Source organism: Grammomys surdaster, unplaced genomic scaffold (assembly GCF_004785775.1).
Source record: "Grammomys surdaster isolate TR1022 unplaced genomic scaffold, NIH_TR_1.0 843, whole genome shotgun sequence".
Taxonomy (NCBI): Eukaryota; Metazoa; Chordata; class Mammalia; order Rodentia; family Muridae; genus Grammomys; species Grammomys surdaster.
Window position 1 is genome coordinate 4,909,764 of NW_021605262.1, and position 142,968 is coordinate 5,052,731.

Genomic DNA, 142,968 nt, shown 5'->3' on the forward strand with positions numbered 1-142,968 from the left:
AGAGAGAGAGAGAGAGAGAGAGAGAGAGAGAGAGAGAGAGAGAGAGAGAGAGAGAGAGAGAGAGAGAGATAAAATTATCATATTATCATTCTGGAACTTTTACCATCCCTAGATAGTGCTGAGGGGTCTCTCCCATCCCAGGACAGGGGAAGGGTACTGGGAGCCCAGTGACTACACTTTCTGATCTTTTTGCTGTTTGGCTTGGCTTATAGTGACCTTGATGAGTTGGTGGTCCTCAGAAGAAATCCTGAAACAAGGTTCCCGAAATAGTACAAAATGCATTCTCGCTTAGACCATGCTCCCCCTGCTGGCTCTGAAAAGCCCAAGCTCAAGTTTAAGACAAACCTTGAAGGCAGATTACTTGTTGGGAGCAAAATCTATTACTGAAGTATAAATGTCCAGATATGGTATCCTTCCCTAAGGCTAACCCGGAGTTGTCTCTCTCTAGCTTAGAGCACTTTATCTATGGCAGAACAAGAAGAAGCTCAAACACTGGCCTTGGTATCAAACGTGAGGAAAGAGGAGAAAGAAAGGCTTATCATCCATCTCAGAATAAATGAAAATCTCAATTCCATATTCCGTAAAGGAGAGAACTGATGCCAGCAAGCTGTCCTCTGACCTCCACACTTAAGCTGTGGCACATGTACATGCACACACACACACACACACACACACACACACACACACACAATAAATAAATAAATAAATAAATAAATAAATAAATAAATAAAAATTTAAACTTCACTTTTTATTACAGACATCCTCTCCTTCACCTTGTGAATCCTGGATATTTCTCTGTGGTGCAGGCTGAGATGTCTGACAGTCACTTGTAGTTAATGTGCTTGGTGTAATTACACATTACGTATGTGACTTGGCTTCAACCACTCCCACCTGTTCTCCCTCCCGCTCCTTTTCTAGTTATGTTAAGCGTGTCTTCCAAACATGGCCACAAGATGGCAGCATGACTGCACTCCTGTTTCCTAAGAGCCACTTGGGACAAATCAGTCAGGCTGATAGAACTAAGGAAAAGCCACCAATGAAGCAAACAGGTTAACTTCCCTCTCTCATTAGGTGACAGACCAGAGCTAAGTTAGAAACATTTGCAATTAGAACTGAAAGACCCCTTAGAGAAACACTTGTCAAATGGGCTTACAGACGGCACAAGTTACTAGTTTAAAAAATTTTTTTGTTTTTTAAATCGTGAGAGAGAGAGAGAGAGAGAGAGAGAGAGAGTGTGTGTGTGTGTTTGTGTGTGTATGTTTATATGTTTTTCTAAAAATACCTCTTGCCTTTGAGGAAACTAAACATTTTCCAAACCTTGAAACTAAGTTGATAATAGACCTTGAGGTAATTTAAAATTGTATACTCTATCTGCTGTTCTACTATGTATTCAACCAGCTTAAACATAACATGTCTTCAGAAAAACAATGTAACCAACCTTATTATTGTGCCCTAAATTCTTCATCTAATCAACTTTCTCAACTGTTTTAGTTAGAGTTTTACTGCTGTGAACAGACACCATAACCAAGGCAACTCTTATAAGGACAACATTTAACTGGGGCTGGCTTACAGGTTCAGAGGTCCATTATCATCAAGGCAGGAATATGGCAACATCCAGTCAGGCATGGTACAGGAGGAACTGAGAGTTCTATATCTTCATCTGAAGGCTGCTAGAAGAATACTGACTTCCAGGCAGCTAGGATGAGGGTCTTAAAGCCCACGATCACAGTGACACACCTACTCCAACAAGGCCACACCTCCAAATAGTGTCACTTTCTGGGCCAGGCACATGGCAGACAGGCAGCCCCATATGGGAGGGAAAAAAACATTAGAGAAAGACCAAGTAATCCCAAAATATCAGAAAAAGTATGTCTAGCCTCCTTCTAGTATCTGAACAAAAAGAAAGGAGTTAAAAACAAGGAAAAGGAGCCAGGCATGGTGGCATGTGCCTTTAATCCCAGCACTCAAGAAGCAGAGGCAGGTAGGTCTCTGTGAGCTCAAGACCAACCTGTTTTACATAGTGAGTTCCAATAATGTGGAAAGACCCTGTCTCAAACAAAACAACAGCAAAGAGGAATAACTGGAAGTCCCTAAAGGAGAAAGAATGCTTCAGGCTGTTGCAGGTGGCAGTGTGGGTTGTGTCTATGGCCTGTTCCCCTGATGCTGCTGGCATCTTCAGGACAGTGCTGCTTTGGACATAGCCTGGCAGAAATGAGAGGGCAGGCTCTCCTGTTGCAGTGCAGAAGGAAGAGTTGGGAGTTAGGGGGTGGGGTAGTGGGGTGCATATGCAGGCTTGGGAGGCCTATTTACCAAAACCTCTAACCTTGATAAATTACCCAGAAGCAGGGTCAGACAACTTAGGCCAACTACAGGGAAGTAGTGTAGGAAAGTAGCAACTTGGCAGGAAACCTCTCACCTCCAGCAGTGTCACTCAAGAGTGGACATGTTCCTCTTCCTCGGGGCTGCTTCTTGCTGGCAAGCCTGAATAGACACCTAGGGGCCATACGGACAGGGTTCACTTGCTGCTGGGCAGTCTGTACTCTTGATCCCTGAGAACTCTACTCCAGTCCTGTCCCTCATGCTGGATAGAGAGGTTTACTTGGGGATGGTTCAAAGTGTTGAGCAGGGAATGAGGAAGGAGTGGAACCCTGTGACTTTGTGCTGAATGAGCTCAGGAAACAGCTAGCACCACCACACGATTGGACCAGCAGAGGGCACCAACACAGAGCAAGTTTCACACAAAGTTTGTACTAAACTGGGATTTGTTCCGCTTAGGTGGGGACCCAGTGTGGGTTGTTGATCATCCTGGGAAAGGCAGGACTGAGAGCAAGTTTGGCCAAAATGTCTCTAGGTCCCTGGGGTGGGGGTGGGGGGGATGGTGCTGCCTTAACATGGGAATAGAGACAGGCCTGTCCCACACTCATCAGGCTGAGTAGCCCTTATAGATACATCAAGTCACTTGAGACAATGAATTACAACTAATGCTTTCAAGAGGGACAATCTAATTTACATGGAAGCAGGGGTAAACAGAGTCAGGATCCCCAGAATAGTCAGCTCCCTGGACCTGACATCTGTACACTAGTCCATAGAAACCCTGCTGAGCAATGTCCCCACCAACTCAAGTCACCCAAGATTAGTCCACTTAGGTCATAAGGACTCTGCTTGGAACTCCCAGGTCTCTCCTGCCGTCCTGGCTGCCCCATGCTCCCACCTCAATACTGCTACAGTAGGCTCCCATCACAGAGCCTTCTCGTCCACTCACCCAGAAATCTTAGGCCTGGGTTTGGATATCCAGGACACTGGTAGACTATCAGGAAAGATGCATCTTAAGGCTTCAGTTGTCAACTTGACACACCTGGAAGAGTGAACCTCAACTGAGGGATTACTTCAATGGGATTGGCCTGTGGGCATGTTGGGGGGGCGTTGTTTTCTTAATTGCTAATTGATGTAAGAGGGCCCAACCCACTGTGGGCTATAAGCTTGTATGTTTCAAGCCTTAGGGAAGACCTCAAGGAGGCAGAGTCAAGGACAACTCAGGGTCCTTGCAAGTTGAGACGTCTGAAAAATTAGACCTTGCCAAGGAAGGAAGGAAGGACCCAAGAAACACAGGAGACCCACTTGGTTGTTATGTGAAGAGAGTCAAGTGGCCCAAGTTTCTGTTTACATACTCAAAGTGGGCAGGTCTCCTTCAGGTAGGCCATAGCCAGGGGCTGAGCGGCTGACCTAAGAGTTGTGTAACCAGGGATGCAGGATGGATCTCTCTTGAGAGCTTCTGGGCATCATGACCTTGAGATTCTCTAAAACAGATACTGAGTTCTCAAACACCTGTGATGTGCCTACTGACCGCCAAGTACTGGTCACCGCTGCTCAGTAAACCCAGGCAAGGACCCAGCCACCTCCACTGACTGCACAGTGTCTACCATAGGTAGAACCATCCTGAGCAGACCTTGCCTGGTCCCATTGACCCCCACAGCCCACTCTGATCAAGTTCCTTTTCATCGTCACTGGGAAGATGCCACACACATAACGTAGGTGCTGAGCAGGACAGAGAGGAACAGCTGAGATGCTCCAGCACCTCTTAGAAAAACAGTTTATAGCCAGGACTGTGGTACATCAAGAAAACATTTGGGATGTTCTAAATGATCCTGAAGCAATCTCATGGAGTCTCATGAATGTGCATATATAGATATAGATGATATAGATGATATAGACATAGATATAGACATATATATAGATATATAGATATATATAGATGTGTGTGTGTGTATGTCTTTTATTCACCTGACATAATTGTCTCAGAAGCTTACTGTGTCTGTCTAACCTAGTCCTAATCCTAGAAGCTTCTAGCTTCCATACAACCTTATCTAGTCCTAGATTGTTTTCAGTCTCTGAGACTTGCTGCTGAATAACCTCACCCCTCCCTAGTTCTTTCTGATCTCTGGCTGGCTGATTTAACTCAGCTGTTCTGGCTCAAACTCCTCTCCAAGCTGACTGAGTCTATCTGACTTTTTTTCTTGGCTTCTCCTGAATTTGCTCTGCTTGGCCTCATACTGACTTTGGTAATATGTTCTAATCTTCTGGCTCCTTTTCATTCTCTGGCTCATCCTGTCTTCACCTGTGTCTAACTTGTTCTCTCTCTGCAATGAGTCTGTCTGTACAACTATCCTGGTAAAACTTCCTCCCTTCTCTCTCTGCCCTGCTCTCTCTTAAGTAGTCTCTCTTTTCCCTCTGTTTTCTTGAGAGTTGGGCATATCCTATTCTGTCTAGTCTTTCTCTAATTCATTACTTTTTCTGCTTCTCAATTAGGCATCACTTTCAAACATGGGTGCTTCCTTCTACAAAGTAACTTTACCTTCATTGTTTGGGATTAAAGGTGTGCCCTAAGGGTGTGTCTGTATCCCAGCCAGAGTAGCCATGTTGCTGGATTAAAATCCTTGTACAATACCAAAAGAAAAACTACCTGTAGGTCTCATTTGAACAGAGCTTGTCTCTCCTCCAGTGCCCAGAAAAGCTCAGGAGACCCTTTGTCTACCCACTGTGGCTCCTGTAGCTGGACAGCATCTTCCAAAGGCAGTAAGGAAGGAAACACCATTCCTGGGCCTCCTTCCATGGCCAAGTGTCAGATACAACCAAGATACTAGCTGACTCCTTCCAGTGTCTCAAGAATTAATGTGTTCTATTGTTTTGACTCTACGTTTAGAACTCATTTAAAAGAGAAGATTAGAATTACAGAATTTAGTGAACAGAACAAGGCAGATCCCACATGTCTGTCTCCCCCACCTTTTCCCCATTGCTCCAGTGAATTCACAGAAAAATGCCACACCTTTGATAAATATTCAAAACACTGTTTGGCTGACTAAAGTGTCTTGAGATTTCGGAGATTTGGAACATTGTAGCTCTGGAGTCAAATTGTTCTGGGCTATCTTTAATACCCTTAATCCTTAGCTACTCACTGACTACCTCTGAGTCAGACATAATGTTCTTATGACTGTTAGATAAATTCTTGCAATATGTTAATTTAGCAGACCACTAGCTTTCACCAACCCAAAGGCTAAGAATGTCATCAGATAACATTTAAGACTTCTGGTGGAGATCCCCCCACTTTTCTATACATAATCTATCTGAACCAATGTATTTGGAAAATGCCTTGATTTATGCCTGTATCTGTAACTAAAAAGCTTTGTGAAGCCATTTCCTCATTGGTGCCTGGTGTTTTGGGGCAACCTGAATCTGTGTTCTGGGGCTGTGGTCACTCATGTTTGGCTCAAGTGTAAACTCTGCTTCCCTTTGAGCTATGTACTACCTCCATGCAATGCTGAGCCACACGAACTACCAGTATCAGTTTGGGGCCATCTGACTTTTACTTACCCTGTAATCTGTCCCGTCCACATGGAGCTGGGAGTAGGGACAGTGAGCTGAATGGGGAGGGGTTGCCCTGCCTCTCTCAGCATTCCAGGTCTGACAAAGCACCCTCAACACTGCCACCAGCACAAAATGAGAGTCTTGGAACAAAGAGATGAGGTCCAAGACTTCCAGGAGAGGTGTCTCAATGTGGGGACCTCCCATGAGCCTTAGAGATATAGATCTCAGAGAGAATACCGTTTGCAGAAGAGGAGGCCAAAAATCAAAGGAAATCCTGTAGGAGCACACGGTAAGCAAGGATGCTATTTGAAATGGAATTTCCCTTTCTGCCCAGAAAGCCTCAGACTGGTCCACGACAAATCAGATCACCTTTTGCTTTCTCCTCTGCTCAGGAGAGGCCCAATTGTTTTTCTGGGAATTCAGGGTTGGCAGCAGGGTGTCCTAAAACCCATAACTGGCTGGATCTGGTTACTGTGGGAACAGAGCCTTGGGGAAAGGCTGACCTCCTGCTGGGTGAGAACATCCAGGAATTGTTATAATAAATGGCAAGTTCCAAAACTGACAAGGATCTGTGAATATTTACAATACGTACACACAACCCCTCTGCTGGTCCACCTTAATACCTAGGGTGTGGGGTGGCGACAGGACAATGAACAAGAGAGTTGGCAGGATCTCACTATCTGCAGTGTATCAGTGTGAAGCGACAGCTTCTGCTCTCCCTACCCCACAAAGGCAGCTAACCAGACAGGCTCCCCTGGGACCCCGGTTCACACTAGATCTGAAGCCGCTGGCTCATAGCTCTGGCTGATCTTCCCCTGTGGAGAAGAAATGCTGCAAGGCCTGAGAACAGTTCACAGCATCTCCCAGGCTACTCCCTGGACAGGTGGATGTTGATGAAGGTCCCTGACCAGTCATGGGCAAGCTTCAAACCTCCTGTGATTCAAACCTCCAGTCTCTTTGTTCAGGGTCAGGCTTCTTTATCAACACTTGATTATGTGCAGACTTGACGCAAATCTCCATTCAGGACAAATGGGGACCCAAAGATGAACAAGGACCATCTAAGCATCCAAACTCCACCGCCCTCTTCTGAACAGGGCTTCCAATCTTTGTCAACTACTGTAGTTGCAGCCAAACACAAAGACCCCTCCCAAATGGGCACCAACGACACTGACTTCCAAGAACCACGCTGGGTCTCGGGGAGCCAGTATTTCAATCCCCAGGCCACGCCTCTAGCTTATGCAGTGGTAACTGTTCTTACTGCCTCCACATTCCGCTCAGGAAAGCCCACCCCACGAAAGCCCTGAGACTCCCAAGCCCAAAAGACCCTGTACTGTGTGGTATATGGGGCACCTGTCATCTTACAGAGGGGTGGCTGGTTATAGCACTTTCTCTCCACCCACACTTCTCTGTCTTTGTATCTTTGTTTCTCTGACATCTCTCTGTGACTTCCTTTCTCTGACTTTCTGACCTTCCTGACTTTTGATCACCGGGCTTCCTTGAAAACCCATTCCTGGCAGGAGGAGACACACCCTGGAACACTCCCCACCGCCAGGGATAAGATTAGATGTGCTCCCTGAGTGAGATCAGAGGAACCTGGTTCTGATTCTGGTGACCTTAGAAGTAGCTTCCCAGGCCAGCCCTGGAGTCCTGCACTGCCAGGGTCTCTCGGAAATAGTTGAAATAGGTTCATTCTGTAGATGCCCACTTGGGGTAGGGTCTGGAATAGCCTAGTTTACAATTCTTCATGGCTTTCTGTAAAATGAGGACTTGTTTTTTTCACCTCCCTTTGGGTACTATCTCTCTCCCTCCCTCTGCTGCCACCAAAGGTGCCATCTTCCCTCCTGGCCCCAGAGATGTCTGATGCCTTTTCAAAAGTTCCTGAAGCCTCTGTTAGCTCTCTTAGTAGCCTGGGCAGTGATCAGACATGTCTTAGTCTGATCACATGTCTTTCTGGAGGCCGTGGTTCAGGCCTCAAAAGTGGTATGAGCAGTAGAGAGGCCATTGCCCAGTATGGTAGGTAGGATGTTCTAGGGGATCCTTAGGACAAACAGATATTGACGGGCTTGGTTTCTGTGGCCAGGGCCTCTGGCTGATTGGGGAATGGAGAGGCCTCCTGCTTGTGAAGTCCCATGATGAAGTGTTCCAGCTTTGCTACTTGCTTTCATCTGAGTCACCACCACGCCCTCTGCTTCCTGTGCCTGTCATGGTGACATTCAAGGTGCATCCAAGGATCCATGCATTGACACCTCTAGTTTGGAGAGGTCTCTAGGGTTCTGTCCTGGTCTTTCAAAAGGGGTACTATCACATGGCCAAGGAAGTGTCTTCCTGATCAAAATATTCTGTGAAGTAGGAGGTACCCTTCTGAAAAGACAAACTGAACGGACAGAGTGGGTATGAGGGATTATGGGTATGATCTATGGGACTTAGAAAAGTATGTCACTTGCAGGGTTAGGTCAGACCTCACATAACAGTCAAAAAACTGCAGAGGCTATAAATAGTCTGCTGGCCATCAAGATTGGGATTACAATTATAGACCAGGAGAGTGTGGCACCGAGGCCAGGTCTGTGTTGGGAGGACACTGTATTATCATCAATATTTTCTTTATTTACTGAGACATAACAGAGACAACTTAGTGAGAACTGGGTGTGGTGGCCCATGCTTGTCCCCTCAGTATTTGAGGACTGCCAAGGGTTCAAGGCTACCCTGAGCTATAGATTGTGTTCTAGACCAGCCTGGGCTGTAGCATGAGCCCCACACGTATAATTCAGATGGAAAGAATGAACAAGCTAAAAGAAACAATCACTGTGGAAACCCACTGATGAACTGGAGAAGACGCTGGAGAAGCTCTCTTGTTTCCTCAGGACTGTGCTCCATCCTGTGCCCTACCTTCCACGTGACACCGTGTCCTCTACCTGTCTCTGCCTGTGCCTCCCCTTCACTCACTGTTACCCCATTTACTGCTCAAAATTGGGGTCGTATGTAAAGCAGGTTCCATTTCCCTGTTTGTCGTTGTAAAAACTCACTAGACATCAATGTCTTTTCTCTTGTGCAGGACCAACTGAGCTTTCTGTGGGTCAGTCCTGTGTGGGCCCAGCCTAGATGTGCCCAAGGCCTACAGACGCCTTTCTAGGACCCTGGACTCTGGCTGCAGGATACTCCCTATGGAAAACTCCTGGCTGTGAACAGTTTGAGAATGCTCTCCCTGGAACACTACTTAGCACGGGCTGTGAACAGTTTGCCTAACACTTCAGGGTGGCTACAGAGCCTTGCGGATTCTTCGGACACTTGCAAGCAGAGGGAGGAGATGAGTAGGGGTTGTGTCTAGAAACGATAGATCTGGGCTTTTTTAAAATTTAAAGGTGAAAGTATTAGCTGTCTTTGAGGGGCTTCCTGGGGAGCCTTCACCCCTCCAGACTCCAAAAGAAAAGAGGTTGTGAGACCTCTTCATGTTCATCTAAAGTCGTATCTGAGAGAGAAGGGTGTATCTAAAGTACGAGCCACTCTAATCTGGCCAGTGACTGTCTTAAGCAGATCATAGCATGAGTCACAGAAGAGATGCTCAGTCCATGAGCTGTGTCTGTGAGGATTGCCCTGAAATGTCTTAAAATTTCCAAAATGGGCTGGGGAGATGGCTCAGTGGCTAAGAGCACTGACTGCTCTTCCAGAGGTCCTGAGTTCAATTCCCAGCAACCAGCCACCACATGGTGACTTGTGACCATCTGTAATGGGATCTGATGCCCTCTTCTGGTGTGTCTGAAGAGAGTGACAGTATACTCACATAAATTAAATGAATAAATCTTTAAAACAAACAAACAAAAAAAAAAAACAAGAAACACACATGCAAAAAACAAAACCTCCAAAAATAATTTCCAAAATAAGATGAAAAGAAAACAGGAGAGGTCTAAAGGGGGGGAGGGGGTGGAAGGAAAAAGTTATTATTTATAACCTAAGAATAACCTAATCTAATAACCTGATCCAACGCCATGCAGAAAAGCACTTGAATAATACAACTTAGAATTCCATGAAGTAGCAGGCTACAAAAGAAATACACAAAACCACCAACATCCTCTTTTGCTTTTCTCTTTCATCAGCACTAGCAATTCCTTCTAAGAGTAACATGGAGGGATGTCAGTCAACATGATGGAAATGCAGGACCTCGGTGAGACGTTCATTTGACAATATAAAGACATTGGTTTTCAGCAAGTTAATGAATGCATTTCAGCATGAATGGATTTGCATTTAGAATCGCCATGGAAACATACCTCTGGGTGTGTGAGTCAAGGTGTTTCCAGAGAGGTTTAACTGTAGAAGGAAAGATCTACTTTTTGTTTTTGTTTTTTGTTTTTGTTTTTTGTTTTGTTTTGTTTTGTTTGAGGCAGGGTCTTGCTATGTAAGCCAGGTTGGCCTTGAAACTCCTTCTGGCTCAGTTTTCCAAGTTCTGGGATTAAAAGTATAAGCTACCACACACCTGGTAGCAAGACTCATCTTGAATATGGGTGGCACCACCAGCCTACGGGCTGCAATTTCTCACTTTATAAAATAGTGGAAGTCTGCCAAGTACTGGCACTTACTTCTCTGGAGGGCTCAACATGACCAACTGCCTCATGACACCACCATCATGACTTCCCACTACAGAGAGCTGTGTCCCTTCCTAAGCCATGAACCAAAATAAGCCTTGCCTTTCTTAAGGTGCTTTTGTCAGATATTAAGCAATAAGCTTAATAAGTAATAGTTACTTAATAAGTAACCAATACATGACAACTTTAAAATATGACCCAGAAAGTTCATCTTGGTAGGAAGGGCCAAGAATGGCCTTGGAAAACTGAAGAAGACTGATTGGAGGAGAGCCTCTTCCTACAGGGATAGGATCCCAAGAAGATGTCTGTGCAAGTGAGAGAATTCCCACCCTGGTTGGTTTTCCCCTCTCTGGCTGCCAGGCAAATGGAGGTGGGTGGTGAAACTAACTTCCTAAGAAAGACACCTGGTTTTCGAAAGAGAAACTATCTTTCCCCTTAGCTGGATACATCTTGGAGAGAGGCTTAACTCATCATTTACAGTACTATATACAACATCCAGGCTACAGTATAGGTGGGAGCATCTAACTGACCTCCTCCTGTCAGCCTCTCTACTGCCGAAGGACAGATATGATAGCTGAGGAACGATTAGCCATAGTGGGCTATGATGACTATAAGAATAGAAGCCCAGTTCCCTTAAATTTCTTTCCTTAATTCTTTGCCTCTTTATCAGATACCTTCTTTCCACTTTACTCTGTAAGGTGTGCTTCAGAGAGGCCCAGTATGCTTAATATCTACCTCCTGCCACTTTCAGAGCTTGACACAAGGAGTTTCCTAATAAATGTTTGAGTGAACAAATACACAGCCAATGTTATATAAGGTGAATGTCTTAATTAGGGTTTCTGTTGCTGCAAACAGACACTATGACCAAGGCAACTCTTATAAAGGACATTTAATAGGGGCTAGCTTACTGGTTCAGAGGTTCAGTCCATTATGTTCATGGCAGGAAGCATGGCAGTGTCCAGGCAGGCATGGTGCTGGAGGAGCTGAGAGTTCTACATCTTCATCTAAAGGGTGCAGACTGACCTCAGGTAGCTAGGAGGAAGGTCTCAAAGCCCACCTCCACAGTGACACACTTCCTCCAACAACCCCACACCTCCTAATAGTGCCACTCCCTGGGCCAAGCATATTCAAACCATCACAATGAAGAACTATGTAACAACCATGAGCACAGAGTGCTTGGCGTCCCTCTTTCTTTCTTTCTCTCTTTCTTTCTTTCTTTCTTTCTTTCTTTCTTTCTTTTTCTTTTCTTTTTTTTTTTTGTTGTTGTTTGTTTTTTGTTTTTCAAGACAGGGTTTCTCTGTGTAGCCCTGGCTGTCCTGGAACTCACTCTGTAGACCAGGGTGGCCTCGAACTCAGCAATCCCCCTGCCTCTGCCTCCCAAGTGCTGGGATTAAAGGCCTGTGCCACCACCGCCCGGCGGCGTCCCCCCTTTCAATGTCCACTTGTTCCAGGTCACCTGAGTAGCCCTTTCCCACCCTTGGCTCTCCCAGGAGTCTGGCAACCCTCATGCATAAATCTAGGAGGCCAACAGTATCAAACACCTTATGTTGTGATTGACTCCCAATCATAAAATTATTTTTGTTGCTACTTCATGACTATAATTTTGCTACTATTATGAATCCTAATGTAAATATTTTTGGAGGTTTGTTAAAGGGGTTGTGACCCACAAGTTGAGAACAGCTGTTCTAGGCCCAGTGCCCAGAAAGGCCTCCACATGCCCCTACTCCCAGAATCCCTTACCTTGCTCCTCTGCAGACACTGCACTCCCTGACCCTCCTAGACCCTGAATGAACTGTGCTTGGCTGGAATACCTAACTGTCCATTCCATACCCTGTCCCATCCCAATCTGGCCCAGTGCCAGATCCCTCTGACCTGGTAGGTTGTTGGCAGGGGATGGTCGTGGTGGTGGTGGTTTGGAGGTGTGTGGGAGATAGGAGTATCCTAGCCATTTATCAAGGCGGGACGGGGAGGGGCCGGACAGGACAGGAGCAGTGGGGGGTGGGGATGGCTGGATAGAAGTGGGTGAGTCTGGGAGAGTAAAGAGAAGGCTGAGAAGCATCGTCTGTTTAGTTCCAGAACAGGTCCTTCCCTTAGGGCCCAAATCGCCCTCGCCCCTGCCCCTGCCCCTGCCCCTGCCCCTGCCCCTGCCCCTGCCCCTGCCCCTGCCCCTGCCCCTGCCCCTGCCCCTGCCCCTGCCCCTGCCCCTGCCCCTGCCCGCAACCTCATCCAAGTCCAACTCCACCGCCGGCGGTTCTCAGCCTTCTCATGTCCCTTCCCTGCCTTCTTCTATTTCGCTCCCCTGTCCTACCCAGGTCCCTGTTTCCTTTCCCATTCTCGCTCTTTTCTGCTCTCACCTCCTGCCCCAGTCCCATCCACCTGCCCCAACCCCTACTTTCCAACAGCCCGGATGCTTCTCAGCCCTCTCTTACACTCTCCCAGACCTACCCTCTTCTATCCAGCCATCCCCACCCCCACTGCTCCTGTCCTGCCCCTCCCCGCCCCCGCCTCGGCTTCCTCCTGCCCCGCCCCCACCTCGTGCCCCGCCCCTGCCCCGCCCCGCTCCCCGAGACCCACGGTCAGCACCGGCAGACTTCGCATCCAGCAGTCATCGCGGCGTCTGGCGTTCCGACGCCAACATGTCCCAGCGCTTCGTGGTGACCCCAGCACAGAGCGGGACGGGGGACGCGGGACCCAGGGCAGAAGGTGACGGTGGCGGTGGCAGCCAGCGCCTGTGCTCGGATCCCGACCCCGACCCCGACCCCGACCCTGACCCCAACCCCGACCCCAGCTTGGCGGCCGCTCTGAAAGCACAAGAAGTAGATGCGCTGCCCATTCTGCGCTACTGCCGCGAGCCCAGCCGCTATGGTAGGTGCAGCTAAGCCGTCCTCCCAGTGGGTCACTGCTGCCTCTGTGGGAGCAGCGAGTGACAGATTCTCTGCCTGCTGCCCAGGTGTCAGGAGATAGCCATTGTCTGCTGGCCTTGGGAATGGCTGCAGGTCATCAAGTGTTACAGCGCTGGCTCTGGAATCAGCTGGTGTCCTTTGTCCCACAATTTAGTCCTGCTAATCCTTGGCCCTGACTGACTGATGTCCTGTGGACCTTGTAGGTCGCAACATTCTGTAGAGTGGTTGTAAGAACTGTCTGGTGGAGGATAGCTTCGGGGTTGCCTTCTGATCACTAACTCTGGATACCCCACAATTAGGACCACCGTTGAGAATAGGAGCTGTCTCCTCTGTCCTGGTGAGGGATTCCAAGGTGCAACAGACAGAGGCAGCCAGCCTTTGGTGAGAACTGTATGTGTAACTTCACTGTGGATGCCCACTTGGCTTGCTGTCCTTTAGAATGACTTGTGACCCATGCTTGCATGTGGGAATCCTGGAACAGTACAATTATTGTTGGCCATGTGTCTACTAAGCCAGGTTTTCTGGGGAACGTGAGACAGGAGCAGGCTCTCACAATGAGCTCTCCAGATTGTACTAGAGCCCTACTTTGGGTCTCAGAGTGAAGATGAAACTAGATCTGGCCCATGAGTTGGTGTTTGCCCCACTCACCTGGAGGACAGATGGCACTGGACAGGCATTCTGTGAGAGACCGCTACCTTCTGAACACCTGTCTGCTTTCCTGAGTAGGGTCTAGAGCTGGATTGGTACCAGTCTAAAACAACCTGTCCAGTACCCATATGCCCTACCCTAGTCAGCTAGGGAGAGGCCCTAACACAGGTACCCATGTTCATGTTGCACACATGCAGTCTTCTAGAGACCTGGGCTAAGGTATGCTGTGACACTGTGACTAAGAACTAAGAACTGTCACTTTTCTGGGGAGTTAATTTATACAACAAGATCTGATTAATTGCTTTCCCCTGTGAACTTGGGCATTGCATTGATGTGTGTGTGTGTGTGTGTGTGTGTGTGTGTGTGTGTGTATGTCTGTGTATACATACTTGCTACACTTCCCATTCCCAAGATTGCCTAGACTGTAGGCATGCTGAGCTATGTCTCCGCCTGTCTTGGTTCTGCGCTCTAGGTCAGGAGTTGTCTCATGCTTTTAGGGGACAGACAGGGTTGCCAAGATGCTTGTCCTGTTGGATAACAGTTGACTTTCCTTAATTTTGGCATGACAGCAAGGTCATATGTGGCTGTCTGTCTGCTTGCACAGGGTGTGGGTGGGAGAAAGCAGGACAGCCTCAGCTACTAGGATCCTCTTGTTGCTGAATTAAGGAGTCCCACTCTTCTCCTGAAAAATATCCCCCACCTTTTAGGCAGAGAATATGCTGATGGATGGTGTGATAGAGCTGGGGTCTATGCTGATTTTGACCTGGGCTTTCTGGCTCCCACCGTGCTTGTGAAGAACTCAGGCCTCTAGTACTTAATCTCACCGTTTGGGTAGGAGATTGGTGCCCAGGAATTCTGTACACCTACAACACCTTGAGCCAGGAGCCTGAGTCAGGCCAACACTGTAGTGTCTTCTGCCTCTCATCCTCCAAATCCTTTATGCTGGACTACAAACCCCATCAGAGGCCCTTGGAGACAGGATGCCAGGGGACAGGCATGGATGGAGACTTCTCCATGGCCTCGTCTCCCATTTCAGGCTGTTAAAGTAATGTAAATGAAGAACAAAACCCAAAGTCTTGGATGTAACAGATGAGACAGGAGTAGGCGGGCCCACCAGGAGACCTCTCAGCCCTGAAATCTCCACCCTCCTCTCCTCTCTTTTAGGTGATGTCTTTCACTTCTGTCTAGAAGGCCCAGAGGTTAGCTGTTCAGGAGTCAGACCCCAATGGAGGCTGAAGATAGGGCTGGGCTATCCCTGTCACCCTCGTGTGGGTTCTAGGGATGTGGGACTCAGTACTCTACTGGGACCCCGGGTCTGCAGTCTCCTAGCTGGTTGACTGCTTCTGTCCACGGACAGCTGGCTCCAGCTGTGTGGAACTTCGTGTGACAATTCCAGACAACGGTCAATCCAGTGGTTCTGTGTTGTGCTCCTACGTGGGAACAGAAGACCTATTATTTGGTGTTTCATTAACACAGTGTAAACTAAGTTTGAAAAAACAAACAAAGGTTTTATTGGTCCGACTTAAGCACAGTGCCAGGAGCCAAGCACTGGATAGGGTGTTGTCCTGAGTCAACCTTTGGTTACAGATGTGTGGCAGGTGATGACAATGAACTTTCTAAATCTCCAGAGACATCAAGTCTCATGGCTTGCAATTTCCTTTAGGACCAGCTCCCAAAGCTTTCTACTTCTATCAGATTCACCATGACACATGGATGCTGGCCCAGTTGATCGTTTGGCTCAGACCAGCACCCTTCTCTTGAGTATTTAGGTCTCATGTCATTGGGTGGGGTATGTAGGAGTAGATTGTACACGGTGGCATGGTCTCCCTTTGCTAGATGGAAGGACATGAGTGTGATATTGTGTCTTGTGTCTGCAGAGCTTGCTCAGCCTATGTCCCATAAGACATGTGTCTCAACACTGAGTCTTCGAACTGTGTTCTGTTTACTGTGATGAAGATGACACTCATAGAGGGACAGAAGTGAGTCTGCCACTTGCTAGGTGTGACTCCCTGCTCCCTGGTTGTTATTGCATCTCCTGTGAGCAGAGGGGCAGAGGAAAGGGTGCATGAGTGATAACTCAGCCTAAAAGACCCACAGGAAAGATCCTGGCCCCATGGCAAGGGTCCAGAGAGAAGGCCCTCTCTGCTCTCTAGTTGAAGGGATTCTGGTGAGAATTCTCATGGCAATGACAAAGGTGGAATAGTCCAAAGGTGGTCTCAGAACCATTTACTAATGTAGTCACCAAGTGGACAGTCACCGAGAGTGCACCTAAGACAGAAGGGCCAAGGAAAAGAGAAAGTCTCCAGATATCAAGAGCCCTGTGTGCAAGGCTTCCCAAGGAGAGCTCCTGGGAGATCACAACAGCCTAGAAGGTCATAAGTGGCCTGGAGCACTCTCTGCCTTCCCTTGTTCCCCTGCCCTGCCTGGCATTTGAGCTGCAGACTCCTGTGGTTTCACTCCTGTCCAGGACAAAGACCAATATTGGTCCCTGATTGGAGGTTGGCATTTTGCTTCCCGTCACTGTTATGGCTGGTAGGACTACATGTCTGTCAAACCTTGATAATTATATTTGGAGGGGTGGTGGTTCAGGGCTTGGCCACAGAGATTTAGTGAAGGCATTCCTGCCTCCTGGAGACCCAGATCAAGAGAACAGCTCACCTTCTATAATAATGGCCTCTCCAGTGAGTCCAAGCTATCCTGATGTGTATATACATCCACATGTGTGTGGTTATGAGTCTAAGTGACCTTGTGTGTCTCCTTACTACCTGGAGTGTCTCCATGCTGTGTATGTATCTTTGGGTTTTCTTGTATCTCTCTATACTACCATGTTGTCTTCATACGAGTCCTATGATCTATATGTCATGTTTCCTCTTTGTGTTTCTGTGTGCCTGTCTCTGTATTATCTGCGTGTTTTCATGTTGTGTCTGTGCTGTCTGCATGCATGTTTGTGTGTGGTCTCCATGTCATCTGTGACATCCGTATGTAGATTAGTGCTGTCTTGTCTCTGTGCTATCTCTTTGTTGTCTCTGGTGTCTGCATGTGAGTTGGCGTTGCCTTAGTGTGCCTGTCTCCATGTTACCTATGCATCTCTGTGTTCACCACACGTGGCTCTGTGGACTCAGCTCTGTGGTTTGTTGCTTAGCATATTTTCTGTGGCCTCCAAGGCAGTTTCTACAAGAATGCTTCTGATAACTCAGAAGTGAGGAGTGCCAACCAGCTTCTCGATGTGTTCAACATTAGGCAATGCCTCTCACTACAGTTCTAGGCCCTGCTTAGGAAGAGTCTTGGTAAAATTGTATCCCAAGCCATACCTGGGTTTCCTGGACAGAAATACTACTAGGCTGCCTCCCTTCAGGCTACTGAGGCTGGAGAGCTGATGCCAAGAGATGGCCAGGCTCTGGTGCCTGAAAACCTGCGGCCTGCTGGGCAGACTGTTTACTTTTTGCTTAAATATTTCATAGGGTGTGGCCCTCCTGGTAATGGGTGAGATGCCTCTAGCTCTCGGTGAGCAGCACCAGCTCAAGTTCTGTCACTTTGCTGTGAAAGAAGCCTTGCTTTCGTGATTGTTAACTTGGCCTAACAAGAAAATGCTCCATGCACGTCCTGTTCTCTTTTTTGCTACATAATATTTAACTTGGCTTCTTCCCCCCCACCCCCCAACTGGGATAGGCTAGGGTTTGAGACATCACATCCCTTTTGGGGAAGGAATTTTCTTTAAATGAAGCAACAACATCCAAAAGAGAATCACAACCAGGTCAGGAAGAACCTAAGTTGGAGGCCTGGGGATGGGATTGGCCCTGGGCTGACCTCCTAGTGCCGGTGCAGGTGCAGACCCTGCAGCAAAGCAGGGGACCTTGACTCCAGGGCATTCAAGATGACAACCATTCTGGTGTCTCCTGACCAACAGGAGAAACAAACACATGAAAACTTTCATGTCCAAGTGACATCCACCCTCTCCAACCTACTAGAGAACAAACACACAAGAATATTTGTGTTCAAGTAGATACATGGCCTTCCCTAACCTGATGGAGTAACAAACACATGAGCATATCTGTTGTCTAGTGTACCCCAGCCTGGATCAAAGCAGCCCCAGTTGCAGAGGAAGCAACTGGGTGAAGTTGGTAGTGCTGCTCACATGTAGAAATGGATCTGTAGGGATCCAGCTCTCTCTCTCTCTCTCTCTCTCTCTCTCTCTCTCTCTCTCTCTCTCTGTGTGTGTGTGTGTGTGTGTGTGTGTGTGTGATGCCAGTTACTGCGTGCATGTCAAAGTGGGGGACGGACAGTTTCTAAACCCACAAGGTGAAGTATACAGCTACAGAGCCAGAAGAATCTGTTAAATATTACGAATAGGTGGGACACTGGCAAATTATCTACCCGGTACCGGTAATGGGGTTAACTTCTGTAACTTGGCAACTAAAACACCCAAATAAACCAGTTCAAAAACTGGACAGAGGGGCTAGGAACATAGCTCAGCGACAAAGCATTGCCTAGAAAAGGCCCTGGGTTCTATTCTCAGCACCTCAGAATGAGCAAAAGGACTTGGTAGCTGGCAAATAAGCTCATGAAAAGATGCCTGACGGACTGGTCAGTAGAGAAATGCAGGTTGGGAACCATAGCTAAAGCTGAGGGTGTGGCTCACTGCTAGGACACTTGCCCCCTGACTCCTATCCCAGTACCAAAATACAACCCCAAACCAAACTAAAATAAAACAATCCAACCCTTAATAAAAAATTACCTTATACTCCTGATGGCTTGTTTTTAAAACATTGAAAATATCAAGTATTTTCAAGGCGATGGAGAAATGGGAACACCGTGCTTTGCTGATAGATGTCAAATAGTAAAACCCTAGGAGAAGACAGTATAGAGTTCCTCAAGGATTTAAAGATAGATTTGGGGCTTATCACGATGGCTCAGAGGGAAAGGTACCTGCCACTAGACCTGGCAACGTGAGTTCAATCCCTGGGACCCCGTATGGTGAGAGGAGAGAGCTGACTCCCATACACCATTGTCCTCTGACCATGCAAGTGTCATGGTGCCTGTTCTTCCCGTTTTCCTGACACACATACCACAGATGAATGGGATACAAATTTTAACTTAGTTATGTGATAACTAAATTAACAACAGTCGCATCCCCAGGGGTCCTGGAATGTGGTGATACAGACAGATCTCCATACACTCAGTCCACAGCAGTGTTGTTCATAGCAGCAAAGGTGAAACAGCCTAGTGTCTCTCAGAGGGAGAGTTGGGAGCCACAGTGAGGTAGCAATGGTGTGAAATGAAGTCACGGAGGATGTTGTCTAGGTAGACTTTCTGCTCTAGGCCCCAGCTGTTGAAACCAGACCAACATGGAAACCACTTTTGTCAAATTCCATATCATCACATGGACTCTTACAGGAAGAGGCAAGTAGCCAGCCTGGCACTCAGGCTAGTAAAGGAGTCTTTACTACTTTAACCCTTTAAAAAGAGGTAACCTTAGCTAACCGTTAGTCAGGTGTTTCCTGTGGTTCTATTTCCTGTTCCCACTTACAAAACTCACCAGCCAAGATTGGTAACTCAAAATAGCTTGGTTCATTAGAATTTTGCTTTTTGATAATGGAATGTCACCCAGCCTTTAGAAAAGGACAGAGGTGGACTGGAGAGCAGTCTGCCTAGTGACAGAAAAGGACATGTCTGTATAGACCTGCTTCAATGAAGCTGTGGGACTGTCACATTATCAGAGACAGAAGGTGGTCCAGAGGTGGTGGTCGCTGTTTCTTAGTGTCATATAGAGTCTCAATTTTGAGATCTGGATTTTACCAGGTGGATGGATGCAGGTACACAGGTGCACAGCAGGGTCCACATGCTTAATGTTTCTAACTTCACTTAGAATGGGGGGTATAGTAAAGTTTATAAAATTTATACTTATTTTAAACAAATTTATTCATTTTTATTTAAGAGAGAGAGAGAGAGAGAGAGAGAGAGAGAGAGACTGTGTGTGTGTGTGTGTGTGTGTGAGTGTGTGTGTGAATGTGAATACCACATGTATACTGGTGATTTTGGAAGCCAGAAGAGAGTGTCAGATTCCTTGGAGCTGGTGTTACAGACGTTTGTGATTTGCAAACTGCCTGATGCAGGTGCTGGGAATTGAACTCAGGGTTTTTAGAAGAGCAGTATGTGTGTTTAACCACTGAGACATCTCTCCAGAATGAGCAGAAAATAACTTCTGATACACTAGATAGGATTACCAATACACCAAAGATAGCTTGCCTGACTGCCTTCGAACACAGGTTCATACACACACATGATATATCCACATCCCACCCTTGAATATTTTATCACACACACACACACACACACACACACACACACACACTCACACACAGTGTACACACACCCCAAACGAAGATAGAAAGAGGAAATAGAGGTCTGAGAAAACCACATCTTCCCTGTCCTCCCCTCCTGGAGGTGAGAGCACCTGATGCTAGCTCCTTTCAAGGAAGTAGGAGGGGCGTCAATCTGATTAAATCAATTTACACCAAGGCAGCTGTTCTCAGAGGAGCCCTTTATCATCTAAATTACTCTCAGCAAGGTGTTCTTTGAGCAGATATTTTTGTCTAAGGATCTTCCTGTTCCAAATTACATCCTATTACCTGTTACTGTGGTCCTGTCGGGGCCAAGGGTGGGAGGTGGGATATGGATATGTCATGTGTATTCATGTACACACCACACACACACACACAGACTGTGATTGCAGGCAGGCAGGCAGGCAAGCTATCTTTGGTGTATCGGAAATCCTATCCAGTGTATCAGAAGTTATTTTCTGCTCAGAAATCCTTTTATTTGCTTTGTGCTTTTTTTTCTAATTTTAAAGGCAAATCATTATATTTTAGCTTACAGTCCCATGTTTGTAATCTGTGCACTCAGGAGACTGAGGCAGAAGGATTTTTAAGAGTTTGTCATCACCTTCAGCTGCATAGTGAGTTTCAGGATGACACACTGTCCATTATTGGCCATAGAATGAGACACTGTCTATTATAAACAATATAGACAAAACAACAAATTGTAAACCCAAACAAACAGAATTTAAGAAAGCACATAGCTGGGGCATAGTGGTATACACCTGTAATCTCATTACCCAGGAGGTAGAGGTTAGTAAGCTCAAGCCTGGTTTATAGAGTGAAACTGTCTCAAACAAACCACAAAAGGAAGTATGACTGCTGATACTGGAAGTGTAACCACTCTTCCTTGTGACCCCTAGAAAGGCCCAGCCTCAGTTTCCCTCTCTCTAAACTGCCATGACTCAGAATTCTCAGGTACTAAAGCAGATGAAGCCAGCTTTCCATGCAAGCCCTAAAGTGATGGGGCCAACTCCGTGTCCCCAGCAGTCTGTCAAGTGGCTTATGGCCTTGTGTCCAGGCAACAGTGTGGGCTGTATGGGATGGGGCCTGGTACTGTAAAGTGGTGAGCCTTCTGCCTTGGGCTCCAGCTTCAACCTGAGAGGAGACAGGAGTTTCAAGTAAGCTGATCTCCACAGGTATTCCTAACCAGTCATACCTATGTGCTCTGTATTGTGCAGTCAATGTTGTGATGTGATGAAATTGGCATTCAGCAGGCTATGAACAGGACATTTGGGTGCTGGCTGTTTTCTCCTTGGTTGCTTTGCATACATCACTCTCTCCTCTGAGATCATTGGAAGCAATGATCTGCAAGCAAGAACCAGATGATGAGTGTACACTCAGTAAGCCACACAGTGACATTATGTGTCTGCTCCTTCAGACAGACAAACAGACAGACCCCTTGCAAAGCAGATGCCCACGGGGACAGCTTTTGCATCTCATTTTCATTCTGGTGTGTCAGTTCCTGCAATGTGAGGATCACTCAAAGCTTGTGCTGATGAACAGTGGTGGATGAGGAAGGCTTGTATGCTCAGAATTTTGTCTATGGGATGTTTGCCGAGCAGCTCTCTTCACCGAAGTCACTCACTTCTGTGTCAGGGGCCTCAGTGGTGACTGGCTGTAGACTCAGGTACTCGACACTCCCTGGTGGATGCTGGTGTTTTGAGATGCCTTTCTAGAAATTCTACATTTGAGTTCTTTCCTGGCTCTGGGCTTCAGGTTGAGAACATGTTAGGTAAGCCTACACAAGCCAGGGTATAGGGCCTCCTTGCCTTGTGGAGAGGTGGGGCGAGCGAAAAAACAGCCAAGGAAGACCTTTTGAACTGAGATTTTGCTAGTGATAAGGCCCTACTGTACTCGGTTTGCTTGATAGACTGAGGGAAATCTGTGGTGTGCTGAGATCAAGCAGTGACAGGCACCCAAAGGTGAATGCAGGGTTATCTAGGGGTGCCATACCACCTGGAGCTCAGGAGCCAACAAAGAGCCCTGGGTGTGGAAACAAGACGGTTAAGTTAGGGGATCCCTCAGAAAAATGAATATAAATGATACATCCTGTTATGGACTGATGTGTAGGTTAAAGCCCTTGCCTCCAAGTGAATGTCCAGGAGAGAGCCTCTAAGGAGAAAATCAGAGCTAAAGGAAGTAAGGAGGCCCTGCTGTAGCCGGTGGCGCACGCCTTTAATCCCAGCACTTGGGAGGCAGAGGCAGGCGGATTTCTGAATTCAAGAGTTCGAGGCTAGCCTGGTCTACAGAGTGAGTTCCAGGACAGCCAGGGCTACACAGAGAAACCCTGTCTCGAAAAACCAAACCAAACCAAAAAAAAAAAAGGAGGCCCTGCTGTGATAGGACTGTGTTCTTACCAGAAGAGGGCGTCCAGGGACTCTCTTGGGGAATAAGTGAGGACACAGAGTATTAGGGCCATCAGGAAACTCAGGGGCACCAGCCCTTCTCAGCTTCTCTGGGAAATGCCTCATGGCTCTTGTACCCATGCCCCCACTTAGCATGTCTTCCCATTATAGTCCACTAGGAGGTCGCTGTAAGCCTGCATGGTCAGCACCCTAATTGTCTCTTCCAGGCCAGGTGTTTGTAAGTTGCTTACCAGAGAGTCCCCAGAAGCCACCTCTGTCAGGCTCTACTGCACCCCCTCTGCTGGCCACCTGTGCCCTCCCTGGGGCCCTACGCTCCTCTGATGCTTCCATCTCGTTGCTTGGCAACTACAGCTTTCTTGTCCCTCTGGGCTAGACAGCTCAGGACTGGGACAGCCCATGTTCCTGGGCAAACCAATGCCTCTGGTAGTGCTGGGCCTTCATCTCTCTGTTTACAGAACAATGTTCCCTAAAGGGGCTCAGGGGGAAAGCAGAGTAAATTGAGCAGGAAGTACCAGCTGCTTGAAGTTAAAACACTGCCCACTACCTCCTGCAGTTCACCTGTGTCCATCGGACCTGGGGGTAAGTGGGGATCAGGACACAGATGCTCCTGGTGTGCAGGAACTTAACCAATGAAGAACCTTGGAGACCTGATGTCCTCCTTTACCTGGATAAGTTAGCTAAGGGCTGGACCTGCACTGGTATGGGATGGGGCAGGGGTTGCGAGTCCTGTGGGCTTGGGTCTCCTCCAGCTTCAGGCACTAGAGATACCTGTGTCTTCCTAGGAACAGGTCCTTATCACACTGGCTTGAAGGCAGGCATGCCCAGGACATGTTCTTTATACCTGTCCAACCCAGCACAACTCTGCAGCTCCCAGTACTTGTGAATGCAGCCTGGGCTGTGGGATGCTGATCCCCAGCCACCTGCCACTAAACATAGCATTTTACAAGTGGCTCCAGAGAATAGGATGGCCCCTGTGGGAGACTCTAACAGATACAGAGGTAATGTGGCTCCCTGGTCAACATGTGCTGGGCATTCTGGGTAATAGCCGAGCTCAGCTGGTATAGCCTCAGCTCCTTGCCTCCTGTGTGCCGTGGTTTGAGGATGCTCTGGATGCGGGTGCAGGCAGGACATATGCCAAACATTCTGGCATATTCTGTGACCACAAAAGGTATTCTTGGACCAGTAGGGTCCCCAACAGGTCTCAGTCACAATGACTCATTTTCTGAAACACCTGGAAGGAGACAGGGTGTAGAAGTGGAGTATAGACAGCCCTCCACTGGGTCAAGCAAGGTTCCTTCCTCCCCACTCATAGGACATACAACTGAGTCTACTTCTGACAAGTATCACTAAAGGTCATTCTGACCCCTTTCCTTAGGCATACATGTTTTTGGGACCATTGGCCAGCCAGTTGTTGAGGGGACACTGTGAGGCACTGTTACTACAGTGTGGTTCCATTTTCAGAGGAAACAAGTCTTACTATATAGAATTACCAAGTCCCACGTAGTAAAGGCTATCTATCTCTTCACAGTCCTGGTCTCTGCCAGCTATGCCTTTGTGAGGACATACTGAGCCACATTGACTGGGAGTGTTCCATGTCCCTTGGGAACTGCCTTTCCATTCAGGCGTGGTGTGGCCATTGTGTCACTAGCCAGAATCCCTCTTCAGGAAGCCTTTCCAAGCACCAGCAAAGGCCAAGGGATGCTATCTCCAGAGGTGGGGGTAGCCTGGATGATAGGACCAGAGAGGCTCCCACAGGGGACCTGCAGCTGCTCTAGGTCTCCTCATATTTGGCGAGACCCTGAGCCAGTGGACTGGCTGCAACTCTAGTGGTCAGAACTACGAGAGGGTCACCTGTATATGAAGTCATGGAGTTGTGCTTGTAGAAGCCCCCGTGTTATCAGGGTAAAGGTCCAGGCTGCCGGCGGCTGCTCAAATACCACGTCCTGGGGGAGCTGAGCATTGGTAAGAAGGAGTCAGATTTTAGGAAGGGTGGCAGCCCTGAGAAGGCAGTAGCTTCCTTAAGTCTTGGGCAACTCAGAGCCACAAAAGGCTTTCTGGGAGGGAAGGAGTCCTAGGGAAACAATACGAAAGGAAGTTATTGCTGCTGAGCAGTCGTCAAGGTGTGTCTGATTCTTCTGCTCAGGAATGAATGCACACTGGACTTAGACCTCCTGGGGACAGATCCTGACTTTCTCTTTCTAGACCAATCCCTTCAAGAACTGAATATAAAACGGGGCTGGGGCGGGGGGGGGGGGGGCTTACTAAGGTCGTTAGAGGTCCTGGGATCTGAATCTAAAGAAAGCTAATGTGCTTCGAATGATCCGGGACATAAAAGGCTAAGAGAGGCACAACAGACTTGTAGCAAGTTGCCAGGGACAACCCTCAGAGTTGTTTGTCTTGCATCAGGGCGGCCCATGTTGTAGGGAGGTACCTGTCTGGGACATGTTTCTAGGGTGTTCCTGTTCTGGGGGGGGGATTTGCATATCTGTTGCCCCTGCCTCATAGGGCCATCTTAGCACCCCTTTCAGTTCTTCTGTCACTTCTTGCTCCCTCATATATGACTGCTTTGCATGCCCTGCTCAAGCTGAACAATACATCTTGTCTCCAGGGAGACTGAACATGTAAGCCCTGGCCCACTGAGGTGGTGCCCTTATTCTTTCGGATGTCATGGGGACTCTATAGGAGACATTCCCAGGAGGGATAAGCATGGTATCCTAGCACAAGTGGACAGCAGTGTGGAATGGAGAGGATTAACTCATGGAGCCCCCAAGTGTGGGCCTAAGTCAGAAATTCAGTGACCAGGGCAGGGCAGCCAAGCGGGTACTCAGTGGACAAGCCATCTGCTCAGAAGGGAATAGAGGTAGGCACCCAGGTGTGTCATTATTCCCATTGGTCCACCAAAGCCTCTCTGTTCTGCCTCATGGGGCACCTACTCTGTGACCTTACCTCATATATCATCAACATCTGCAAATCCAGATTTCTTGAGGTGACAGAAGCCCTCAATGGAACTGTGGAGGATGAAATGTCCCTGCCTGAACTCTATATTGAGCTAACGTTAGCATCCTGCACTCTGTTCATGTTTGGTAAGAGCTTAACTCGGAAGATCAACTGTGGTTTTAAACATCCTGATTTCACGATGGTAACATCAGGTTCTGTACTGCAACAGGAACACAGAGCTGCAAAGGACTTGAGGTCTGGCCAGTAAACCAGAGGGGACACAGCCCAGCAAAAATGCAGACGGGATATAGACAGCAAGTCTAGCCTTGTCTTTGGCGGGGGCAGGAGGATTTTTTTTTTAAGATTTATTTATTTTATATGTTTTCTGACACACCAGAAGAGGGCATCAGATCCCATTATAGACAGTTGTGAGCCATCATGTGGTTGCTGGGAATTGAACTCAGGACCTCTGGAAGAGCAGTCAGTGCTCATAACCATCTCTCTAGCCCCTCCTAGCCTTATCTTAGCAGAGAGGAGCCCATGTCAGCCTCTCCATTCATATATTGTTCCTAACCCTAAAGCTTCAGTCTTAAGAGGTGGGACCCACAGTGGGGTTGTGGGAAGGAAAGGTGTCTTAGTAAAGCACGGTAGCATCCAGGCAGACATGGTGCTGAGAGTTCTACATCTTAATCAGAAGGAAGCCAGGAGAAGACTGTCTCTTCTGCAGACAGCAAGGAGGAGGGTCCCTTCTGCACTGGGTGGAGCTTGAGCATAGGACCTCAAAGCCCATCTCCAGTGACACACATCCTCCAACAAGGCCACACCTACTCCAGCATTGCCACATCTCCTAATAGTGCCACTCTCTGGGCCAAGCATATTCAAATCACCACAGGGGATCAGCCAGGAGAATCTATCTGGCTGTTGGGCCTTCCCCAAGATGAGTGACAAATTTAAACAATGGCTTCTGTGAGCCAGGAGGCTGGCCATCAGCAGACACTTTGATCTTGACCTTCCAGGACTGTAAGGAATGTGTGCCTTTTATGAGTTATACACTCTAGGGTGTCTTGCAGCTTAATGAGGCTAAGACACAAGGCCATATGCTGTGTTCTTCTCTTGGAAGTTTACTTGAAGACTATGATGGCTATTTTTGGTTGTCAATTTGGCTACGTTTGGAACTAAAACTCAAGCAGTGAGTAAAACTGTAAGGGACTTTTCTTAATTAAATTATTCGAAGTGGGAAGGTCCACCTTAAATCTAGGCCCCACCTTTTGGTAGCAGCCTGTATAAAGGATGTGGAAGAAGGATGCGCTCCCTCTTTGCCTGTTTGCCCTCGCTCTTTAAAGTTCATTCTTTCTTTGGAATTAGAGCCTACTTCTTTGGGATTCCAGCATATATGGAAGACCATTTGAGATGATATCCAGCCTTGTGGACTGAACTACTGGATTCTAGGACTTTCTATGGGTAGACAGCCAATATTGGACTAGCTGGACCACAGCCTGTAAGCTACTCTGGTATGGATTTACCATATATATCATATATCATATGATATATGATAAATCTACTTATATACACACACACAACAACAACACACACAAAGCTTTGACTAATACAAAGACAGGATGTTTGCATTTAGTTCAGTGTGCAGCTTTACTCTATGCAGGCTGATGGGACAGACCCTTCTTATCTGGGCAGGATCTGTTTTGATGGAGTAGCTAATGCTGATGAGCCCTCTGGGGAGCAATTCCTGGTCGGGGGTGTAGGGGTCACTTGGCTGGAAAGGGACTCCTTGGCTAGCAGGTTTCCTATATGTTCATGTATCCTGTGTGTAATGGTCTCTAGGAAGGATCCCCATGTTCCTACAGCCTCTTGTCCTTGGGAGACAGAACCACCTTCTAGTGAGGACTCCTCCCTTAGCCACTGGGACCAGAGGGACTGCTAAGGAAGAAGGTCACCAGGTGGGGGCCACAGGTATCTGTGGGGCATAGACCTTGGGCAAGGACAGCTGTGGGCTATGCAAGTGTGCCTGAAGCTCAGAGTTGCCCAAGTCCCACGGGGGCCTCATCCTGCCGTTTGTTGCTTTGCAGATCCTAAAGAGAAGTTCCTTCCTGAGGATCTGGCTCTCCTGGGTTTTCCTGGAGTTCTTGCAGGATCTCCTTGCACCTGGGAAAGCCAGAGCCCCTCCTCCACCTTCCATCAGCCCTAACCAAGCAGAAGAGGAAGAAGCAAAGCAGCAGCTCCTTCCTCTCAGTCTGTGGCTCTGCCCAGCAGGTGTCCTTAGAGCTCAGAAGCTGCTACCCAGGTGCTGAGGCAGGAAGTTGGAGGGGGATCTTCCAGGTAGGGTTCCATGAGTCACAGGCACAAGCAAATGCCCTGGAGATACTGGAAGGTTCTGGTCTGCCACCTCAATTGAAGAACCCGAAAGTTACTCATAGGTGAACACTCAGGTCAACCAGAAAAAAACAGTTTTAGGATTTGTTTGTTTGTGGCAAGGTCTCACATAGCCTAGGCTGGTTTTTAATTCATTAGATTGGTGAGGCTGACCTTGAACCCCTGATCCTCCATCTCCAAAGTTAAGGTTGGTGGAGTGCACTACCACACCCAGTGCCAGTGTGAGTTCTGACCCACATCTAGAAATAAAGCCAAGTTGGTAACATCCAGACTCGAGTGGCAGTTTACACTCTCTGGCTTAAGGGGGAAATTCAGAATGAGCCTCTGTTTTCTGCGTGCTTTGTTCCTGACCCCAAACCCACAGCTTTATGGCCAGGCATAGGTTGATGGCTTCAGGTTTGGGGACAATGGCAGAGCTGAGCTGCCTCTGACAACAACAGGAATGGTTAATCACTAGTTTCTAGCAGCGGATAATGTAGAACCTGGAGAGCCAGGCTTCTGAATGTAATCTCAGCCTGAGTCTTTTATTTCCTTCCTGTTTAATCATGTCCAGAAATTATATCCAGCAGAGTGGAGCTGCAACCTCCTTCCTGAAACGGTGGGTGGTTCCTGAGAGTTCTTGGGTTTATTTGTGTGACTGAAGCCCTGCCTAGAGCTGCCAGTCATTCTGGGCAGAGGTTGGCTGCTGCCAGCCAGGCACCTGGCCCACGCTTTCCCATCTTCTAGGGATTGCACGAGGATGAAAAGGACGAGAATGTGTCCTTCTATTAGGGAAGCACTGAAAGTATCTCTGGTCAACCTGAGGCTGGAGTCGGGGCATATTTCTTGTAGTCTCGTGTACCATGAGCCCTTTGTTGGAGATCCATGACTCTTTGTCCCAGAAGGAGGGGGTGAAGTATCACTAATGCATCCTAGGCTTCTCTCAGAAGTGAGGCGGCACTTTCTGCCACCCAGGCTGGCCCATGAGGATGGATGAAGGAGCCAGCATCAATAGAAGTTGTTAGAATTTTGTCTAGGCTCCGCCCCACAGTTACCTGGCAACAGCCAGGTGTGCCTGACTCACAAAAAGGGGCTGCTTGCCCTCTCCTCTCTCTCTTGCCTTCTTGTTTCTGCTCTGTCCTCTCATCCTGTTCCCTCTCTCTCCACATGCTCATGGCTGGCCTCCCCCCCCCCCCCTTTCTCTCTCTCTTTGTCTCTCTGCCTTTCTCTGTCTCTACTACTCTCTCAACTCCCCTCCCCATGCCCTGAATAAACTCTATTCTATACTATACTGTTGTATGTGGCTGGTCCCTCAATGGAAAGGAATGCTTTAGCATGGACCCGCAGAGGTACCCCCTTCCCCCACACCTGACTGCACATTCACCAAACATATTCCTTCTTTCTTTATCTTTTTATAAAACACAACAGTTGTGGGCTGGAGAGATGGCTCAGCGGTTAAGAGCACTGACTGCTCTCCCAGAGGTCCTGAGTTCAATTCCCAGCAACCATATTGTGGTTTACAACCATCTGTAGTGGGATCCGATGCCCTCTTCTGGAGTGTCTGAAGATAGCAACAGTGTACTCATATACATTAAATGAATAAATAAATCTTAAACACACACAAGAGTTGTGACTATGGGAGGCACATTGGGGAAGGACATAACCGTGCTCCAGGAACAGCAAGCTCTGGGTGCCAGTCGTTCTCAGGACTTGCAAGGGTGCCGTCTTCACAGAAAAGTACCATGTGTGCTCATCAGGTTTGTAATCTCTACATCCTACCGAAGCTGTGCAGGAGTGGCAGGGGTGTGCTGGCTGTGTGGAGAGTAAAGCAGAACCAGAGCTGGATATGGGACTTAGCCATGCCATAGAGAAAGAGAAGGCATGGCAGATCAAGCCACAAAGCACTACAAGGATGGGACAGCAGCCAGAGTGACTCCGAGGCTCCCTTGAGTGTCTGTGCTAGCATGTTTGCAGTTGTGCCCAGTCTAGAACAAGCCCAAGGGGAGGAAGCAAGGCAGTGCTCTTAATGCATCTGAATCTGGTACTGTGGGGAAGAACCTAGGTTACCACAAGTAGATTTTAGTCTGTGCCCTCTTCCTAGGGTCATTTTATGAGGCATTCTTATGTAACATTTAAATAAAGATCAGGTCTAAGTGTACAGTTCTGTAAGAGTTGTAGAACTTAGTTTCAGCAGGACTCCTCTGGACCACAGCTCAGCCTGTTTTCCCCAAAAACTCTAGTTATGGAAGATGTCCACCTCAGGCTATCTCTGATAGGTACTTGAGGAGCACATACCGCTCACACATGTTGGCACATTTATACACAGTCTGCATACTTCACAGACACTAGCCAGTGGTCACACAGATGTGCCAGTGGTCACACAGATGTGCCACACCTCACTGGAGTTCTCAGCCTGTCAGATTCTTGATAGTCAATGCAGTTCTTAATTTTTAAAGATTAGTTTTAAGGACTAATGTTTTTAAAGAATTAACTGGATGTACTGAGTGAAGGGCCTCTAGCTAGCCTGAGCATGGCAAACAAAACTCTGGCAGGCCTTGCACTTCTCCCTGATTACCTCTGCCTTGCTAAAGAAAACCCATTAGATTACATTCCTAAAGCTAGCCAGCAAGGTCTATTCCTTGCCCACTTCCGCCTCCTGAGGCTGACTACCAAGGTTCAGGAATCAAAGTGAAGTCCAGCAACAAAAAGCCCCTTTTGGGTCATCTATTTAACATGCCCAGTTAAAATTAAACACTTCATCTTAACAGGGGGCTTTCTATTTTATATTTATAAACTGCCACTTGCCAATGGGTCACTTCTGTCACCTCTCTACCAAAGGCAGTCCTTTGTCCCCCCTCCAGGACAAATACCCCTTCCCCTCTCCCTTGTTCTTCTGTCTCCTGTGTTTGTCTCTTATTCCCTGCCCTCTTTCTCTCTGGGGCAATTAAATCTCCTTTGTGCTGAGAACGTGGTCTTGGGGGCTCCTGGGCCTATACCACCCCTTCAGAAAGTGTGGTAGTGTTGTTACTGGAGTAAGGAGAGTTGGAGCCTGGACCTTGGCTGTTCTAACATTCCAGGCTCAGTCTCCTGTCCTCAACAGGCCAATTACACGAACAGGGAATAGCGAGAAGCAGGAAAAGATTTATCTGGTATGGTCACACTTGGAAGAGGAACAAAGAGATGCAGTGGTTCTCCTGACCCATTCTCTCTCCTCTCTGAGGAACTGAGGAGAGGTTTAGGTTTAACTAGAAGCCAAGATATCTTTGTGACTAAGAGTCCTGTTCTGAGGGTTGTTCTACCTATCTCATTGTCTGAGCTCCAGTCTGCCCTGCAAGGTGACGGTCTGCTGAGTTGTCACAAGTGTTTGACATCTCTTTCCTGGAAATAAGCTTTCCTTCTGTGTAGCACTAGGCTTCATTCAGCCTTTTCCGTCCCCCCCAGCATGAGATTCCTGAGAAAAATTCCAACTTCTTCAGGGTCCAGAGTTTCAGTAGTTTGATAGCCACAGGGAGGGGCACAAATATCTTAAATATCTTTATTTCTGCCAGGATGCTAAATGTTGTTCCTGGATTCATCTCCACTCAAAAGTCAATATTCAAGAAATGTGAGCTGGAAGGAAAATCGGATTTATTCAAGGTCTGGGCCCTAGAATAAGAATGAGGGCCTCTCATTCTCAATGTACCCTCTGCCTGAGGGTACTTGGGGATTTTATAGAGTGGGAAGGAAGGACACAGGACAATAGTCTGGAAGGCTGTGTGCTGAATAGAGTCTTTGTCATCTCTTGTGGGTTCTTCTGTGTCTCCCTTCAGAATCTTCAGATTGTTTTTTTTCCATGAGGCATGGAATGAGTGCCCACCTTATACCACAACATCACCTCATCTCAACTAAACATTTGCAAAGATGCAGGTTCCCGTCACGGTCTGTCCCTCTGGGATTCACTGATGTTGCCCCTGATTTCTGTGCTAGAACCCACTGTGGTTGTGTAGCCCAGTGAAGTGAGAGCTGCTATGTGGAGTAGCAACACCCCTGGGATTGGGTTTCTACACGGCTCTCTGGAAACACAGTGTAAACCCCCTGGATTGTCTTTGTAATCACTGCTAGATCCACAAGGAGGAAACTCCCCCATCCCCACCCTGGGGGAAAAGATCGTGTTTGATTTCAGTCGGGAATCCTTCAAGACATCAGGTCCTTGGGATGCGTTGCTTAAACCATCAAGGCCTTAACCATTTTCTTGTGGTCTTTCTGTGGCCGACTTTCTGCTCGTTCTTTGTGAACAAAGGTCATATTCTCTTTTGTTCTCACGGGTGAGAAGCCTCAGTGGAAGGGGATATCATGGTGGAGTGAGAGGCGTACTTGTGCCAGCTTGTGCTGTCTTGTCTTAATTTTAATCTCTGATTTTTTTTTCCTGCCCAGTGGGGTTTTTTTTTTTTTTTTAAAATCAGTTACCAAGTCCAGTGAAATCTCTAGCTCCTCACAGCAAATTATCCATTATTTATTCTTTTGGGTCTACAGCCCCTACAGTGAATGCCAGGGGTGTTTTCTTTTGTTTCCTTTAGGACTGAACAAGCAGTATTTGTTTGTTGCAATACTAGGGATTGGATCTAAGCATGTGCTAGGAAATTGTTCTACAACCGAACCATATTCCTCTCACAGAAGAGGGATTTTTAAAAGGAAGAATCACATTCTTAGTATGTGGCCCTAGGTTTTGTTGAAACAGCTGCCCATGACTTGCTTAGGAAGCTTGTAATTAAGGCTATTTGCACCTGAGACCTCTGTGCTCTTACCTCGAAGGCATCTCTGTTCCACACAGCTGCCATGTCTAGGCAGTAGCTTAGATTGACCTTCATGGCTGGCCCCCATCTCATGGTCTGCATTTCTGAACTTTCTCAGGGCCGGGTCTGTGGTTTCATGGGTCTGGAGATGTCGATTCTGCAGTTATCTTCGAGACTTTTGCCGAATGGTCATGTAGGTAGCAGATATCTCAGCCTCCTGGACCGACCCTTCCTTTGACCACCAAAGTTAAGAATTCTGCTATGGTCAGAGATGAGGTTAAAATTATTTTTGCTTTTGTTCTTTTTAAAATTAAGTTTACTTACCTGATAACCTAGAACACAAAGTTAGAGAGGGGGAGAGAGAGAGAAAGAGAGATTGATTTTTTTTTTTTCGAGACAGGGTTTCTCTGTATAGTCCTGGCTGTCCTGGAACTCACTCTGTAGACCAGGCTGGCCTCAAACTCAGAAATCCGCCTGCCTCTGCCTCCCAAGTGCTGGGATTAAAGGCGTGCGACACCACGAGATTGATTTTTTTTTCTAGTCAGGGTGAGCATATCTATCTCCTCAAACATACACCACACCTACGGTAAAACATTCATAATCATAACACTGTAGGGTGCAATAGAACTACATGTACCCGTTAGCTGAACTAACCGCTACTTGGTGATCTCTCTCCCCCTCCCTCTCCCCTTCCCTCCCAACTAAGTATTGAATTCAGAGCCTTATTCGTGTATATAAGCAACTGCTCTGTGTACCTCAGCTCTGACCCTGCCTCTAAAGTGTTTTTTTTTTTTCATTTTTTTCTTTTTTCTTTTTTTTTTCTTTTTTGTCTCTGAACTTGGCCATATCCTGGTGTTGCACATCTACGGACTGTGTGCAGTTTGTCTTGTAGAAAGGATCGAGGTTGCCGTCGGGGGAGGCTGACCTGGTATAGTGAGTTTAGAGTTGTGAGGGCCATGTGATGTTGCTGTACTTCAATAGCAATCAAAGCTCATTCTCGGAATGTATTTTTAACTCGTGCCCCGAGGAAATAGAAATTAATGACTTGCATTATTTACACAAAGAAGTTCACTCTTGATGGCAGCAATTTTTAACATTATGTTTGTCTGGCTCTGTCATGGGACATAAGTCAAATATTTAAGGTTTGAACAAGGTGATTAAGCCAAGAGAGTTATCTAAGTCAGCAACTGTTAGACAAACATATTTCTCCTTCTCTCTTCTTTTAATGAAATAGAAGAAGAGAACTGGGAGAGTGGGGGGACGCAGATTTTAAAGGTCTTTAAAGCAAAATTCAAGCTTTAAAACGTGTGAGGATGAAAATGGAGTCAGTTTGGTAAGAATTTGCTGCCCTTAGCAATGCAGGTCCTCAGGCACACACAGAAATGCTCAGAGGATGAGTGTTCCTCAGCCTATTGGGAAGGGTCCACCCACAGTGCTTCAGTCTCCAACTGCCCTGTGGTCTGGCTGAGCAGTTGGCCCTTAGGGTATAAAAGGTGGGTAGAAGTTTTTTTTTTTTTTTTTTAAAGATTTATTTTTTGCATTTAATGTGTATGAGTATGCTGTTGCTGTCTTCAGACACACCAGAAGAGGGCATTGGATCCCACTACAGATGATTGTGAGCCACCATGTGGTTGCTGGGAATTGAACTCAGGACCTCTGGAAGAGCAGTCAGTGTTCTTAACCGCTGAGCCATCTCTCCAGCCAGCTAGAAGGTTGCACTCATTCATCTGGAAATCCTTCTGGGAACTCTCTGGGTTTTTGAGGAGCTGGTATTATTTCCCAGCAGGGCTGCACTGCAGATGTTGAGCCCCAGGGTTCAGGGGCCATGGGTTGGTATTCATGGCCCCTCCAGTGAGCTGAGGGACCTGCAGTAGTTTCTGCTCTGCTTGCTGAAGTGCCTTCCGGTGGGTGGGTGCAGCAACATCCCCAGGGTCTGTAAGACTTTCATCTCTACTTGCCTGCAACCAAAGAATGACCTTTGGCACAGTCCTGTGTCACCTTGCTGATGCTAGTTTAATAATAGGACAGAGATCATGGTGGGAGGTAGCCTGCTTATCTCTGGGCAGTGGCCTCTGGTTACTAAAGAACAGTTCAGTATTCAGTCTGGCCAGTGCTGCACGTGTTAGAATATGCTTGGTTTAGGCAGGGCAGGAAGTCAACCCTTAGCCACAGCAGACAGACCCCACTGTGCTCTGTCTTGCTTTTCCCAGATAGGTTGTATGTGAATGTGTGCTTCTCTACAAAAGCAGTGGTACCCCTTAACCACTTTCTTTCTGCTTCTACATATACCCCAGGAACTGTGCTGTTCATTCCATATAGGGGAAACGCCTAACAGGAAAAATTATTCACAATAGCTAAGAGGTGGAAAGAACTTGAGTGCCCGTCAGGTAAGCGAGACATGGTCCATCCCACGGTGGAATGTTACTGGCTCTGAAAAGGAAGGACACTCTGACACAAGCCGTACCATGGATAAGCCTCCAGGACATTGTGCTTAGTGAATCGAGCCAGTTACGAAAGGACAGATGTGTGACCCCAGTCTCGTGATGTCTCTAGAGTCACTGTGTTCATAGATGAGGAAGAATGGCGGGGTCAGGGGCTGGGGAGCTGCAGTTTCTTGGGGACGGAGCTGCAGTTTGAGAAGAGAAGGTGCTGGTATTGATGACGCTGTATAGCTGTGGGAAGCATTTTAGGCCAAAGCATGATGCTAACATTTATTCTGTTTGTATCTTTTTCTTTGCAATTAAACAGAATAAATTATTTTAAAAAACAAAAAGCTGTATGTGGTGGTGCATGCCTATAATCCCAGCACTTGGGAGTTAGAAGAAGAGGTTGAAGTAACTTCAGAGGTCTGTCTGGTCTACATATTGAGTGGCAGGCCAATGAGGGCTATTCATGGAGATTCTATCTGTTTCAAAATAAGCAAGCAAGCAAGCAAGCAAAGAAGCAAGCAAATACCACCCCACCCTTTGCCCCAGAAAGCCAACCCTCCCAAACCATGAAAAAGCAGCCAAATGACTAGGTTAATTTTTTTATTCATTAGCATATATGAGCAGTATTGGGGCAGGGATATTTCATGGCATGCACGTAGAAGTCAGAGGGCAACTTTGTGGACTTTATTCTCTCCTACCTTTGCTTGGATTGGAGGACCAAACTCGGGTTTGAGTGGCAAGTGCCTTTGCCAACCAACTGAGCAATCCTGCCAACTCTAAGTAGATGTTTTAACAATCACCCACAAGGTGCCAGCAACCTGTGGACAGTGACCTGTGGCTAGCTGTTATTAGTGTGACTTGTGACAGACAGCTCAGTGGCCACAGTTACTCTGCAAGGAGGGATTTTCAACTTGGATAGATATTAGCCATGATGCTGACACTGAGTGGGTCCATGAATCTCACCTCCAAAGTCTCCTTGACCTTGACCAGCCTACGAGGGGAGGGGCCTGGCTTGGTCAAAGGGGACAGCTTGTCCTGATTTTCAGTCAAACTGGAAGGAGATTGCATCAGTCGGTGGAGCTTGAATATGAGAAACACCGAGTCTAGAGCATCCGGGCGTCATGGGCCCTGTGTGGGAAGAGCTGGCTCTATCTCTGTAGCTTGGGACAGAACTGCTACTGTGTGCACAGCCACAGCTGTGATGCCATCTGGGAGCTGTGACTTAGGAGTGGACTGCAGGACTGAGGAGATTGGTATGGGACTCACCCTGACATTCAGAAGCCACACTTATCTTCTGGGCATCCCACCACCCACAAGTCACTGGATGCCAGACTGGACATCTACTCTGTGGCCAGGATGTGCATATAATGGCTTCTTCCCATCAGAACCTTCTCAGTTCCTAAGGGCTGCCCAGGCACGTCTCCCATGGGGCCTGGGCAGGGCACCGATGGGCAGAGGCTTCCTGGCCCTTCCATCCACTCGAGTCACCTAGAACTTCTTTCCTTGTCCTGACCCTGCCCTCCTTTTTGAAGTGACTTGGCCACCCTGGAACCCACAAAAAAGGCATTATGTCATTATTGTGCTTACAGATGTGTGTCTTCGTTTTCGAGGTTATTTTAGGCTATGTACAAAAAAAGGCTTAGACTGTGTATTAGTCAGGTTCTCTAGAGGATCAGAACAAATACATATAACACACACACACATGTACCACACACCGCAGGTTAATTAAAGAGCATCAAGTATACCTGGGATAAATTAAATATTAGACTTCTGACCTGCATAGAGAGAAAGCACTGGCCTTGAATTTGGGCCTCCTCCCTACCCAGTATGGTTGTTAAGGTTAAGGAGCTCTACAGCCACACTGGGGTTGATAGGGAAGATAAGACGAAGGCTCTTCCTGTCCTTGATGGAGGCTGGTCACCTTGGGGCCAGATCGTTGTCTGGTAATTCTGCTTCTAGAAATTCATGCCCTGGAGCCAGGCACCTTTGTCATGGACTGGGGACCAGACGAGTTCTTTTATACTTTGTCAGCTTTGTGATTTAACAAACATTTGCTGGCTTGCCCTGTTCTGTTGACAAAAGGATGTGTCAGAAACAACCCGGTTCTCTCCTTGCCAAGTAAGTGTAGAACTTGCAGACTAACAAGCAGTCACTTAGGCATGGTGGAGGGCACTGGGTTAGGTAGTTCTGAAATCTCTGTTACAACAAAAAGCACAGCTTTGGGTGCTGAGGTTGGAATAATAACCTGGGGTAATAGCTCTATACTTTTTAAAGGCTGAATCAATTTCCATTTTCTTACTGTGGGCAGCTCAAGCAGAGTGAGGCCAACTTGTACAGTCTGAATTCTGTGCATACAACCAGATCAGGTAAAATGACATGACCATCTCCTGCACTGGAGCTGTCTTCTATATAGTCCTCAGTTTCGGGGTTTCCACTTCAAGCCACAGGCGGACAAAATTGCAAGCACCTGCTTTAACCTTCAGCGAGGTCACGAAGGCACCTGTAAAATGTGTGGCAGTGGCTCTAATGTTCAATACTGTGTATGTGCTGGGGAACTCTGTTTAACGTTTCCATGGACTGAGCGCTTGGTCTCCTGGTCTCTGTTGAACTGGTGTTTCTGAATCACTGGCTTTTCTGGTCCCTGCTATACAGTATGCCAAGGTGTCTGCAGGTTACATGTGCCTCTGGGTAGAAACTGGATTTGCTACAACAGGGTGGGACTATGACTTGGAGCATTCTCTTACATGTGCCTACAGGTGCCTGCCCAAGCATGATGTCCCCAGTGGAGCAGCTGACTAGTCTTGCCCTCTTCTATTGTGCTGTGTAGTATGCACCCGTGTACAGTGGCTGTCATGTTCACTGGGCTCCCTTCTCCACCCATGCTATGGGGGAACAGAAATGTGCAGATTTTCATGGAGAATATTTTTCCAGTTTACCCTGGGAAATGATTCAGTTTGGAGGTGGCAAAGGGATGCTGATGGCCAATCTGAACTTGGCAGCTGCTGATGACAAACAATGTTGCAAGCTAGGTTTCTTTGTCAGCCTCTGGAGGCCACATAAGGGATCTCCTGCCCAGTTGGGCTCCCATTGCTTGAGAGCATCTGAGCAGTGAATTGGACTTTCCTGTCCCTGAGCTGAAGGCCCTGAGCTGATAACAGTGATAAACAGTGGAATCTGAGATAGTGACCAGACAGTGGCATTTAATGGTCTTTTGGGTGACACTCTGTGTGTACTGTTGGTCTAAATGGACCGGATTTTAGATGAAGAAAGAATAGCATTGTGGAGCTGGTTGACTAAAGGCAGATGGACCTCACCAGAGCCCATAGTTCCTATCCCTAGCTTAGCTCTCACAGAACAGTGCTAGGTGGTCCCTTCCTGACTATTGCTGGGATAGTGTGCATTGCGGAAGTCCTATATGAAGCAGGCTATGGCCTTGGTCTACCTTGAAGGCAGCCTCCCAAAGAAGGGTTCAGCCTGGGCTAACCCTCAGGTGCCAGAGCTTAAGGTTGAGGGTGACAAAGCCTAGAGGCTACAGGAAGTTCCTTTCTGCCTATGACTATGTGCACCAAAGCCATTGACCTTTATAAGACAAGTGGTCACAGATAGGAGTAGGTGTTGCTGATGTGCCTTGGTGTCTTGAAGCTAACAGCTTGGGGTGGATGATACCATATATCAGTAGCTGGGTATCAGTGATGCATTGTGGCCTTGCTGGTCTTTGTGAGCAAGGGCAGATTCATCTCTGAGGGTTAGGCTGGGGAAGAAGGTGACAGGAGAGCCAGGCCTTCGCATCTTATTACTTGAGTGCTTTAAAACCACTTGGAAGTACTGGGGAGAGGGGCCTGGTTGCAAGTGTTTTACTGAACCCCATAACTCATGTAGAAATCTGGGTACTCCTTTGCATTTGTAATCCCAGCACTACTGGGAGATGGTGCATGGAGACAGGTGACTTTCTGGAAGCTCAGTGGCCAGTTAGATTAGGCTCTGTGACAAGAGTGCTAAACCAATGACAGTCTCTATCCTGAATAAAAGGAAGAAGGGGCCTAAGGGCTCAACAGTGGTTGTTACATGCACTATCCATGTGCATACCTACAGCACAAGCATGCATAAGCACACACACATGCACACACACACACAAACACACACACATGTTCACGCCTCACACATGGAGAGGGGGGATAGAGAGGAGGCACAATGGATTGTATGATGCATATCTCATTGCAGCTTGAGAGATTTTACAATGTAGTGCTCATTGAATGACATGTTCTCAGAGTTTCCCAGTCTTTAACCTCTGCATGTATGGTCTCATGTTAAGAAAAATGTAGGTTTATAGGTTGAGTATTTACACATCAGACTTTGGTGTCCTGTCCGGAGCAGTTATAAAGCACAGTTACATTCTGTTTTTTTTTTTTTTTTGTAACCCTTGAAGTCATGAGAACATCCCTCATGTTAGACATCTAGGAAGGTTTGGTTCTGTGTGAGCCACTTATTTTCTTTCAAGTTAAAACACTTGGTGCTACATTGGTCCTGAGGCTCTCCATACTAGGTTGATGGAAACCTTACCTCTCTACTTTGTGGGGATTAAAACATTTCCATAGGCTACTGTGCCCTGTTCCATGGGTTCTTCCTTCTGTAGGTCGCCAAGCTCAGTGGGCACCTCCTCCCCACTCAAGCTCACAGTGTACCCGAGTGTATTGACAATACTCTTCCTTAGTTTCACTGGGTGCAATGTTCGTGTTGTCTGAGTTCCCAGTATGTGTGTATCATGCCATAGTAATAGACCTTGCTGATGCTCAATCAGCCAGAAGGAATGGGGCTGAGAGATAGACACGTTTGAAAAAAGAACTATAGCTGGGCATGTCTGTACATGTATGTAATCCCAGTACTTGGAAGGTGGAGGCAGGAGGATCAAGACTTCAGTCGTCTTTGGCTATATATCAAAATTTGAGGCCAACCTGGGCTATGAGATTCTGTCTTTAAAAACAGTAGAGGAGAAGGGCAGGGAAAGGGGAAGGGCTTTCCTGCTTAAGTGGTTGCCTGTCTGGACCATGTTCTGAGGAGGAGGTCATGGTTTCCACCTAAGATCCAGCTGACCAGGGGAAACAGGTGATATTGCTATGGTATGGATAACTCCTGAAGGGAGGTGTGGTGGCAGTATGGCTTGAACCAGCTGCACCCTACCCCCTCTAGGAGCTGGAGCAACTGTATAAGAGGTCATTCCCGAGTGGCCCATGTTTCCCTCAAGCTCCTTCCTGGCAGAGGACAGAAAGCAGGCTGTGTTGGACCCAGTTGGGTTTTCATAGAAATGGTTTTTCTGAGTTGGTTTCAAAATGTTTTATTCTCATTGTTCAGATATACAAATCCCTGTAACTTCCATATCTCAGCCCGGTCACTAGTCTGGCAGCTGCCTTCCAAACTTTGTCCCTGATTGAACTTGGCCAGGCCACCCAGCTGGCACTGTTCCACAGGTTGTGAGCAGTTCTAGCTATATCACCTGTGTTTCTCTTTGAGCATCTAAAACAGTTTTGGTTGACTCGTTGCACCTGGGGGCTATGGCTTTTTGTAGGATGTGTCGGGTATGATACCAGGGTCTCTGAAACCGTAGGGAACCCTCTCTTACTGAGCTATACCGCAAGTGTGCCCCTAACATTTTAGCTCCATTCTCTTTTGATGAGTATTTGTTTCCAGTTTTTCACCAGTCTTTCATTGAAAATGCACAAGGTACTGGAATTTCGGAAGATCTGTGACTTTCTCCATGTGGTATTCTGGAACTTTTTGCTCGGATCTTCCTGTCACGACTACCCTCGGAATTTACCTGTCCTTGGAGCCAAAGGGAGGAAGTGCCATCCTCCAAGTTTGGGCTGCAAGTGTTCCCCAGGTTGGATCATGGAACACTCCTGTCAGCAGGTACAAAGAAGCTGGGGCTTGGCTGTCCTGACCTGTCCCAAAGCCCTGTGACTTTCTTGGGTGGGATTACTTAACCCTAGGGTGCACAGCTTCCCCGAATAGCCGTAGATTACTCGCTGGGCTACGTTAGCAGCCTGACCTGGTCAGGGGCCGGGCCACGATCACACGCCTTGGTAGGGATGGGGACTTGCAGACAGGCTGAGAGAAAGGGGCCATGATCTGTGGGGTGGTGGGAGAAGAGCCTCACGGGAGTTTGGAGTGAGAACGGGAGAACTGAAACTGAGGAAGTGGTGAATGACCAGCTCTTGGAGGGCGGGAGGGCTCGGAGACTGTTTTGTGAGTAGGGGTGAAGGGAGAACGGGGTCCCGCGGGGCGGAACTGGTGTCTCCTGTGCTGAGGGAGGTCTGCAGCTGTGGGCAGTTCCTTCGGCGGTGGCCTCTAGAGGTTGGGTTTGTGGGCACGGAGTCCTTGAGGGTACGGGGCTCTGGCGGGGCAACCCTGGGACTATGGCTACAGAGGCGGAGTTTCAGGAGGCGGAGCCCGTAGTGGGCGTGGTCACCCGGGAAGCCGCCCGACAACGCTCGGGGCAAACTTTTCCCGAGCCGTGGGGGCGGGCAGGTGAGGTCACGTGGCGGGCAGGGCGGGCCGGGCGGACCCCGCCCCTGCGCCGGAGTCCGGCTGCTGCTCCGGAGCAGCGTGTGGCTGCGAAGGACAGCAGAGTCTAACGGAGCCATGCCCACGAACTTTACGGTGGTGCCGGTGGAGGCGCGCGCCGACGGCGCCGGGGACGAAGCTGCTGAGCGCACGGAGGAACCCGAGTCCCCCGAGAGCGCGGATCCTGCCTCCCCTACGCCGGGTGAGCTTGGCCGTACCTGCAACCGGACAAAGGCAGAGGCTGGGCCCTTCTGCTGCCGCTGGGCCGCTTTGGCTCCTTGGTTGGCCGCGGCCCGCGCGGCGCGTAGCGGGGCTATGGAAAGGGGTCAGAAGGACCAGCTGGTGCCTGCCTGGCTGGGAGGAGTGACTCGAGACCGGGAGAGGATTCTTGGGCTGGTAGTTTGTTGGCTCTGTTCATTCAGTCTCTTGAATTCAGTGCTCTGCTCCTCGCTCGGGTTGCATGGGACACCCACTGCATGTCTCCCTGTTGGTCTGACTCAGTCAGCCCTGGGGGCGCGGTTCCCACCTCTTTTCATGGCCTGACTGGAACACCGAGGCTGGAGCACCGGAAACTACTTGGTCTGGCAACTCTGACGGGACTAGGGAGGAGTTGCAGAGCTACTGGAGGTACCTATGGAGACAGGAAGGCCCAGGTGTCTAGGTAGTACCTGGGAGAGCTGGAGGTACAGACCCCTGGATGGGTGATCTCATTGACATACAGCTTTCTCTGGGCAAGCTTTCCTTTGCTCCAGGATGGCCCAGTGCGGTTATCCAATAAATCCGACTGGGATCCCAGATCTGCCTCCACTGACCTTGGACCAGCCAAACCTCCCTTGGGATCTTAGAGGAAGGACAGAGGCCCATGTAAGCCTGGGGAGGGGGCTGCGCACTCTGAGCGCGGGCTTCTCTTTGCTGCTCTTTGTTCCCTGGATCCGGAGCTCTCTGGCACTTTCACTTTCCACAGGGTGGGGATGGGCCTGGGAATCTCTCTCCATCCCACTTCTAAGCACCCCCTCTGCTGATGGCAAGTCACCTTGAACTGACTGCTTCCTCCCTGTTCCAACTCTCCTCTAGACCTAGATCCTAATAGGCCCTACTCCGCCCGTGAAAGTGAGAGGACCCAGCACACAGCTGTAGCTGGTCTTGCACATACCCCACGTCCTACATTGGAGGCTCGGGCTCCAGGCTCTGGGTCTGGAAGGAAAAGAGTGCAGTCCTCAAAAGACGGATCTTTCATATGGCCTCAGAGCTTTTGCTGTCCAGAATACAGGCAGTAGAAACTGTGCTTCCTCTAGTCACACTTTTAGGAGCCTGCATTCACAGGCTAGGAGTGCTGGTCAGGAAATGGCCTAGCCCAGGTCAGCAGCCTGCCTGTCTCCCTCTGTGACCTTCTCCATGGGATGCTGGACTGTTCAGCCTTCTCTGCACGGACAAAGCATGCTATGTCTCAGGGCTGCTGCCTGGCTAAACATAGAAAATCAGTTGTAAGGTGGAGTCAGAATCTAGAAGTCCAAACTCAGTGTCCAGCAGGGAAGGGTTGTCGGTGTCACATAGATCCCCAGAGTAGAGCCCCACTGGTGCCCAGTGGACTGAGGCAGACAATTCTACATATCTGCAGACGTCCCATATGATGAGTGTCTCAGGCAGAGGTAATTTTCCTTTTGATTCATTTCTTGTTCCCTGCACTATTAGGGCCCTCAAGTGGTGCCTGGTGTCAGGGCTGAGGATTCAGCTTCTAGGAAGGGAAGTAACTGTCAGGCTTCTTAAGACTTGCACAGTTTAGGCTAACAAAAGGAGCAGCATGCACTCATAATCATTAGTTGTTTTGAGACAAGGTCTTATGTAGCCTTGAACTCAATCTGTAGCTGAAGATGACCTTGAACTCCTGGTGCTGGTGCCTCTACCCACTGTATTACAGTAATGTGTTGCCACACCCGCTTTTTTTTTTTTTTTTAATGTATTGCTGGTCAGGATTGAACCAGGGCTTGGTATATTGCTAGGTAAGTGCTCTATCAACTGAGCCACATCCTGAGTGTATGTGTTGTAATGATCCTTTTATGGTCCAACCTCAACTTAAGTAACTTGGCTGGGCTCATATAGAACTTGCAGTTTGGTACTCTGTATACTTAATATTTCTATAACGTTGATTTTGGAAACTTCAGCCACTGTACCATGACAGGGTTGAATGTGTTGTAGCCACAAGTCTGCTGGGGTTTGTCCTGATTTCTTTCTCTTTCTTTCTTTTTTAAAAATTTTTTATTTATAGTTATTATTTATTTTTGTTTGTTTTCAATTTTTATTATTTTACTTATTTACATTCTAGTCATTGGTCCCCGCACCCCCACCCCCCACTGTTCCTCATCCCATTCCTCTTCCCCTTTACCTCTGAGAGGGTACTCTCCCCCCTCCCTCCCCATGCCTCCCTCTTCCCTGGGGCCTCAAGTCTCTCGATTAAACGCATCTTCTTCCACTAAGGCCTGACCAGTCAGACTTCTGCTATATTTGTGCCAGGGGCCTCTGACTGGCCCGTGTATGCTCCTGGCTGGTGGCTCAGTCTCTGGGAGCTCCCTGGGGTCTGGGTTAGTTGAGACTGCTGGTCTTCCTGTGGGGTTGCTCTCCTCTTCAGCTTCTTCAATCCTTCCCCTAATTCAACCATGGGGGTCCCCAACTTAAGTTCAATGGTTAGGTGTAAGTATCTGCTTGTCTCAGTCAGCTGCTGGTAGGGCCTCTCAGAGGACAGCCATGCCAGGTTTCTATCTGTAAGCACATCATAGCATCAGTGATAGTGTGAGGCCTTAGTGCCCTCACATGAGATGGATCCCAATGGGCCAGCCATTGGACTGCCTTTTCCTGATTTCTAACAGGGATGGCAGACTCCAGCCAGGGGTAGGGAAGGAACCTCACACTTAGTTTTAGTGGGAAAATCCTGTACAGGCAGGAAGAAGGCTTTCCAAAGGTCGACTATATGGATGTACACCATTTGTGTGGGGGATGTGTATGGTCATATCTATGGGCATGTTTGTGGACAACAGGCCAGGGCCAACTTACCTGATCACAGGAGTCATCTTTGTCCACTGCAGCCTTGTCCTGCCTCTTATTCAGATCCCTTGGCAGTTCTTGGAAGTATCATTTTCTAGACATGTCTCATTTGTGTTGCTTGTGATGGAGTGAGTTTGGAGACCTCATTAGGTCTACACAGATCCAGGCTGCAGTTGAACTGGGGCCTCCTTGGCCATTCCAACTTACACAGCCAGTGTTTTTGGAACCAGAATGTGGGTCTGGCATGTGACCTACATTCTATATAGTCTGCCTAGGGATCTCCTCAAGCTATGAACACATGGCTATAGGGAACCCACAGCCCTCTTGGGCCTGGTGCAGCTTCTATACCAGGAAAACAGGTAGTGTGAGGGTAGGAAGTGCCGTATATCACTGAGTCTTAGCCTTGACCTCCCCTGGTGCTGTGTGACCCAGGCAGGGGCTGGGGCTGGTACTTTAGTGGCAGAAATGCAGTTAGTCTTATATTCTAGATAGTGTATGTCTACTTATAAAGTCCTTGGCCCTGTGTGAGGAGCTAGCTTCCCAACCCATATAAGTGAAAATCGGTTGGGCAAGGAGAAGGCAGGCGTGGTGAGTGTGACATCCACATTTTGCTTCCTCAGTTTTTTAGCTTCTGTTTCCCCTTTGTTCAGGGCCCTTCCCTTAAGCGTGTGTTCTAGAAGCACTTGGGATTGTGCATCAGGGCAGGGAGCACAGCCTTTCAGCAGGATAGATGTTGGACCTGGATTTTATTTATTGTGAGATTCCTCTAGAAGTGGAAAGGATGTGTGAATTCTTGGTGTTCTGTTGGAATTTTTTTTAGTGTGTAGGAGTGGAGAGGACACTGCTTGGGGCTAGGACCCTTCCTGTCAGAGTGGGGCATCATTAGATCTCAAGACCATGAGGAACCTGTCAGGGAACGTGCACAGGGCCCCTAGTGAGGTGCCCCAGGCCTGTGAAAGGAGATTCCACAATGGAGTCTTTCTGGATTTACTGCAAGGTAATCACTACCTGGGGGCCCTCCCACTCCAGGTCAAATCTGACGTCTGTGCAGGCTTCCTTTCGGTCTGGTTGCAGGTCCCCTTTCAGATTCCAACCACGTGGTGGCATGCTCTGTAGCTGATTTCATGCTAGTCACCTGAGGACTTCTTCTCTCTGTAGAGGTGACCCTGTCCCAATACACTAGCAGGAGGGAGGCAGTCCTGAGTCACCTTTGTCCTGTCTGGAGGTTGAGTGGAGGCTGGGCAGAAGATAGTGTTCTGTGCCCTCAGGGCTGCTGCTGACAGGGGTCACAGTTAGGACGGAAAGATTCAGAGAAAAGTACAGTTAGGAAGAGGACTGAGCAGGAGATTTTAGGCCCTGTTCTGTTAGGCTAGGACAAGATCTAACAATCTCATCCTAGGATTTTCAGAAAAGGGTGTGTTGCACTGGTGCTGGAGATCCAAGCAGGGGCTGGTGGGCACAGGCCTTCTCTCCATCTTGTGTGGAGTCCTTGAAGATGGGGCTGAGTGTGTGAGCATGGACCCTAATACCTTTGGGAGTTCTTCAAGGTGGGGTTAAAGGTCATTTACAGAGATAGCTGCACCTGATGTGTATGGAATCTGAGTAAGAGGGAAACATGTGAGTAAGAGGGAAACACACGCCTTTCCCCTTTCAAACCAAAGAAAGTGCTGGGCAATTATTGCTCAGTGGTAGGGTGCTTGCCTTGAGGCTATAGCTTTGATCACCAGTATTCCTATTGTAAGACAAAGCTGCACAAAACAGCTGGGGGAAACAAAGGATCTCACTGAGCAGGTGACTGCTGGGAACCCAGGTGGCTCCTCTCAACTGTATCCATGCAACAGGCCCTTCCCTTAGGAATCAGTGAGACAGGTGTCAGCACAAGTCATCTTGCTAGGCCCATGTTCAAGTTGGTGAGCATGCATATATGCACTGTGTGCGTGCACGTGAGGGTTAGGGGAGCTGCTTCCTCCCCAGTAGAAGGTCACATGGTATTAGGCGTTGTCATTTTCCATAGTCAGACTTCCTAGTAAGTGGTTTGGTATAACTGGCATGGCCTTCAGGACTGATGAAGGACCTGAATGTTCTGACTCTTTCCCCAGTCATTGCCTTTTATCTATTTTTTAATTAAAATTAATCTGAGGGTCCTTGTGGACCTGGAATGTCACCCAGGCTTCCTGACCACTGTGCTGGGTAGATGTCTTAACTGCTCCAAAAAGTCGAAGAGACCACTCTTAAGATGATACTGCCACGGGCTTAAGGCCAAGCAGACTTGGGCTGTCTGGGCACCGGGTGTTGCAGTCACATTGATCTAGAAAGATCACCTACTAAGGCTGTGTCTCTCTTGAGCCTGGTGCATCTGTGACCAGATAGATTCCCTGTCTCATCCTGACGCTATAGGAACCCAGTATGGTATATAGGGCAACATGGGATGGAGAGCGAGTTCTGTGGGGCTGAGTGTCAAGGGGACATATGTAGGATGCTGATCTGTTGCCTGCTGGAGCAGTGGAGAGTGGGCATGTGTTCCTTGGGACATGGGAGCAATGAGGAATCATAGTAGAATGTGCAGAGATGATACGGACCACTCGCCAGTGGTGGCAGAGACAAACTGATGGCTTCCAGAAAGGCAGCCTTGTAGCCTTAGGTAGACTTGTGAAGGGCCTAGGGTGAGGATGAACTTAGCTTTTGAGGGCGATGACTCAGGGTAGCCACGGGGTGCTGAGGTGGCTGTGGGGGGTGGGGGGAGGAATTCCTTAGGAAAGATGGCCTTGAGCCTGGCAGGTGGAGTCTTGTGTGCAAGTGTGTGCATGCTACAGGAGCTGAGGCAACTCTTATCAGAGCAGGGCTACCATGGATTCTAGTATGAAGAGGCTTCCCTTAGGAGGAGGCCAGTAGTGAATAGCATTACGTGAGCTGCTGGGCTGTGTGTCCTTAGCATAGTAATTTACCTGTTTGTGCTGGGTGTGGTCCTGTGACGTTGACTGCTGTTCTTAGCACACCACAGGTGTTGTATGTGTAACCTAAGAGCTGCTTTGGGTGTTAGACGCTGGCCAAAGAGCAGCAGACGTAGCAACCACATGTCCAGACACAGTGTCACCTTCTGAAACTGGAGAGATACCCCATTTTGCTTTTTGTTCTGGACACAGCTGTGGGAAAACACCAGGAACCACGCTATGCCCCCCTCTGTGAGTGGTGCTCATGGATTTCAGGGTGGTTTTTCTTTAGGTAGGCAATCCCAATATCCCTTACTTAGAGTTGTATGGCTTCAGGTGTACCTATTCTGTGGTCAGGAAGGACATTTAGAAAGAGGTGGTGCCCAGGAGGAGAGAGGTTTTGTCCATGGGACAGAGCTGGTTACTCAGAAGCAGCACTGCAGCTCTCAGCAGTGTCTGACTTAATGGGATTTTTGCTGCACCCCAGAAACATCTCAGACCTCAGCAGGGGTTCTGGCCACAGTCACCTTTAAGACCATTTGGGAGCTGTCTCACTCTGCCTGCCTGGCAGTGAATGTGGGAGAGAGGTCAAAGAGCAGACACGAACTGACCAGGGAGTGTCATGGCAGGCCTGTGCTCCAGTGTTGAGGGGCAGAGATATTGGGCCAGGCCTGCTGCCTTCTGGTGCTTGAGACAATGGCTCCCTCTTGTTAGCTGTACAGTTGGGTGCAGCATGGCATCAGACACCCAGCAGTATAGCGTGGAGTGCAGCTGGCTAGACAGCCTGCAGTTACTGTTGCTCTTCAGACATTAAACCCTGCCTTTGCAAGCCTAGAGGGCAAAGTTTGGTGTACAGTGTTAAGTATTAACCATCGTTCCCATGCTCCTCTGGTCAGGTCCTGGCCAAGTGACTGGGTGGAGTTCTCTGTCATTTAGAGTAACAGCTACACAGGAGGCAGCCACTGGAGTATGAGATCTGTTGGGCTGGACTTCAGAGGGAAGACTCCTCTATGTAGAGGCAAGGAAGCCCTGTGTAGACAGGGGTGGATGACACTCAGGAGTAGGTAGATAGTCTTGGGGCTATGGTGGCTTATGGTGCCAGATCCTGATGGGTGCTGACTTTGAGTCCCCACTAGGGATCAGTCATAAAGTTTGCTACCTTCCTATTATGCAAAGGAGGGAAACTGCCCCTTAGGGTAGGGACTGAGATAAGCCTTCCAGTTCTTCTCTATGGCAGAGGCTTCCAGCTCTCTGTTCATGTGTATGTCTATGGTGGCCAGGACACAAGCAAGTCTAGGGTATCCAGGTTTGGGGGTTCTGAGTGTGTAGTTATGGTGTCCCTGGCTCTGAGTTGCTTAGTAAGCATGTCAGATGTCCCCTTTGGCTGGGGGCTTCTATAGAATCATGTCCCTCCTAAGTAAGGGCCTGTATTGCTGGTGCTGGTATCTTAGATCTAAGATACCTATAGGTGGGAGGCAAGACTGGTGCCACAAGCCAGTTGTTGGGATACTTAGGCTGTTTCCTCCTTGGCTAGGCTCGTTTTAAGGAAACCATTGGGTCAGGTGTAGAGGTGGATTAGTATATTGGGACATGAGCTGGCAGTGTCACTTCTTGATTTGATATTCTCAGAAAATCACACATGCATTTAATCACAGCCCCATGAGGGAAGGGTGTGAGGAGTTCTAGGGAGGAAAAAGGGTGGCAGTCCAGACCTGTGTTTTCATAGTTAGATACATTTCCACTTTCTTGCTAGTCTGAGATGCCTTATGTTTTCAATGTAGGGGCTTGAGAGTCACCATCTCTGGCCTTATGTTGGCCTGAGCTCCTGTCTTTGATGTCTGCCTACTTTAGAGTGACCCATTTCTGAAGATGGCAAATGACTATTTTGAGTATTTCTCTGTGCCTCAGTTTTCCTCACCAGGGCCTCATCTCTTACAAAGGCAGTCATGACCTTTCGACTTTAGGCCCATCCTTCTGTGGGTCTCTGGCGCCAGCAGGCTGGGGCCTGGCTTTCAGGGAGGCTCAGGAAACATCTGATGGTCACTGGGGAGGACTGAGTGCTCTGGAGGCCAGAGAAGGGAGTGCCAAGTGGCTCTTGGGTTTCCCTTTTCATTTAATGGAAGGACTTAACCACAGCCCAGACAAGTATGTAACTGAAGCTGCCCCTGGGAGGATCTGACTGATGTCCTGTGGGGGTGCTGATGCAGGCACAGGCCCCATCCTCCTCTGCTTTGTTGTGGACCTCTTTCATCTGGGCATTTGGGAAACAACATGCTCCTTCTCCACTCTGATGGTGCTCTGGTCTCTGAGGAAGAGAGACAGGATCATGGCTCGCACTAGCTGTGTGACATGGGATGTTGGAGAGTGAGGTCACCAGAGGCTATCTTCCTGAAGGGCATGCCTTTTACATTAAAAGTCCCAGACTGCTGGGCAGTGGTGGCGCACACCTTTAATCCCAGCACTTGGGAGGCAGAGGCAGGCGAATTTCTGAGTTCAAGGCCAGCCTGGTCTACATAGTGAGTGCCAGGACAGCCAGGGCTACACAGAGAAACCCTGTCTCGAAAAACCAAAAAAAAAAAAAAAAAAAAAGACGTCCCAGACCTACCTGCTTAGGTAGCTTCTAGGGCTGTCATCTCATAGATGACTAATGTCCTGAGGTTTGTCCCCCACAATGGAACAGTCTGGAGCTCTGATTTCTTTTGGCCTGTTCAGGGAGTATGTTGCCATGCAGGTGAACAATGGCCATGTTTCTATGCACACATGAGTGCAGTGTACATGTAATTACGGTGTATACTATGAATGGGTGAAAACATGTATGTGTGTGAGTATGCATGAATACACATGTGTAAGCATATGCATGTGTATGTGTGTACACTCATGCAGAGATATGTTGTGTGTACTGTGTCTGAAATCGTGTGATTGTAGGCTCTGACCTCTTGTCTACTTTGGCTGCTTCTTTGCCGAGAACCTCTTGGATGGCAGGCTGCAAGGCTCCTCTCTGCTTCTCTGGGTTTTAGCTGATTTGAACGTAGATTTAAAAGCCAGTTGGAGGAGCTGCCTACCCAGGCTGCCTTGTAAGTGGACCCAAGGAATACCAGTGACCTTTATGGTCATGTTTTGGGGACAGTCCTACCAATCCTAGGGTAGGAGGTTGACACATCATTTGGGAAGCTTTGCTTTACTACTCCCTGGGCCTTAAGATCATTTTACTATTCCTCTGAGAATCTTTGCCTTCCAAACTGTATGAGACGTGGTGCTACTGAGTTAGGTTAGGGTGAGCGGGAGAGTGGACCGCTAGCTGTGCATTTACATAATAATCAAGGTTACAGGGTTTCCAGCCTTCCTAGGCATTAGCCTTGCTCACACACTTGGTTTGCCAGTTTCAGCTTAAACCTGGATCTGTTCCCATGGAGCCTTGTGGAGAGAGGTGGGGCTGCCTGCCATTCTGGTGCAAATGTTCCTCTGCAGGAGCATTAGAGCCCCATCTGCAGCCCGGCATCTGTTGGAACCTTGAAGTAAAGTGTATTGCATTGCAGGAAGAAGGTTGAGTTGAGCCTTGAGTGCACAGGAAACACTCTTAAGCCACTAACTTCAAAAGTTCCCACACTGAATCAGAGTGATAGAGAGGTCAAGTCAGGCCTGGAAGTGTTGAGCAGGACAGGTGGGAAAGGACTGGGCCTGTTCTCTGAAGAATGGAGCGGCTTTCTATTGGACCTCACTGTCCTGGAAACCTGAGATGAGAGGCAGGGGTTAGAGGAATGTGCATGGAAAATGCCACAAGAAATAAGTGGCCCTCTTGGGCTGGAGCTGTGGGTGGTTCTTGTTTCTCAATTATTTCTTTTGTTTTCTCTTCAGAATCTGTTGTTCATTCAGCCAGGAATTTGCTGTTGAAAGTGGAAAGCTGTCAGCCTGAGACCTGTCAGTTAGCCCGTGGCTCTCTCTCGTTAACCATGCTCTGTGGTCTGTCCCACTGGCCTGGATTTTCCAGGTTGCTGGGTTTTTAGGAACCGTGAAGGTTCTGAGAATCTGGAGGGCAGTCAAGAGCCAGTGGGTATTCTTTTTGAGTTTTCAGGGCCCTGGAACTCTGAAACCCATTCTAGCACAAAACCATTTCACAATGCAACCACCAGGATGGTTTTATGGTGGTGGTCTTGGCTCAGGACAGGCTGTTCTTAGGAAGCCAAAGAGCACCTTAAGGTTATCAGGCGGGACTTCATTTTGTTGTGGGTGCTTAGTAGCTAGCCCTATGAGCTAATCTGTTTGCCTACCTCCTCCCCCAGGCCTCTGTACACAAACTTAGCTCCTCTGTGACCCATGCCCCATCTCCTGTGTTGGTAAGCTGAGTAGACCCGCCTACACTTGATGGCAGGAAAGGGAGGAGGCTGCTGGTCTTTGCAGCCAGCTCTACTGGCCAGGCTCCTCAGTCTATCATGGGATATGGCTATGAGTCTCAGGGGTTGCTTTCTATCCCTCCCTTGAGCCATTGAGGGATTAGTAGTAATGCCCTGGAGCCCTGCCTCCCTCAGGAAGAACAAGGGTGGGAGGAGGCCATGCTTGGGTCGTGCTGTTAAGGCCTGGCTGCCTGTGAATGGGTCTGTGGGCCTGCCAGGTTGTGCCTGGCTTCTCCCTACTAAGACACCACTCTGCAGGGAGCAGGCTGGGAGTGGGGAATCAACTTGCTGTCTTGGAGCAAATCCTGGGCCGAGGGCCAGTCATGGCTCTGGCACTGCTTGGCTATTGCCTATGAAACTTGGCTGGATTTCACCAATACCTGATGCTTATCTAGTGGAGAGGTTGTCTCCTCCCATACCCAGGACCCTGGCCACCTCTGACCTGTGCACACACCTCTCTTACATACATAGTCAGAATTTCTGAAGGGACAGGGTTCCTAAAGCTTGAAGTCTTTAGTTTCTGCTTCAGTGGGACCGGAGAGACTGCAGCTACAGGAGGAAACTGTGCATTTTGTTACTTGCTTGCTGAAAAGGGATGTTGCATTTGCATACCTTAGAAGAATCCATTAAGACATATTTGAGAAGCCAGACCTGAGGTTGCCTCCGAGGACAAGGGTCTTAATGAGAAGGTGTTTGAGGGGTTTTTAAGTAGAAGATGTGTAGGTGCTGGTCTTTGTTAAAAGTCAACAAATTTGTATTTCCACAGGTGAGTCACATCCAATCACAACCTTGCTTGTCACATCCATGTCACAAGCAAACAGAGCATGGTAGCTTTCCCGGGCATTGTGCTTACAAATATCTCTGGTCATATCTGTACACTTTAAGATGCACCAGACTTCAGTTGGACATTTATGAAACAGGGACAGCTTATGTCTAGTGGGCATCTATGAGCAACTGTCCTTAGGCTAACACTGGACTGTGCCCATGTAAGATGACAATGTGAAAAACCAAGGTGAGGCTTTTCCTCCAAGTTGAAACACATCCTGTAGCCTTCATGACAGAGGTCAGGGTTGGCCCAGGTTCCATGCAGCTTATAACATGTCTTCCTGAAGCATTTGATGCACTTTTTTTTCCCAAGACAGGGTTTCTCTGTGTAGCCCTGGCTGTCCTGGAACTCACTGTAGACCAGGCTGGCCTCGAACTCAGAAATCCGCCTGCCTCTGCCTCCCAAGTGCTGGGATTAAAGGTGTGCGCCACCACTGCCCAGCTCATTTGATGCACTTTTAAGAAAACTCCATGATCTCTGTGGCCCCATGGCTGTGGTGAGTTACCATAGGAGGCCCTGGAGTGGCTTTTCCCCTGTGAAGAACTACAGCCTATGAGGATGTATGGTCTTGTAGGCAGTGTCCACAGAACTGCCAGACCTTGTATGATGGTGACAGTGGCTAAATCCCTTTTATGTCAGAGACTGGGCCTCCCTGGGGCCCGGTAGGAATGATATAGTCTGCCTTACATCATGGCAGGACTGACCACATGGAACTGTGCTGCACTTGTCAGCTGTGAAGAGTCATGATGCTACTCTCTCTGCAACTGCTGCCATATTCCCTGGAGGTTCTCTATCCACTGCTGCCTCAGTTCTGTGGGGTTTCCTTGTTTTCCATGAGTGTTTTACTTACATGTATGTCTGTGTACCATACGAGTGTCAGAAGAGGCCACCTAGTACTCTGGAACTGGTGTTACAGTTGGTTGTGAATCACCTTGTAGGTTCTGGGAATTGAATCCTGGTCCTCTGAAAGGGCAGAGTCTTAGTGTCTCTATCCTGTCCCCGGAGTCCTCAGGATATATAGTTATCCTTAGCTGTGAGAGTTTCTTACACTTATTCATTTCTGGTAACCTCATGTCAGGGGAGTGAGGTCAGGTCTTGGAGAGTTTCTTCTGTGGGGATCATCTCATTCCCCCTGGGGGGGGGGCCCACCATGTCTGGGGAGGAAAGGTTTAGAGGGTGAGTGCTTTCCTTTAGCATAACATTGGGTCTTTCACCATCCCAGGAATCAGCCCTGTTGTCCTGATCACTGGGGACAGTTGTCTGAGGCCCCTCTATGCTCTCTTCTCTCTAGGTCTCTCCTTTAGTGAGTTGGCTGCCCCATCTCTTCACTGAATTATCCACAGTCAGACCCTTTAGCCTTTGGGTCTGACATTTAGCCCTTTAATTTTTCTTTCTCTTTTTACAAATGATACAAGGCATGGGTAGTCAGCTGCTATTCCACCCTCTCTGGTTTCTGTTCAGGCTAGCTGCCCTTGGAACGGTCCTTTGCAGCTGAGGCATCAGCTGGTAGGTTGTAGGTGTTACACAGGGAGAAGGTGCTGGCTGCCACATGGGGCAATGAAGGATTATGGAGTCACTGGGTGCTGGATATGCCTGAGTCCCTTATACATGCATCTTAAAGGTCAACAGGATACAGATGTCAGAGGATAGCTGCGTGTGACACAAGGGAGGCATGGTACCTCCAGTTGTTTCTTTCTAGGAGTCTGGCTTCCCTTGGTTTTGAGGTTCTTTGCTGTTTCTGCAGTTATTTGTTTTATAGTTTTATACATGATGTTGCCGATGGAGGCACCAGCTCGGCTGGAAGGTTTGATAGGGTTTGTGGCTCCCGCTACTCTAAAGGAAAATTCCCTCAGTAACTTAGGGTCCTCTCTTCTGTGGCTCTATGGGCTCAGAGGCTCTTGGGTTTGCAGCAGATACATGCCAGCTCAGCCAAGCAGTCTTTGTCTTTCTGTTTTTTCCTTGAGTGAGGATTGCAGGGAGGAGAGGGGGTATCTGTAGCTGATTTTTTCTATTCTAGATTTTATGGCTGAAGATCCTGACCTGTCATTTGTTGTTGTTGTTGTTTTATTTTTGTGTTTCTGAGACAGGGTTTCTCTATATAGTTGTAGCTGTCCTGGAACTCGATATGTAGACCAGGCTGGCTTCAAACTCACAAAGATGACCTGCTTCTGAGTGCTGTGATTGATTAAAGGCATGCATCCCAGCCATCAGAATCTGTCAGATTCCTTAATGACAAAAGCAGCCAGGAAAGATAAGCTGTGAGACAGAAAAGGGGAAGGGTTGAATGGCTTATCTGCATCTCTAGTCTGTCACCAACCCTTACAGACCCCAAGTATCTCCAAGTGGTGCCCTCTGTCTCCCTATTCTGCATTTATAGGGAGTGCTTGGGTTTGCAAGTTTCTAAATCTTGCTGCATCTCAACTATGGAAGGTTCTGGGCTCCACCTGCCCCATGACTTCTGAGTGAACCCTTTTTGGTTGTTCTGTCATGGAGTAAATGGCAAGCCATTGCTAACCGCATGTGAAATAGACAGGTTTTTAGAAGTATATCTGTAGTGAGGGAAATGGATCACTTCTGCTTCACAAGTGTGGAGGTTTATCAGAAGAATCTGTCTTCCTAGGGTGGTCTCTTGACCTGGCCACATCTTACCCGCAGGTGGAGAGCGTCTGTCTGCCTACCAGCAGAGTACTGGTGCCTGGATTTTCTCCCAGCTGGCAGAGAGGTCATGTTTAAGTGTTTGGCTGGCAGTGGGTACCTGACCTAGAGTCCATTTCTTCTCATGCTATCCATCCCTCTGCCTCCCTGGCAGCTGTAGACTCAGCTGTCCTCTGCCCAAGATGCTTCTAGTTTTAGTGACTGTGTAGTCTGAAACAGAGAGACGCCACCTCAGATGAGCAGCTTTGCCTTGGAGCTTAACAGCTTTCAGCTCTGGTGACTCCTGAGCTCTGGGTTTGAGTGTTTGGGTGTTGTGTGTTTAAATCAAGGTTTTCTCTGTGCAGACCTTAAGAGTCAAATATCCTCTCAAAAATATGATTCAGACTTTATTTATTTAGATATAGAAGTAATTAGTGGAGATCTGAAAATTAACAGTTGTCTAAATGACAAAGGGACCCTGGTGTTTTCTTTTCATGTAGATGCAGGTGCACTTCTCATGGAAATATTTCTGTCTGTCTGTCTGTCTGTCTGTCATCTATCTATTATCTATCTACTATCATCTATCTATCTATCTATCTATCATCTATCTATCACCCATCTATTTCCTATCATCTACCTACTTATCTGTCTGTCTGTCTGTCATCTGTCATCTATTACCTATCATCTATCTATCTATCTATCTATCTGTCTATCTGTCTATCTGTCTATCTGTCTATCTGTCTATCTGTCTATCTGTCTATCTATCTATCTATCTATCTATCATCTATCTAATGTGTATGAGAACATTGTCACTCCCTTCAGACACAACAAGAAGAGGGCATCAGACCCCATTACAGGTGGTTGTGAGCCACCATGTAGTTGTCGAGAACTGAACTCAGGACCTCTGGAAGATCAATCAGTGCTCTTAAGTGCTGAGCCATCTCTCCAGCTCCTATTTGATTCTTAGTTATCTTTTGACTCTGGTGGAATTAAGCAGGGAGGACCTTTGGATGCCCTCTCAGTGTTTTGAGGATGAGGTACCATAAATGCATCTGTTTGGTTTAGGTATGATCCCACCTCTGATGTAATCTCTTTGGATCTGCCCAGTCAGAGCTTGGGTTTTGATGATGGGTGTATCATGTTAAAGAATTGATGTAGTTGGTACTTGGGGGACTAGAGAGAATGGTCGATTGCAAGCTTACTGTCTTTACCACAGCCCTAAACTGGAGGGATGTACTGAAATTCTGATGATGTGTTGTACTGTCTTTAAGGTTTGTGATTGTGTGTGTGTGCGCGTGTGTGTCTACATATGTGTGTTTCTGTGTTGTGCATTCATACATTACTTTGATAAGTGATGAAATGAAAAGTCAGAGGTGTATGAGCTGCCATAGAGGATGGCTTACTGTGAGCCAGGTTGAGGCTGTGTGTCACGTCTACCCACCCCAGTCTCTCCAGCATCTGTTTGTATCCTTACATTTCTTTCCAGGACTAGCAGCCTTGGGCATCCTGAATATAGTCATCCCACTGAACAGTTGTTTAAATGTCATCTTGTTGACAGCTTCACAAGTGTCCTGCCACCATGCCCCAGGAGTGTTGGTCAGGCTATGGGAGTGCTGTTTCTTTAGGAGTGGTCACTGCTATACCTGTGCATTTGGGTAAAGGGTCAGAAGAGTTTCTTGTGAACAGCAGCTGTGACTGCTCAGAACGACATTATGGCTGCCTTTTGTGAAAGACTCAGGCAGGCGACTCCTAAACTCAGGCTATGGGTGGCGGCTGGAAGTACAGTTTCTGAAGAGCTTTTGCCCTTCTGTGTCTTTCCATGTAGCCCTCCTCCCTGGAGACTGGTAACTTGAGCTAAGCTGGAGGTGAGCAGCAAAGACTTTTTGTTCAAGGTCATGAGCTTGAGTTGGCTCTTTCTGAGCATCTGAGGGAGAATCTGAAACCCTGTCTCCTGACTCTCTGGAGGGTTTTTGGGCTCTGAGTCACACCCTGGTCTTCTGTGTCCCCAGAGCTGGTGATACCAGAGTGGGTTGCATTTATATTTGCTTTTTTGTTGTTTGTTTCCAAAACAGGTTCTCACTGTGTAGCCCTGGCTGGCTTGCAACTTGCTGTGTAGACCAGGTTGGATAGCAACTCACAGAACTCTTATCTGCCTCTACCTCGAAATTTCTGGGATTAAAGGTGTGTGCTACTACACCTGGCTTCTTTATACCGGATATTAACTTATTTCCAGACATCAGAAAATTGTAAGAATTCAAAGAAGTCTCTCCTATGCTTGGCTTCAGCTCTCTGCATGTGACTTTTTTCCCATGATGAAATATTCTTTCTCTCTCCCTTTTCCTGAATCTCATCTGCCTCTCACACACTTGCAGAGGCTGTGAGGCTCTTTTAGGGCATTACCACCTCAAAAAAAAAAAAAAAAAACAAAAAAAAAACCAAAAACACTTTCTTTCAGAATCTCTTCAGCATTTAGCAGGTGAAAGAATTAATGTTCACACAACAACGATCTTATTTGAGTTTCTCCAGATCATATAGCGTTGTGATGTCGCCACAGAAAGCCTGGTGCCTTGCTTCATTCTGGAATTTCCCTGTGTGCCTCTGCTTGCTGGGCAGCTGGGCAGCAGGAACTGCAAGCTTGTGTCTGTGGGCCCTACAGTCTGGATAGAGGCGCGGTGGGAACACCCCATTGATATATAGGGTCAAGAATGCTTGCTATCCAGCTACCCTTTACTATGATATGATAGCTGTGACCCCTCAATAACTCAGCTGGGCCTACCCCACTAGGCTGTTTATCCCCCATTGTCTCCCAGCTACAGGTTCCCAAGGCAGTTTCTTCTAGCCTGACCACTGGTCTGTACACCAAGGTATTGAAGCAAGTCTCCATGGTTTGTGTGGTTCTCAGATGCCAGTGTGTGTCTAGGCTCCAATCAGTTGATGCTTAGTTGGCCTCAGAAGTGGTCATGGGGGACTATGCAGATGGTGCCTCTTGGCTTTTGACACATCACTGACATTTCCTGATTACATTTAGTCTTAACATCCATCCCCCTGCCTTAGCTCTGTAGTCAGTGGTTCTCCTGAGATGTCTAAGTGGAAAATGAGCTTAACAAGCCGGTTGTAGGTGCTGAGTATACATTAGCTACTAGTGTGCCCTGTTCCTTGGCCTGTTAGCTAACAGAGGTAGGAAGCTACACATGTGTATGCATGTGGGTAACACACCCTGAAAAGCCCAGAGTTTCCATTCATTCTTCAGATATGTCATGCCTCAGGCCTCCTCTGGCCTTTCTTTTCTAGGAGGGGTAAAAACTGGCCTCCACTGTCCACAGTGTACTTGGGTGTTTGTTAAATTTATATCATTTATTAGGAGACCTGGGATGCTGTTCTAGAATGCTTTGCTCATACTCTGGAGAAGGAACTGACCAATGAGGATTCTGTGTTTGATTATAGTGTTTTGGGTGGTTAGCGTAATATTTATGTAGGTTAAAGGTTAAGAAAGGAAAACCTTAGGATCCCCAAGACCAAGTTCTCTGCACAAAGGAGATTTATTTGCCCCACAGGGACAAATGGTAGGGAATAAGAAACAAAGACAGGAGATTGAGGATGAGGTTGAAGTGGGAAAGGACCAAGAGAGAAGATGGAGGGTTATTTGCCCTTGAGGACAAAGGACTGTCTCTGGATAGTAAGGAGACAGTCATGGCCAATTGGCGGCTTATAAAGGTAAAATAGGAAGCCTTGTGTTAGGATGAGGTGTTTAATTTTAATTGGACATGGTAATTAGGTGAGCCAAGGGGACTTTTAATCACTGGATTTTAATACTTTGATAGCTAGACTTTTGGTAGTCAGGCTCAGTAGGAAGGATTGGCCAAATAAGGGAATAGACCTTGGGGGCTAGCTCTAGGAATGTAATCTAATGATTTTTAGCAAGGCAAAGGGAATCTGGGAGAAGGGTAAGGCCCTAGAAAGCCATGCGGATCTGGCCAGAGTCCCTTCAGGTTACACCTTGTTCCTTGGAAGATCTGAGCCACTCTCATCTGCTCTCTCTTGGCCAGGGTCTCTTGTGCCTATTAAGTCTCTGCCTTGGCATGATCCACCTCTCCCGTTTCTTTTGGTGCGACCTCATCTGCCCCTTGACTGTCTTAGATCTGCCACATGTAAGATTTGAAGTTGGTGAGATGAGGAGATCTCACGCTGGGGACAGTTGAGAGGACAGGCTCCTGCCTCCAGATGGAAGGGGGCTGTTCTGTGGGATGCTGGCCTGGTGTCACTGTGTGGGGGCAGGTATGGGTTTGATGGGAACCCAGGGAGGTTGTGCCTTGGCTTGTAAGCCTTCTCTTGTAGAAAGGCTCTACATGATTTTGAAAGGGTGAGCGTGTATGCGTAGGCAGATCAGCAGAGCTCACTCTGCCCCCAGCTTCCTGACCATCCAGTAAAGGACCAGACTGCCATATTTTCAGCTTCAGACCATGATGTGGCATACAATCTTGTCCCTTCCTACTTGCTCCAAGGTTCTGATGTGAATGGAATATGAAGAGTGTGAGGTCCCCACTAGGGAGGATAGTGTATACAGAACACACAGAGTCTGAGCTCTGGGCTGGTTGTACCTTGCTGTGTATATTCCGCTGTCTTCAGAGCTCCTGTCTTGTCAAAGACACGCTGCTGAGAAGCGTAGTGTGGCTGTGTTCTCAGCTGTCTGCTCTGCTCTGTGAATTCTTTGCAGAAGACTGTCATCAGTTCTGTTCCTACCTTACTGTTCCTTGGTGATCTAGGGGAAGCTAAGGGCCATGAATTAGGAGGAGGGGGACACCAGGGGGACTTACAGCATTTGGGTGAGTACTGGTGAGGGAATTTTGTTTTAGAACAAACCCACTTCTGGGCTGTGGGCCCTAACAAAGGTTTCTCCCTCTGCTTTGGTTTAGCACATGTAATCAGATGCTGTGTTTTAGGGGCCTACTTAAATTCAGGGCAGGGCACTTTGTGTTCCTTTGTTCCCTGACCCCTGATGACCTTGATTATTGGAGTTTGTTACTAGGACCTGGATCAGGTGTATCCTGAGACAGAAAGGGTCTAGTGAGCTTCAGGGACCTGCGTCAACTTCTTCTGTTTGGGTACCAATCCAGATTGGTGGTTAAACCATGATCTGAACTAGCTAGCAGAGTAGGTGTGTGTGGGCCTTCCCCGGAAGGCCAGCATAATCCCATTGGGATTTGAGGAATTTGAAATTCAAAGCTACTGTCAAAACAAAACAAAACAAACCTCAGTGCTGTGTTCCTTCTCAAAGAGGGCTTTAGTCTTTAATGGGGCCAGTCTGTTTGTGAGGTTCTTGGCTTTTAGGGTAGTCATCCCCAGAAGTATCACATGCTGGTTAGTAGGACTTGAAAGGGGACATAATGTAACTTGTTGTTCCCCAACTGGAGACTGTTTAGAATCTTTACCTGGTTCCTCCTTCCAAGTAGCTACCGTGAAAAGGTCCAAGTCAAGAATCATTGCCCTGATCCCAGTATTTTCTACCCTATGCTGCTGGCCCACAGTATGCTCAAGGATCAAGGCCTTGGTTCCAGACACCAGCACAGGGGACTCAACCTGTCACATCAGGCCTCAGTTCTTGTTCCCCCTGAAGATCTTTTGTTTCTGTCATCTGAGTTTGTGAGCTTAGTTTTAAAAGGGCTTGGGGAGAGGGGTCACAGCAAAGCTCTCCTTCAGGTTCCTTCCTTCTTCAAGGAGGCTCCCTTTCTGCCGACCTCTGACTGCGGTGCCTCAGGGTCCCTACTCAATGGATGCCAACCTGTAGCCCTATGTTTTTTATGACTGAACAAATGTCTGCATCCTTGGGCAGCTGGAACATGAGGTATCGAGACCATGTGCCCGATGCCACGGTATTCCATGCTCAGGAATCCAAACCCCCAAGGTGTGGTCTCCTCTCGTCCCAGACATCATAAGATTACACTGGTTATTAGACCTGTCTGTCAAGAGCCTTGAGTGTCCAAGACTGCCCGTTGACTGTGAATGTGGAGAAAGCAGAGCTGAGGATCCCACGTGTAGGGTACTAATGTAGAACACACTACAGGACCTAACCTGTCTCCCCCACGAAACCACTCCCCCCAGCGCTATTTGTCAAGACTGTTCTTGATTATTTATTTTTTTCTTTTTTTGGTTCCCTTCTTACTACCCCTTGTTCCTGAGATCAGCAGGAGTAGGCTCACTCCCTCTGCTTCGGGTCTGCTTTTCCTGACCCATGTGGCCCTGTGCCCCCACTCATACCTCACCAGAGATCACATAGCTGTAGCCAAGTTTAGCTTCCTTTCCCCTTATAAGGTCATGTCCAGCAGCCCCTGAAGTTCCTCCTCATGCAAGTGAGACATCCCTGGTACCCTGGTCCCAACCAATGATGTGCATTCACCCTTGATTGTCTGTGTTCACCCTCCAAAGGTTTAAATAGCCTTTGATCTCCCCCCAGTGAGCTGAACCTGCTCTCTGAAGCTGTCCCTGGGTGTGCGTGTTCTTTACTTGAGTACTCACCAGTCCAGTCAGTGTACAGCGTGCCTGGTCACCCCGAGGGGAGAAGCAGACACAGGATGTCACCGTCTCACGTATGGAAACTGAGGCAGAGAGCACTGGTCTAGGAACCTGGCAGCATGAGACCTGTCCTGTGTGTCTGTGTCCTCAGAGGCACATCTCTGCCAAGACCCTGATGGGGAAGGAATTAGAATACAGGGTCCCATACCTACTGACTTGGCCACTCCCTGGCTCAGGGCCTGCATGGCCTGGGATCCTTAGACTAACCTGACTGTCTTTCACAGGAGATGGAAACCCCAGAGAGAATAGCCCATTCATCAATAATGTGGAGGTGGAAAGAGAAAGCTACTTCGAGGGGAAGAACATGGCACTTTTTGAGGTAATTTTGTTTCAGTTTCTACACGAAGAAGGTATTTTAGTGAAGAACTTGTGGGAAAGTAAAGGAGCAGTCATCTCTCGTGTCCCAGGCAAGGGCAGCCTGGGCTAATGAGGAAGGAGCAGGGTGCTTCTGCCTGAGATCCACTGAGCTTATTTGTTTCTGATAAGTGAGCTCCAACATGGGCAGGTGCATTCCTTACAGTTCCTGAAGCCTTGAGGACTCTCTCAGTGCCCCTGACTTCTGATTCCAGACTGGCTGGACAGATGTTCTGGACCACACAGATCTGGGGGGGTTCCATTCATTTGACTGTGGGCTCTTGGGCTCTGGGATGTGCATGTGCTGGGCCAGGAAACTGCTGCCCTAAGATGTTGACGAACCTGGTTCCTACCTATGTGATGCTTTGCACCCATAGGAAGAGATGGACAGCAACCCCATGGTGTCATCACTCCTGAACAAGCTAGCCAACTATACCAACCTGAGCCAGGGTGTGGTGGAGCATGAGGAGGATGAGGACAGCCGGAGGCGGGAGATCAAGGTACATGTGCTGCCCTCTGTGGATAGTAGTCTTGGAACTTTCTAGACAGAGAACACCCTTGCCAGGCTTTCAGATCATATGTATCCTTTCTCTTCATGAGGCTTGGCCAACTTCATTTTTCTAGTACTAAGTCTCAGTGGACACCTCCAATATCCTGTGCTTCCAGGAAAGGACAAGGTCCTAGAGGTCCTGTGTAGGCTGCCCTGCACAACTTTGAGTGGGCATCCATGGGGCCATATAGCTCCAGAGAGACTTCTCAGGCACTAAGCCCTGCCTGAGGTCTGGTTTCTGTTTCATTTTATTATTTGGTTGTGGTGTTTGTTTTTTTGAGATAGTCTCACTCTGGCCAGGAACCCACTATGTCACCCAAAGTTGGCTTTGAACTCACAGTAATTCTGCCTCAGCTTCCAGGTACTGGGATTACAGGTATGTGCCTGCCATTATGTCTGGCTTAAAGCCTTCCCTAAAGACTTTGAGTTTCATTCACCTCATGCTCTAGCTCCCTGAGGCCCTTGCTTTGTCTGGAGGGAGAGGTTCAATGCTGGTGAGCAAAGATGAAGGTGATCTACCCTGTTTGTCACATCTAGCTGCTGCCTAGGTGCTTCTCATGAGCCAATTCCCAGCCTGACTGTGGCTCTATTAAAGTCAGGCTACAGAGCGGCACTGGCTGTCTTCTTTCCCCCCGCTGCAAACACAGTAGGATCAGTACTGGATTTCAAGTTTAACACGGTGTTCAGTGCTTTTGAGACTATTCAGATTTGGGGACGTGTGGTCTCTGGGGACAGGGCTAAGGTTAACAGAGCCATGGGTTGTCTTCCTGGCAGTAGGGCAGTGGCTTCCTCAGAAACGTCTGGGCCATGCCTTTTCCTGCTCTCTCCCAGACACTCTGGACATCCTTAGCTGACCCTGCTGAGGTGACAGAGTCACAGCTGTCCAGATGTGCTGAATGACGGACTATAGAGGAGAATTTAGGGGCTGCTGTGGTGGTAGGTTTGTCACTCAAATGCATTAGTGGAGTTTACTTGTGTCCCCCATACTGACTTACAGCCTAACAGGCTCTTGGGCTTCAGAAGCCCAGGCCTTCCCTGTCCACAGTACACATGTCCATTTGTCCATCTGTCTATCTCTTTTGTCTGCTAGAATTTGTGTCCAAGGAAAACTTGGCCTGTGCCAGGGAACAGACACTGAGCTGAAAACATCTTGGAACTGACCCTCAGCCTCAACTCTGCATAGTCAAGGTCCTGCTCAGGTTGATCCCACAGTTTAGTCTTTATTTCCTAAGAGTGGAGCCCAGCAGGCTTGGCTGCCCATGCGGTCACCATGGAAAGAACCCATCCTTGTAAGCTCAGCATCCAGGTTTGGGGATATTAAACTTAGTATGGCCTTAGTATATTTTACCCTAACCCAAAGTGTGGCAATTCTCTGACCAGTGTTTCCCAGGGGAACATGCTTTTGGACTGGATTTCAGATTAATGGTTAGACCCACAGCAGAGCTGCTTATCTTGGTTGAAATGTCCCATTTAGGGATCCATGGGGTCAGCAGGACAGAAGTAGAGCCTGCCCCCAGTATCTCCTTTGATGGCAGAGAAACTTGTCCCCAGAGACAGGAATCACTTTCTTTTGAGCTGCTTCTGGGTTGTAAACAGATCTGGATCATCTGGACAAAGCTAAGAGATTAGAGGTGGCCATCCACTCTTCTCGAAGGATCTGGGAATCCCAGGCACTAGGCTATGGAACAGACAGCTAGCTCCTGAACCTATGTCTCAGTGGGATCTGAAGCTAAGCCATGTGACCTGACAGCCGCTTGTATACCTCAGGCTGCCCATCAATGACCTGCCTTGACAAGTTGTTTTCTGCCATGTTTCTATTAGAGACATTGACTCTCTCTAGTGTCCATCTCACACTGTGGTCTTGTACACATACATTCTTTAGTTTAACTGAGAAATTAACAAGACAGGCTAGAGAGATGGCTCGACAAGTGTGGGTGACTGCTACTCTTCCAGAAGACCCGTGTTGGACAGGTCACAACCACTTAGGACTCCATTTCAAAGGGATCTAGTACTCTCTTTGTCCTCTATTGGTACTTGCACTCATGTGCATTATACCAACACACATATATGTATATATAACATAATAAAAATGAAGATAATTCTCATTCATGTGCATATACCAACACACATGGATTTATTCATAACAGAATAAAGATAAAAAATAACTCTCAAAAAGTCCCAGAGGCCTTTTTTTCATCTGCCGGCTTGCAGAATCCAAGTCCATAAAGACTTTATCTTCTGACCCCAGAAGGCAGTGTCCAGACCTTGAAGATAGGGAGGTCATGAGGTCAAGGCTTAGGCCTCCCTCTTACTATTATATATTTCTCCCTTCAGTGTGAACCATGATGCTTACTGGCCTTGGGCTCAGGGCTAAGGCCTCCAGGCTTTCAAGCCCAGAGCTCTCCAGAGCATTTTTCCTGTGAAACCTTTGATCTCCAGTTGGTGGAAGTTAAGCTGCCCTGTCCTGGGTGGCTCACAGTGGCAGGGCTCTGTGCAGGCCTGAGCTGCCATCCTGTCCTCTCAGGTTTAGATCTGTTCTCCTTGAACTCTGCCCTCTGGCCAACTACAACCGTCCAGCACCATTCCTCAGCTGCTGGGCTCTCCTGTCTGGTCTCAGGTTGGATGATATCCTCAGCCAGGCTTCGGTGCGAGCATTGCTCTGTACCAGCCTTGTGATCATCATCCACAGGGATTGTGCTCAAGCTGGTCCTCCATGCTCATTCTGTGTTCACCTAAACTGAGATGAGCCTCCTTTGTTGGGGTGTGGTTTCTCAGCTCTTCTATCCCCAGGTCTCTAGTCTGTTTCCTATTGTACTGAGACTCCTGAACTAAATACCAGTAAGGCAGCCTCGCTGGTATCCAGCCCCTCTCTAGCCTCCTTTCTTTCATGCCTCAAGCTTCCTGGCACCAAGGTTCAGGCCCCTTGCTGTCCCACAGATATAACAAGGATACCATCTTACTGTTCCAAACTTCGCACTCTGGCTTTTCTCCCCAGTAGGAAAGCAGAGCCAGGTGGCTTGTCCCTGTGCCTGCATAGGGTGGTTTTCTTCCCTTCTAGCACAGTGCCCTAGATGCACGTGGTCTGCTCCAGAACCACGGAACCTCATCTTATTTGGGACATAGATTTTTGTCAGGCATCCTTGCTATCCTTGTAGCTTCAATGGTACGGCCATCGTGTTCCTCCCCAGTTTCTCCTTTCTTGTGACTTCCAAACCAAAGCACAGGGTAGAGTTCCAGGCTGAGTTACTAGGTACAAGCTGTGAGCCTCTCCAGACATATGATACTCTGTTCCAGGCCCCACGCATGGGCACCTTCATCGGAGTCTACCTGCCGTGCCTGCAGAACATCTTGGGTGTTATCCTTTTCCTGCGCCTGACCTGGATTGTGGGGGCAGCTGGCGTTCTGGAGTCCTTCCTCATCGTGTCCATGTGCTGCACCTGTGTGAGTGTTCGAAGTTAGTCCTGGGGCACTTTCTCAGGAGCGAGGCTACTATTGGGAAATCCAGGTCTGCCTTTTAGGTCCCTCTCTAGGAACCAGCTCCTATAGAAGACTCGGAAAAGACGGGCCTGCCCATCCAGCCTGGCAAAGGCCAGGTTTCCCACTAGTCTGAGTATCTTATCTAGCTGTATCTATGTTGAGGATGGCATTTCTACATCTGGGGATGAGAGGGGCTGAGGGCTGAATCAGGAGCAGGTGCCTCTTACTGGATTACGATGAAACTCCCCCTAGTTTGGAAGGATCATGAATATTTTTAGGTTTTCTCTTATAGAAAAAAGGGACACAGGTCTGTAACTTGTTCAAGTCCAGGCCTCCAGCATGTCTCCTTATTTGTAGTGACATTTTTGTCATGCTGGTTTACCTTACACTCACAGCCCCTTTGTTTACCAGCTGACTTTCTCTCCCTCCCCTTTCTCTGGTGAGGAAGAATATATATTGGTTTTACTTACCTAAGTGTCACTGGGTCCTTTCTATAGGGAATTCAGATAATATAGTTGAATGGGAGTCTCCTTGACTCCTACCCCAAGCTACTTGACCACTTGTTCCCTGATAGCTCATACCTATGTGTCTATCCCAGGCTACTCACTGTCCTCTGATTGGTCATTCCTTGTGAATACCTGGTCACTTGCCCCATGACTGGTCAGTCTATGTTGTCATTCCAAGCCTCCAGCCCATGCTTTCCTACTGGTCACTTCATGTGTCTGCCCCACCATGACCACCCTAGGGCATTCGCCCATATTTCTAGACTGGTCATTCCATATGGTCACCCCCAGGCTGTCTTCTGGTTACACTGTGTGGCTACCTCCGGCTACTCACTTGATTTATCACCTGAGTGCTATTCTTTGTGGTATTGGCATTCCTGGTACCCACAAATAAACTTATTTGAGCAGAGGGTACTTGCTGGAGGCAAGGTGGATTCCCTGTTGGATGCCCATCTAGATGAAGTGTCCCTCTTGTGCTACATGGGTTGGTAGAAATGTAATTGGGTCACCTAGATGAGGTTCAGCTTTTAGATCTGTGGCCAGCAGGGTCTGAAGCCTGTGTTTTCTGTGACCTTCAGGAATGGATTTGTGGGTTGGGTAGAAAAGGGTTGACAGGCAGGAAGTCTGTCTTTCCTGGTCATTTAGTACTTCCTTTGAGGTCAAAAGCCTGCAGCCTCAGGCTGGGCGTGTTGGAGCATCTCAGGGTACACGTTTCCTGAAAGAGCTGCCTCTCTTTGCAGACAATGCTGACAGCCATCTCCATGAGTGCCATCGCTACCAACGGTGTGGTCCCAGGTGAGTGTGCCAGTGCCTGTGGCTTTTGAGTTGGTTTATTGATCTTTCCATAGTACGGGACAAGAGCTACATGCGTATGGATGCCATTCCCGCCCCAGGCTCATGTGGTGACAGTGACATTAATTTGTTTTCACCAGGGTGGCACTGGAGTATTGTGCTGCCCATGGAGAGAAGAGAGAGGCTCTTTCCCCAGACACTCTGGTGTAGACACACCCTTACTGCTTGCCTGTCTGTTATTATGAGGATAGAAACCACATCCTTGAGTTGGTTACAAACCTAAGTAGAATGTAGGTCCTTCTGAAGCAATGTACTCTTGTGCGCTAGCAGAGACACACCACCAGGCACTACTGCCTGTCCTCTGCATAAAAGAGTTGGCAAGCCTATGCCAGTCTCTCCCTTTTAACCATCTGAGGGCACAGCAGGTTTTCTGAAGACAGATGAGGTACTGTACCTACCTGTATCAGACAGTTCTCATCACACTTGAGCTAGCCTGTGTCTTTAGGCAGGGTAGACATGAATTCATATAGCCCAAGGCCTTCTAGTGATTCTGTTTTGAGGGCAGACTAAAGCTGCTTATCCCTTATTGGGGACACATCTTTTTTTATACGTGTTCAGTGTTCATAGTGAATGGCACTCCCTGACCCATATTTTTCTTTGGACTATCTTTACAGCGGGAGGCTCATACTACATGATCTCCCGTTCACTGGGGCCTGAGTTTGGAGGGGCTGTTGGCCTCTGCTTCTACTTGGGTACGACATTTGCTGGCGCCATGTACATCCTGGGTACCATTGAGATCTTCCTGGTGAGTCCATCTGTGGAAGTCTTCCTTACTCAGGCACTTTGCCTGTGAGCTCATTTGTAGGTTACCTCTGACCTTTATCCTGCTGCTCTAGATATCTGGGCTTTCAAAGTTGCTATCTGGGCTGAGGGTCTGGGTCCCTGATGGAGGAGAGCTTATAATCTGTGCTGTCTCAGGAGGCATGGCTAGAACTGGACTTGTGTAACTCCTTAAGCAGGACCCTAGCCCCAGAAGGCAAAGCAGTTCTGCTCATCACTGATTCTTACAGTCTGGTATGCAGCTCCCATTGCAGAAGGGCTTCCCTGAAACTTGATGTTGGTCTTGGGCTCAATGTTTGGTGGGCTTTGTAGCATAAGTTTCACCATGGGTACTGTTTATCATGGTCAGGAAATCATGGGGCAGGAGCTTGAAGCAACTGGTCAGCTGATTCCTGACTAGGAAGAAGACAGATGAATCCTGGTGTTCAGATAGCCTTTTACTTTTTATACAGTTCCAAATCTCAACCCTGGGAATGGTGCCCCCCACCCTAAAAGTGGTGGGTCTTTCCATCTTTAGTTAACTCAAAATAATCCCTCACTCTTGAGATAATCTAATCCCAGCTAATCTTGTAGCTAATCCCAGAGGCTAATCTAATATGACACAGGTCTTCCCAGAGGATTTCTCCTGGGTGAATCTAGATCTTGTCAATTGATAATAAATATTAACTATCACTATACCATCTCCATGAAGTTGGCTCTTTTTTCTCTGCAAGCATCCTAGAGCCAGCACGGAAACCTTCCCATGCTTTTTAAGAACGATTTCATGGGGGCAAATGCATATTCTAATTTGAGTAGTCTGGGCTAGGACCTAGGGTTCCTTGTTCCCCTATGGGTCCTGGACTGCAGACTCTAGATTGTCATGCTCATTCCTAGGGTCTGGTTGGTCTCTAAGGAAGTCACATTCCTACAGTAGAGCAGCTTGAAGGACAACCTTGCTGTTTGGTAGCTCTCTGGAGATTGCACTCAGCAGTCAGCTGGCATTAGTAAAGACGGAGGAGCTGCGCTGGACTCTGCTGAGGCTGTTGGCAGGAGTCCTTGGCCCCTCACCACAAGGGTTCTCCCTGGCTGTTAGTAACATGACCGATGTTACAATCAGGCTCTGGCAGTTTGAGGGAACTGGACAGGAATGACTGCAGGCCTGATGCCCTGGGTCCATCTTGGATGGCACACAAGATTCTGTCTCTGTGCACCCAGTGGCCTCAAGCCCAACAGGCCTTCTTTTTGAGTATCAGGGAGGAAGCCAGTATGAGGTCAAGGCTGGGTGCGTTCCTGGATAGGAGCTTCTTTGCTGACCTGCCTTATTCTCACAGACCTACATCTCTCCAAGTGCGGCCATCTTCCAGGCAGAGACGGCAGATGGTGAGGCGGCGGCACTGCTGAACAACATGCGTGTGTATGGCAGCTGTGCGCTGGCACTCATGGCGGTGGTGGTCTTTGTTGGTGTCAAATATGTCAACAAGCTGGCACTGGTCTTCTTAGCCTGTGTTGTTCTTTCTATCCTGGCCATCTATGCTGGTGTCATCAAGACAGCGTTTGCCCCACCTGACATCCCGTGAGTCTCAAGCCATCCTGGTGGTGGTGTGGGTGTGTGAGAGTGGCTTTGATCAAATGCTGGATCACCTTGCAGTGTTGTTCCAGGGGCTGGGCCTGGCCTCCTAGTTCTCCTCTCCTAGCTCTTCTAGGGAAGAAAATGGAGGTATCCTTGATAATCATTCATTCCTAGGTTCCAGTGTGGTTTTGAGGAGTATGCGGTGGGTACAGTGCCCATGCAGCTGGTTCTGGGTGTGTCTGTGAAGTCAGGAGGCTGGTGAAGGTTGTCCATCTTTCAGGGTGGACAGTGGGTTAGTTATTTTTTGGTGCTGTGATAAAGCACCATGATTGGGAACAGGCTATGGAAGAAAGCATTTATTTTGGCCTGTGGTTCTAGAGGGGTGAGAGTCTATCATGGCAAGGAGAAGTAGCAGCAAAAAGCAGGCACAGGAGTAGGAAGCTGAGAAGGGGATGGGGGAGGGGAGATCGCAAACCGAAAGTGAGACTGACAAAGTTTGTCCCCAGAACATAACTTCCTGAAACAAGGCCCAATGTCCTGAACCTCCCCCAAAAGCACCACCAACTGAGTATTAAGTTTTAAATGTCTGAGCCTATGGGAAACATTCTCATTCAAACCACCACAGTCAGACAGCTGAGCTTTTCAGGCCATTCTCATCCCATGGCTTCCTCATCTTCATAGAAACTCCTCAAATGGGCTGCCTCTTGTCCTCCTATGGGATTGAGGAAGTTAACCAAGGTGGCTGGTGTCACAGCAAGTGAGTGAGCATGGGACCCAGGTGCCGTCTGAGCATGTTAGGACTGAGCAAAGCCATGGCCCTTGGTACGGAATGTGGGAGCCAGGATGGGATGAAATCCACAGAGCTGTAGTTTCATCATCTTTGTGGAGGGTATGGCCACCTTCCAGAGTGACTTGCCCTGGGCAGAAAGAGGATAGTCCTGACCTATGGAGGGCTTGTATGTGAAATCAGTCTTCAAGCTGCTGGACTGTGACTTGATGCTTGCTCCTGACATGTGCACCCTGGAGTAACATGGGTCAGGTTTATTAGAGTTGCTCAGGAGGTGTTGACCCCCCCCCCCATGAGTCTGCTGAATAGCTTGGTGAAAACAAGCTCTGCCCTTTCTCTGTTCCAGGGTCTGCCTTCTAGGGAACCGCACTCTGGCAAATCGCAACTTTGATACCTGTGCCAAAATGCAGGTTGTCAGCAATGGCACAGTAACCACTGCACTTTGGCGCCTCTTCTGCAATGGCTCCAGCCTGGGTGCTACCTGTGATGAGTACTTTGCACAGAACAACGTCACTGAGATCCAGGGCATCCCTGGTGTGGCCAGTGGTGTCTTCCTAGGTGAGTGTTGGTGGGGACGGCTAGGGCCAGTTCTCTGGGTTGTTTGAGGTTATTCTTAGGGCCCTGGTTCCTCTTGCTTAGTCATATTCCTGGGGTCCCATCCAGCCAAACCCTAGGCTGGAATGGCCTTCTTCATCTGCTGCAAATCAGCTGGGTAAGGCCAGGCATTCAGTGTTTATTTGTTTGAGACAAACACTTTGAAGCCCAACATGGCCTGGAAATTGCTAGGTATCCCTGATTGGTCCAGGACTTATCCGTGTCATCACCATCCACATATTGGGATAACAAATAGGGGGCAGCTTCATCTTAGAGAGAAGGACCCAGTGCTGGGGAGCCTGAACACTTGGTCCTCATAGTCTACTCTGTATGAGGTTGGGTTCTGTATGCCCCACATGGATGGTGTGGTGTCAGTGGGCAGCTGAGGGCTGTGTCTGGGTGATGGGGGAGGAGCACATGGGTCCCATATTCAGGACCTCCTGGAGTCTCTGAGGCAAGATATCTGGAGAAAGCAACCCTCAAAGGATCTCAAGGGAGGCAGCAAGGGCATATGGATTGCTGGCTGGAGGCCACCTATGGTGCAGTCCCTATGGGGTGTTCACTGTCAGTGCAAGACTGTATTATGCCAGTCTGGAGTGTAGTAGAGAGTGAAGGTGGCCACACTCTCTGGATCATTGGAGGAACCAATACAGTTGCAGGCTCTATGTTTCTGCCTTGTCGGTGGATGCCTAACAGGGAGGGCACCGAGACTGTGGGCAGCTAGCTGTTTAGGAGCATGTGAGTACTGTGTGTGAGGATCCCTTAGTGCCAAAACCTCATGTTGAGGTCTGGGGAGAGTGGCTTCTTGCATGTGGTCCTCACAAGCTGAGTGCCCCCGATTGGAATCAGAGGCGTGGAAGAACCACCTGCAGTTGTGAGCGGTGATGCTGGGTGTAGACAGTCCAGTGGGCAGTCTTGACCAAGGGCTGAGAAATCCTGACTGTTCTTATTACAGATAACCTGTGGAGCACATACTCGGACAAGGGGGCATTTGTGGAAAAGAAGGGCGTGTCCTCAGTGCCGGTGTCTGAGGAGAGCCGTCCTGGTGGATTGCCATATGTCCTCACAGACATCATGACCTACTTCACCATGCTAGTTGGCATCTACTTCCCCTCCGTAACTGGTGAGGCCCCAGCCTCCCCTCCCCCTCTTTCTCTGTATCTGTTTCTCTGTGTGCTCCCACCATGACTGTCTCTCACTCTCTGACTCCGTTTTTCTGTTTCCCTGTCACTGTCTCTGTCTCTTGGTCTGTCTCTATTTTCTGGTCTCTGTGTGTCTGTCTCTGTTTCTTTCAGTCCCCAGAGACCACCTTTCCAGCAAGCAGTGGTGGTATTGGCTTTTCTTCTCTGACCTACAGATGAATCTTTCTGTGGGCAGCATCCTCTAGGTTTTCTGTCACTGTTACCCCTATCTGCTCTGCAGGGATCATGGCAGGATCCAACCGCTCTGGGGACCTCAAAGATGCCCAGAAGTCCATCCCAACAGGGACCATTCTGGCCATTGTGACCACATCTTTCATTTGTATCCTTAAAGGGGCCCTGTGCCAGGTGTCGTACTCGAACGCTGCTGCCTTTGCTCCACTCCCCTCAGTCACACCCCCATTGTGCCCATCTGTGGTGCATTGTGTCACCACAGCCTGCCCTACTTGTATAGCCTTAGGTGATGTGCCACATTAAAGCATGGCACCTGTATTCCTGTCTCCTATGATTGTATTTGACACAATATCCCTTAAAAAAAAAATCCAAAAGAGGACCAGGGGTTGTAGTTCAGTGGTAGAGTGCTTATCCAGCATACACAAGGCCCTGGCTTCAAGTCTCCAGTAATACCAAAGGAAAAAGAAATACAACCCACCATTGGATTGGTGCACACTAAGGGTACATAGCCTTGGTTAGGTGTAGCATGGGATATGGCATGTCTTAGTTAGGGTTTTACTGCTGTGACCAGACACCATGACCAAGGCAACTCTTAAAAAGATGACATTTAATTGGGCTGGCTTACAGGTTCAGAAGTTCAGTCCATCATCATCAAGGTGGGAGCATGGCAGCATCCAGGCAGGCATGATGCAGACAGAGCTGAGAGTTCTATATCTTCATCTGAAGGCTGCTAGTGGAAGACTTCCGGGCAGCTAGGAGTAGGGTCTTAAAGCCCACGCCCACAGTGACACACCTACTCCAACAAGGCCACACCTCCAAATACTGCCACTCCTTGGGCCAAGCATATTCAAGCCATCATACGGAAACTATCATATGGCATAAGCATAGATCACAGTTGCTTTTGTGAAACTGATGTTCCAGGAGTCCTGTCCTCCCAGCAGGGTGGTTGGGTCACCAACCAAGCACCTTTTGAGTACCCTGTGGTTAGCACTCTGTAACTAGACAGATGTGAGGACAGTACCCAGAGGACTGTGGAGGCACATCCGTGGGGACAGGATATGGAGATATCTTACCACTAGGTGGCCCTGGCTACAGGGTTGCTCCAGGCCCACGGGATGGGACCTGTTGGCCAACATGTATCTACCTGGAGCTTGCCTGCTACTCTCTTGCCCCAGGACTGTCTATTCCTTGACTTCAACTCAGATCTTTCCTGCATAGTGCTGTTTGGGGCCTGCATCGAAGGTGTGGTCCTGCGAGATAAGTATGTTGGGCTTTTACTACATAAAATGACTGTAGTTGGTATTGTCTTTCCTGAGGGAGACTTCAGCTTTGAAATTAAACTACCTCTGGGCCTCACAGTTGAATATAAGTTAAATGTTCTTATCAGAGGATGACACTGCCTTTTGCCTGATTAAAGCATTGATGTGTCACCTCTTGGGCCTGGAGCCTGAAGACTGCTCAGAGCAATGTTGAGGCCTGATGAAGCTGGGGATGAGGAATGAATACAGGTGTGAGAATGGGAGAGATAGGACCTAGGAACCCTAGTCCTGCTGCTCAGTCAGCCGAATCTCAGTGTGGACTATCGTGGACCCTTCATTCTTAGGATACGGGCTTGTCAGAATCTCAGGGCTTCAAGGGTCCTTATAAACGGCATGGTAAAAAAATATAGTACCACCAGACCTACAGAGATAGAACCTCTGCAGAAATGGCAGTGGCCAGGACCACCTTAGTATCAGCCAGGGTTTCCTGCTCTTAAGGGGATTCTAGGGGAATAGTTTTAAGCCACCTAAGCCCTTTCTGAGGAGGTGGGGGATGTCAGGCTGGCTGGGTCCTAGTTGGGTTGTGCCTCTGAGATGAGCTCTTTTCCTTCCTTCTCCCTAAGCCCAAGGGTTTACACTCAAATAGGGAACAGAGATTTTTTTTTTCTTGCCTTCAGATCACTTTTTGAAATCTCTACTTACCATCTTCCCCACTTACCTTATAGGTTTGGGGAGGCCCTGCAAGGGAACCTGGTCATTGGCATGCTGGCCTGGCCATCTCCCTGGGTCATCGTGATTGGCTCCTTCTTCTCCACCTGTGGTGCTGGTCTACAGAGCCTGACAGGGGCACCCCGCCTGCTGCAGGCCATTGCGCGTGATGGCATCATCCCCTTCCTACAGGTGAGTCCTTCACACAAGCTGCAGCAGATGATGCTGGCTGCCCTGAGAAGAGACCATGCAATGTCAGGTCTGGGTTGTGTAGGGGTCCCTAAGAGGCTGTCCTGCAGAGCTAGACAGATAGAATGAAGGCAGGGGACATATGTCCTGCTTTGGACTCTACACTAGTTATCTTTCACACTAGCTGCTGGACTGAGGGTGCAGGCCCAGGGCAGAGGTTACCCAATACTATAAAGTCCTTTTCCAGTGAGCCATGTTATCCGTTGACCTATTGAGACCATGCCAAGGGTGATCCCACTGGTGTTAACCATAGACTTGGTGTCCCTGAACCTGGCCTCTATAACTGGGACTGAGGTTCCTGGATTGAACTTAGAGGTACAGGATGTAATGGGAGTCCTGGGATTGTGTCATCAAAGTATCATAACTCCAGTGGCTTAATCCAAAGGAAGTCGTTTCCCCAAAATTCTGGAGACTGGATACTGACCACACAAAAGTAATTTGAAGATAGAAAAAAGGGGGAAAAAAACCCAAACATGGAAGTTTGGGTGTGGCAGGGCTCTCCCCTGAGCCTCTCTGTCTGTGTGGCTGTTGGGTTTTGGACTTGGCTGCCAACAGCGTGGTGACATGTGACTAAAGCTAAGTTTTGCTTGTAAGCCTTGTAAGTTGTTCTACAGGTATTTTCCTAATCCAGCCCACCCACCCCTCTCCACACTGCAGGTGTTTGGCCATGGAAAGGCCAACGGGGAGCCCACATGGGCCCTGCTGCTCACGGCCCTCATCTGTGAGACTGGTATCCTCATCGCCTCCCTGGACAGTGTGGCCCCCATCCTGTCCATGTGAGTAGCCCGCAAGGACACCAGGGTGGAGGGTGTGAGGAATTGGTTATTTTTCCTCCCTATCTGAACTAAAGATACATAGAAGGTAGGCACAGAAGGCCAGGTAGTTGTGCTGTGGGCAGACAGCTGTTGAGCAAGCTGAGGATAGACAGATGTTACAGTGGGTGCATATGAGGGACAGTAGGCATGTGACTTGTTCATAGGGTCCCTCAGCTGCTGTGTGGAGGCCTGTAGAGGAGGCTCCACTGTGTAAACAGGGAGGGTCTCCCTCAAAGGTGGTGAGCAGTGTGCGGTAGATCAGTGGCAGGATACCACTGGGTCATTATGAGTGATCAGTCAGCAGCCTCACTGGACCTTCTGTTCCAGGTTCTTCCTCATGTGCTACATGTTCGTCAATCTGGCCTGTGCTGTACAGACCCTGCTGCGCACACCCAACTGGCGTCCACGCTTCAAGTTCTATCATTGGTAAGGCCTTCTTCTGTGTGGATGCCCTGGGGGACCCACAAACCTGAGCACAATGCAATGTGTTCTGGAAGCTGCCTGCTGCTGGACTTAAAACTGTTTTGGTGAAAGGAGCCCCAGTGAAATCCATGAGGCCATGGCCCTGTCCTGGTCTTGCATTCCTGAGTACACATATGATTCGTATGTCAGCCTGGTCCTCTCCAACCAGAAAGGTGGAGGTCCCAGAGCTGCCAGTATTCTTCAGGCCCGTTTCCAGCACAGTGCTGGCTGAGTGGGTGGAGCCCATTCTGTGTTCTGCACGTAGCTGGGTGTCTTGTGCACATCAGGAGGGAAACAGACAGTTGCACTGTCTCCAAGCTGAATCCCTGGGAGCCATTTCGTATTTCAGGGATGCCTGAGTGGCAGCCCTGATTGCCATGGGTCATGGACCAATATCCTGCCCAAGGAAGAGTTTCATAATGGGGAAAGTGCAGTGGGAGAAGCAGGTTTTCAGGTGCCAGTTAGGGGCTGTATGGGCTGGGTCTGACCTTCCTGTCCATCAGGACGCTCTCCTTCCTTGGGATGAGTCTCTGCCTCGCACTGATGTTCATCTGCTCCTGGTACTATGCCCTCTTCGCCATGCTCATCGCCGGCTGCATCTACAAGTACATCGAGTACCGTGGGTGAGTGGCAGCCCCTTAGAAAGCTGTGAGTTCACCACACTCCTCATGCTCACACAGAACCAGAGCAGTTACTTGACCAGCCTGGGGCATGAGTCCATGTGCTGCTGCTGAGGTCTCATGGAGGTTAGACCCTGTGAGTCTTCAGTGTCTTGTGTTGTCCCCTAGTCCCAGCCAGGCTGACTTTATTCAGGTCTATGCTGATTTCCTGCCCAGGATTCTATTGTGCAGAAGCTGGGCAGGGTTTTCGTTTTTTTTTTTTTGTTATTTTTAATTTCACATATATTCCAATTTATTAACAGGCACATCTGTGGCTTCCACTGTTGACAGTGTGTTTAAGGAATTTGGCCCTCTGTCAACCATAGCACGGGCATGTCCCAGGAGCTATGGTACATTTCAGAGTTCCATCTCCACAGTGTTACCTTTGTCCTTCCTTGACAGTTCTGTCCTCACTCTGGGCCTTGAGACCAATACAGTTCAGGGCTTCTAAGTCATGGTCTCAACCTCTTCTCTCTGTCCCTGGTGTCCCCAGTGAACGGTACCACACAGCAAGTTCTGCTGCTCGAACCTTTTCTTTTTTTTTTTTTTTTTTTTTTTTTTGGATTTTCGAGACAGGGTTTCTCTGTATAGCCCTGGCTGTCCTGGAACTCACTCTGTAGACCAGGCTGGCCTCGAACTCAGAAATCCGCCTGCCTCTGCCTCCCAAGTGCTGGGATTAAAGGCGTGCGCCACCACCGCCCGGCTCGAACCTTTTCTTTTAACCCAGGAGCCCTGCTTGTCCTGGGAAGCCGCTTCCTGTCGGGTTAACACACATTGTGAATGTTCCCACTAGGTAACATTTTTAAGAATATTACTGTGACAAGGTGGCCTTCCTCTGTTCCCACACAGGGCTGAGAAGGAGTGGGGGGATGGCATCAGGGGCCTGTCACTGAACGCTGCCCGCTATGCCTTGCTGCGTGTGGAACATGGGCCCCCACATACCAAGAACTGGAGGTGAGTACACTCCACAACCACAGCCCCAAGATAGCAGAAGGGAGCAGAGACCCTTATCCTGCCAACTGGGTAGTGCTATCTCAGAAGTTTTTGCCTTTGGCCCTCTGGGGAGAAATCTGACAGGGCATCATTGCCTAAGAATGGGAGACTATCCAGATGGGTCCTGAATGTCCAACAAGCCACCAGCAGTATGGATTGGAGGCATGATCCACTAAGGGATCCTCTGTCCTAAGGCCAAGCAAAGCAACCTTAGCTGGGACACCTGAAGCCTCAGACACAAGGTCCTACCTGTCCCACTTGTCCTTTCCATCCCACCTGTTCCACCTGACCCACCTGTCCCACCTGTCCCACCAGTCCCATCTGTCCTTTACATCCCACCTGTCCCACCTGTCCCACCTGTCCCACCTGTCCCACCTGTCCCACCAGGTCTTCCTGTGCTGTCTGTCTACTCACTTTCCCATCTCTATCCTGTCTGGCTCAGTGAGCATGGGAGCCCTGGCTGTATGTCGCTGTCATAACTCCTGTCCCTGCCTATCCTGCTACAGGCCACAGGTGTTGGTGATGCTGAACCTGGACTCTGAGCAGTGTGTAAAGCACCCCCGCCTGCTGTCCTTTACCTCTCAGCTGAAAGCTGGCAAGGGCCTGACCATCGTGGGATCTGTGCTGGAGGGCACCTACTTAGACAAGCATGTGGAGGCCCAGCGGGCTGAAGAGGTAGGCAGGTGGGGTGCCGGATGAATGAGATATGTGTGCTGCCACTGGTTTCTGTCACGGTGGCTACTGAGTCTTGAAGAGACGAGGTGTGTGTTCTCCTGAGAAAGATTGGGAGTGACAGCTGCCATGGGACTGAAGCCCCGAAGGCCCCTGTGCCTAGCCTTGGCACTCCATTCCTGGTGTCTGTTATAGTTCCCTGTGCACCTCAGCTCCTTCTAGTAGGTAGAGATTGTGGGTCATGAGGCTATGAGCTGCCAGATGTCCTGATCCTTTGGCTAGGGGGTGAGTAACCAGAACCTGCTTCTGCAGCATACTGGAGCCATCTCTGATGGCTACTGCCCACAGTTTGTTGGTCCTGTAACTCCTGGGTTTCTACACAGGCTTTTTTATTTCTCTGCATTCAGTTGTGACAGGAAATCTCCAGCCTAAGCAGAAGTAGTGTCATCAGTTCCTCATGTCCACCTCCAGCCTCTGCTGTCCTCTCAAGGCCAGGCAGAGTCCTGTCACCTCTAGTGGTCCAGCTACCCAGATTATCAGAAACCGTTTTACTCCCCTTTCTCCGTTTGCGGATCTTACCTAAGGCTCCATCATGGCTGCCATGTTTTGGTGTCACCCTCTTCTCTGGAGGGGTTTGATCAGTTGCTCTTTTCTTATTTTCTTTTCTTTCTTTCTTTTTAAAGATCTATTCATTTATTTTATGTATATGAGTACACTGTCGCTGTCTTCAGACACACCAGAAGAGGGCATCTGATCCCATTACAGATGTTTGTGAGCCACCATGTGGATGCTGGGAATTGAACTCAGGACCTCTGCAAGAGCAGTCAGTGCTCTTAACCACTAAGCCATCTCTCTAGCCCACGTGCTTTTTTCTTACAGCTATCCTTATCTGGTCTTGCTTGCAAATCCGGACTTCTTGTTGTCTTTGCGTCTGTAAGCTGCATCCCAGTTTCTGAGTGTAGTCCATTTTGGGTGGAGTATGGAATGGATTCTGTCTAGTGGATTCTGAGGACTGACTGTGGGAATTGATGGTATTAACTGTTGATAACTCTGGTCTGGAGTGATAGTCCTGTGGCATTTTTAGTGATGACATCACTTGCCTGGTCAGCCTGTCAGGCCACTTTGAGATTCAGCAAGTTCAAAGAGGACGAGAGAAGTGATGGATCATTTTCTTGCCCCTCCAAAAGGACCAGCAGTTGTCCCTTAGCATGTGGAGCCTCCGATCTGAATACTGGCTGCTGCTGACTGCAAACCCACGAATTTAAGCGTGATAGCTATAGTCTTTAAGGATGGGTGGTTTTCTGTCTTGTCCTTCGGTGTCTGACCTGTAGCTGCTCTGAGGGGCATTTTGTTATGGGAGAGAGGGTGGCTCTGTCTTGGAGGTGCTCTTGTTTTTACCTGTGATATTTTTTGAGTACAAAGAGGCCAGTATCTGCTTTAAGCAATGGTATGCTCATGTCCTTTCTAGGTGTCTCCTCCACACTTTAGAGGAGATCCCTGAAGCTAAGGCCACCCTTTGGACAGAGTCTAAGGGTGTGCATGGACTCTTGTTAAATCTGATGTCACTGGCAGAACATGGGGAAAGGTATTTGTGTTGAAGTGAGTGCCTGCTGGGGACCCTCTGACCCTGGTTTCGATCTCCATCCTGATAAGGAAAGAGAAGAATACCTGTGACTTTCTCACTTAAGTCTGTTAGATTCGTTTATATTCTGTAGTGCTGGGGTGGGACCCAGGACCCCATATTTACTCAAACCGTGGTTGGATGATTTTAATTTCTATGTACTTTTAGGTGGAAGGTTCTAAAGAATCTGAATCAGGAACACATGTTGAAAAGCAGAAGCCAAGTATTTGCCTCTCCTGGTAACCATAGGAAAGGTTTAGCATTGGAATTAGTCATTTCTGTTGATCAGCAAAAGCAAGGAGCTGCCCAAGGGTCCACCTGTCCTTCGCGCTAGCATCTGGGACCTGTCACTTTTCTAATGGAGCTCTGCCCTTTAGTTAGACTATCCTTAATAGTATTAAATGAAGACAGTTTGGGAAAGCCATTTTAAATGATCAAAGCTTGTATAAGAAACTTGTTATTGGCATTTCCTTAACATATCAGGATTAATATTACTCTCCCTCCACTGCAGCATTTGCATGAGAGGGCTTGAGGGTTTGAGTCACCCTATCCTTCCCTAACTAAGGATCCTATCTTCCTCTTCTGTGAGGTTTCCCTGGCCACAGTGGCTTTGGCAGATGTGCCAACTTCTTCTCTGGGCCAGATGCCTGCCTGGTCAGGGCTCTGGCCGCTAAAGCTTTAGGCTGGGCAGGAGATTCTCTAGCAGTAAGGCAAGGACTAAGATCCAGTTCCAGTTCCTTGGGTCTAGCATGGGGAAAGTAATGTTGCAGCCAGTGTCAGGGACACGGGCATCACAAAGCCAGGGCAGGGGTGTGTAGGTACCCTGTACGGTCTCTGTAGTGTTCTCTGTGCTGTGACCTTTAGCCAGCTTCAGTCCTTAGGAGGACAGAGTAGCCCTGTCACATGCCATCGAGCTGAGTCAGCCTCTCTAGTACTTCTCCTATGAAACCCCCATCATGGTCACTGTCCTTCCTGCCTGGGAGCAGCTGTGTCCCTGTGACCACACCTCCCGCCTGGACTGCCTCTCACTCACTGGCATGTTCCCCTTTTAGGACAGTGTGTTTAGATTGTTTCTGAATTACGCAGAATTCTATAAGTGGAACGTTCCTGTGAGCCTGGTCTACCCTAGATGGCTGGTGGTTGGTGAAGGTGGACATACAGTAAGGGAGGAGGTGAGAGAGGATGGCTGGGAACCATGTGTATTGTCAGTACAGCTTTAGTTGTAGGGATGTCGTGCAGGGCAGTGTCATTGTGGGGCCAACATAGAAGGCAAAGGAGGGGGAAAAGTATGTCTTGTGACCCGTAGAGAAAACCCAGACTGGGTGAAGTCTAAATTTGAGGTATGGGCAGGGTGGGCTCAAATCACTTCCTGTCTCTTCTGGCTTTGGGGGCTCCAGGCATTCCTAGGCTTAGCCTGTCTCCATATGGATGCCTTCCTTCTCAAATCTGTCTGCCTGTCCGTCTTCTCAGAGCTACTTGTTACTGGGTTCAGGGTCCCATTGAACAGTTAGGATTCCTCTGCAATGATACTTATTTCCAAATAAGGTCATGTTTTCCCATTTTGGCTCTAACACGGTCAAAATGAACCTCTCTTGGGAACACCATTCAGTCTCTCAATAGTCTTCATTCCCCAAGCACATCTACCTCCCATCCAAACCACATTCATTGCATTACAGCCTCCAAAGTCTTGAGCATCAATAAGTCTGAATCTTATCACAGACTACACCAAGAGGGACTCCTCTCTGATATGGAAAAACATTTGCCTGACAGTGATGCGGTCCTCCTTTTCTAAAAGGGAGAGTGCAAAGGCATGAGGGTCACTGTCCACATAAGTGTGAAATCTACTAGGGGTGCTCCTCTAGGTACCATTGAACACCCTGCACCCAACAAGACCTAGTAGCCTGCTTACCATAGAAGGACATCATCTCTGGGGCTGTTGACTAGTGAATGGTGTGTCCTGAGTCATAGTGTCCAACCTCTCCATTGTCCCTAAGCTGCTCTAGAGAGGCAGGGGTTGCTAGATAGATCCTGGTAGATTTCTGACATAGTGATGGAATGATGGAAGTGGACAGGTGTGGAGGCTGACATTGTGACTTGTCTGATAGCTCTAGTTGGAGCCCTCCATTTGCTCAAAGGCTGTTAAAGTCCACCCATGAAGCATGACCCATGAACATTTGATGCTTATTGTCTGATATGACCCCACCCCAAATCCAAATAATAAGGGATGGTCGGTAAAGTCAGAGATCATGTTAAGGCACTATCTGGTGTACCCTGGTGGTGACCTTCCTAGACACCTGCACATGGCTATGCCTCAAGGCGTCAGATTCACTTTGTCTCTTCTTACACATGTGTACAGACACACATGGCCAGCAACTCCCGAGTTTCCATCCCTAAATATCAGGCTATGGAATATGTGTGGGGCTGCCTCACTGTAAGGATGAAGGACAAGATGCCCCTGACATGTGTCTTGGTATCATGTAATAACACCCACCTCCACAACTTCTGCAGAATATCCGGTCTCTGATGAGTGCAGAGAAGACGAAAGGCTTCTGCCAACTGGTGGTGTCCTCCAACCTGCGAGATGGTGCATCCCACCTGATCCAGTCAGCTGGCCTTGGTGGCATGAAACACAACACTGTCCTCATGGCCTGGCCAGAAGCTTGGAAGCAGTCAGATAACCCTTTCTCCTGGAAGAACTTTGTGGGTGGGTGTGGTAACCATTCTCCTCCCAGGTTCCATGATAGTCCCAAATGTTACTGACACACTAAGTGTATGGCCAGAAAATATAGACTTGGGACCTTTGAATATGTTGGCCAAGTTGTTAGTTACTGGGAAAGCAAATGGTAGCTTTACATTCTTGAATACTTTCTCCCCTAATGTCCAAGCCCAATCCCCATTTGGGGGTTTTCCTAGAATGTGACACACAGTCTTCTGGAGATCATGGAGTAGCTCTGGTATGGAAAGTTGTTCTTTGATGACCCCCTGGGTAGATGACTTCATGGGACCCTGCCTACTTAGCCTGTGACAGTCTCCCCACTGCCTGGAGGGAAGCTAGCTCCCTGTTTGCCCCCCATGAGATCCCAAGGTCCAGCTGGCCCTTTTGGTAACTTACCTATGGATACCTCTTTCCACAGACACTGTCCGTGACACGACAGCAGCACATCAGGCATTGTTGGTGGCCAAGAACATCGACTTGTTCCCACAGAACCAAGAGCGCTTCAGCGATGGGAACATTGACGTGTGGTGGATCGTGCACGATGGGGGCATGCTCATGCTTCTGCCCTTCCTGCTGCGCCAACACAAGGTGTCTGGTATAGGGCCATAGGCTAACACTTGGCTACAGGGCTACCACTGTGTGGAGGGTGTGGCCTTGCCTGAATTCCTGCAGAAATGTTCCCCTCTTCCCCAGGTGTGGAGAAAGTGCCGGATGCGCATCTTCACTGTAGCCCAGGTGGATGATAACAGCATCCAGATGAAGAAGGACCTGCAGATGTTCCTGTACCACCTCAGGATCAGTGCCGAGGTGGAGGTGGTGGAGATGGTATGTGCACAGCTGTGTGCTGGGGGTAGGGGTGGGGTGGACAGACAGACAGACAGACCTGGATGTCATGCTACACTTCTGGACTCAGAGATAGTACATCCTGACATGTTCCTTAGGGTAATACTTGTATAGTCTTACTGTCCCTATCCTGTCTGAGCATGTCTCAGTTGACAGCAGCTCTGGTGGAGAAGGCCTATGGGGTGTAGTCCCTGGGGGTGAGGTCAGCCCAGAGGTCTGAAGCCTGGGGCTCTGTTTTTATTATTACTATTATTATTATTATTATTATTATTAATTATTCCATTCATTTACATTTCAAATGATATCCCACTTCCTGGTTACCCATCCCACAACTTCCTTCTCCTCCCTCCCCTTTGCCTCTATGAAGGTGCTCCCCCACCCACTCACACTCTCCTGGCCCACCCCTCCAACACCCCCCTGCACCAGGGCATCAAACTTCCACAGGACCAAGGGCCTCCCCTTCCATTGATGTCGGACAAGGCCATCTTCTGCTATATATGTATCTCGAGCCATGGATCCCACCCTGTACACTCCTCGGTTGGTGGTCTAGTCCCTGGGAGCACTGGATGGTCCGGCCAGCTGATGTTGTTCTTCCTATGGGGTTACAGTCTCCCTTAGCTCCTCCAGTCCTTCCACCAGCTCGCCCACCAGGGTCCCTGAGCTCAGTCAAGAGGCTCTTGCTGACAGGAACTTGATGTGACTGTTCCTTGGGAGGTTCAGCCAGCAATTGACCAATGCAGATGTGGGTGCTTGGGGCTCTGTTTTTATCCATGACTTCATAGTTCCTCTTCTAGAAATTATCTGCCTATCTGTGCGGGTCTTTAGGGGCATGAGTGAAGTCATGCTGGGGCTAACAGGTAGAATAAAGTGACTGGGTTACAGTAGAGGCGGTTTACTGTGTCTGAATGACTAAGGAGTGAGGTTGATTCTGAGATGCTCATTCCAGCTGTCCCTGAGGACTTAAGATTGTGCCTATGGACTAAACAGCCCCAAATGGATTAACTGTGTATCCTTTGCTCCTTACTGCCTCCTGCTTTCTCTGAATGCCATGTTCTCACTTACGTGGTCTATATGGCTTATTCCTCCATCACCTGATCATGGATGACACCCATACATGATCACCCTGCACAGTCTGTGCATGGCTGTGCAGCTCAGTCCCTGGAGTAGAACTGTCAGGGAGTCACATTTGGTAGAAATAGTCCCAGAGAGGCCTGCTTTTCTACAGTCTCACGGAGGGATTATGTTTGGTAAAGGGTGTCCCAGAAGGGCCCATTTCTTTTCCATGGCCATGTGGAGTGCCGCATTAAGTAAAGGGACCTCCCACTATGTCACATGGAGGACTCTCAGCTCCAGGGTTGTAGAGGCACTTCTTAGCTGGAGCTTGCAAACTGCTTGTCTCTGCCTGTGTCTCTTTAATCATGGATGAGGTCTGGCATCTCTCTGCATTATTGACGACCTCTTGCATTTTCTTGTCAGCTCCCAGGGAACCTCGTAGTGTGGGACTGTGTTTTCTTCCTCTGTAGGAGCTTTGTGTAAGACTTTGAGACTCTGAAACCTCTCTGAGAGTTTTGGGTAGGTGTGCTGTTCAGAAATGCATATCCACATTTGGACATTTCTCAGATATTTGGAGTTGCAGACTCACTCTCTGTGGCTTCTGTTTGTAACCTCCTCTATAGGTGGCACTCTTAGGTCTGTCTGCATTATTAGTAGTCAGAAACTACCTTTTTGACTAAGTAACAGAGGCTGCCCAGAAAGGATTCCTGGAGGGAGACAAGGTCAGTCCAGGCTAGGCATGGAGACCAGCAGTCCACTGGCCTGGGCCAGTGTCTATAATATACAATGCCTGAGCTGCCTAAGCACTCAGCTTCAGTCTTACCCTAGGGGCTTGGCTTCTAGAGCTAACCTCCCTCTGAGTTCCTACTAGAATACAGACCTCTGTCCCTAACCTGGGGACATGGTCAACTGACAAGGGGCTACTCAGCGCGTAAGGTTTTAGGTGTTTGGGTATAATAGTCAGGGCTATTCTGAGTGCCACCAGTCAGGATCATTAGATCAGTAGTGCTTAACTGCTGTTGTCCTTTGTTATCGTTTCCATATGGATTTAATAACTCTTGTGAAGAGTGAGCCTGTCTGAGACAGGAAATGACACCAGTTATTTAGAAGTATGTGTCCCTTGAGATCACAGCTCCTTCAGACAAACCAGGAATGCCCTGTCCAAACTCTGAACAGCTCTGTGCTTAGTCAGTGTGAAATTCAGCATCATCATTGACTGTATGGTAATATTACAGAGTCCCCAGCAGGAACGTAGGTAGGCTGTTGTATTTGTCCACCTGTTATTGCAGACCACACATTTGCATCCATTGTCACACATTCTCACGCCTTTCCAGGCTGTTCTGGGATAGAGCTCTGACACTTCAGGGATAGAAATCTAGGCCCGGAGTACATGGCCACTGCTTTCTCATGTCCACTTGACAAAGCGGGTTGGGTAGGTGGTGGTTGGCGGTAACACCATGTTTTGTATACATTGTTTACTTCTGTGGCTTGATGCTTTTTAGGTTGAAAATGACATTTCCGCATTCACCTATGAGAAGACGCTAATGATGGAGCAGAGGTCACAGATGCTGAAACAGATGCAATTGTCAAAGAATGAGCGGGAGAGAGAGGTGTGTGCACTGGGGAGAAAGTAGGAGGAGTCAGCGCCATCTGGCCCCAAACACAGGATCTGTGTCGAGGGGAGCACAGAGCAGCCTAGCAACCAATGGCTCTGGATTCACACAGTTCCTACATGGCCACCTGTGCCCATTGGTACAGCATGACTCTGAGGGCTGGCATCTTTGCGGTCACTTCATACCTAGGAAAGACACAGATGGTGGATAACGTGACATCTACCCTGAGACTGTGCCCTCAGGTCTTTGGTTGCTCAGACTCCAGACTCTTACATGTGATTGTGCAATGGCCAACTGGGTGGAAGAAATGATTCTCTATGGAATCAGTGATACCACACTGTGGTCACAGAGGCAGAAGAACCCTCTGCCTCTTATAACCTTGTTGTTCATGAGAATTGGCTATGGTCAGCACATAGGTCACATGACTAACAGGGAGAATCAGAGTAGTGATTGCCCTGGGTTTCTAGGTGAGTCGGGGGGCATAGGAGATAGAAGACCTAGGATCCAGATAGGATGCCCTCCATGTCTGTGGACAGAGACCATTAGCATAGATGCCTGGCAGCTGGCTTCAACATGTCTGGAAAGACTCTATGGCTTTGTTTCTCACTGTCCCTTTGGGCTGCAGGGAGTCCTAGTGCAAGCCAGTTTGTTCTGGCCTTAGCCAAGACAAAGAACCTATAGTAGATAAGTGGCAACCTTAACCTGGAGAATTACTAAACTCAGATAAAGAAGGGTTTGGGGTACGGGATGACATTCAAGAGTCTGACTTCAGCAGAGATGTGCTTCCACATGGGACAGAGGCCACTAGTTTGTTTGGAGCTAGTCAACAGGGTGGGTGGAGACTTTCAGTTGCACTGCTAGACTATACTGCTTCTATGGTAGGTGACCAACAGGTTATTCTTCCCTGTGGAAGCTGTGGGAAAGTTAGGGTCATGTTGGAGGTAAGGACACTAAGGGACTATGAAGTTCATATATAGCTGAGGTGACCCATGCCACCACCTGAGGAAGTCAAGGCTGAGCCTTACCTCAGTGTCCATCCTGGAGACCCCTGCTAACCCCTGCTATACAGACAGTACTGAGTAGCATCCCCTGATAGATTTTGACCCATCTTGGCTGGAGCTCTGCAGGTGAGTAGGCAGTAAGCCCTTACCCACGCAGGCTGAGGCTGTGCAGGTTAAGCAGGTGGCAGGTCCTCACTCAGCCAGACTCACTTGTCTGGATCCCACACAGGGCATGTGCCCTTATGTGCCCTCATCATTCACTGGCTCACTTACATTGTCAAGTATGAAGACAGCATGTGGCTACCACTTGCTGTTAGCTCCTCTTGGGATACCAATTTGTTATGCGGCGACATTAATGAGTCCTAGTTATGAGGGGCTTCTGTGTGGAGATTTCTGTGTCTTCAGCTGCATGCTGTCCCACTTAGCCTTCTTGTGGGTGGATGTTCTTACTGGAGCAAGGCCTCCTAGAGTCTTTTGTCCTCAGTGGGGCTCCAGAGGTCCTTCTCTCTGAGCTTATCTGTGGCTCTATGAGACAGATACCACATTCCATTCAGTCCTTGGTTGTTGACATCTCAGATTCAGAGCATCAGTGATGACTCTTGTAGCCCAGACTAGAGGAAGGTCTGTTCAGACTTTTGACCCTTGACCTAGGATGCAGGTTGGTCTCAGATCTTTAAACATTCATTTTGTTCCCTCAGTGCCTAAGCTACTGGAGGTAGGGACTCCCCATGTTTACCTTCCCAGGGCTACCAAGGCACCACCCACTTATGACCCTTTAAAGCCCCTGTGAGCCTGGCAGCCAGAGAGGTTGTTGAAGCAAGCCCTTCCCTGAGATAGAAACTGCCAGAGAGGTGCACCATGGTGTGTCCTGGTCAGGGTTGATGACAGAGAGAGAGGTCAGGGGCTACACCAAGTAAAGAGACTGTGGCTCCAGTGTTCTGATAGTTCAACAGAGTTCTGGACAAGAAGAGGCAGTAGAGGGAACCCCCATCTGGTAGTACAAGAAATAGGGGAGATCCTTGTAGGATGGGGACAGTGCCAGAGCCCTTTGTGGAGTTGCTGTCTGCTAGTTGTGGAGTCTGAGCCAGTTGCACACGAATCCTTGGTTCATTCTGCAGCCTGCTTGCCTCATTGGGAACATTCTCCCGAAGGTGGGTTTCAAGAGCCACTCTGTTCTGACCTGCTCTTCCCTCACCAGGCCCAGCTGATTCATGACAGGAACACTGCATCCCATACCACAGCAACCGCTAGAACCCCAGCCCCACTAACACCAGACAAAGTCCAGATGACGTGGACAAAAGAGAAACTCATTGCAGAGAAACACAGGACCAAGGACACCGGCACGTCAGGCTTCAAAGACCTCTTCAGCCTAAAGCCGTGAGTGTCAATGTGGCCTGGGCCAATGCATAGTGAGGATGGACTTCCAGCCCCACCCTCTAAGGAGTTTTGGAGGACAGCCCACTGGCCCACAGGCCTGCAGAGAACTGGGACCAGCCCAAGGCTATGCTGTCAGTGCCAGTGAGCCAGGTCACTAGAGGATTAAGCTATCAGCGCAACAGGGTTCTGGGTCCATTTTTTTTTCTTTCAAGGCAGGAAAGTGAGGTAGTAAGAGGCAGGGGAAGGGAAACCAAGAGTCTGTCTGGTAGGACAAGAAACAGGGGAGATCCTCGTGGCATGGAGACAGCTACCATCCTTTCTGCTTCAATGAGAAAGAATTGTGGATGGATTCTATATAGTCAGACCTATGGGGTCTGGATGTCAGGGCCAGGAGTTATAGGCTGGGATGCAGAGTCTGAGGGTCCTCTATCTGTAAGCCCACAGGCAGGAGCATTCTGGGAGGACATATGCTGAGGTTGCCTGGAGATGCTACTGATGACTTCCTAGACCCCACCCTCATAGTCTAGGCTGCTGTCACAGACTTTTGGGGTTCTGTCATCTTGGCTGACTTAAGAATCCCAAGACTGAGGTCCTTGTGGCTGTCACAGGGCTGTGGGGATGCCATCATGACTGATTCGGTTAAGTCTTCTTGACACAGCCTTCAAGCGCAAAAGAGGGCCTTTGACTGGGTCTTTACGGCGGGATTATCCTAAAGCTCTAAGTTCCTAGGGAGTGAAAGAAGGTTTTAGGGTCCTGTGGAGTGGGAACCCATTGAAGGGCCAAGGCAAGCCGTTTTACCACTTAGCATGGCCACCACCAGTACTTGAATTGGTTGAATCGCGTGGAGTTCTCTGCTGAAGTAACCTGCTCTTTGTGTTCTCTCTTCCATGTAGAGAGTGGGGAAACCTGTAAGTGCACTTTCATTTTTTAGACTGCCTTAGACTGAGTTGCCTTGCATGCCTGTGTGTGTACAGCCCTGTGTGTGTAGAACATCCTGCTGACCTTACTGCCTCCACTCAGAGTGGCTCAGGGCACATACCCAGATATCATTCTCTTAAGTGACACCAAAGACAGTGTGGGAGAGCTGATTCTGAGCTGCTCTGAGACAGGGCGGGTGTGTGCTTCCTGCATCAATGAGCAAGTTCACCCACATCCCTCAAGGTCTACTCAGTCAATATAAAATCGATTCCTCGGCTCTCCATCCATCCATGAGGTTGCCATCTTTTCCTCTCCAGTGAGAAGGGGTTGTGGATCGATTCTATATAGTCAGACCTATGGGGTCTGGATGTCAGGGCCAAGAGTATAGGCTGGGATGCAGAATCTGAGGGTCTATCTGCAAGCCCATGGGTCAGAGCATTCTGGGAGGACATATGCTGAGGTTACCTGGAGATGCTACTGTGGTCCTTTCATCTGCATTGTCCCTGTCCTGTCTCCCTCCAGTCATTCTGTGCCATTGTCCCTAACAGGCAGGTAATCTGCAAGGTGCTAGTTATAGTTAGGTGGTCACATGACTGTAGCTGAATTACTCAGACACTGAGGAAACCTTGAGAAGCTTGGACAACTGGGAAAGCTGAGAGCACCCCAGGCTTCCTGCTGTCTGCAAATCTAAAAGCCCCCTCCCTCCTATAGTTTATTAAAACACATAATCAGAAAGGCATCGTAACAGAGTTTGACCGATACCATTTGTACACATGTAGATGAACACATGTGTCTGTACATAACATACATATTCCTGGATACATTCATGGGGACTGTTGATGGGATACTTATCTGTCAGGACACAGGATTAGACAGGGTCAGGAAGAAGTTCTAGGGTTCAGGGCTATTTCTTGGTTAGCCTAGCCAGAGATGTGTTTCCTTTCACAACCTCCCTGGAGTATATATGTCTGTGGATGTGTGTTGGTTAGAGTGCATGTGTGTACCAGTTAGAAAACATGTAAACTGGCTAGTACATGTATGCACCATGTTAAAGCTCATGCATGTATTATCAGATGAGCATGTGTGCTGGTTTGAGTACGTTTGTATTGTGTACACACCAGTGTACCTACCTGCATGTGTGTGTTGGTATGCACCGTTAGCATTTGTAGACATTTACATGCATGTATTTTCTACTTTGGATGGTCTTGGGCAGTTCTTCTGACAGCCAGCCAAGGACATGTGACTTCACGTCCTGCTTCCAAGACTGCTGTGTAGACTTACACTCCCAGGTGTAGACACTGTGTAGAGTTCATCTTGTACGAGACATTTTACTGATTAACTCTGTTGGTTTCCAAGGAACAGAGGCGGGATTGAGTTAGCTTTCAGAACTCAAGGGACTTTCCTTGGCTCCTCTGGAGTTTTTCTAGCTTCAACAGGGCATGCCACAGTGGCATGAATTACAGGCCAAACCCAGAACTCGGGTTCCATGTGACTGCTGTACGTTCCCACCCCCAGGCTCTTGCATTTCATGCTGTTTGAGAACTGCTGTTGGGCCAAACACACAGTAATTGTGCCCTTTCCATGGACTGAATTCAGGGTTCCTGTAATGAAAGGCCTGACTGGTGCCACAGAGACTCACCTATAATTTTATCAAATTAAACTGAAGAGAGAAGATAAAGGGCCCATGACTGTTTTCTTCCTGGAGAATGGCAGTTACAAGCTGTTATATTTGGCTCAGAGTTGAGTTGATCAGTGGGTGTGATTATGGGGCATCTCAGGACCTCTCTGTGACCCTCAATGGCAGCTTCATCTGCCAGTCCCTCTCTCTGAGGCACAGATGCCTCTACTCAGAAGAGCTGCAATCAAGACTGTATGGGGGAAATTAACAGGCTATCCAAAAATTCTGCCCTGTGTCCTGAGCCCAAGGATGCTCCAGATGTCCCAGTACTAATAGAAATACAAATTTATTGGGACAGGTAGTGCTCTGTGGCAAAATTTCCAAAGGTAGTTTTCTAAACACTGGCTCTATTCTCTAGAGAGGGGATGTTTGGTAGATGAGAAGGCTGACCTCTGCCCTACAGGCACCTGAGTGCTTATGTGTTAGTGAATATACACCTGTGACATCCTCACACTTATGTGGCTGTGGTCCCTGCTACCTGGGACAGGGCCCCCTATAACAGTAGGACATGTGTGAGAACTCAGTGATGTTCTGCTCACTTCAGAGGCTAGAAACATGAATCTGAACCATATAGTGCCAGAGGCGCTTGTTACTTTGTCACAGTTTGACCCTGTAGGAAAGAGGGTTGCCTGAGCCCAGACCTAGTTCTCTGCTGAATCCCAGCTTCCACACACAAGCTGACAGCACCAGGATGGCATTGACCTGTTAGAGGACTCTCTAGAGCTCTCTTCTTGAGTACCTAGTTCCATCTATACCTAAGTACTGTGTACTCAGTTCAACAGATAGGCTACTTGGCAGCACCAGGCATGTCAGGAAGATGACAGGGATTCAGCAGTTGTACCAGTGCCCTAAGACACAGGCCAGTTCTCATGCCTGCCCAGACAGCTACTGGCCCTCATATCCTGTTTGCGCCTGTACCAATGGTTGCTTTGCAAATACAGCTTATTGAATGTGTTGTAGTTTACCTGCATTACTTTATGGTCCCTAGAAGCTTAGCAGTTTAGTGATGCTCTGCTCTAAAGTGTCTAGAGCCAAATGCTTTCTGCTGCTAAGTCACCCCACACCCCATCCTCAGGTAATCTGCTGAGCCTTGCCCTTCCCATGAACACAATGGGAGGGCCAGGCAGACTACAGGCCTCAAGCCCACTGTGCCCATTCTACCACCCTTCTCCCCAGGGACCAGTCCAACGTCAGGAGGATGCATACAGCTGTGAAGCTCAATGGTGTAGTTCTCAACAAGTCCCAAGATGCCCAACTGGTCCTACTGAATATGCCAGGCCCCCCAAAAAATCGCCAGGGGGACGAGAACTGTATCCTTTTCTAATGTTTCCTAGTGGTGGTGGTGAACAGTAGTACAACTCTGACACTGTCAGGCCTGAGTCCTCTTGTTTACAGAGCCTCAACTCTTGTGAGTTGGGGAAGATGGGGGTGGGGGGTGTCAAGGCAGGCAGGGATATGTGGTACAGTGAGAGGTCCACCTAGGCCCATCAGTGCCAAAACATGTTTTTCTACCTGTTGTGTATTGTGCGTTACCCTGGGGACCTTGGGGGATCTTGGTACAGAGGTAGGCAAGTGCCGTGGAGTCTGAGCAGACTGGGGAGGGCTGAGGAGTCAGATCTTTCCTAGCATTTGAAGGAATGACACTGGATTTGAGTTCCTGAGGATCCGTGATGGGCCTTTCCTTACAATGCTGGGATCAAACACAGGGCCTTGAGTATGCTAGTAAGCACTCTATAACTCCATCCCAGGATATCCCTTTGATTTGCTTGATACCTGACCAAGGCAGTGCTAAATCCACATGTGTGTCCCTGAGTGACAAGCCTTGATGCAGAGCAGTATACATTGGGACACAGACTGGGTCCTCTAGATGCTTAGCAAGTGCAGTGTGACCCTAAGCCTGCCTGAGTAGAACAACCCCTCACAGGAAGAACTGAGCCTTTGCTCTCCTGAATGTACCTGCCCACTCTTGGTCTCAGTGGCTCCCTGCCACACACAGAGCTGTCACTGGAATAGTGCTGAGTCTGTCTCCCTGCCTAGATGCAGTATCCTCTCAGGATGCTTTGAGCTTAGGCTCCCCCAGTGGCAGTTCAAGCAGGACAGATGGCCTTCTTTTCCGTTTCACAGTTCAGGCTGTTGGCCACAGCTTTGACAGTTTGTGCTTTGCTAATGTCAAGACATCTCTGGGGCCTGGTTGGACAGCCACTCGGGACCTTAGAATGGCAAATGAAGGAGATGTTTCCTTGTTTCCTGGTCAGAGACCACCGAACCACCAGGGTTCCTGTGACCCAGTTGCCTATTGGTTTCAAGAAAATGGGGTTAATAACTGGAGGCTCCAGGGATATCTCCGCCGACTGGAGGTGGTAGCTTCATTTCTGTTCTTTTATGGTCCCATTCCTAGCCTCTTGGGATCTGTCTGTCTGCCACAGGCCTTTGGTTTCTCAGACTGAGTCTGTAATAAGAACTGGGGTCCCTGATATGGCCAGTTGAGATTGGTATGGCCTTAACTATCAATCCAGACATGGAGTTTCTTGAGGTCTTGACCGAAGGGCTGAACAGGGTCCTCCTGGTCAGGGGTGGCGGCCGGGAAGTCATCACCATCTACTCCTAACAACTGCAACCTGGACACACCTGGATGGGGTCAGGACTGTGCAAGCTGCCTGTGGCCACGCTGGGGTTCACCAGCATGCCACTGACTGATGGCCACTGCCCTGGCACTTGTTGCCTGGCCTACCAAGACGTTGCAGTGATTCTGGTCACCCTGACACACATGGCTTCCCACAGACATTGACACCCACTAGGCTTTCTCCGAGCAGAAGATGCTACATGGGGGGAGTATCTACAGCTGTTCTGACAGGAATGGCTCCTTGATGTTGTTGTGGGCCATGGTAGGTATACCCAGGTGATCTGGGGCAGCTCTTCCTACTACTGGCAGGGCCTCACCTCCAGACATTAGGATCACCTTCCTACAGATGACTGTCCAGCATTTTGTGGCAGTTACATTTTACTTCTACTGTGTACAGAGAAAAGTACAGAGGCGCCTCTGTACTCTTCACGAACCTGACAGATGAACCAGAACACGTGAACAAGCACAGTTACTTGGGGCTGGAATGTCACTGAGCTGTTCCCCGTTGGCTTCTTTGTCCCTTTGAGTATCCTTGCTGTGCTTTCTGTATAGTAAGCACACCGAGGACTGTCCATCCTCACCTCCTCACCCCCTCCCCACACTCCTCAGACTTGGCTCAGGGTACCACTGGAAAGTGAGATCATGTTTACAGGGTAGGAGTGGGTCATTATTTGCGCTGGTGGTACCTGCCAGCTGTGTTCCCATTTGAGTTGATGCCCTAGGAGCTCCTGCAGAGAGAACCTTTGCTCTGCAGGACTATCTGCAGCTAGCCTGATTTCTCTTCTCATGGGAACTCAGCCACTTTTATTTCATAAGCACTGAGCTGGGAACCTCAAGCAGGTGACTACAGAGAGCCACAGTGTAACAAACAAACGGCAGGAACACTGAGAATTCTGCACATAGCCCATGACAGCAGGCACCTTCTGGAGTGCGAACCATGATGGGTCTCAGCTTTGCACATGACATGCCGTCCCTTCCCTCACCCTCCTGGAGAGAAAAACCAGGCCCAGCCCAACACTCTCAGCATCAGCAGCCACAGCCCTGGGTCTTTCTGGCTGAGTCTTGTCTCCTGCCATAGAGCCTTACTCAGCTGGGCCCATAGGCACCTCTGCACTTTTCAAGAACCTGACAAATGATTTGCACTTTACCCTTGGACATTCTGCTCTGTAGGTCATGGTTTGTTCACAGACTGCAGGTGACAGCAGTGATGCGTTCCTCACATTCTATATTGCATATTTATTTATTTAACCCTCCCTGGGGAAGCTTGAGAGAGATACCCTCTGTGTGGATGGCCCGTGGTGCCAGCCTGTGGGCTTCTCTGGCTTTCTCCGAGAGAAACAGCTCCGTCCACATTCACGATGTTCCAGTTAGGGTAGAGGCCAAGTTTGCACCTGCACAAGTTCCTCAGACTTTGTTAAGCAGCCAGAGGTAAGCTTGCCAGAGTAGCTGCTGTCCAGTATGTGTTTCCGTTAGCATTGTGATTTCCACACCTGCTTTTGACTCAGCTCTGAACTTGGCTCAGGCTCCTCAGCCCTCAGTGTCTAGAGCAGAGCAGATGGGGCGTCTCTCCCAGCTGTTAGGAATGCCCTGGGCAGCTGGCCTTTCTGGGTCACTGCTTACAAGAGCTGCCTGTCAAGAGTCTCTGGGCTCCCTTTCTGTTGCAAACTCCGTGTTCCTGGTAACTGTGGCGGTTCAGATCAGTTTCATGTTTTTCCTTTTTTATAGGCTTTTGTCTTTGTATGACTTTGTTAGTAGAAGAGTAAAATTCTATGAAATATAAATGTTTAAGGAACTTTGTGTGTCTCATTTCCATAGAATTCAGTGGTGGGAGAAGATGTACTTACTCATTCCTTCCCAGAGCTTCTCAGAGGCCCACTTCAAGACTGACCACCCAGGGGGATTGACGGCCCAGGACACTCAAGGTCATGGGTGGAAGCAGTGGAAAAGCTCTACAAAAATATTAGAACTCTTATGCCAGCTTGTTAGACTCAACTCAGAACTTTCTAAGGATGGGAACCCCGGAATCACTACAGTGCAATCTAGAAATCTGTAATCTAGAAAATGGGGAATGGGTAGGAGGTGTTGAGTCACTGGAATATAGAACTGCAGCCATGGGGAATGGCATTGGAGTCCCTACAGTTGTTAAGTAGGATTATCTTTGTGGCCCAGGACATATCCCCACCCACAAACCTACTCCCTACATCATGGTGTCTTCTATACCCAGACATTCTGCAGTAGAGCAGTGTTTGACTGTAGAAACAGGACTCTTGACCCGTGGCAGCATGCATAAACCTGACTTAGAGAAGCTGACACTGTTCCCATAGTATGGGAGTCTACTCATGTGTCCTAGAAGAAGCAAATCGAAGGAAACTGTTCGTCTGTAGTTCAAGGAAGGAGGATAGTTCAGGAAAGACTGCCAAGGGAGCACAGAGCTGCTTTTTGGAGGATGTTCTGATGTAGAAGCTTGACATGCTAATGACCGATGTGTGGTGTAGTCACCCTATCAGTGGTGAGCCATGAATACCATGGACACAGTAAGGACTCAGTATAGCCGTGTATTGGCTTTGGGAATGACCTGGAAGAGAAGCTGTCCTTTGGCCCTACTGTAGACCAGAGTTCTCATGCCTGGCTTAGAGCCCATAGACCTGGCATTCACGGCAAAGATTAGCTCAGGAATGGGGGTTGTCATGGGGGAACAGACAGACACAGAGAAGAGCTCAGGTATTATCCAGAGTCCCACAACAGGTTCTATGGGAAGTATGAAGCTTAGGCAGGCAGTGTAGTCTTTGTAGCCTGCTACACCTTACAGATGGGACTGTTTGCCTTTGGGAGAAACGCCTTGGTGCAGTTTCCAGAGCTGAGGAACCACAGATGTCTGTCAGTGACTGATACCTTCTGCTTAGGACACTAGGAACAGAGAGGGCACCACCTCAGAATCCTGAGGATGGACTTGGTTCACTGACAATCACATCCATGATGATAACCACTGTATCGAGGAACCCCAGGGCTGGAGAACCGCACACAGGTCACTTTATCAAAGGTCACAAAAACATGCAGCTGTGAACAGGCCCAAGGGAACAGCAGGGTGGTCTTCTTGCAGGTGAGAGACAGAATGGAAGGGCGTGCTCTGTCACCTAGAGTAGAACATGGGCCAGACAGCAGATACCTTTGAGGAGCTGCCCAGCATAGGCCTGAGCTGTGTTAGTTCACGTGGAGATGCTCTAATGGATGTCAAAGACACAGACTCCTCATTGGTTCTAAAGCCAACCGAGGATGGCAGAGACTGCCTTCTACTCTCAGAACTGGCCTTTGTAGCAGGCAGGAGCATTGTGTCTATGAGCCTTGAAGAGACAGAGTTATCCTAAAGGTTTAGAAGAACAAGGACCCTACACTTGCCTGAATTTGCTAGGAGACCTCCATGTGTGAACAGAGGACATGGCCTGCTCAAGGCAGCAGGATTCCAGATCACACTTGAGAGGTTAAATAGAAACTGGAGTCAAAAGATTCACCCTGAAAGCGATGGGGTACCTGCTGAGAACGGGACATCTTGGCAACCCCTTCGTTCCCTTGACGGTTTTTATTTGGGAATGTACATAGATCAGGTTGTTCAGTTCTAAGAACACACAGTAGCCACAACCTCCGCATACTCAGCCAAGGTTGTTTGTTTTCCTCACAACAAGCCATCCTCTAATGTTGCCAGGTACTACCAACTGCCACAGAGACACCATCCTGGCACCCAGCACAGGGTGGACTACGCATCACCACCTGTGGCTTTCTTACCTCTGTCTCCACTTGCAACATTGCAGTTTTACTACTAGGCAGTCCTGGAATCTCTGAGTCTACCCAGGCCAAGTTCCTGCACCTCAGCAGATCTGCTGTTCTCAGACACTAGTGACCAGAGTGGCTAAGTGATAGAGAACACAAGCAATTTGGGGGCAGGGGGAGGGAGTGTCACTAGATAGTCCACCCTGGTCCTGGATTGTAGCTCTTGATTTAGCCTCCCAGAAGCACTGCCACACCCAACTGAATGGTCTGGTTTGTTTCTCATTTAGTTCACACACAAGTGTGTTCCCATCTCTTTAGGCCTCATACATGGCACTGAGTACCCTGCTGTCTGAGGCTTGCTTGGTCCCTCAGCTGGCTGGAGTGCTGCACACACCTCTGCTTAACACTCACACAGGGGCAGATGCTCGGCCCCTGCCATGAGCTTGTTAGGGCTTCTACCTGCACTGAAATTTTCAAACGTGAAACCAGGACTCAGACTTAGTTGAATCTCTCCACTTCCCATGTTGCTCAGCCGAACCATGGTCCGAGGTGTCATTAGGGATATCCTGTATGATGTCTCTGACTTTTTTTCTTTAATTTTTAGCTTATGTTCATTGATGTCTTATCTACATGTATGTCTGTGTGAGGGTGTCGGAGGCCCTGAAGCTGGTTATGGGCAGGTGTGAACCACCATGTGGGTGCTGGAAATTGAGCCCAGGTCCTCTGAAAGAGCAGCCAGTGCTCTTAACTGCTGAGCCATCTCTTCAACCTCCTGAAAGGACCTCTTAACACGAGCCCAGCATAAGAATGCTGCATACTGAGAAGCAAACTGGGTAGCCATGCATTCCTGTGCAGTCCCTCTGCTGTGGTGTGGGAGGTGGAACCTCACAGTATCCATGACATGGGTACTTCAGTCATGTAAGGAAAGGGTGGCACACTGTAGTCATTTTGGTATTCAGGAGCATTTCTAGCTGTGAAATGATCAGCAACAGCCTACAAAGGGCTGATGATTCCCAGGTCACAGACATCATATTTAGGTCTTCAGGAATTACTTAGAATAGGAAAAGGGTTTTAGGGAGAGGGGGGATAAGCTCAAAGTTGTGTTACTTCTCAACAGTCTGCATAAGCCGTAGCCCACAGAGCCCATATAGGGCTTGGTGTTCCTTGTGAACATGAGATGAGCTCCAGGTTTAGAGTTCTGATTTTTCTTAGTCTAAAAATCCCTTAGTAAGAAGTACTATTACGGAGTCATGTTTGTGAACCAGCAGAAGCCGTGATGGTTCTACAGCACTCTCCCTCCACAAGTACCTGTCATCTTCACCTACAGCTACGATGTGTCGGTAGACTGACCACAGCTCTCAGAAAAGTGTTTTAATACAAGGGTATGTATTCCATGTTACAGAATGCACAGTCTTTTATTATGCCAAGAAGGCATAATGCTACCTGCACAAACTCACAAGAGGTAAAAAGTTCCCCTTGCTGTGTCCTGTTGGTAGAACCACGAAGATCATGTCTGGTTGAGGCCCCCCATACCTTTGCAGACTTTATGGAGGGACACCTAAGTGTCACTTGGCTATGTACAGCCTGGATGGAGACCTTCAGCATAGTACCTGATCCATCTCATCCTAACCTGTCTGGGTCTTATTCACATCTACCTAGGATGCTAGAAGCTCTGGACACCAAGCCTCAAGCTGCCCACTGAACATCACCCTGCCCCTCTGCTCAACCGTGCCCCCTCCACATTTGCTGATACTCTGGCCTCTTTGTTCTGCCTTGTTTAACATGGTACACTGAAGAAGAACCACTTTCCGAGCCCAGCCCGCTGATTTTACAACGTATAAACGTCACAAAAAGCATTGCCTTTCTCATTCAGGTACCCAAAGGTCAAAGAACCATGAGGATACAAAAAATGTCCAGGGACAGTCCCTCAAACATCCCACGGCCACCCTGCAGTAAAAATCGGGAACAGATGCTTTTGTGCCCTCATGTACGGGCTTTGTGGATCAAACAGGAACATGCATTACTGGTAATCATCTGTTGCATCAAATGTACTGGTATCCAAGTGGCATAGAGAAAGGTAGCTTAGTCCACAAATATCCAGCCTAGTGCCATCTCCCTGGTACCCACTTGACATCTGTAGCTGGTGTTGGGCCAGGGGATGCTGTACTCTTTACTGGGCACATGCCAGCACCTGCTGTGTCCCCAAGGGCATTTGGGCAGAGTGCTTGTTTGGGTGCTAGGATGGGTGGAAGTGGTGGTGGTGGTGATGGTGGTGGTGCTCATGGTGATGATGGTGTTCATGCCTCTGGACCACAGGCACCATGTAGCCCTCGGGCCCCAGCATGGGAGGCAGGTCCCGTACCACTTCGTGTTCCACCATGGTAGGCTGGCCATGCCCTTTAAGTGGTGAGTGGCCTTCTCTGGCTTTCTGCCGGTACCGCTTGTGACCATAGGGCTGTGGCGGAGGCTGTGGTGGGGGCTGAGGAAGATGGTGGCCATCCTGAGCACCCTGGGGCAGTGGCACAGCCTGCAGGCAATAGCTGACCGCTTTCCCTGGCTTGCTGCTGCTTGGTGCCCCAAGAGGTTTTCCTGGACCCTTGGGAGACCTGAGGAACTGCTTCTCCTGCCCCTTCAGCCGGGGCTGTGCAGCCAGGGCCCGGGTAGCAGGCTCATTAGCTGGTACAACATGCTCAGCCAGGACTTGAGACCTGCGGTGGTGTATAGCGTGGGCATCCGACTCCTGTGATCGAGACCTGCTTGGAATGTGTGTGGCCCTGCCATGATGTTCTTGCCTGGCCTGCTCAGGTGGTGACCCTAGGGACAAGACAAAGGTGGTCCAGAGTAAGGCTTGGGACATGTCATATCTGTACTATGGGTTTGCAATAGAGCTGGCTTTCTGGCTGGGTGACATCTCAGATGGCCACATGCCCCAAGCTGGGCAGGGAGAAGTAAAAACTCAGTCCCTCACATATTTTATATTCCATCTGGGAGTCAGATACCTCATTAAAGACCCTGAATGCCACTCCTTAAAGGGGTTTGGCCACCCTGGCAATTTGCTGCTTGGCTCAGCTGGCCCTTTGTCCCTATTGTGGGTCCTATTAAGGAGATTCTCTACTGGGATAGTCAGAACCTTTCTAGGATATAAGGAGGGGGCGACAGAAAGTTGTGTCATATTAGAGGGCACTCCAGTGAAGGAACATAACTAATTCATTAATATATACACTTCACCCTACATATGGGGAGGGATGGGAGAGAAACAAACAGAGATCAAGCTGACTTCCAGAATAGCCTGGTTGCAGCTTCATGAAATGCTTAAACCCTTAAGGTCAGCCCTGTGCAGCGGCCTTAGAACATGGCCAGTTGAGGTCACACTTCCCACTAAACCCTTTAGAATCCCTCTCCAGATGCCCCTATCATCAGAGGATCTAAGCTTTAGTACAAAGCACATGGAGACAGCCCTTCCCAAGTGTGGGTCAACTCTAGCCAGGGACTTCTAGCTGATCAGAGATACTGTCACAATGTACAGATGACCTGAGTGGACCCTCAGGGATGCCTAGTGGAAATGGGGTGATAGCAGAGGACTTGGCCTCCAGCTTTCAGAGTGCCAGCCAGGCTGCAGTTCATGAATCTCTAAATGCTACAAGAGGCACAAAACTAGAAAGGAACATTGTGTCTACAATGCTGGCTGCCCACTTGTACGTAAGCTGGTAATTCTGGCCTAACTGCCAGCTCCCCCCGCTGGAAGTCTCCCGAACATACTTCTAGTACTTTTAGATCTTCCCAAAGCCAGAGAATGTCTCAGACATACACCTGGATGTTGAACCACCTTGTTTTCCAGGCTCCTGCCAGTGACAGAAGGGTAAGCTGTGAGTTCACATCTAGGCAGAGGATAATAGGGTGCCCAATTAGGGTGGGGACACCTGGGACCCAACACCATGGGAATTCCATAGTCCCTTGCCTACTTGCACCGTCAGGGAGGCATCTATACCCAGAGGGTAGATACAGGGTGGGAGTCCTTCAGTACCTACCAGGACCAAACTTAGACGTGTAGTTCTCGATGCCAGCAAGGTCTAGGTAGTGGTTTCTGCGCTCTGTGTTCTCATCCACGCAGTAGGGCACTCGCACAGAGCAGGACTGGGGATCGGCATTGGGCTTCCTGTGTGGAGCGGAGAGAATAGGCCTGACAATTTGCTTGAGGCTAGACCTTTAGTCATGTGACAGGGGTGCCTGCAGAGGTGGATGGCAGACTAGGAGGCATAAGTAGGGACTTTGACTAGTACCCACTACCCAGAGAAGGCAGAAGTGACACAGTTGAGCAGTATTGTACACGTCTGGAGAATTAAAGTCCCCAGCTCATGGAAGGCTTCCAGCACCCAGCATACTACCGCAGGTCTCAGAGGGCTTGAGTGACCCTAAACTTAGGGTGTTCTCTGTTTACCTAACCGAGACCACAATGGTCCCTGCTCCCTTCTTTTGGACAGACATGTGGCTCAGCCCCACGAGGTTCCGTCACTCTTCATAGCACACACAGTGTCTACCTGTTTTAACACCCTGCCAGACAGGACACTGGGGAGGTCAGCAGGAAGCAAACACCAGCTCCACATCTCACCTGCTGTAGGCGGACAGCCTTCTGTCAGCCACTCGGGGGTCATCTGTGAGCTCACTCTCTGTTCTGCCACGAATGGGCTCCCGGTCTGAAAGAAAGGCATTACGTTCATTCATTTATTCATTCATCTCATTCATTCCTCTTTTGCAGTTTTGTCATTCACTCATCCCTGCTTATCCATTCATGCATTTCTTCTGCCTATTCATTTTACAAATCTGGACATCCACCCACTCATTCTTTGTTGTTTTTTTGAGACAGGCATGCTATAACCAGTGATGACCTTGAACTCTGACCCCCCCACACACACCAGGGTTTATTCCACATCATACATCATTATACAAGATATTGCCTCTTGTACACTGATAGTTTAGGCTTTCCTAGAAGCACAATGTGTGTGGAGTTAATGGTTTAAAACAAATTAATGGTTGAATACAAAGAAAGAGTATTTGACTTGCAGAGCACATGTAACAGAGGTCAGTCAAATTTTATCAGTGTACAGGATAAAGTGCAGGAGGAGACGATCCGTGCTGAGATGAACAGTTAAAAAAACAAGTTAAAGCTGGCCTTGAACTTTGAACCCAGTTGCTTCCCTAGTGCTTGGATTGGAGGCCTACACCACTATGCCCTTTGTTAATGAATTACTTTTCTTGCTCATCCATCCGCTCACTAAGCAAACAGTTTAGTCCCCTTCCAGGTACCAGCTTCTGCTTGGGACATTGTGGAAACAAGAAATTTTTAGCTGGAAGTAGTTGGGGAATGTGAACAACGTTGATATCCCGGGACTAGTAGTGGGGAGATAAGTGTGAAGCCTTTGGGAAGATAAGATAAACCTTTGGGAAAGGCAAGTGTGACGCATAAGTTAGGTGGCTGAGGTTGTGGCCTGCCCCTGCAGGCCTGGCTTGGGGGGGGGGGGTGCTGCCCCTGCAGGCCTGGCTTAGGGGTAGTGCCACCCCTGCAGGCCTGGCTTAGGGGTAGTACTGCCCCTGCAGGCCTGGCTTAGGGGTGGAGCTGCCTATGCAGGCCTGGCTTGGGGTGGTGGTGGTGCTGCCCCTGAAGGCCTGGCTTGGGGGGGGGTGCTGCCCCTGCAGGCCTGGCTTAGGGGTGGAGCTGCCCCTGCAGGCCTGGCTTGGGGGTGGAGCTGCCCCTGCAGGCCTGGCTTAGGGGTGTTCATGGAGATGACACCGTTTGAACAGGAAGGCTCCTGGCATAGATCCCTCACCTTGGCCAGTGAGAGGACATTCCTTCTTGCTGGAGGGTTCAGGACTGACAGTTAGCTTCACTCGGAGGGTCTTGCTGCTGCCCGAGGAGTGATTGACAGAGGCGTCGACCACCTCATAGATGGTGTGCATCAGGCTGGACATGTCCTGGGATCAAATGACAGACTTTAAGGAACATTTTTCCTTTCCTTACCAAGTGTGTATTTACCCCCTGTCCTCGACAGGCACTTTGGGTACATTTCTTCCCCACCTGAGACTGACTTATACTCAGATTAGACCCAGGATGTTGTACATGGCTTAACGGTAGCTGGTAGCCCCGCTGTCTGCCTTTGAAGCCATACCTCTGACTTTTATATTCTAAAACATTAGATAAACAAACAGATAAGCTTTCTACCTAGATACACTTTCTTTTTAGCACCAGTGTCACATGGCCAATGAAGATGCTTCATCTGCCTCTCTTGGACACAGGTCAATGGAGCAAGGGCACTCCACGGACCCAGGTTGCCTTGTGAGGAACCCAGGCTTGGCCTAGGGATGTCAGAGCTATAGAGAAAGACCATGCTGGAATTGGTGAGGAGACATATGCCTACTGCCAGAGTAAGGAGACACTAGCTAGGTCAGGATGTTAAAAATGGGCCCTGCCTCCCCTTCTGTCTCAGGGGAAAAAATCTAGTCTCTTCTTTCTCTCCAGTCAGGGCTCACTCTGTCTCTCCGTCTAAGGATTCAGACATTATCTATCTGTCTACTGAACCAGACTGATTCCAGATCTCAAGAGGCCACACCCCTGACTCCCCATCCTATGATTGGACTGACAGACGTGGGCACATTACCTCTCTGGTGACTTTCCCACTGTTGTCAAAGTCATACAGTGTAAATGTCCACTCTTGGCGGTTGTCTTCTTCCACTGAGACATCACACTGCAGTGCCTGTAGGCAGCATGCAAGGGTAGGAGGCAAGGAAGAATCAGCTGGTGTTTGAGACGGGAGTGCCCCAACTGTGGTTCTTCCTGGTTTTCAGCCAGGAAAAGGTAGCTCCAGAGCAGCTGGCCTGCATCCCTCAACTCCCCCTCTTTGCCCAGCTCTATCCCCCCCGCTCCTAGTGAGGAGTTGATTCCCATGCCTCTTGACTCAGTTTCTCCTTTGTGGCATCTGTCTCTGCTCATGCAAATACTCAGGTTCACTTTTTTTTTTTTTCCGACAGGGTTTCTCTGTGTAGCCCTGGCTGTCCTGGAACTCACTCTGTAGACCAGGCTGGCCTCGAACTCAGAAATCCGCCTGCCTCTGCCTTCCAAGTGCTGGGATTAAAGGCATGCACCACCACTGCCCGGCTCTCAGGATCACTTTGAGTTGGAGGAATTAGAACCATGTGTTCCTGCTCCTCCCTTGTCTGCTGGAGTAGGAGATCTCCCTGTTGATCCCTGACCAGGAGTGCTAGATACCTATTACATCTGCCCAGCATTGCCAAGTTCACAGCAATGCCATGCAAACCACCAGGGCAGCACATTTTAGTCCTGCTATAAGGCCTCAGAGAGTCTGAGGAAACCACAGGGCTAGGATGGCCATGGTTCCCATTTAGGGCCACCACTATTCATCCTGGGACCCAAGGAGCCAGTCATGCAGGTATACACGGGAGAGGACTTACGTCAATGTTCAAGTGCTTCTTGCTGAGTCTTAGTGGACCCTCACGGCTTACTGCCTTCTCCCCATCATCTGTGCTGAAGAGCTGGCCCTGGCCCTCATGGCCCTCAGTCTTCTCAGGGGGCAGCACAACTGAGGGGACAAGAGGAGGTGAGGGAAGGGCCTGTCCCATGTGGGTAGCATGAGGATAGAGGGGAAATGGGTTGACTATCTCTGCTTTCTTACATGAGCCCTGAGCTAGAGCCTGCTCCTGTAGAATAGGAAAGTAGAAAGAAGAGAGAGGCCTCACTTGGGTATACCCTTACCACACCACACAGCCCATAGTGGCTCTCAGTGAGCAATCTATCTCCTCAAGGATGACATTGTACAGATGAGGTGGGAGAAGGACCTTCAAGATCAAAACAGAGTAGTCTCCACTCCTGAGTCCTCCAGGAGAGTGAGTCCCTGTATTCACAGCTTTTCTCATTTTCTAATGCCTTCAACCAAAAACCCACCAGCAAGGCCACGTGTGGGCTATCTGTTGGCCAAGCAGTGTTGTCTCCCCTGACTCCCAGTATGGATGGATAAGAAGCCCTGTTTCTGGGACTCACATATTCTCAGGGTCTCAAGCTATGTCTTGAGAGGGGCCCAGGCTGTTGGTCAAGTATCTGTCCAGGTATGAGCTGAGAGGATGCCCAGTGCCTCAGGTCCAGCAGGCAGTGCTAGGAAGTCCCTATGGACTTCTGCGGATGTTTGAAGGTGGATCTGTAGGCTAGTGCACCTACTAACTAGAAGCCAATAAGAACTCATCACATCTCTGAGTGGGGCTGACTCCACCAAAGATACACACATACGACAGTGACTCATGCAGGGCTCAAGTCACGGGTGGCATATTTAGGACAGCTCCACCACTCCACAACTGGTGCAGCAAGTGGCCATGACATTAGCTCAGAATTCAAGAACGCCAGTCCCTGCAGCCCGACCTCCCTGCTCAGTCCCAGAACTACATACACAAAATAAACCACTGTATGAGGACCCCGTAGCTCAGTATTTTGCTTCTCCCATGGACAGATCCAAGCTGCCTGCTTGGTAAAGAATCACAGGTGATTGAGGTTCCTGTTTACTAAAGAACTAACTTTTCTTGAGACTAGGAACCAACTGATCCCAGCTTTTGTATGCCAGTGTTGAGGGTTCTGTGGTGTGAGTCCTAGGGTTGGGGTAAAGTCTTGGGATCATTTGCTGTAGCTAGACTCACCTTCTAGAGAACCCTTGTCTTCCCAGAAAGGCCCCTCCTTAGGGTCTCCATTGGGCAGCTCCTGGAAAAAAAAAGTGGCAACATATGACTACAAACTCTCAGACTTAGAAAAGTAGAGGAAGACAATAAATAAATAAATAAATAAATAAATAAATAAATAAATAAGCACTCTATGAGCCTGAGACCTGAATAGAAACCAGTATTAGACCTCTGAGGGGGCCTCTCCATCTGTGGGCCCACATACACCAGCTCCTTCTAGCTTCACAGAGCAGAATGTACAAATACCATGTACTGGAGTCATTTCCAGGACTTGGCCTCATTGTCTACAAGCAAAACCCACTTTCAAGTGAGGCTTGGGATCTCCCTGGTCTCAGCCCCGACACTGCCAACCCACAAGGATAAGAAGCCTCAAATCCAAGAACCCTATATGGCACTCTGTTCCTGGCCTAGCTTGCAAAGCTTTTCATCAAAGCTGCTCCCATGGTTCCCGTGGGGTGAACTCAGGGTGGCATTCACTGGAGCGGCAAAGGGGTCTCTGCCTCCTTCAGGGCTGGGCTGAGGAACAGGGATGGCTGCCAAGAAACATCCTCAGCCCACAGCTGATCTCAAGGCCAGTTATGGAAAAAGTGGGAAGGACTTCAAACACACCCAGGCGATGTTTTAAGCCAAGAAACTCTGTAGAACAAAAGCTCACATGGTTCTTGTAAATAATCCACAGGAGCAAAGGCTACGAGAAAGGAAATATAAAATGTGCCACGGAAGCCATCTGCAATCAAAGGGCCCTTCGGGACAGGAGATCTCACAGCCCCCCCAGCCCAGCACTCAGGGCCTCCGGGAGCATTTCTCACCAGTTTCCTGGCATTTTTGTTTGATTCCAGGTGGCTTCAAAGTTTTGAGAGCCCTAAATTAGATGGGAAGTTGAGCTAAGGCCCATTCATCTGGTTAGCTGGCAATATCCCTGGGAATAACATGGGCCAAATGATCTCTTTGGTTTGTAGCTGGGAACAAGAGGAAGATAAGGCTCCTTAATTTTATATCTCATCCAGAAAGCTGAGTATCCCAGGTATGGTGTGGCACATTGTCACCCTGTCAGTGACTACAGGGTGGTCACTAACTCCTACCCCATTCCTCACTGTGGATAACATGGGATGCATGGCAGGTGGCTCATGCCCATCTGCGGAACGTGAAGGACATAGGTCTCATTCAAGCCCAGAGCATGAATGACAGAGCATATTTTAAAACCTGATGCCTGGGCTGGAGAGATGGCTCAGCGGTTAAGAGCACTGACTGCTCTTCCAGAGGTCATGAGTTCAATTCCCAGCAACCACATGGTGGCTCACAACCATCTGTAATGGGATCTGATGCCCTCTTCTGGTGGGTCTGAAGACAGCTGCAGTGTATTCCTCATATATATAAAATAAATAAAATAAAAAATTTAAAAAAAAAAAAAACCTGATGCCTTTGGGATAGGATGGGGGAAAACATTCTGTATCTAGCAGCAAACAAGAAAATAGCCTTGAAGATCCACGCCTGAACGGACAGGTTGACTGTTCTTCATGTGATGAGGAATACCAGAAATGCCCAGGTGCATGGGACAGAGATGGAATACAGCAGTATTCCGTCTGGGCAATATTCGCTGTGTGAGGCTTGGTGAGGACAAACCCAGTGTTTGTCTCCTGAAAGGAGAAGCCAGGATAGGCTTGAGGGCTCCTTAGGACTACCCCAAAACACAACATGGGGAAGAGAGAGGGGCTCCTCTCTAGTGTTTTGTTTTGTTTGGCTGTGCAGCAGTTGTAGGAAACACAGCATTTGAGGAGCCCTCACTGATGAAGACCAAATGCTCAAGACTGAATGACTAGGGCCAGTAAGTAGGGGACACCCCTGCTCATATCTACATCTTATAAGTACCCCCAGTCTTCCTCTCTCTGGACCTCCCAACTCACGGGAGCCATTATGAACAGGATGCATACATAGCTTGTTCTTAGGATGTCACTTAAGGGATTACACTAGAGATTGTCCCATTGAGAAAACCTTCTAATTATTAAAAAGTCCCCTTTCTAGCCACATATGGTAGCATGTGCCTTTAATCCCAGCATTTGGGAGACAGAGAGGCAAGGGGTCTCTGTGAGTTTGAGGCTGGCCTGGTCTACCTAGCAAGTTTCAGGATAGCCAGGACGACATAATGAGACCCTTTTTCAAAAAGGAGGAGAAGGAGGTCCTCATTCATTCACTGATCAAATAACCCACAGACTGAATGAGGCTCAAAGGATCTGATTTTAATGAAGTGCAAGGGGTCTGTCCTAGCTCTCTGAAGCTCTTTCATGTCTACAATGCATAGTGGCATGTCCTTCTGGGACTGGAGGCCTGAGCTTAGAGAGACAGGGACCAGCTTGTCCCAGCTGAACATAAGCTATAAAATTTAGTAATTTCTAAAAACCTGATTTGAGGCTCTTTTTTTTTTTCCTTTGAACTCAGAGTAACTCGTAGAGCTTCAGTTCCAGATCCTATGAGGTGCGAAACCTGGGTTCAAGGACATGAACCCCAAGGGTTCAGCTTCATCCTGGAGGAACCTCAGGTGCTGTGGCTGACAGGTCCATGTCTGATTACAAGCCCAGGGGTTACAAGTTACAAGGGGACAAAGGTATGCAGGGAAATCAAAGCTGGTGGCACCAGGGAGAGAGTCAAAATTGATGTCAAAAGACAGGAGCAAGGGCAAATGGAGCAAATATCACTACATCATCTCCTGAGTCACTTGCACCTACCTTCAGTGGCCCCACTGGGCCTGAAATGTGATAACAGGTGATAGCAGGGACGATCCCTAAGATTCTTTCCCCACGGGACTCCCCAGACTTACCTCTTCCCTCAGAGAGCTTGAATCCTTCATGAACAGTAAGTCTCATCTTACTAAGAAACTGGTGAGTACAGTACCCTAAGTTGGAGGTACAGCTGAAAGGCCAGAGCCTAGAGCTGCCAGTCTCTGAGTTGCTATAAACCACCTATCACTATCATACTTTATCCTGTATGTGAGGCTGGAACCACTAGCATTCGTGAACACCTTCCATTTCTTATTTTAAAAAACAATCTTGAGTTTTGGAGACTGGGTAGCAAGGACATTCAATTCAAAAAGGGAGCCGGGAGCTGGGTTTAGTGGGAGAGCATGCTCGGGATGCACTCCTCTAGGTACAATGCCCAGCACGTCAAGAAGAGAAGAAAAATAAAATAAAAAAAGAAGATCCTACACAAACTCTAGGTTGGTCTTCTGGGACATTCCCAAGGCTACAATAATAGGCCAGGGCTGCTATAACTGATCAAAGCCACACCATCTGCGGGCAGGGCCACTGTAGCAGATTCTTTCAGCACACACCAGAACCCAGGACATGGAGGATTCTGAGCACTAGCCCAGGGGTGGCTGGAGAGGCTCTGGATCAAAGGAAAAAATGAGAGTGTGTGTGGAGTAATTCTGGCCTCTGCCTGGTGATTTAAGTCAAAATCTGTCCTGCTTACATAGAAATGCCCTTTAATCTGCACTGCTTTAGTTAAGTAGAAGAGCCAAGAGTTTTAATTACATCATATAAAACTTGTGCAGGGCCCCTGGCCAGACATGCAGCCCCTTCCCCAGTGCAGCCAAGTCCCCATGACTTAGGCTCCGAAGCAAGGCTGTCAAAGGCAGACATTACACACCCCTGCTGTGACAGGGTCTGGTGACCTCAGGACCTAACAGATTCCCCATTCAGCCCATCTCCTCTTAAAGAACTGCAACCGCACCCTCTACTAGAACCTTCTTGCTCTGGCCTCAGAAGTCACTCCTCTCTGATCAAGCTTTCCTTCCTCTTTATACTTTTGTGGCTAGACACTCCAGATGTCCTGTCGAGGTCAACTGCTTGGTGAGGCTCCAGCTTAGCATTCTGTACATGTCCTCAGTGCCCGGCCCATAGGCACCTCCTTACAGTACACACCCTACCCCAAGTTGCTCGATGCCTTTTCAACATCACTTTCCAGTCTCTGATGGGTGTTCCCCTAGTCATCGGTGACCAGTGTCATGATTGTAAGGGGCCCATGCTACAGTGTAACCCATAAATAAGGTGGTAAGCATCTAAGGTATGTTTGGGACTAACTTGTGCTAGCCAAAGGGTCTCCTTGACCTGCTAGACCTATCCATTTATTCACACCCAAAACGAGGGGTCCACAGTTCTTCACACTTCTTGCCCTGTTCAGTCACCCCACAAGGTGTTGAGGAGGTGACAGGACCCAGGACAACCCGGGTCACAGTCCTCAAACATTCTCCGTAATTGCCACTAGGTGGCAGTAGCGAGTGGGGAAGTCTCCCGACAAACCCTGAGTCCTAGTTTCCTAAATAAGACAATTTGTCCTGCTGTCAGCAAACAGTAAAGTCAGAGATGGTGGCATCTACATGCACCTTTGAAAGAGGATCATGTTCCTGAATCATATCACCTACTAGAACCTGCAAGCCCTGGGAGACCTCACCACAGCATCTTCCAAATGCTCAGCCACCACAGACAGCTATAAAAACGAGGAACAGGACAAGCACAGGGCAGATGGACCTCAGGACAACCATGTGCCAATTGTTCACTGCCTGAGGTTTCCCTGGACTCAGAAACACAAGACCACTGTCTCCACCTGGGCTTCTCATGCAAGGAGACTTTGCTCCTGTCCAGAGAACAATCTGAACCCTTCCTGAAGCCAGGTCCAAGGACTTCTGTAAGGAAAATCCAGTCTCAGGTAGAGCATCAAGTCAGGCCTCAGGCGGAAGGACAGGCTGTGGCAGCTCCCATAAAATCCTATTCTCTGTGACCTTCGATGAAGCCTCTAGGCTTGTAGAAGCTCTGGCTCTACCTGTCAGTTTTAAGGTCAAGGTTGTACATCCTCAAACACAGACCTTGATGAAGGGTGAGATCCAGTCAAGTGTCTCAGGGATGGGGTGAGGTTGTGGGGAGGGATACACAAAGAGATAGATTTCCCATAAAGAAATACAGAGTCAGAACCAGGCAGGGATGGGGAGAGAACGGAAGTGGGGATTAGACCTTTAGTGGGTACTCTAGGGTAGAGGAAGTGAGCTAGAGCAAACAGACTGAAGCCACTGTCCAGAACTGTGCCCGAGGACAGCTGGTACCACAGGGCCCCCGGGGAGGGTGTGTGGTCTAGAATGCATGGTTGCCAAGTACCGGTCACTCCAACATTAGCTCCTGACCATTAGAAAAATCATCCACATTAACTTCTTAGTTGTTTCTACTCAGATGCAGAACTCTCCGGAAACACATCACAGAGGCCATCAGGATGAGCTTTGGGGCATGCAGTGTCAGTCCTGTCCACTCTATAAGACTTAGCTGGGAGCGAGGCCAGGCTAAGAATAGCAGGCTTGCTGGTGGGAAGATAGAGCTACAGGATCTATATGAGATTCATGCCATGTTTGTAGAGTCAGACAGAGAGCCATACAGAGGAGTGTGGGCTGCAGCTTCCTGAGGGCCATGCAGGAGAGCCCAGGGAGCCAGAAGAACACTTGGGCTCCTGCTTGAAGGCTGTTGATGTGCTGGGTGTGGAATTAAGGTGGGCATCGCTCACACACCTCAAGTTTAGGGCATCTCCCATGGGACAGACTACTCTTGGAGAGCCACAAACAGCTATGATGCCCTGAAGGGGGTGACTGAAGCCAGGATCGTCACAATACTGGAGCAGGCAGGGTCAAGAGAGAAATGAGAGAAGAGGCTTCAGGGTAGAGACAGCAAGGCCACAGCCTCTTCTTTTGGGGAAGATACCAGGACTAGCAAAAAGCAGGGAATGGGAGGAAGGGGGCTGCAGACAGCTTTGGAGCAGGGAAACAGCCTCACAGGGGCTTCCAGGTGTGGCATCTAGCCCCAGGCTCTGAGGAACAATGTTTTCTTAGGAAAAGGTGAGGAGACCACTCTGCTTGCCGCCAGGGGCTGGAATTCCACTTCCAGGTGCCGGCCCACTCGTCTGTCTGGAAACGCTTGGCCAGCTTTGAAGTTACGACTCAGTTTCAGCAGCTAAACAGTTTCAGATGTGACAATCTAGTTTTATGGGCTTAATAATTCCAACACATGTGCAGTAGGGGCCCAGCAGTTCCTGTGGTGCCTGGCGGGTCCCCTGCAGGGGCTGGGAACCATGAAAGTCCTGAGTGCCTGAGACTCTAAATCGAGTTGTTTAAAGGATAGTGAATCCAGAGCCTCCACAGGAAGGGGACACAACAAGTGCATGTTAGCGTCTTGATTTCTTCTAAGATCCGCAGGGTGTTTTTACTCTACACACACATTCTTTTTTTTTTTTTTTTTTTTAAATTGAGGGAGGAGAGGCTAGGACCATTTTCATCAGGGGTTGTATAAATGAGCCCCTGATGAAATTTATAAAATGGAATTTATAAAGGGTGGGTAGCTGGGAGTAATGGGGTTTCCTAAAACACACACTCCTTCACACCAGTGTCTGCCCTCCTCTATTTTCTGTCCAGGCCAGAAAATACAAATATTTCCATCATCATCTTCCTCCTGTTCCTACCACAGTCTCCCATTGTTTCTATCATTTGGTTAATAATAGGAGATATAACATGGACCACATTCCCAACACCTATTCATCCAAAACTACACTAATCCCCAATTTGTGTAGGAATTGATCAGCCACATGTACCGTGGGGAGTTGACCATCGACTGTCCACAAGGAAGTGGACACCAAAGAATCCCAGTTCACAGAGAGTACCAGACAGATGGAAGAGGGTGGATGAGTCCCTGGATGAGTGCATTACAGGGATGAGCCTGGGCCACTTGCTGGAGAAACTTTTGTTTCAGTGAGAGATGCTGCCAGGAAGGTCATATGCCGTAAAGAGTCAGCAGTCTCCCTTTAAAGTCTGACAGCCAAGATTCTTTATCCCTCACTCAGAGAGAATGATTCGGGTGACTTGTGTCATCCACACTAACCCAGACAAGTGGGAAGCAGAGTACAACTAGCCCCATACCTCAGCAACGAAAGAAGACTCCACATCCTCCAAAGAACCATGTCCAACACAGACATCCGCAGAGGACCCACCATGAAACAAACCACTTCCAGCATACACAATAGGTCTCTGTGTGAGTGTGAAGACTACATAAGCATGTCTACACTCACTGTACATGCAAACACACATGTATGTGTGCACACATACACATGCACACACACATGTGCACACATGTATGCATACACACATGGACACACACACAGGTGAACATGCACACATGCACACACATGCAAGCACACGTGTACACACATGTATATACATGCACATGTGCGCACACACACACAAATACATTACACTCAGGAACACACACATATGCACACATAATTTGTGCACGCATACATACATGTGTTTGTTCAGAGACAATAATCATGAGCTGTGCTGACTATTTCCCTTGTTCTCACTCTTGGCACTCTGAAATTGCTTTGGCTTAGTCCTCCGTGTTCCAGTCACTTTGCAACTGGTCTACCCGCTGATCTTTTTTTTACCAGTCATGCCTGACACCATGATTGTCTTTCACAGAAAACAATGATCAATCAAGGCTGGCCAACCTTCCCTGATGACGACTATTCACAGTTCCAATTCACAGTTTGTAGGCCACAGAGGTTGCAAAAATAACAAAATGGAACCCAAAACTCAGCTCTCCCAGACTCAGATCCCTCTGCCTCTTGCTTGGATGAAGGTGAACTCCACTGATTTTAATACAGATCCCACACCATTTCCTCCATCTTGACTATTAACTCAGGAAACCCACTGGCCATCTTTGTTTCCTTTCATTCCTATTAAAGCTTTATGTTTCCTATTTCAAAGGCAGATTCATTCCAAAGCTGGAAAGAGAACATGACTGAACCCTAAGTTACTGTTTTTGTTTTACTTTAGAAGGTACTGTGTGATGTGGTGTTCTTACCAGAGATAAGCAGGCTAAAAACCGGCGCCAGGCTCCTGGGGAGCTCACAACTCAGAAAAAGCAATAAATGGAGTTCGTTTTTTTTGTTAAGTGCTCTCCGTAGAGCTCTGTGGAAACATACCCTCACTGGCTCTGCTGCCTGGCTGGGCTGTGAAGATCAAAGAGGGCCTCATAGCTACCCTGTCTGGCAGCAGCTGCATGTACTCCTTAAAGGGAAAAGAAAAAAAAAAAGCCAAACCTATATCCTTCAAACACACTGTAAGGGTAGGGTCCCCGGTGACAAACTTGCATTGTAGCTCTTAACAAATAACATTGTTTCAGAAATGATACGAGCTCCAGGCAACTGAAGGTTGCGCAGCTGCAGGGAAGTAAGCCCAGGGTTACCCAGACACAGAAGGAAGCCTGGACATAGCAAGGGTTCCTAGGATATGATAGGTACTAGAACAGCTACAAGGGACTGGCTAGTGGGCCAAGGACATTCTGGATGCCGGGACCAGCCAGGGGTTGGTGAGAGCTCTGACCTGGTTATTTCATCCACCAAGGCTCTGGTCCTCTGCACCATGGGCAGATGTGGTACCCAGTGATCCCCTCACTGCTTCCCGAGGAGCTCTTCCACACAAACAGAGGCTCCCATTCGTTCTGTTCCATGCTAACCTCTGCCCCATACTCTGTGCATCACCAACAAAAGGTACCCCAAGTCCAAGTCCAAAGAACCTTTTGGGAAGCTTCTACTCCCACAGATGAGCTAATGCACTTTCTGACAGGATGTGGATACACAAAGCAGAGCCAGTGGCCAGCTCCTGCTGCCTTGCCATGCCTGGAAGGGATGGGGTCCCCAGTGCCACCACTTCAGTGGTCTTCCCGCAGAGGGTGTGCCTCCTAAGGTCATCAGATGCCACTGGTTCCTCATCCTAAGCATGTCCAGTTACAACCGACCCCACCAGAGCTGGCTACTGCTCAAACCATAGCCAGGAGGACCAAGAATAAAGTGCCAATAGGCTATTTTCCCAGAGCTAACACCAGCTGTGTTTTCAAAAAGGCCAAAATCATTACAAGTCTCATGTAAAGATAATGCTATCCCACCTCCCTGTTCCACAGTCATGGAGTGGGTCCTAGAATCTCCATAAGGTTAGCAATGGGGGAGGAAGGAGTGGGAGGGAACCAAGAAAGATGATGACCCCCCTCAAGGGCTTCCTGTATCCTTCCAGCTGTAATGCCTGTCCCAGACAGTAAGTAGCCTTCTAGAGCCACAGAAAGGTTGGCATACGTACGTGTCTTTGTTAACTGTAGCTCCTAGGAGGTAGGTGTGGGTCACTGTTAGTTCTCTGTATATATTTCCCCTCCTCCTGGAATTTGTGTTTTTTACTCCTGCCTAGAGGCCTTTCACTGTGACGTCTGGACAACCACCCTTTGTCAATGCTGCCTTTCGTCTGAATCCACAGCAGGGCAGTCCCCTGACCGTCCTCTAGTTCACCCTCTGAACCATCCAGGAACCTTGTCTGGCTCCTCCTTCAGTCTAGGTGAGATAGTGAGCAGGCAGGCAACCTTGGGGCAGAATAGCAAGCAGCTCATGGGGTGAGTGGGGGTTTATAAAGATTAGAGTCTAGGCTCCAGGACTCAACACGCACAGCATGACTCAGTAAACTGCCAAATCTGTTGTACTGTAGTCACCTCCTTTCAAAAGAGGTCTTGGGGCAGGATCTGAGAGGCCATAAGTAACCCTGCAGGAGAAAGCTCAGGCACATGGGGTCTGTATCTGGCTGCACACTCTCCTTCTCACCTTATCCGTAAGACCTTTCCTCTTTGACCTTTTTTCTTTTCTCTTCAGATGCACCCGGATGTGGCTTTTCTCACCCTACTTGGGGTACTCTGCTTTTATCCCCACTTCTGTCTTACCATCGCTTCCATTCCAGTCTACACAGGTTGGGCTGCTAGATGGTGCCCTCTGCAGCTAGTACTCTGTTAGTGATGCGTTCCGGTACCTTCTTCCTGGGCCTCTTGTTGAGCCATGTCTACCCCTGTGGCCTCACCTCATCATTGTAAACTCTGCACTCCACTAGGACTCACCTGGGTTCACCAACCTCTCCTCCCTCTGCTCACCCGCCAGCCAGTGATCCTTGTGTCCTTCTGGAACCCACTGCTTCCTGTAACACAACTCTTAAGCATGTGGATGCCCCCCCACCTCACCCCGCCCCCACAGCTTTCCAAGGGATCCAAGTACAGTGCAGTTCTCTTTCCTCTACTCATCTTTCTCAGAACACAGTGTCATCTTCAGATTAAAGCTGGCTCTCCCAACCCTTAGGAAAATAGGCTCCAGGACTCCCAGCATAGGTGAGGCTCACCTAAAGTTGATGGAAGAGGAAGGTAGCTCCAGCCTAGTCTAGGCTTTCCACCTAATAAGTCACTATAGGAGTCCAAGGGCTAACCTTGCCAGGAAGGGGGTTGTGGGCAGCCAGACAGAGCAGCAGGGACATCTATACAGGGAACGATAAGAACAGGCCAAGTTCAGAGACACTCCACTCATCTGGGAGACCTGTGGGCCAGACACCCTGAACTGACTGAGATATGTAGGGGATTCTGAGCACCCCCGGAAGGGCAAGGACCAGGGTTGGATGGAACTTCAGAGACCAAATGCCAGTCCAGCTAAGACACCCAGTCAGCTATGGGAAAGGAGGGCTAAGTGGGCAGGGGACATTGAATAAGATGTGAAGACAACAGTTTTGGGTGAGCAGCCAGGACTTCCCTACCAAGAGCACAAACAGAGTAGGAAGGCTAAGGAAACCTATAAGAGCCCACTGAGCAGGGTGAGCAGAAGGGACTAGCCAGCCCACCTGGTACTCTCAATCTCCCTGTAAGAACACTGGAGGTGCCTGTAGTAGGGGCTGCATGCCAGGTCCTTGGGGCAGGAAGAAAGAGGCACTATTTACCAGGTTGACTGTTTCATGCCATTTCTGAGCAGGTTCTTCCTCAGAGCTGAGCTGAGGTCAGGCTTTCACTTCAAGGAGATACAAGTAAATCATATCCCTTCAGTGAAGAAATATATCAACTCTGGGCCTACGCATCATAGGCATAAGAGAAGCCAGGAGGGCCCTGCCACCCCCTATATATGGGCAAGCAGCACCTACCTACCATTCTGGAAACAAAGAAGACAGGAAGGGGCGCGCTTCCTAGTACACAGAACGTCCTTTACAGAGCTCTAGACACCAACCAACCAGGATGCCTGACGGTGTGTTAAAATAATCTCCATCTGAATTTCTGTATTAAAATATTACATGCTTCTTTAGCTTCTCTGATTTCAGGGCTCAAAATTCTCAAGGGCTAACTGAGAAGATTCTGAAGAACAAAAGTAAAATAAATCCTCCCTTCTGGCTGCCAGGCTTCATTGCCATCAGCCTATTCCAGCTGTGCGTGGCAAACAGGATCGAACAGACCCAATTTGTTCAGTGCTGGCATGAAGAGCTGCCAGGCGGATGCTGCCAAATCTCCCATCCAGGTGAAAGCTGATTACAGCAAACATCGGTCCAGCAGTAGGTCCAGCTTGCTGTGAGGCAGGTTAGGAGGCAGAGAGAGTTTTTGATCACTAACAGGCTTATCTGTAAGTAGCAGCTCCAGAAAGCCAGTCATGCCCAAGACAGTGCTGTGCTTTGCCCAGGATGGTCCTAGCATCTAACCATGTCTACTAACTACATGACAGATCAAGCACATAAACAGTGCCCTACTGGGACCAGACGACTCTTTGTAGCAGAAGGCCAATAGTCCATAGCTGTTTCTGGTGAGGTAGCCAGCACATGGAATAATCACTCTCAACTCTCATAGCCTAGGGCAGTGTTGTCCTTCTTCAAAGTAGTCAGTCCATGTTCCAGGCCAGGCTTCAATGTTACCTGGCACCAATCTCAGTTAATAAAACAGAATAGAGCCTGAGGATTACCGTCATCCGCCACCCCCGCCCCCAATCACTACTGGGTGGCCCAAAAGGAGCCACTTGCTCTGACCCATGCTGGGTCACAGTGGGCAGAGAGCATTCATGTTTTGACAGCACAAGGATAACCACAGAAAGCCAATCAAGCAAAGGGCTGGGAAAGGTGTGAGGGCTGTGTGAATAACCTTTCCATATGCCACCTCAAGTATGAGGAGCCTAACTTGAGCCAGATGTTCCAGTGACCCTGTAGCCACCCCAGACCCCAAGTTCTTCCTGAAGCTATGGCCACCTGGGCTCCACCTGGCTCTGCTTGTCAGCATGCCTACCAGCTACCCGACAGATCAAACACATAAACAGTGCCCCTAGTGGGACTAGATGACTCCATGTAGCGGGAGGGCTTATCCTATTCTTTCACACAAGTTGTATTTCAGTTTCTTACATGAACCAGGACAGATTCTGGGTACCTGACACAGGCTTGTCCCCTGCACCCTTCTAGGGAATCCTTCAGCCAGTGGGTAAAGTTGACACAAACTCACAGACATAGAACTGATTTCTCAGAAGTACTTGGGTGGGAAGGATGGGGATTTCTTGGGTTCAGGTCCCTCCCTCTTGTAAGAAGAAAAGTCTACTAGAAGGCTATAAAGGGGAGGCAGACACAGCAGTAACACACCCATCTGAACCTCCAGGCACAACTATACTGAGCTGCTTTCCTGTTTGTCAGGGTCTCAGGCCTTACTCAGGTCACTGGTTGCAGGTTCTGCTCTGGTCTCAGAACAGAGTTTTTGTATAGATGAAATCTATACAAAATAGGGGCCTGTACCATTCAGTGTTGTCCACAGTAAGAGCAGCCCACAAGAACACTCACAACAGCTCAATGAACAGACAAGATTACCATGTGATGCTAACCTCACTCTCAGTAGTACAGCATATATCCAGGAGTTATACAAGGGGAGCTCCCTCATGAACAACTCTTTCCTGTGATCCTCAGAGCCACAAAGCTCTGTAGGGCTTCACCACCAACCAGTTAGGGACAGCAGCCTTGATGAGCTGTTGTTCGTCAGTGTCCCCATAGTCTCCTGGGGTGACACAAGCCTATCCTCATAACCTAGAGACTTTCTGACACAGGCAACTTTCTGGGAACTCTTCTCACCTGTACAGAAAAGTGGTCTATGTCCACAGGGCTTAGCTTTCCCAAGCACAAAGCTGGCCACTGTATTTCCAAATCACATGTGGTTGGTTCTACTGTGTGACTCCCTGGGCCTGACCAGGATGAAGCACAGGGGACAGCCTCTGCTAAACTCCAGACTCTCACATCTGTCCTCTCACATCTGGTAGAACTATGAGAAATATGTGGTCTCAAGGCCACAGGACACAAGCTAAGCTGAGCTTCAGAGACACGTGGAGCAGGCCTTAAGACCTGGACACACGGCTAAGCCGTAGCACTGTTGCTAGGGCCAGTTTGCTGCTTCCTGACCATAGGGGGAAAAAGACTCATGTTTTCACTGGACCTGGCAAGGGGCTCCCAATGTTAGCTCTGACCAGGACTTCAACAACTTCTGTGCAGATGACCAGTGGGTACCCCCCAACTCCCAACCTCACTAATGAGGCTTGAGACTGGAGACACAGCTCTGTCCTCTCCTTTCTTTCTTCTTTCTTTCTCTTTCTTTCAAAGATTTATTTGTGTACTTATTTTATGTATATGAGTGCTCTATCTGCATGTACTCCTGTGTCTAGAAGAGGTCATTATAGATGGTTGTGAGCCACCATGTGGTTGCTAGGAATTGAACTCAGGACCTCTGGAAGAGCAGCTCTTAATTGCTTCTTGCTTACCAAGAAACAGAAACCACCAACCCCTGTCCCCAGACTACAGAGCAAGTGGCAAGAGATACAGAGCAAGTATGCCCGTCCCTAATGCTGGGAAAGGACTGGGTTTGGATATGTCACCTGTGTTATCTAGCTCTGGAAAAGCTATAGTGATTGGGAAGTTGGACAGCCTGCTCTTGCACATGAAGCTGGACCATAGTGCTAGAACAGAACGCTGATGAGACTAGGCCATTCTCCTGTGTATGGTTGAAACTATGGTTCCTAGCCATGCCATTGGCTGGCTTCCTGCTAGCCTTGCCCCCAAGCTCATGTTAGACCCCTCCCTCCTCATCAGGACTCCAGGTTGAACAGGACTTCTGGTCAAAAGTGGTCATCACAGGCTAACTCTTGGACTGTTTAAAAAAAAACCCAAGGTGGGTAGCTCCTGAGGAACAATGACAAAGATTGACCTCTGGCCTCCACATAGATGTGCATACATGTTGCATATGTATGCATATGCACACACACATGCACACACACACATGCACACACACATATAAAGCACAAAATGTTCATATATAAATTACTCAGCTATAAGCAAAACTGTAGGACGTAACCTGAGTTCTAGAGAGGTGGCACCATTTGCCACAGTGGCCAATCTGCTGACAGGCCAGGGTGAAGCTACTTTTCCACTTTTATTAATACTTCTAGAAAGCCAAGATTTCAGCTCCTTCAGCATCAAAATGAGTGGCTGTGTCTTGAAACTGTTTTGGAAATCTAGATAAGACAAGTTACCCGGTATAAGCCTTAGACCTAGCTGTCTGTGAACTCCCACTCTGGGGCCCCCCCCCCCCGAATCCAGGTGCCCTGAGGCAAAATGCCCCACATTCTGAGAGCCTTGACCTAGACATTTTATATGGGGCGCAATAAGCACATCTGCACATATCCACTCCCTCTGTCCCCACCAGAGAGCGCTTTCAGATCTTCCTGGGAACCTCTCAAAGAACTTGAATCCCGGGGGAACACTACTCCAGTGACCAATGACCTTTATAGAGAGAGGCTGTGCCAGCCAACTTTATTATAGACATCAGGAATCTGCTCCTCCAGTCTCTGTGGCCACAACCCTAACCATGGCCTCATATGGTCAGTCTCCCAGAGCTCCTGTCATAAGACACCAGAGAACCAGGCAATGAGCAAAGGCAGAGCCCACTGTCACTCAGTGGCAGAGTACATCAGAGCAGTCTTAGGGCCTCCAAGTACCAGACTGAGTCAGAGGCTGACTGCATGGCACTTGGCTAGTCCTTGAGGCCTTTGCCTCTGAGATGACTCCAACACCTTCTGCAACACAGAGATAGCCCCACAGCCTGTGCCTCCTTTCCTTCCTCTATTTAGTCCTATCCATATCTTGGCAGGTAACCTTCAGTCATGTGCCTAAAAACATTGTGACCAGCTCCCTCAGATTCAGTTCTCAGGCCAGTTTTGCTTCACCTCTCCTAGAGGCATTTCCTCCAAATCAGCAAGGTGATTCCTGAGACCTCTGCTAATTCAAATCCCCTTGGGTAAGAATCACTCATCTTATCACACATTTGTGGGGTTCAGTGAGACACCTGCAAATTCAGAAGCACAGAAGTGGCAGGTATTCAGTGCCACTTGACCACTTGACCATGAGAATCCTCAGTGTTTCTTGATGTTGCCAGTCCCCCAGGTTTGTCCTTGATGTTCCTGAATCAAAGTGAGCCCCTGGATCCCTTTGCACTTCTGTGCCAACGTCTCAAGACTCAGACTGGGTCCCAGAAGCCAAACACAGAAGGCGTAGAGATAATGGGAAGCATCAATAATGTGCTGCGTTGGTTGCCACAGACACCCAAGCTATCCCTCTTCTACCCAGGTGCCTTCAGGGCCTCCACTCCAGACTTTCTGTAGGCACTCCCAGGGAAACACTGCTTCTTCTTGTGGGCTGTAAAGCTTAGCAGCTGAGGAAGAACCATGATGCCCCCATCACCTCACTGGAGCGCCGTATATCTCCTGCAGATGTCTTATGGCCAGGTGCCATGTTTCTGTGTCATCTAGCATAGGGAGGTATTCAGGCAGTGACGGAAACATGAGGAATGTCTCAAAGGCTAACATCTCTCTTTCCTTAACGGAAGCATGTAAATTTGCGGGTGAAGTGGCTCCTGGCTCAGGTCAGGTGAATGACTAGTCACCTCAGCCTGAGTGGGAGCATAGCCACGAGGTTAAGGGGCTAAGGCTTGACAGCCAGCTCAAGAGAATTCTAGCCAGTCAGAAAGGATCGAAGCATGAAAGGGAAAGATTTCCAATTCTGTGGAACCTATAGACAAGATGATGATGAGGGCTGATGGGTTTTGCTAGAAGCCAAGGTCTGCACAGTGGATTCAGCCCCGAAGGTACCACAAGGTCTCACTTGATCACCCCCATATCTTACAAGGTTATCTATCTCCTTGTGAAAGGTATAACATGTCAGCACACACAGAGTGACTATGGAGATGTGGTTGGAGCTGGGGAGTGGCACTGTGAAGTTCCAGTTTGCTCAAGACAGCCACACAAGCCCTTAACAGCCTAAGCAGCCATGTCCTTTTCCTCTTGCAAATACGGACAGCTGTAGAATGTTCACAGTCAGCCATGGACATGGTTCTCAGTGGCCTCCTCAACTTACATACAGGAAGATCCCTCAAAGTCCAAGTTAAAACCCCACCACTAGAATAAGCAGACTGTTCCTTCCTCAGGCTCAGTGGAAATCTGTGTTTAATTCACAGCAACAACAAAAATAACAGTGACTCCTGTCTTCTTAGCAATTTCCTGCCACCCTCAGGGGGAGCTGAAGAAATTAAAGACAGTCTTGTGGAAGAAGAGACACACATAAAGAGGCTATCTTGTGGATGACTACTCAGCCACTCTGAGAAAAGCCTTCACCGACTGCTGTTTGAACTACAGCCCCATCAGTACTGTCTCAAAGCCTGTGACCACAGTAGTTCTGAATCCACATGCTTCTCTCCAAACCAGCACTTGGTTATTGCTAACTGATCCATGTTCCCCCCACACACCCTCCCATATCCCCACAGGCAAGGAGCCACACAGGTGCTGGACACACAGCAGAGCTTCTGGGAATAGCAATGGCAGCCACTCAAGGCAGGAAGTAACACCCAGGAGACTTTTTAGATGTATATAGATGCACAGACCAGTACAGACTTTTAGAGGTACACAGACGTACAGCTCAGTAACAAAGTCTAAAGCAACTTCATCCTTCTGGTTTTAGGGAACGGGGAAACCAGATGAGAAGCGAGTCTCCCAATGACCTGTCATGAGTCACTGGGAGTTAGTGGTTGGGAGTGTTGTTCAGTATAATCCGGGCTGCCCTTCCTCAGGTCACAGCTCCTGGGAGGACACTAACTTGGGCAGAACTCTGGACACTGTGAAAAGAAAGATTTCAGAAAGGACATAGACCCAACACTAACTGTCCCTACTGAGCTTTCCAGACAGAAAAAAAGAGTATGGTGATAGAGTTGTTCCCTGACCCAGGCAAGAGCTACCTAGTGCAGCCCAAGCTGCTAGGCACAAGGGTAGCAATGTGGCTTCAAGAATACCTGAACCAGGGCCTCAGCTCAAGGTCTTGCCTGGCCAGGAGCCACAGCCAGATAAGAAAAACCCAGGAAACAGAATGTTGCTTATAGCGACCTAAGCCGAGTCAGCCCTACTAACTCTGCTCTTAGCCACCTTAGAAAAGTTTTATTGGGCTGGAGAGATAGCTTAGCGGTTAAGAGCATTGTCTGCTCTTCCAGAGGTCCTGAGTGCAATTCCCAGCAACCACGTGGTGGCTCACAACCATCTGTAATGGGATCTGATGCCCTCTGCCGGGTATCTGAAGATATCGACAGTGTACTCATATACATTAGATAATTAAATCTTAAAAAAAGAAAAGCTTTATAATAAGAGGACAAAGCTAAAAGAAACAATGCGCCGGGTGGTGGTGGCACACGCCTTTAATCCCAGCACTCAGGAGGCAGAGGCAGGCAGATTTCTGAGTTCGAGGCCAGCCTGGTCTACAGAGTGAGTGAGTTCCAGGACAGCCAGGACTACACAGAGAAACCCTGTCTCGAAAAACCTAAAAAAAAAAAAAAAAAGCAAGCCACAGCCCACACAACTAAAACAAAACAAAAATGACCGAAAAGTGTAGAACTCATGTTCCTAAGCTTCACTTTAGTAATTCCACCGGCACTCTCCAGTAAGGTGCTCTGACCTTCATACTCCAGTGACACCCATTTCCTTGTCAGCTAAGTTGTGCCCCATTCTGAAGACCAGTGCTCTCAAGTGGGGATTCCAAGGATTGAGCTCAGACTTGCTGCTAGGGAGAAAGACCTTAGGCTTGACAGCTAAGGGGTAGGGCCAGTCTAAATGCTCTCCTATGGCATGAACAGGTTCCCATGTTCTAACTCTGGCTAATGTGCATCTGAGAACCAAGCTGTCCCAAGACATCAACTGGCCACCGAGAATTCCTCAGCAAATGTAAGTGGTAACAAGATGGACCTGGGTAGCACTGGATGTCAGGCCTGGCTTCCTCTTCCAGAAATGGACAGTACATAACTGTAATCTCCACATAACTGAATCTCCTCACTGGACCCACAATACCTCAGCATCCAGAAGTTTCTATTCATCCACCAGAAGGTCCTTTCAGAAAGAACACTGATGCCAGTCCACTTGCTGACTTCACAGAGCTCCCAGCCAGTAAGGGGCCTGTCTGTAGTGGGAGCCAGTAGTGGGAGCCAGCTGTAGGTGACCAAGTGTAGTGTTCTTGTCCTTTCAAACTCTGCTCTCCCTAACACCAATAAATCAATGTCTACTTCCTCTTGCTGTTAGATATATGGGTGTTTCACCCATGTTCCACCACGTCTCATCCCTTTTCCCTTAAACATAGCACATGGATCATCTACTCTGTACACGGGGTAACACTTGTGGTTTGAGGGTACCGTTTTCCCACTGCCCACCTGTCCGGGGACCCTCCCTGCAGGCCTGTAGTCAGCTCTCTAAAAGATGGGCGGCAAGGGTAGCCCTTACCTCTTGACAACTTCATTGTGCAAGCAGTCAGCCTTATAACATCCATCAACAGATGGAGAAGGTCCTCCAACTCAAGCCTGGAATTCTGAGATCATGGCCCCTAGTTGAGTCCCAGCTCTCCCTTAGAATCCCTTCACCAGCTCCTCCTGCCTGAGGGGTGGAGCCACCAGTCCAGCCTAGGGCTTGGAGGTTCCAGTACCTCCACCCAGCCCTCTCTGGGATACTATGCCAGATGCTGGGAAGGGATAGCCTATCCAGGCCAACCATATGAGCCTTCTGCATCTCCCTGTGGTAAAGAAGCATGACTCTAGTGCTGCGAGGCCCCTGGTTGCGCGACCCCGCCCACCTTCCCGTCGCCTACCTGCTTGTCCCGTGCGCGATGTTCTATACCGCTGCCCGCGCGCCCGCCGGTCTCTTCCGCTCCTTTGCGACTACTCGCGTACGCAGACACCACGAAGCTGTCCCCTGCGGCCCGCCCGCAGACGCGCGGGAAACACAGCACCCACGGAGAAGGAAGGAGACGGTGAGCCTCGCAGGGTGCGCTTCTGCCCAGCCTGCCTCGCTGCGCCCACCCGGTACCCAGAGCCCCGGGGCCACGCGCTCCCGGAGACTCAAGGCGTGTCCCACCCGAGGGCGCGAGGCAAGGCGCGCCCCAGGCTTGGAGCTCTGCGCATCCGGCCCCGGGACCGCCTCGCGCCCTGGCTGCGCCCGGGCTCACCTTCGGGACTCTCTCTCCTCTTGCAGGCTGCTGCAGCTGCGGCGCGGTCGGAGGACACAGGGAAGAGGGAAGGGGCAGTGAGTGGCGGCGCCCACCCGCTCCACTCTCTCCCGCCCCCGGCCCGCTCCTCACCGTGCTTGGACTGAAATTTCCCCATGTCTCCGTTGGGCCTGGACCCACCCTCCGGCCGAACTCTGAGGTGCACGTCCGAGGTTCGAGCCCGGGGCTCGTGGACCGCACGCCGAGAGCGACTCGTGGAGCCTGGATCCCGGGCCGGGCAGTCGGGCGAGGTTTGGCCCGGCAACCGGAGACACCGGCGCGGGCAGCGGCCGGCCTCCCTTTGAGCGCGCGCGCCCGCGACGGGGCTTTAACAGCGGTTCTCGCAGCGCCCCCCGCGGCCGCGGACCATAGCGCAGTGGACCCTAGCGTCTCCTTTATCCTAGGACTTTACTAGACAAGCAGTTTGTAACCTGCTCTGAGCAGCGACTGGCACAGGGCATCCGTGAGTGCAGACAGGGCCTTCCTGCAGTGGACTCCAGGTTTCTAGCTCTTTGAGGTTTCTTATGGGGGACACTCTCCACCCCTCACCAAACTTTTTCTTGAGACCCCAAATTCAAGAGGTCGGTGTTAAGAGTCCTCCTTTGGCAGAACCCTGGAAGAAAGTTACCTAGGTCTTAAAGAAGTTTCTTGATTTCTTTGGCTGGGAGAGGCACAGGCTCATTGTGAGGGGTTTGGGGATGATTAGGGTGCAGAGATAGAAGGCCACCGGAAGGTACCTGGAAAAGAGGGAGAGCAGGTAGGACCAAACTGTGTCCTGGTCTGCTGGAGTGGACCTTCCGCCCTTCTTCCCACATTGATGAAGGGCCAGCACTGCCCAACAACGTAGACAAGCCCTGCACCCTTCTCTTTGACTTTGGCTGGGGCAGAGTCCTTGCTGGGCTGTGGTTGGTCCATCTGGCTCTGACCAGCTCCTCTTTGGCTGGCTAGCCAACTTGGAAACCCTCTCAGTATCCCCTCCTGGAGCTTCCCCCTTAGAGGGGATCACCCACCCTTGTTTATCTTGCTTATCTTCGGAGAAATCTCGTTCCCCCTTCTTCCTTGGGCTCCAGCTTGTTCTGGTGATACTTCTCTGCTTGGTTCTCTCTTTGCTCATCTGTAACACACAGATCAAGAACAAGTGCATAATTTTCTTTCCCAGCTTTCTTGAGATGTGCTTCATATACCCTACAACTCTCCTACTCAAGAGTCACTACCCAGTGGCCTGTCATCTGTTCATAGATGTGTTGGCATAGTCTGCTCTGGAACATTCAATTCCTAGAGTGACTTAACTTTAGCACATACTTTCTTCAAAGAACTGCAGCCCTGGAGTGTAGTCTTTTATGGCTGTCTGTCTATCTCTCTTTTTTCCCCTCTCTCTCTCTCTCTCTCTCTCTCTCTCTCTCTCTCTCTCCCTCCCTCCCTCCCTCCCTCCCTCCCTCCCTCCCTCCCTTCCTTCCTTCCTTCCTTTCTTCCCTTGAACTCGTTGTATAGCTAAGATGACCTTGAACTTCTGAAGTCCTTTGGAGTTGTTAATACTGAGGATTCATGACTTCGAGGGTGGGAAAAGTGCAAAATGGCTTACCTTGAACAGGGCTCTCTCACAATCATGGGCATGACACAGGTAGAATGGACTCATGTAACTATGGGGACTCCTTACCCACCAGGTCACTCATCTAGCCTCATCCCTCCTTTATCTGCGTCAGGGTTCCACCCACAACCAGCAACTGAGGAAGAAGGAATGGGGTACCAGGAGGAGACTCAATGATCAGGGTTCACAACTGTGTTTGGGAGAGTGCTTGCAAATACAGCCATCAGTGAGGCCATAAATGAGGAAGGTTCCCATAAATGAGGACAGGTTTCACTCTGCACCACTGCCTACCACAGTCCAGGCTTACCCTTGGGCAAACCAGGTGAAGTTGGCTTGGTCTATACCCTCTGCTCCATCCTGTCCAGGTGTAGAGAGTGTGGCTTCCTAGTTGATGGAGACAGACTTGGATGGAAATTTCCAGAAATGGCCATTCTTCCCACTCTCCCCACTCCCAGAGCCACTGCTCAGTAAGGAAGGTACATTATTGGCTTAAGAAGACAAGACCCAATGTAACTGTCAAACTGGGCAAAAGTAGCCTCAGGCTGGGATTTGAGGCCCAGGAGGCAACCTGGGGTGAGAGTCAATTTCCATTCACTGATGCTGTGTCCAGATCTATCTCCATCCCTTGAAATCTAACTCCCACCACCCCATGTTGCTGTGGTCTCTCTGAGCTTTGAACCAAGGACTTTGACATCAACAAAGAGCACAAAAACTGTGTGTGGCTTCCTGGGGAGAAATAAACATCTTTTTGCCCTAGATAAAGAACACATACAGACCAAAAACAGTTTCATCCAAGTGCATCTTGGTGAATCAATTAGTGTTTTGGGGTTATTCACATGAACGTAGGGAGTGCATAGGCAGTTGTACTACCAAGAATTCCAAACCCTGGCTTTGCTTCTTACATAATATCAGAAAGGGGAGGAGCTTAAATTAGGGGTCTCTCTGAAGGTTTCCTGAACCTCATGACTGTCTCCTTCCTTCCATGATGTAAAATTAATATAATATCATGAATACCCAGAGAAGGTGGCTGCAGCTTCTCTGCTTCAAAATAGCAATGGTCATTTCCAAACAAGAGGAAACTGCTATATTACAAATCCACAGGTATGTAAGCCACATCCCAGTGTCAAGGCAGAACCCATTTAGACTGTGGATTCATCTTGAGTCCAGTGGAGTAGACACCCGCTTTAGATACAGCCAGCCTGACATGTCCTCTCTGGACCTGTCTCTGGTTCAGCCCTTGGCTCCATACTCAAGCTTCTTCTCAGCTTGTACCCAACCGCCTGTTTCCCACTGTCATCTTTTAGAATAGCCTGAGTGTGGGTCTCTCTGGCTGGAGCAGTCAAATATCCTTTCCCCCCTGGCTGCTCAGTGTGAGAAGACTGAACACAGTTGGGCTAGCTACATGAGAATTTACCTCTGCCCAGTATCCAACATCCTGTGTCCTTGGTCTAAAATCTTGGGTCCTGCATCCCACACCTAGTATCCTGCCTCACTCAGGCCTAAGGCTCTGGGAAGAGTCAATCAGTTGATAAAAATCAACTCTCAGAACTTTCAAAGAGCAAGGCTGTGCTACAGCCACACCTGTCTCATTAAGTCGTGGGCTTAAAGCTGTTCAAAGCACTTTGTCATTATCTGTCAGAGGTGGGTAGGGCAGTGCCCTTATCTCTAAGATGAAGAGACGCTGCCTGGCGTCCATCTCTGCATCCAAGCCTCAGCTACTCATACCTGCCCATGATGGTGTCCCATCTTGTGCCACTCATTTCCAACAGCGAAAGCTCAATAGCTCCAGCAGTAGTTGTCCTGTGTATCCTCTGTTCTTCAAGGCTGGACCCTAGTCTAAATGAGGCATCGCTATGGGGGGTGTCCATGAATGGCCCTCCATTTTCCCACATCTGCCTGTGGTGGTAATCTCTTGTTGGGTCTATTTCAGGCAGGGGAAGGGGGACCTTTGCCTTCATAAATTCTTCAGGAAGAAGCCCAGTGTGTGTGTTCTTCCCTGGGAGAGCATGCCACCATGTGGCACCTGTTATGAGCTGTTCTTACTTGGTGTCCACTGTGCAGAGAAACAGCTTGTCCTGTTTCTGTGGTTGTCTCGGTTATGGTTGCTGTTAATCATCACTCTCCCCTTTCAGAAGTGAAAGCAGGTCTGTGATGTGTTGTTCTTCGGCCAGTTGCAGGCAGAGGGGGCACAACAGAGGGCCTTGGGTAGTAGGTGGCCCTATGGCCCAGAACTGAGCGCTGCTGATCCTGGCCTGTTTGAGGCCACTCAGCACACAGGGAGACCACTTGAATTGTGGGCCAGGGTGCACACAGGCAAGTCTCCATTTGAGCCTGGGATCTTGTTTAAGAAATAGGGCTTGCTTTGGGACAAACATAAAACATTAGGTAACAGAGTCAGATAGAGTAAACCAATCTATCACTTTGACCTCTTCCATGAAGGTATCACACATGCAGACAGAGATGGAGCTTGAGGAACTATTTCCTTCACATACTATGCACTCATTATTTTGTGGCTGGATTGTTGCTTCTGATTGTTTGTGAAATATTAGCCGCCAGCTCTCCACAGGCATCTGTTTCCTTCCCACCAACACACTCTGGTATTTTACAGATCCTTCTAAGGCCTGGACAGAAAAGCCAACACTGATTCACAGAACACAGTGTCTTGTATTTCAAGCTGTGTCTCCCTGACTATCACGACATAAGACCTTACCCTGAGCACAAAAGAGTTGTTGCATACCTGTGCTGGTGTGGCAGCTGCTAACAGCTAAAGGGGCATGAATTTGAGGTAATGAGCCCTACCTCAGCACACCTGAAAGTTTCTACACACTGAGGTTCTTGAAGCATTTACCTCATCACTTTGACTGAGAGTCAGTCAACCCAATAAGTGAAGTGTGTAACTCTGCTACTCAAAGAAACTGAATTGGTTTGCTTTATGGATGGGAAAGAGATGTAGTTTTCAATATCAAGCCATATTTGTGCAAACATTTCATGCAAGTTTGTATTTAGAAGTCAAAGAGAGGAAAATCTACCCTATTCACAGAGTGGTTTTTCAAGCATGTCCTCAACATAATTTTGTGTGTGTTACTTGTTTTAATCACAGTTAAAATCAAACTTTGTAAGCTGTAAAACAGGGGCATCTGGGAGGTGTACGTGAGCAGTACAGAGTATGGAAGTTGAACCATCTCAGACCTAAGTGCAAACATGCATTGGCAGGTGCATACATAAAAGCCTATAAAAACCATCACTCATGGGTAGAAGATTATTTAAGGAAAGATATATGGCAGGGAATGTGAACTCCATGCACTCACTTCTGAAAGCCTGTCCCATCTAGCAGTGCAGAAGGTTGCCAGATGTCTGAGAAGTGTATTTGAGAGTCAGTAGATAATGGCTAGGCCTAACCACTTGCATAACTGTAATTCCACACTCATCCATACAGAAGTTTGGATTGCTTGCTCTCTGTGCTCATCAGCTCTTAGATGGAGAAAACTCCAATCTGAAAATAATACAGGTCTATGGGTAAGATTCTCCTGTTATTCTCAGATTACGATTCAGGCGTCACGGCCCAGGTACTGGACAGAGCTGACCATAGGATGAAGATGGTCTGACAACATCTCTGTTGGCCTGACAGAGTAAGGCAAACACAGGAAATGGACATCATACCAGTCCAGTGTGACTTCTTCCAAGGGTATGTAAACAAATGTTTATTGACCCCAGATAAGTAACAGACTGAAGAAAAGAAACTTTCACCCAAGCCTAGCTTAGTGAACCAGTGAGTTTGTTTGGGGTTATTTACAGGACAGCTCAGGGGCACCCCCATTACCAGAAAGTCCACCACAGCATGAGTGAAGACTCACAAAAGCTTCTGTACTAGAGCACCTTGTGTGACTGGCAGGCAGCTTAGTAGTCAGAGAGTACTTGTTAGGCATGTATAGTTTTGGGGAAAGGGGGTTTGTGAATTTTGTTTCAAGAGCTTTCTGAGACCTGTAAGTTCTGTTTACTTCCGAAGACTTAGCAGAAGAACTCTAGGGTCCCAGGTCCACAGCCCAGTTCATTATCACTGGAGCAACTCCTCCAATGTCCCTGAAATATGAACCCCAACCCCAGAGATCCCAGGAAGTGGGATGTGAAGCACAATGTCTTCACAGGAAGGATGATATGGTTTGTATATGCTTGGTCCAGGGAGTGACACTATTAGAAGTTGTAGCCCTGTTGGAGTAGATATGACCTTGTTGGAATAGGAGTGTTACTATAGGAGTGGGATTTAAGACCCTCATCCTAGCTGCCTGAAAGACAGTCTTCTCCTAGTGGCCTTCAGATGAAAATGCAGAACTCTCAGCTCCTCCTATACCATGCCCGCCTGGATGCTGCCATGATGATACCTGGACTGACCTTCTGAACCTGTAAGCCACCACCCCTCCCAAATGTTTTTATAAGGTTTGCCTTGGTCATGGTGTCTGTTCACAGCAGTAAAACTCTAACTAAGGCAGAAGATATAGAGTCAAGGAACAAACACAAGCTGCCTTTATACTCTTGCCCAAAACACGTTCTCTTCCTTTGAAGAAAGTTCCTTTTAACGTCTTTTCTTCCTGGTTTCCTTACTGCATTTCTCACAGAAAATGATTAAGTACAGGCACCCAAGGGTGTCTGGGGGCAAGAAACACATAGTGGCAATTTATGGGTCAGAAATTCCAGGCTGAGTGGGAACGGATCCAGATGGAGTTGCTTTGAGGTACTCCAAGCTCAAGCAGGCAGACCCAGGAGACAGGGGCCAACGAACTTGTCCTGTTACAGGGACTGTGCATCCTGTCCTGGGGTTGAGAGTGTAAAGACACAGGAAACAAGACTGACACAGACAGAGTCCCTGTCATGGCTGGCTGGAGTCATTCACAACCCTTTTGTTGGTTGCCTGGAGTTATTTACATCATAGTTCAGGTTAGGAATATCTTCTACCCCAGCCCTCTGGGCCTTTTGGGCCTGGGCCACCAACTAACTGATATCCTTGCAAAGCAGCAAGAGGGTGAGTCTCCTCATGGCCTCAGGCACTGCCCTGCTATCTCCTGCCCCACAATAGAAGGTTGAACAGATGAGGGTCCCTCTCACCTTCTATTTCCCCTCTCACTCTCTGCCTGTAGTGAGGCTGGCACCTCCCAGATGTGTTGGATCTAGACTCAGACAATGCATTTATTTAGGGAGGTAAAGGTCTATACAGTTTAGGGTGAACATCTGTACAGTTGGCCCCTGGGGAGCTTGAGGGTGGTTTGTTTTGTCCCCAACTTTCACCTCAATTTAGAGCCTGACCCTTTGTGACTGGTCTGACCTGGCATGCCCTGAATCCTCCCGAGGAGTTCTGCTTTCTTAAGGAAGAAGAGATCTTACTCTAAATATGTCTAAGTGAAATAAATACTCACAGTTATGAGACAACAGGAAGTACATCCAGAGAACTGCTTTTTTGTTTGTTTGTGTTTTTTTTTTTTTTGTTCGTTTGTTTTTCGAGACAGGGTTTCTCTGTGTAGCCCTGGCTGTCCTGGAACTCACTCTGTAGACCAGGCTGGGCTTGAACTCAGAAATCCGCCTGTCTTTGCCTCCCAAGTGCTGGGATTAAAGGCGTGCACCACCACTGACTGGTGAAAACTGCTTGTTTTATGGAGAGTTACCATATGGTTACTAGGCCTGGCTCAGCCCTGGAGCAGAGAGCTGAGGAGGTACCAGGACAAGGTGGACTTTCCAGGGTGTTCCCTGCTGAGACCCACTCCTCATCTTGCTTTCTCTAGCAGACTACTTAGTCTACACCTATCTTGTGGTTGACAAGAGCAAAGACTAGGGAGCAACCTCTAACAGGTATGTAACCATGCCAGCAGGCACCTACCCATGCACAGGGAGGCAGCCAGGGCACTAGTGCCAGGCAAAATGACATAGCCTGTGGAAAGCCTGTGGCCTAGGGAAGGAATTGCTAACACTGTGATCCTGTTATAGGCAGTAAAGCACCACATCCTCTGCAGATTGTGTGGTCCCTCTCTGGTGGGCACCTAGTGTAATCTTGGGTGTTTACAGCAGATACAGTCTTCCTTCACCTAATTCAGTTGGCTGTGGAAAAGGATTGCCCTAGCCAATTGGCCTGAAGACCTGTCTTGGGCCTAGAATATATTCTAAATATAACCAGTTACACATTCTACATTGCCCTCTCTCACCCCTTTTTTAAACCAAGTCTCTCTCTGTAGCCTTTGCTGGCCTAGAGTTTGCTATGTAAATCAGGCTGGCTGGTCTGGAATTCAGAGAGATCCACCTGCCACCACATCTGTCTTGAGCTACTTATGTCAAATCCTATGAATCTATCTTAGAACAACAGTAACCGACATCTCATTTGATCCTAGAGGCTAAGCAGGGTCAGGCCTGCTTAGTACTTGGATGGAAGGATACCAGTGTCCCTAAAAGTCACAGATATGAGCATAAAATGGCCTGTAGAGTTCCAAGGCAAAAGGCAGATGCCAGTGGGAGAATTGGGCACAGGAAGGCAGCTTCTGCAGGGAACACAGATTGGGGACAGTGTGTCTGAGATAATGTCCTATGGACCACATTGTGTGAAAACTAAATATAGAGGGAGGAGGCTGGAAAGGTTGGAGCAAGAAGGTGGCTCATTTTTGCAGACTCTGTGTCATCTGTATCCCTGAGGCCTTCCCTAGGGTGGAAGCTGTTCAGCCTCTCTACATCACAGCTCCTTCCCTGTGGTAACAGAACCTCTGAGCTCTGGGCTTCTAGACTAGGCTCAACAGCTGGCTATGCTTCATGATGTACTCATGTCAACAGGATGCTCAGGTTGCTTCCCAAAAGGCTTCCTAAAGGATAGAGTAGTGTTCTGGGACAGAGGAAAGATTGAGAAATGCACTGCCCTCTCAGAAGGCTCTCTGTGATGGATGTCATGATCCAGGTCCCCAACAGTGACTTCAAGTGGGACCCATGCCTGGTTAAGTCACAGAGCTGGTGCCACCCAGACAGTGTATTCTCTAGGATCAAGGACCAAGGCATAGGCCACCATGTCTGCAGGAAGCCATGTGTTAACGTAAAGAGCTGTATTAAGATGACTGAGGTAAGTTGCCCCAAACATCTGCACAGTGTCCCCTTAGTAAAATAAAATCTTTTCTTTTATTCCATGTAAGAGTAACCACAGCTGCTCTTCACCCCAGTGAAAGGCCTAGAACCTGGGCCATGATGGGAGGTGCCAACTCCTCAGACTCAGCCTTAGGAGCTGTTGGGAACAAGCAGAAGAAACTTGTTTTAAGTACTACCATTTAATTTTCAGACTCCATTTAATCATAGAGAGAAACTAAATTCAAGGTCCCAGGCCCTAGGGGAGCCAGGGACTTCCCAATAACTTAACAGTTGTCTGAGTCCAGACGTTTCAGGGACAACTTGTAAGGAGACAATGTCTGAATCCAACCATCTCAAAGATAACTTCTCTTTCTTGCTGATAGGGTTAAACAAGTTCATGTTCCCAGGCCCAAGAGACTAACATCGATCCTCACTGATGGAAACTCCCTCACTCAATCCCTCTGCCAAAATATGATTGGACAGTGCTATAGCCCACTCTGCTTCCTTGACCCTACTCTCTGGCTTTATCCTTTAAATATGCTGTACAACATCTCTTCAGGGTTGTAGTACAGCTCCCAAGCCTGTTCTGCAGCCTTAATTGATCAGTAGTAGCTTGCTTACAATAAATTTTTGTCTTCTGCATTGACCTGGTGTTTGAATTACGTTGGATTGAAGCGCATCCCACAATAAGGTGATTATACCCGGACTTCCAGCATCAATGGCTATAAACTCCAGGTTTCTTCAGGGCCAGCTCAGTGGAAGACACATCGTACACATCCATTAGACACCAGGCTTTGGTGAGAGGTTCCGGTGTGAGTCGAATTCTGTCTTGCTGGGGTAACCTCTTGGAGCAAGGTGAGTCCAGCAGTACACTCTTTTTTTTTTTTTTTTTACCTTGTATCTTGCAACAGCTCCACATGACCAGAACCTCAGTGCTGGAAGTTTGCAATGTTCACCTTCAGCTTATGCTGCTGCTTGAGGTTTAATTACCTCCAATCAAAATGTCCAGAGCCTTATTTAGCTCAGAACTGAGAGGCTATAACTTATGCGATGCTTGCATCCCACCTCAGCCCTGTTCCTGATTTCTCCTCTGATATATGTCTGTTTCAGCGTCTCTGACATTCACTATCACAGCCTAATGAAACCAATCCAAGTAATTGGCAATTTGACTATGTCGAATGTTTTTCTCATGAAGATAACAAAACCGTCTTGGAGGGTGTGTGCAGCAGAACAGGCGAAGACAAGCCCCTAGAGGCCATGTTGGAGATCCTGAGAATGTCTTGCCTTGGGATAGTGAACAGGCTGGGTCAACAGCTAACTAGGAGCTCACGGCAGAGGAGGGCATGGCAGAGAGACAGCTGGCTGTGTCTAGACCTGATGTCTCTCTCTCCTATAATGTGGCTTCATAGGAAGGAATAAGAACAGATGCCCAGAACCACCATGACCGGCACAGACCTAGGCATCTGTAATGATGACAGTAATGAACGCTTCCGCTCAGTACAGAGGTCACCAGTAGCAGGTTTTTCTGGGTCACTTTTTCCAGAGTTTGTAAGAAAAAAATATTATCTTTTGTTACAACGACAGGCCTATAGGATCATGCAGGAGAGTCGGGAAGTACAGGAGAATATAAAAGGGGACATACAACGTTCCTCCAACTCTTTATTCCAAACTGGCCCTGATGAGCTGCATTCAGGCTATTGCTTTAAGATTTATCGGATCTGTCTCATGGCTGTTCCTCTTGTGCTTGACTGGCATAGTCACATTCTTGTCTGATTCTCCTGGTGCCACATGGGGCTTGGTGTCACTGTTCTCTTCCATTTTACTTGATCTAACATCTATCCTTCAAGATATCCAACTAACTATTCCAGGGAACTTTCCCCGGAAGAAGATAGGGATGGCTTTCTCTCTTAAACTGTGGAACTGAAAAGCCTTTCAGAAGCCTCTTTCCAGTTTGCATCAGCAACACAGGCTCTACCTGAGGCGACCAAGATGCTGAAGCACAAATAGTAGGCTTTGGAGTTTACATTCTTGGCTGTGGGGAGGATGACATATGGTTACATTTCTACTACTGAATTGTTCATATTGCTTAAGAGAGATTTTCATATATGAAAAACATTTTTCTCTGTTTTTCTGCACTTAGACCTCACTGGCTCATAGGTTTGCTTGCAATTTTAACATTTCTATGTAAATTTTTTTTAAAAAAAATTTCTTATTTAATTTTGGTTTCTTTTTACATAGCCCCAGGTAATCTCAAATTCATGATACTCCTGCTTCAGCCTCCTAAGTGTGGAAGTTACAGGTGTGTGCCTGGTCTCTTGTTAATCTAAGAGTGTTTATTATTAGAGTATTTGGACTTCCCTGTATGAGAGAGTAACAGTTATCCTAGACTCCTGACTCATTTGCCAGTGGAAACTAGAACTGAAGAATCTGACCACTTGCTGACCACAGGCTGGGTCAGTGGGATACCAGCAGGCTCAGCAAGCAGGAGGGTGGATGCTCAGAGACAGCCAGGCTGAGCCACAAAGCACTTTGCAGTCAGATCTGGGGCTCAGAGTGCACCTGGAAAGCCGCGTTAAGAACGTCTAGATGACCAGAGCAGAGGAGGCAGGCTTTGGAAGCTCCTCAGTGGAAACATGAGTAGGCTCAGGCCAAGATTTCCTTCTGTGCACAGCCTCTCTCCCAGACACTCCCACTTCTTCAGAAAACTCCTGGTTTGCAAAAGGAGACTGGCTAGACTTGAGTCCAAGAGTAGGACTCCCCAGGCCAGTGGGTCTTTTTGCTCCAAAAGGCTGTGGTGGATGGAGGAGCATAATGGCACTGTGGCTATGTGGTCAGAGATCCTGTGGGCCTATATGTCTTACCTCCCACCCCCTGAGGTGATAGTAAGGCCACTAGTCTTGAGGATCCTTGATGCACTAGCAGGATATTGAGCACACTCTGTGCCTGGATCAAGCCAGATCAGACATCCAAGAAAAGACCTATCAGCATATAACTTTCTCATTGGTTCCCTGGCCATCCTTTGATTAGAAGACTACTTCAGCTGACCATGGACCATCTGTTTCCAGGCCCACACAGCCGGCCATCTACACAACCTCAATAAATGCTTGGGGATAGGTTCTGAAAGGTGGTTCCCATAGTATTCCCTCAATGTTAGGGTATGCCTAGGGTCCACCTGAAAGACTGTATGGGACAGCCTTCTCCTTCCACTTGTCCCTAAATATTCATATAAGTACATACAGTACCTGCTTTGGCGTGTGTGTGTGTGTGTGTGTGTGTGTGTGTATGCCTTCCACAGAAGGTGATGAGCTAGCTCTGCTGCTCTACATTTGCTCAACTGGGACCTAGAAGCCCAAGTGTTATTTTCTTCATATGAATGTCCTCAGCCCCAAATTCAAGATTCCATCTGGTGGGATTTCAGGACCAGAGTAGCACCTGTGGGGTGTATCATCTTCAGGGCTTGCAACTAAGCTTAGCCTCATCTTCCCAAAAAGGTCAGACTTTGTAACTCTACAACACCACCAATCTCATAGCTTAGAGTTATAAGGTTCTGGTGATTAACATAAGACAGAACTCACACACAGCTGGCCACCATGTGGTTCTTACTAAGTCCCTGTGACATATGATCCTGTGTGAATGTGTCCGAGGTGAGGTTGAGTCTTAACTGACAGGACTCGGGTAGGAGACTGTCCTTAGGGTAGTGAAATTCTCTTCTCTTTACTTCCTGGCAAAATAGATCAATTTGCATCTTGTGTTTGTTCTTAAGTGCCTATGTCTGACAGCTCTAGGCCCTCCATACCTTATGTCAGACAGAGCCACTGAGAAGAGTGAGTAGCATGGCTCAGTCCTGTGGGATAGGAAGGTGGGTCCTGGCAAAGACAGGATAGGGATAAAGTGGAACAGAGCTGCCTGGCCTCTGTGGGTGGAGGAATCTGGTGGATTCTGAACCAAGTGAGAAGACTGGAAGGTCCCTGAGCAGGGCTTTTGTCCAGATTGTCATATGAGACAGTGCACATGTGTGTTCTTGTTCTCATCAGACTTAATCTGCTCCAGCACTCAAGGACTCTGACACTTGCCCTTGGTCCCACCCTACCTGAGAGGACAGTAGAGACCTCCTAGAATGGATCTTGAGGAGGTGGGCTCCATCCATCCGCAACAAGCTTCCAAGCTTGAAATGGTTAGCTCTCCTCAGGACAGGAGTGGCTGCTGTAAGCGGGATGTAGCATTACGTGTTCAGGGAGATACCAGGCCTGCTCAGTAGCCAGACAGAGATGGGTAAGCCTTCCCCATGGAGGAACTATCTGGACTGGGTCTCAGGCAGCCATCCAGGCAAGACCCTAGTCATGTTCAGTTCAGTGACTCATAGCCATGGAAACCCAAGCATGCCATGTATGGTAACTGGGGGTATATCCCAGGAGTGCCTGTGGAGCATAGTCAATGCTCCAGAACATTCTAAGCCTCCAGTTAACTGAGGGCTAAGAGTGTTTTTTACCTCTTGGTGCAACTGTGGCCTGAGAGACCTAATAGTACTCCATATGGGTGATTTTGAGCAAGGTCCCCAGTATTCCTAAGGTTCCAAGTAAATCTCATATATATGATAGTAGGGCTTTTTAAAAGGGAGCCATCCCAGAAGATTTGAGAGGTTCTGGACATTGCTCCCACAACTTTCCTTCCCAGCACATGACGCTCAATAGACTATGGTGGCATATGTCTATATCCCTTCTCAGGTATCTAGAATTGAGGATGCAGGAGTGAGAGACCAGGGCTCCTTTTACCTAGGGACTCCCTGATTTGGCTGTCCTTGAAACCAGACTTAGGGACCTTGTGTCAGCAAGGTTCCACACAGCTGTAAGCATTTGTGTACAGTCAAGGTTCCACCCTAGTGCACAGTCAGGGTGGGGTCTGGCTTAGGGCTGTTAGGTTGTGAAACACTGGGCAGGTTCCTCACTTTGTGGTTTGGTAATAGGTATAATTATGGCACTTTCCAGCCAACAGATTGATTGTAAGGATAGACCAAGGCAACTATTAACAAGGACGTGCAGGAAGCTGATATTGTCCCACCTTGCCCCAGTGCTAACCCAGTCATATCTGGACACTGGTGCAGGCGTGGGGGCTCTGGATGGTCAGTGACTAGCAGGAATTCAAACCTTCCTTCCTTGATCTCTCTTGTTGAGGTCTTCTACCATGCCTGGGTCACAGAGGTCATGTTAAGACTTGCCATTTGTCTCCAGGAACTTGTAGATGAACACTGTACCTGGAACTTCTTGGAGAAGGCTTAGGTGTCAGGTGACCTGCCTACCAGGCAGCTACTGGCCCCCTTGGGCAGGCCCCATCACTGAATGCCTCCTGACATAATGAGGCATTTATTTCTAAGTAAGTGTGCTCTCCTTCCCAGGACCCTTAGGCCTCGGTTTAGTGCCATTCCTCAGGCTAGGGGCTATGGGTGATATCTCATCAGTACTATAAGTTGCTGGTGCTACTTCAGTGTAGGTAAAACCCAGGAGGACATTGGAGAAAGAACATGTGATTCTGTTCTGAATACCATAGTGGATTCTGAAGCTTTACAGAAGATCCACCTTTCAATTACTACTGGAATAATATGGGTCAGCTCAACCTTAGAGAAGGAAAGGGCCAGGGGCTTTCACTGAAGACAGAGGGTCCAAGTTCCCACCCTGGGACTAGCTATTCTAGGAACGTTTGACTCCTGATAAAAACATCAAATAACACCACAGGTTCTCAGGTGAATGTAGATAAGTATGGCCACGTACCATCAGGTCCTTTGAAGTGTTTAGACACAAGGCTGGGCTGGGTAGGAAGAGAACCATCTAGCAGGTCCCAGAGCATAGACTATGGCTATTCATTTTTCTGCCTCCTGGTACACAGAGTACCCTTTCTGAAGTGTTCCGGTAGCCTCCTGATGCTTCTAGCTTTGGAGTTTGTCTTAGTCAGGGTTTCTATTCCTACACAAAACATCATGACCAAGAAGCAAATTGGGGAGGAAAGTGTTTATTCAGCTTACACTTCCACATTCCTGTTCATCACCAAAGGAAGTCAAGACTGGAACTCAAGCAGGTCAGGAAGCAGGAGCTGATGCAGAGGCCATGGAGAGATGTTACTGGCTTGCTTCCCTTGGCTTGCTCAGCTTGCTTTCTTGTAGAACACAGGACCACCGTCCAGGGATGGTACCACCCACAATGGGCCCCCCACTCTTGTTCACTAATTGAGAAAATGTCTTACAGCTGGATCTCATGGAGTCATTTCCTCAAGGGAGGCTCCTTTCTCTGTGAAAACTCCAGCTTGTGTCAAGTTAACACACAAAACCAGCCAGTACAGGGTTCTAGCAGTGACACTTGCCTGATAGTCACCATCCCAAAGAACTTGCAAAGCAGTGTAGCAGACAGAGGCTTGTGCCTGTAAATCCAGCTCTGACTTATAGCTCTTGTGCCACTTATCAGACCTTTCCCAGACAGGAAGTCAGCAGGGAAAATCATGCCATGCCTATGAGGTTTGGACATAACATGTCCCCCCACAGGTTCATGTTTGAACACTTGTTCTCTGGCTAGTGGCATTGTTTTGGAAAGCTGTTGAACTTTGGAATGTGGGTCCTGGCTGGTGGAGGTGGGCTATGAAAATGATACCCACTTCCAGTCTTTCAGTGAGGGCTCTGATTCCCGCTTGTAATCATGATGCCCTCGGTATCTGGTATCTGTTCTGGTCTACATAGAGAGTTCTAGGTCAGACAGAACTACATAGAGAGAACCTGTCAACTGTCTCAAAAAACACATACATACATACATACATACATACATACAGCCAGACATGCATACATACGGACAGACAGACATGCATACATACATACGGACAGACAGACATGCATACATACATACAGGTACTCATGGTGTATCAGTCTGTCCTTTTCTTGTTTCTTATGCATGATGTTTGTTGAAGATCACAAATCTCTGAATAAGCAGGCTATTATTTCTTCGAATGTTTATATATTTCCAGTCTTTGGAAATCTTATTTAACATAGTTTTCTCTCCTCAGCCCTTATTGGCTGATATTATTATTTAAGAGGGGGTCTTGTGAATCTTACTGGTTTCCCTATACCTTGTATGTTTCCTTAGCTCTGGAGAGAATGTTTCAATTTAGAGTAAACATCTATGTACAACAGACTCAGGATGCTCAGAATTTCCCACTCTTCCTACTAAATTCTCGTTTTCCCACCTCCTTTTCCTGTGTCATTTTTTGGATAGATTCCTTCATTGTAACTTCCAGGCCATCAACGCTACTCTCTGGAACATCTGTTTTGTGTCCACCACATCCCACCCCAAACTTAGTTTTAGCCCTAAAATCCCGTGTTTCTACGTGCCTCCTAAGCCTCTATCCTCTGGTGTTTTGAAATGTGGTCACATTGTTTTGATGTCATTGTCTGTGGAATTTGTGTCATTCAGAGATACATTCTGAGTCACATTTTCCTGCTTCTTTGTAGCTTGCCAGCTTCTGGCTGACTCTCAGGCAATGTAGACTGTGTTGGGTAAGGTACTGGCATCTTTCTATAAACATCCAAAGCTTTGCTCTGGGCTTAAGCTGTGCAGAGATAGTTTGGCTCTTTCTGCTTTTGCTTTGAAGCCCTCCAAAGTGGGATCAGATAGCATTCATCCTAGCAACAGTTTCGTGCCTCTGCTATTGGGGGCTGAATTAGATCTTCACTCACTCCTTAGTTGAAATCCTGATGCCCGGTACCTGAGAGTCAGACTGTATTTGAAAATAGAGTCTTTGTAACAGTCAGATAATGTCGTTAGGTTGAGCCTTATGCAATGTGAACTAGGATACAAATGCACATTGGAGAACCCAACGGGTCATCAGATGATGCTCCTACAGGACAAGGGTCAAAGCCATCAGGGTGGAGTCTCCTTATCTTCATGAGAGTCAGCCTTGCCCATGCTTCTTCTCAGCCTCTAGACATCAAAACTCTAGACGGAATAATTTATTTTACTTAAATCATTTGCTCCGTGTGCTTTTTACTAACAGTCCTAGCAAAGCCAAACGCCTGTGGAGCAAACCCCTCTGGCAGGTGAGATGGATACTGGGCTTACCCT

At 48.6% G+C, this 142,968-nt stretch overlaps 2 protein-coding genes across 3 annotated transcripts; one reads left to right on the plus strand and one right to left on the minus strand.

Moving 5' to 3' along the window:
* The first annotated feature begins 22,022 nt into the window (after positions 1–22,022).
* On the plus strand, positions 22,023–96,057 carry Slc12a7 (solute carrier family 12 member 7). 2 transcript variants are annotated; one of them, XM_028782702.1, is made up of 24 exons: positions 22,023–22,099; positions 62,411–62,505; positions 62,918–63,040; positions 66,385–66,531; positions 67,811–67,865; positions 68,537–68,667; positions 70,013–70,254; positions 71,385–71,596; positions 72,588–72,755; positions 73,055–73,153; positions 74,209–74,266; positions 74,990–75,164; positions 75,879–75,997; positions 76,364–76,462; positions 77,002–77,121; positions 78,007–78,111; positions 78,657–78,825; positions 82,952–83,147; positions 83,578–83,747; positions 83,853–83,984; positions 86,558–86,665; positions 88,868–89,046; positions 92,819–92,952; positions 94,159–96,057. In XM_028782702.1, the coding sequence occupies exons 1-24, from the start codon at positions 22,093–22,095 to the stop codon at positions 94,248–94,250; spliced, it is 3,135 nt and encodes a 1,044-aa protein (XP_028638535.1). In that variant the 5' UTR covers positions 22,023–22,092; the 3' UTR covers positions 94,251–96,057. The 2 variants fall into 2 exon arrangements, with proteins under 2 accessions (XP_028638535.1, XP_028638534.1); XM_028782701.1 differs by lacking the exon at positions 22,023–22,099 and adding an exon at positions 41,811–41,998.
* Positions 96,058–99,386: 3,329 nt separating this feature from the next.
* Positions 99,387–126,514, minus strand: Nkd2 (NKD inhibitor of WNT signaling pathway 2). The gene is made up of 10 exons (XM_028782728.1): positions 126,292–126,514; positions 126,160–126,195; positions 125,803–125,906; positions 106,725–106,785; positions 105,495–105,622; positions 104,684–104,779; positions 103,856–104,000; positions 102,640–102,724; positions 102,059–102,186; positions 99,387–100,844 (listed from the first exon to the last, which is right to left on the minus strand). Exons 1-10 carry the CDS (start codon positions 126,314–126,316, stop codon positions 100,267–100,269), a joined length of 1,386 nt encoding a protein of 461 aa, XP_028638561.1. The 5' UTR covers positions 126,317–126,514; the 3' UTR covers positions 99,387–100,266.
* Between the last annotated feature and the right edge of the window lie 16,454 nt (positions 126,515–142,968).

Coding starts and splice junctions, on each gene's coding strand:
- Slc12a7 (XM_028782701.1), top strand. CDS start 41,875: ATGCCCACGAACTTTACGGTGGTGCCGGTGGAGGCGCGCGCCGACGGC. Junction 68,668..70,012: donor GTACCATTGAGATCTTCCTG/GTGAGTCCATCT, acceptor TTATTCTCACAG/ACCTACATCTCTCCAAGTGC. Junction 78,826..82,951: donor AGGCCCAGCGGGCTGAAGAG/GTAGGCAGGTGG, acceptor CAACTTCTGCAG/AATATCCGGTCTCTGATGAG.
- Nkd2 (XM_028782728.1), bottom strand. CDS start 126,316: ATGGGGAAATTTCAGTCCAAGCACG. Junction 104,001..104,683: donor GTGGGAAAGTCACCAGAGAG/GTAATGTGCCCA, acceptor ATTTGATCCCAG/GACATGTCCAGCCTGATGCA. Junction 102,725..103,855: donor ATGTCCTCTCACTGGCCAAG/GTGAGGGATCTA, acceptor CCTTTCTTTCAG/ACCGGGAGCCCATTCGTGGC.